The sequence below is a fragment of the Lygodium microphyllum genome, chromosome 16 (assembly GCF_053477565.2).
Source record: "Lygodium microphyllum isolate KBCC chromosome 16, Lygodium_microphyllum_v1.1.10, whole genome shotgun sequence".
NCBI lineage: Eukaryota > Viridiplantae > Streptophyta > Polypodiopsida > Schizaeales > Lygodiaceae > Lygodium > Lygodium microphyllum.
In genome coordinates this window covers 83,604,095-83,747,427 of record NC_141150.1, presented here as the reverse complement: position 1 = coordinate 83,747,427, position 143,333 = coordinate 83,604,095, and the positions used below count along the sequence as shown (strand labels likewise).

Genomic DNA, 143,333 nt, shown 5'->3' with positions numbered 1-143,333 from the left:
TCTCCAACCATCGATCTACACTTCATAATACTTCAACATCGTCCCACGTTCAAAATCTTTCATCTCAGCCCACCCCTCTCTCACCACATAGAATTAGTCATGGAAACAAACACTAAGAGGAGAGAGAAATACTAAAATCAGAGGTTTTGATTCAGTGCACCATTTTCACGTGGTTTGTGGCAAAATAGGGCAAATAAATTCTTTGTCTCAGTCCCCATACCATTCCTCTTATCTCCAACAGTTGCAAAATTAGAAAATTGATGGATTTGAGGGGGTGCAAAAAAAAAAAAAAGCCCCCCTCCTCTTCTTCATGTGAGAAAAAACGTTTTTTCTTAAGCCCCTAGCTTATTAAAAGTGAATCGATTCAATTTTTTCATGTTCACATTGCTCGAAAGTGGTTCCGCCCTAGAAGAAGGGCCAAACGAGTTCGGAATCATGAATGGACTAGATGCTTGGCTTTATAGTATCGAAATCTATCAACCTGGCCTTGATCACACACTTTTTGGCTCCCGGAGATCTAGTGGCGGGTTTATAGCTCGAAACCTTTGCGTAGATTGAATTGGGCGGGGGAGGGTCAAATGGACTCCGATCGATGAACAAAGACTTGCACTGGGTTCCTAGCATTGAAATCTATCTAGAAAAACTCTAGCTCATCGATTAGTGCTGGTCTCATTTTCCATGAAAAAATGCTATTTTATGCCTCCCAACCACTTTTGCGCTGAAAAAATGGGCCTCAAAATCCAACTCTCATTGGTGACCACGAGACAGGGTGACTTAGCTCATTGAATCCACGAATTGATCTACACATCAACAACCATAAAGCCATCAAGCTGTTTCAAAGAAGATTACACAATAAAACACAAGAAGAGCTCTCAGCCTATCCCCTGACAAAATCAAGGCATGAAACCCACAAGGGATAGGCTCACATGCTCTAATAGAAATCTAGAGCTAGCTACTAACCAACTACTCCAACACAGACATGCTAAAAAGAACTGTAAAAGGAGTCATCCTAAGTGGTGTTTTGCCCTTGCCTACTAGATCTAGGACAACTGGACCAGGAACTCCTCCTAGGCGAGGACTCCTATAGCCCGATCTTGCATTTTTAGATATTTTTGAGTTATCATTTTTTTGTACTTTAGGACTTGATACTTAGGCATGTAAAAAGGAGGGAGCTAAGTGTAGTGACCTAAGGAGAATAGGGCATCGGCCTTAGGTCCTATCTTGGTACCCAAGAACCTACCAAGCCCTCACAAGGCGACACTAAATTCCTTTTTCTTCTGCTCACTTTTATTTTCGCTCTAACCTTATCTATTTTTTTGGCTTGATGTCACGCCTAGGAAAACAAGGCACTAACTTGTCCCTAGGAACCTATCAGGCCTTCGCAAGGTGATGATTATTTGCTCTTTGATTTTTTTTCTTCTTTTTTTTCCTTTTCCTTTTGTTTAGGGGTTAGAACCTCTTTTTGTACACCTCGATATTTTATATTTTTAAATATATCAATTATTTCTTCTTTTTCTTTTATTCGGTAGGCTTCTCTATTTGCCTCACAAATAATAGAAATTCCTAGAAACAACTACCTAGCAGCTAGTAGAACATGGCCACTAGGACTACCTTCTAAAACAACTCTTATAGTGCTTGACAATGTCTTCACAGAAGGTAGAAAACTGCTTGGACCTTCCCAAACACACCCAACCTAACCCTGGGATTTCATGCCTTGAATGCCAGTCACCAACAAAATTAAAATCCCCACATGCACATAACCATTCAGCAGAAAGAAAAGCTCATAAAGGAAGGATATCGCCTCGACTTGGCCACATGAAGTGTCTGCATAGCAAGCGGCTCTCTCCAGGCTTCGTCGAACCTGTTTAGTGCAACACTAAAACAAAACCCATTAACTGCACCCGCACTAAACAACCAAATGGCCATCTTGGCCTAATGAGATAAAACACTTCTTTGCAAGAACAAAGGGCCCTTGGCCTATGAGAATCAAGCATTAAATTCAACAAAAATGGCCCTCTTGACCTAATGAGATAAAACCAAAAATTGCACCATTCAATAGCTTACTGTTGAAAAAAAAACCCTTGGGCTCCACATAACTCTACTAAAGCATAAAACTAGACCAAGAATACAGGCTACTCAGGTGCTACCCTAAGTGCATCAAATTATTGGCCAACCCCTTGTATAAATGGCAAGGATGGATCATCTCCAAGATCGCATCGCGGATTACCTTGAGAGGGCACTGATGGATTCACGGGCCGAAGGTATATACTCCTATAAGACAATTGGCCATTTTGCTAGACGGTGAGGCAGCTACAACTTATTCATCAATAGCCTCAACCCCTCCACCTTCATATAAAATACCATATTTTCATAAAGGATGTAATGCATGAATTTCTTTGTCGCAAATACCATTCCAAGGCATAGCTTCTCCATATAGGTATAATTAATCTTGGATATCCCCAATTTACGACTAGCAAATGCAATTGGATGATATTACCTTTTCTTCCAAATCTGGGCTGAACAACAACTAATGCTATGCATTGTGGCTGCTAAAAATATATAGAAGACTTCACCCCTTTTGGGTGCTTTCAGGACTGGTGCTTTCCCTAGTTCCTACTTATCCTCAAAGGATACTTAACATGGGTCACTCCAAATAAACAGACAGTCAAAGGACAATAGATTCGCCAATGGCAATATCCTCTCTACTAGTGCACTGATAAATCTTCGATAATATCCCATTGATAACAGAAAGTCATGCACTTCTTTAGGAGTACATGGCAGACTCATAGTGACAATAACCTTCATCTTTTCATGATCGGTTGCAATACTAGCTGAGCTAACCACATGGCCTAATAGCAATCCATAGGGCACTCCAAAGATGCACTTTCTTGGATTAAGAACAATGCAGAACTGCTTGTAACACTCAATATATTTTCTTAAAATAATTAGTTATCTCTCCCTTGTGGTGGTTGCCCCTAGATCATTAATAAATATTTTCAACTCCTCTAGGAAAATATCACCAAAAGTCTTATCGGCTGTATGTTGTCAAGAACCTGGTACATATTGCATAATCCAAATGTCATAACATGATACGCAAAGGTTCCAAATATAGTGGTAAATGTCATTTTCAACTTATCTTCCTCTGCAATAGCCATTTGGTTATATCCAACAAAGTAGTCCATAAATAAATAGATATCTCTATTTACTAAATGATCCAAAATTTGGTCAATAAATGGCAATGGATAGTAATCTTTGATCGTCTATTTATTGAGCTCCTTAAAATCTATGCAAAGCCGGATTTGATTATTCTTCTTTCTCCTCATAACTACTAGCAAACACCACTCTGTGTATTGTATAGAAAATATCAAGCCAGTCTTACATAATTTTTGCAGCCCCTCAAATAGTCCGTTCCTTAGCTCAAAAGGAATATGCCTCACTTTTTGTCGTACATGGCAACTATCTTCCTTCAAGGGAATGGTATGCACAATCAGATTGGGAGGAATACCCCTCAGGTCATCATAGTTCCAAGAAAAAATGACATGAAATTCTTGGATTAAGGACGCGTAATCCTTCCTTTCTTTTAGACTGAGCATAGATCCTAGTTTAATTGGTCGTGGATCATCCAACATACTGAGGTCCAACTAACTCACATCCATGTCTCTAATACTTTCTTGAGCTTCTATCGGCTCATTTAGAGTCATGTGGTAGACATCCTTTGTAGTGGACCCCTCTTTTGATTCATCACTTGATGAAGTCTCACTACTAAATAGATCCTCTAATGCATCTAATTCAAACGAAGATAAAGGTAGTCTCTCACTTTGAGGATTTAGGATATGCATCCATTATCACATATTGGGAAGGTCTACCAAAAATCAGACGACCAACAAGTATGTTAACTTGACAATTGGATTGCATGATCCTCCATAGCCTTCTTAAAACAATAGTTGATAGCTTGGCCACCTTGCAAATCTAATAATCCGAAAGTCCACAATGCATTCCCAATTAGCAATAGTCATGTGGACTTTGGTAATGCAACCCTTAGGTTGCCTTAAACTATCATTAGCCATTTGGAGAATTGTGGAGGCATCCTTTTGGATTTCCAACCCCAGTCTTTCCATCAATTCTAAACTCATAATGTTGACAGAGGATCCTGTGTCCATAGTGGGAGGTCACTATATGTGTCTATGCTCTTCATATAGGTCATGCTTCAAGTTTTCGATGTGATTTGCACCATCTACCCTTTCCCCATGTCTAATAGTATTGCATGGCATATATAATGTGTTTGACATGGACACATTTGCAACACTCCAAAGATGTGTTTGTCAAAGTAGAAACTTCATTTCTCTATTATCTCATCATTGGATCATGCAATGTATCAATTTTTCATGATTGAGAAAGAGGTGAAAATGATAGAAATACAAAAGTAGTTTTTAACAACATACTTGAGATTGTCTTACATTCTCTTGAAGCCTAAATATCATTACTTATTTGTAAGTATGTCTTGTAAAGGACTCATAACAATGGATATATCAGCCAATACTTGAAGAAAATAACTTGATCAACTGCAAGAGATTCACATTAGGCTTTGCCTTGCAAAGAGAAATCGCTAAATCAAATTCATGATAATTAGAAATGGTTCTCTTCTTCCGCCAGACCATTCTTTCTCTTGGTTGTCGCTGAATAGACTTTGGTGACTCTTTCTTAGCTTTTACCTTCTTCCTTGGTAGCACCTTATTGGGGTCAACTTTGCCATTGGTAGCTTTTAGAGGACTGGATTCCACATCAGGATTAAGGACTTGCGTCCCCTTATCATCCTATTTAGGGTTTATCTCAATAGGTTTTACATTATCCCTGCCATTCTTTAACCGTTTGTCCTCTTGTAATGGCTTGCAAATCGGAAGCCTCAGTGCTGTTAACATGCACAGCTTCGATAAGGTTGATATCACTACCATTGGGCAGTTCCTCTATAGTAGCTTTTCCTCTTTGCATTGTTTGTTTTGGTCTCTCATGTTGCCAGATCCTCCTAGTGTGACCATGTCTATGACTAGTCAAATGGCTCCACTGACAGTTGGAAGCCCAACGATAAATCCTCTTTGCATTATTTGTTTTGGTCTCTCATGTTGCCAGATCCTCCTAGTGTGACCATGCCTATGACTAGTCAAATGGCTCCACAGACAGTTGGAAGCCCAACGATAAATCCTACTGTTGTTCCAGGGAATCAACAACCAATCCCTAATCAAGTGGTTAGGCCAATGGAACGATAGGTAGACACTTGTGGCTATGAGTCAAGTGCCTCCTTGAATGTCCTTGGTGAAGTTAAGGATATGATGAAGCACTCCCATTCAAATTGATCGTGGGTGGCTCTTGACTTTCACTGGTCAATGCCAAATTATTTCCAAGCCCTAGAATCGAATTCAAGTTTTCCTAGATGCGTAGGCCACTTGTAACACGACTCTACCCTCTCTCCTTGTGTAATAGCAGTATCAATGTCAGCAAGAGCAACACTACTTAGCTACACTTGGATATTAAAGTTCAACAACCCATGTAAAAAGTACTGTAGTTGAGCAGCAACTGGAATGTGAATATAGGTTTGCAATTTGCGAAACACTTCTTTTAGTTTCTTGGCATATGCTCGAACATTCTCATGAGGTTCTTGACGTGTTACATTTAGAACACGTAACCAATACTGATTGCCTCTCTTAGGGGAAAAATTTCTTTGGAAGGCCACAAAAAATAGATCGATTGTAGTTATGGTTCCAGCTTCTAGGTTGTGATACCATATTGCAACTCTTCCTTTTAGAGTCATATTAAAGAACATCATCAGATGTCCCTCATCTTGAATTCGATATATAGTTGAAAATTAGCTTTTGGAAATCATTAATGTGAAGCTCCGCATCTTCCTCTGCTAACCCATTAAAAATGGGCAGAGGGAATTCTAAGACTGGAAAATTCGGTATCCCTGCAAGAATTACAATAGGTTGCACCATAACGACAACCGGATTTGCTAAGGAGATTTGAATTGGTGAAACTACTATCCCACTCAAAGTGGGCTGACCTACTGGAAGAAGGGAAGCATTGGAGCTTCCTCATCCTCCTAAAGAACTAATTGTAGCACTAGGGTCGCTAAGACCTCTCCCTCGTAGGGATTTCGGGCTACTCCATTGAGGGGGAATACCTCCTAAAGATTTCAGCCTGTCGTTTAATCTTTTCAGCTCTTTCTTGATTTTGGATCTCGAGGCTTGATGGTGTGTATAAAGAAATAATGGATCTATTTCAATGCCCTTTGGCATACATTAAACAACTGGCCACTATCAACCGAGATTTGAAAATCGCCAATGGCTCGGCAAACGCACCACCTGTTGGGACCAAAAAATGAGCCCGACACTAGCTTTAAGGCTCTAGTCGAGCCTCTATGCTCAACCAAAATACCCCACGGCCTCGTGCGTCTAGAGGCTACACACAATCATTTACCTTAGACACACGTTTGTATTGTTCATAGTCCAATGAATCCCTTCCCAACTCCAAGAAATTGGAGTTCCCAAACAGATCAGTGTCTAGCACCTTGTACCACATACATAGGGAGCATCCCCAGTAGATTGCTATGGCCCCACTACGGCTCTCCTACACCTCGGGGATTGGCCCCTAGATGCGCTGTCCAAACATGTAGCACATGCGAAACATAGTCCTCTCTTTATATTCGTTCTAGGAGATAATTCAATCCTTACCAAATCAAGCCCCAAAGGGAATGAACATACTATCCTATGGCATGGGACTCCTTACCCTCTCAACACGGGTCAATAATTGTAATAATCAAGCCAATGTATTTAGGATTCATTTTTCTAATACCATGTATATGTAATGCAATGCAAAGGTGAATGCCCTTAAGTGCACAAATATGTAAACTTATAGATCAAACATCGTGAATTGTGCACAAACATTTCTTTTCATGACTTCACTCTAACACAGTGCATCATTTTGCTAAGGCAGCACCGAAGTAATTCGTGCTATTGCCCCTATTTAAAACCTTAAAATGAACGAATCCTATATGTCAAGATATGCATAAAATTAGATTTCAATGGATTCTTAACTCCCCACAACACCCTTTCCCCCTACTGTTTATGGTTTTGCATTCAAGCTCAAAGGTAAAGTGTTTGGGAGTGTTTGAAAACTTGGAGATTAATATTGGAGGCCACAAGGCATGCTTGGACTTCTATATTATGCTTATAAAGTTAGGGGCATATCCTCTCATTTTGGAGTGAACATAGTTAATTGGTATGAGATCTAGACAAGATTGATATAGAGACCAATTGGAACTCTATTTGGACAAGCCCAACTATAAGAAGGTGATTTTTAAAATGAAAACGAGGTCTATCATTCAAGGTAGACATGAAAGTGATGTCAAAAGAGATGAGACTAGTGACTTGTAAAGTTCTAGTATTAATGAAAAAGATAAAGAATGGGAAGCATGTTTAATTTCTAGAGATGTTGACCCTTGTGGGCTGTCAATTTAAGGTCCATAAGAAGAGCAGAAAACAGTAAATCCTATGTAGAAAAGGCATAACTTGCAATAAGAAATGTTTAATCTGTAGACTTAGAAAATGCATAACCAATAACACGAAATGGATGTTTGGTTACCTATGCTAATGAACATGCTCGAAGATGACTTAACTAATGGTGAAAGAGCTAAATATTCAAGCATATTTCAAAAATAACCAAAACTATTTGCTGTTAAATATTATTAGCTCAAAGGTACTGATAGCGTTGTGCATTACATCAAATTGAAAGAAGAATATAAACTAGTACCTCAGAAGGAAAGAAGACTTGGTACAATTCACAAAAGTATACTCAGAGAGCTGAAGTTAAAAAACTATTGATGTATGGTTTATTTACCCCATTGATGATGCAAAATGGGTATCTGCTCTTGTACTGAGACCAAAGAAGAATGGAAAATGGAGATTATGCATTGATTTTAAGCTACTTAATACTACAACCAAAAGGGATTACTATCCTCTCCCACACAACCCTAACTAGAATTACGTGCTTTTACCAATATGTACACTTTATCATGTGGGATAATCTTGAGTATTTCTCAATTCTAGCTAGCATGTGGGTTGGATAATAAATGTAGACTCTTTAAGCCGTATGATGTTAGTCATTGGATTGTTACAACCATTCCATTTTATTTTCTAATATATTCTTAAGTATGAATTTAGTAGACCCTTTTGTTCTTTGTAATTCATTTTTTGATTTACGAGAGTAATAAATTATAATTTTTATGTGATTTCAAATAGGCAAGATTAGATTATCTATGTGAGATTTTAAAAACATCAGTAATTCATTATATGATTTAAAGAATTTAACTAATTATCTATGCATTATTTCTAATCCTTGACGTATACCTCATTCAACATTACTAACATCCTACACTTTTTCTCTTTTGTTCCTAAATTAGTGACTTGTATGTATGGGCAATTTAAATGATATTTTTCTTTCTTTAATTATAACAAAAATGCTATCAATGATACATTGTATTTATGGGTAATTCCTATTGTTCTTAATTAAGGTACTTCATCAACATGTTTATGAAACTCCATATAATATTTACTTCTTTAGTTAATGTTAGGTGGCTAACCGTATATTTATGAATATTTTAAGAACTAGAGTTTATCCACCAAAGGTGTGGCTAATATATTTTTTCCATAACTTTTCCTATGCAAGTATATTAAGGTTTATGTAAAAATTATAATTGCTACGTATTTTCTCAATTTCTTAATGAAATGGATCATACAAATATTAAGAGTGAAAATACCTAATTTTGTATGTTAGAAATAATTGCATTGTTGGTTGCATTGTCCCTTACATTGAGCGTTGTTGAAGATGAATCTTCCACCTTGGAAGGTGTTGCCTTAATAGACATTTTGACCCTTTTGTGAGGGGCCATGATGGAGAAAAAGAAAGTGCACAGGAAAAAGTGCTCTTAGAACTTTGTCTTTACTTTCACACACACACACACACACACACACACACACACACACACACACACACACACACACACACACACACACACACACACACACACACACACACACACACACACACACACACACACACACACACACACACACACACACACACACACACACACACACACACACACACACGTGTGTATGTGTGTGTGTGTGTAAAAGTAATCCTTTCTTATTGCTCCTCTCTTTTTGACATCATTCTGTCATTAGATGTCTCTCTTCCTTCTACTCTCAATTGGTCTTCCTTTAATAGCTAAAAGGGGGAGGAGGGGGAAGAGGGGGGAGGGGAATCCCACTTATGGGATCTTTTTACTTGCTTTTTAAGCAATTCAGTGAGAGATACTGCTATTAAGGAGTAATCCTTGATGAAAATCCTATACCACCTTGTGAGACCTAGAAATTTCTTTGGCATTCTAGGGTGGTGGCCAATCCTCAACATCCTTAACCTTAGCAAGGTCCTTGATATGCCTTCCTTTGAGATGATGAATCCTAGGTATTCAATTGTCTTCTTGAAAAATGCACACTTTTTTCTTGGAAAAAATCTTATTCTCAAAGAATTTCCAAGATAATCTATAGATGGCCATGATCTTCCTCATTCTTGGAATGGGTGAGAATGTCACTAAAAATGTGAGGAAAAAATCATCTCGGTATGGTTGGAAAATATCTTAGACTAGCTTGTTAAAAGCAACAGAAGTGTTGATCATCCCAAAAGACATTATGGTGAATTCATAATGGCCATACCTTTGGTATTGAAAGCCATATTTGGTATGTCTTCATCCTTTATCTAGATTTGATAATATCGAGACCTTAGACCAATCTTAGAAAAGATCACTACTCCTTGCAATTGATCCAACAACTCATCGATCTAGGGAATAGGGTACTTATTCTTAACGATGGTTTCATTTAATCCCTTGCAATTGATACACAGTTTGAGGATCCCATCCTTCTCCTTTTAGAATAACATAGGAGCACCACAAGGAGAGTTGTCAGGATGAATAAATCCTTGATCAAGAAGTTGTTTTAATTGCTTCTTCAATTCGATTGCCTCAAGAATGGACATTTCGTAGAGCCTTGTTGCTCTACTATTTTGGCTCCAGGACTCACTTAACCATGAAAGCTTGTCCTTACCCTTGGCATCCTCAATCTTATTGAGTTTGACTAGATAGATAGGAAGTCATTTCCTTAATCCCTTCAAGATTCAACTAGCTTTAGCTAATTGAATCTTATATTTTTCTACTTTTCCTTGTGATTGGACAAATTTTCCAAATAGATTTTTAAATGTGACCGATCCTTCCCCACAAGGTATGTTTGCTTGATTGGGTGCAGACCATTCCTAATAGGAAATCATAAATTCCTAAAGATGTGACTCAAAAATTTGCTATTATAGTCTCTTCCCCTAATGGGAACTTGACATTGCTAATGGATTAAGTTGACATTGTTTCCCTCCCGTTTGCTAGCTCTATAATTAGTTTCCTAGAGGGTGTAGGATCTAAATTTAGCCTTTTTGCACACTTAGCAAATATGAATGAATGAGTAACTCCATAATTGATATATTTTGGAAAGAAATACCTTGATGTTCAATTGGAATTTGGATGATAGAAAACTGCTACCCAACACCCTAGTTGTTGATTGAATCATGAATAGATCCTCTTTTGACTTCTTCATCAAGAGACGAATCCAATTCATTGCTTGTTGTGATAGCACAAACATGGGCTCCAACTCCATGCCTTACTCCTTGCCCTACTCCCTGTCTAGCTAGCTCCACACCTTGCCCCATGTCTGCATCCTTGATTATTACAGTTTCCTTCCCGAGGAGGATTACAAGGAGCATTAGCATAAGTATTCATTCTCTTCTTGTGGCATTGAGCGTGGAAGTAGCCAGATTGGTTGTATTTAAAACAACACAATGCATTATTCCAATTCATGTTGTTGTTGTTGTTGTTGTTGTTTAAAGCAAAACGGTGTATTATTCCAATTTGTGTTGTTTTTGTTGCTGCGATTCTAGGGAGGAGTACTAGCAAGATTTACATGGCCCTGATTAAAGTTTCCTTGGTGATAGTTCACTCTAGCTCTTTTGACATAAGAAGGCTTGTTGAACATGTTGTATTGCCTTGGAAGATTAGTTGCCAATGGTTGTGTCCTCATCAAAGCATCTTCTACGTCAATGGACCTCATGGCTTCCAATTGTCCATTGGGAGGTGGGTTCAAACCTTGACAAAAATGCACCACCTACAGACTCATAAACATGTGAGACACATCCTTCTATAGAGTAACAAAGTGAGAATAATATCCTTCAAAAGTTAGCCCTTGCTACTTGAGGCTAAAGAAATTGTTCATTTTGAGAGTCTAATAGAGGTAGGAGATATATATCAAATTTGGAATGCCGCCTTGATTGAGCTCCATGTTACAACAGACTTAGAGATAGACTTATCACAGCACCATTTTCCACCAAAGCCATGCTTCTCTTATAAGCCTCAATCGTGCAATCATTGCTTGATTTTTTGGACTAGTTCCAACAACATAAAAATAATCCATAATCTACTCAATCCAGGTTTCGGTGCTTATCTCTACCTTCATTCCTTCACAACCATTAAACTTAGGCAACTTGACCTATTTGAGTAGAAATTTCCTCTCTCTCCCATCTTAGAGGTCAATAGAACTAGAACAATTGATGAGAATGAATTGATCGAAGGAACCTGAAAGATTATCAATACATTTTACCTTAGTACATTTTTTATTTTATCCATCATTAGTAATACATTGAAATAACTTGATTATTTGCAAGATAACATAAAAAATCACTTCATAAGATCTTTATTATACATATCAAGTATTTTATTTATTTCAACATAACACCGTACCATAATCATGGTAGAAGTTGTTTAAAAAAAGAGAGTTGTATATTCACATAATCTTGCACCATTGGTTGTAAAGGAGTAACTAATATTTGCATCAAAAGGGGGTTTATATATCCTTTAAGAAGTGGTGATATATAGAATAGATATATATTACTAAACCATGAAATTCTTGTATGGAGATTATAAAATAAGTAGGGTGTTCACTCAAGGTGTTGAGCTTGAAATATACACTAGGTAAGTTGGTGACCTTGGAGTTGTTGGCTCGAGATCTAGGAGTTATGACAACTCGACTTGGTTAGAAATTTCAATGACGTTATGATAGACCCATTGATTAAGGGTCATTATCTCACTGTTTCCGTACACCATGGAATTTTTCTATCTCCGGGGGCATCCTGTGTAGACCCACCTCGTCTATATCAATCTCCTTAAACATGACATCATCATGTATATAAAAGTCACTTTGTCTATCCCAGTTCACGCATTGAAGTCCCCTACTAATAACAGATCTCCCAAGCTGGCATATTTCATGATATCTTCATACAATACATCAATTGGTGATCTATCTTATGGATCATATTTTGAATTCGTAGGGGGAAAATGACATATAGCAATGAAAATATCATGTGGTCTTTCTGTGTGTATCTTGACCCACATGTATCCTGCATCTTTATCTTTTTGTGTCACTTGCACTACATCTTTGAGGTCTTCATGAAAGAGTATGGCCATGCCTCCATAACCTCTAGTGCTACTAGGTTTTCTAGCATGTGAGTGGAATGCACTCTCCCATTTGTACCCATGGACATCCAGCAATTGACCCCCTTTACATTGACGTGTTTCTATATACATGGCTATATCCGTTTCAAAAACTATCCTCAAAATATCCAACATTCAGTTTCATACTGACATCTTGAGTATCTCATAGGCCACACATCGTCATTGTGGTCAGCATTCTGTAATAATCACTGTGTCATCCCTATACACTGCATATTTCCCTTCCTTTCGTGTCTTCAAAATCCTAGGCATGCTTGCCCTTCTATGTTCCAGTTGGACAGGTGTCAAATCCTCATTGAGGTATATCTTTTCCCCTTTTAGAGCTCCACGTTTTGTGGAAAGCTCTCTTCTTATCCAAACTCTCAAATTTCAGCATGAGGATACTCTCTCTCTTGTCTGTTGTGTCTCCCACATGCCATGCATCTAAGATGGGTGTTTCCTTTACTCCCATTTTGTCACCTAGAGTAGTTGCATCTTCTTGTGGGGGTCCTTTCTTAGCCCATCCTACCACATGGATTTGGAGTGCCTGAGTCTTTCGTCTTGCTTCTTCTTCTATGGTTGCGTTCATCAATTCTATTTTGTTTACATGTCCCCCTTTGTTCTTTTTTGCTAACTCAATCCATTCACCATTTTCCCTAATGACATTTTCCACTGTTTCCATTTTCTTCCTTGCTCCTTCAACTACATCAACCCATGTGTGCATGTCTTTCTTTAGACATTCCATCTCTTTTTCTAGTTTTGGTACATCTTGTGATGGCCTTTGGACATCAAGTTTCTCTTTATATGCTGCTAGGTCTTTCATATATGCATCTAACTTTGATTTAAGTTGAGTGATTTCTTCATCTTTGATGATTATGTGAGCATTAGTATATTTCTTCCATCTTTCCATTTTCGCTCTTCAAGTTGTATCCATTTTTATAAGGTTGTCAGTCATTTTAGCCTATAATTTTGCCTTTATTTCATTGTATTTACCATGTTCCCACTCACTAATGCATGTTTGCATATGTGTTTTCATTTCTTCTTGTATTTTTTCATACATTGATGCATACATCTCTTTAATTTCAGCCCATATGAAGGATTTAATGTCTTCCATGCTTCCCATGCCTATTGTTTTCAATAATTTTGCAACCTTTGAGCATCTTTTAATGCTTCTTGGTGTGGGTACTTCGCGAATGCGTCTTGGGTAAAGTTTTGGGGGGAGGGGGGGGAGTTTGGAAGGGTTGTTCTTCATTCAGGGTAACACCCTATTCTCTTAGGGATATTGGTTCACCCATGTTTGGTATAGCAAATTTGGTCTCAATGTGTGTACTTTTGCATTCACTACACCATTATATTTTACTCTATGAATGTCTTGTCAAATGCAAGTTATCATTGCAAACGCTACAAGCATTTGGTCACTTAAGGAGAGCATTTCATCACTATCTCTGCATTTGTCTCACTGTATCAAGCAATCAATGTTGTTTTAAAGCATTTTGTCACTATCTCAGAGCATTTCATAAAATAACAATTGCTCGAGAAGTGAATATATAGGGGGGGTTAGATCCAAGTAGCTTCTGTGTGTAGACATGGTGAAAACTTTTTATTCTGTATGTATATAGGGGGGTTACGCAGGAAGGAAAATGACTATTTATAAAATGGAGACTTTAGATCCAAGTAGCTTGAAACCTTTTTTCTTCTGTATGTAGACATGGTCAAACAAAGGGGTTCCTCAAGCTCAACTCAGTGAAGGAAAAGAAAGAACCTTGTCGAGAGGTGTGGAGTAAGACGGCAAGACTAATGTGGCACCAATTGAGACATGTGAAGCTACTCCCAATCTAGAAGAAAGTGAGATGGTCAATGGTCATGGTGCTAGCACTTCCAATGTTGCAAGGAATAAAGAGCAAGAGGACTTATATATTGAGTGCTTGCAGCTTAAAATTGTACTAATTACCAGCGCCGCCTTTGACGAAGTCTATTTTTCCCTTGATATTCGTAATTTTTGGCTATTTTTAAGCACTTCTCGGCATAAAAAATCATATGTCATTACCAGATGAGATACAACAAGTGGTGGATGACATCATTATTTCATGTTTTTGTTTTTCTCTACTTCATTATGAATGATATTTTATTCTACTTTGATCAGATTTATGTTTCTCATCGGACTTAGTATATGTACTTGCAAATTCGTAGGTTGAACAAAGATACAATTGTTGTTACAAACCTAGAGAACTACTTGTACCATATAAGTACCTTGTGTTTATGTGACGAACAAGAATTCATCGATAGATTCACAGAAGAAGATAAAATTTCTATATGAAAAGCTCAAACTTTGGAGGCAAGTATGGGTAGAAGAGCGGTATCCTCTTACCCAATCCATCCTAGGGCACATGCTTTATGTGGTGAGTTATTGAATTTTGTTTTATCATTTATGTCTTTTATAAACTTTACTTTAGCACAATTCTTCCTTCTTCTCTATAAAAAGCTTCAACTAATGCTTCTCTCTTGGCTCTCCCCCTTGGTTAGCTTTAGTAGATTTAGATGCAAGCCCCCCAACAAGCCTATGTAGAGGATAAATGACACGTACATCCCGTCCACCCCCACCCCAAGGTAAGACATGCTTTGATTCATTGCAATTCTAAAAGAACTATGTCATGGTTGAATTTTCTTAGTTTGTATGCATATCCCTACAATGGTTCCCTTGATAGTTGAGATTCTAGCTATTGAGAAAGATTTAGATTGAGATTCATATACTATCGATTGATTTTCTTGACCATGTTCATTAAGAGCTCTAAAATTTGGGCTAAGAGAAGCAAGCTAATTGAGCATTAGATTGGGACTAGCCTAGCATCAATATAACTTTTTTCTTTAGCTCCAATGTAACAATCATTTGAAATCATACCAGTCCCAATATGAGCTAGTTAATAACCCCTTCTAAAGTAATGCAAAAGGGGAGACTAGTTAGGTGGATCTGGATTGGTAGCCAATGGTCTTGATTAATGGTGATTTACTTGATAGTTGGCTTGGCTCTCTAGACTTTGTAATTGCTTATATAAGAGGCTTCAACTGATGAATAAAGGAGCATTCTAGTTCTTTTGATTTTTCTCTCACTCTTTCTTCATTCTACTTGCACATGTGTCCATTTTGGCACATATATTTAAATCCATGTAATTTTCAACATGATATCAAAACTAGGGGGACCATTTTTGACAAGCTTAGTCTTCATTAGGATTATAGGAATCTCTTTTTCAAATTTGCACTCCTTAATATCTCTCACCTAACCAGTCCAACTACCTAGCTAACCTAGCTATAATAGAAGATTGATGTCATCATTTGGGCTTCCCCATCTTGAAAATCATTTTGCAACCCTCTTCCTCAACTTTCTATGCTCAGTCCTATAGCCTTGAAACTTGGCATTGCTATTTTAAAGCTCCAACATTGTGTCCCTTTTAAAATTGGTGTAACTTTATACCTGGTGCACAAATCGGATGCTGGATATGTATGTACCGAGTGCCGGAAGGTCCCCAAAAACAAAAGAACTCTACTAAAGCTCATAAAACAAGAAGGAAGATTTGCATGACATAAAGAAAAGAGACAAATTGGGTAAAATCTCCCCCATGCCTTGTATGAGCATGCCACAGGGTATGTATTTATAAATTTATTCATCTGAAAGCTAAAAAATAGCCCAATTTACAATTAGCATGCTTTTAGCTTTTGTATTTGCTTTTGTCCAAATAAAGAATAAGGCGGTTGCGCCCAAAAGTCGTCAGATTGTGCCCAAATACAATGTCCAATAATAAAATATTTAAATCAAGTGCCCATGCGCATACAAAATAATAAATATTTGTCAAGTGCTTCAATAAATAAGCATGCCTAAATAAATATTAACGCTACGCTTTTAATGATAAGGCACACACCCATCAAAAATAATAATTTCTATTAGGAAATATGAATACACGCTATCGCCCAGTGCTTCCCAATGCCATCGCTGCCTACTCTACACATCAACTGAAGCATTCACATTTGTTAGAAAATAATAAAATTAAACCAAAAAAAGTGAATACCTGGCAGTCTTCAGTTATAAAATAAATAAATAAGTTGAAACTCTGTCCTAATATTAATTTAATGCGAGTGCACTCAAAACTCATAAATGTCCATTAATGTAAATATGTATTTTACAAAATTACTCACGTGCACATTAAATTAACATGATGCCCGAAAAGGGCAAGTGTCCCCGTCAACTTCTCGCACAAGGAATCCACCTTGTGTACGAGCCCCGACAAATAAATATAGTTTTACAAAATCCATCGCAAAACCTCATGAAATCCATCGTAGAATTAAAAAAAACTCACGGAATCCACTGTGGAATATGCCTCCTGGCATCATACCCCCGAGGTGGGATATCAATTGTCCTCAATTGCTATTAGCTCAATGTGGAGCGAGTAGTGAGGGGAAAGCACTTAGGTCGCAGGTATACATCCATTGGGTCTCTTCAACAGGATGATTTTTAAATTTAACCAAATATCTAGAGTATCTATGGCCAGTTCAGGTGGCCATAAAGTCTGCATTTAGAATAGTTTCAGGTTCAAGTATTTCAGTTTCTTCTTCTAACAAAGGAGGGTTTTCATAAATAGGGTAGACAGGTAGTTGGCCTCTTAAATGTCGTAACAAACTGATATGAAAAGTATTATGAATTTTCCAATGTTGGGGTAGTTCTAATTTAAATGCATTGTCATTGATTTTGTGAATGATTTTGAAAGGTCCATAAAATCTAGGTGCTAATTTAACAACATGTGTTTCTCAACACTTTGCAATCTTCTCTTTTCAATGCGTAACCAAACATAATCATCAACTTTGGAACTCATAGCTTTTCTTTTCTTGTTAGCTTGTTTCATGTATGATTATTGGGCTTTCGTAATCATATCTTTAACTTCAACAAAAATAGTAGCATGCATGTTAGTAATACCATTAGCATCTTTAACTTTGATTGACAATGATGTAACATGTGTAGACAATCTATGTCCATAAATGGTTTCAAAAGGTGCTTTTTGTGCAGCTATGTGTGGTATATTATTGTATGCAAATTGAAGTAAACGTAGGTGTGTATCCCATGTTTGTGGTTTTGAAATTGTGTATGCACGCAAAAGATCTAATATTGTACTATTAGTAGCTTCTATTTGCCCATTTATTTCAAGATAAAATGCAGATAAGAAATCAATCTTAGTATCTAAATTAGCAAACAAAGTAGTCCAAAAGTTGTTACAGAATCTAGAATCACGATCAGAAATAATAACTTTTGGCAAACCATGGTTAGTGAAAACAATCTTCAAAAACAATTGTGCAGCTTGAGATCCAGTTAATGTTTTCTTACATGGAAGGAAATATGCTTGTTTGCTAAATCGATCTACGATAGTCCAAATCATATCATGATTAGCTTGTGTGTTAGACAAACCAGTCATAAAATCCATTGAAATATGTTCCCATGGTCGTTCAAAAATTGGTAAAGGCATTAACAAACAATATTGCTTACCATAGTGTCGATTGACTCGTTGACAAATTAAACATTCAGAAACAAAGTTAGAAACATTAGATTTCATTTCTGGCCAATAAAAATCTTCAACTAATGTACGTAAAGTAGAAATAATACCTGTATGGTGTTGATATGGGAGACAATGAATTTCGTGCAATGCAAATGATCTAAATGGAACAGCTACACGCAAACTTTTCTCATAAAACATAAATCCATCAGAATAAGACAATGAATCACTTGGAATCCAGTTATTAACAACTAATTTATTGCAGTCAGCTTAAAAATTGAAGTCTTGGTCATATGTATTTTTCATAGGGATAAGAGAATCAAAAGATATAACGAAAATATTATGAATACTTGGTCTTCTTCTACTCAATGCATCGGCAACAGTATTCTCTCTTCCGAGTTGATATTGGATAAGTGAATGGAAACTTTGAATGAAAGCAACCCATTTAATATGACAGTCAGAGATTTGTGGCGGCTGACTAAGGAGATGTTTGATACTTTGTTGGCCAGTTTTGATCATGAATTCAAATACCATTACATAGTGTTTCCATTGACGTAAGGCTTGTACTACGGTAGATCCCATTAGATAGTGTTTCCATTGACGTAAGGCTTGTACTATAGCTAACAATTCCTTATCATAGGTAAAATACTTCAATTTAGAGGGTTTAAGTTTGTAGCTAGAATAGGCTATGGGATGTGAATCTTGCATAAGGACAGCTCCTATTCCAGATCTGCTAGCATCAATGACTACTAGAAAGAATGATCGATTAAAATCATATAATTGCAAAACAAGTGCATGTGTTAAAGCATGTTTCAATAAATAAAAAAACTTTTGCTGATTATCAAACCAATGATATACAATACATTTCTTCAATAATTTTGTTAAAGGTAATGCAAGCAATGAAAAATTTCTCACAAATTTTTTGTAAAAGCTAGCAAGATCTAAGAAAGAACGTAACTCATGCACAGTTTTAGGGATTGACCAATTCAAAATTACTTCTATCTTTTTAGGATCAACTTGAATACCATCAGAAGAAACAATATGCCCTAAGTGTTAGCATATAATTGATTCTCTTTTAACAATTTGAAAACTAAAGATAAATGTTCATAATGCTCATTCTCATTCTTACTGAAAACCAATATGTCATCAAAGAAAACAATTACACAATACTGATATTTCAAAAATATTCGATTCATCATACGACTGAATGTGGTTGGTGCATTAGTCAAACCAAAAGGCATAATAATGAATTCATAATGACCAAATTGAGTTACAAATACAGTTTTGAAAATGTCAAGTGTATCCAAGCATACTTGATGATATCCATATTTGAGATCTATTTTGCTAAAAATAGTGGCCCCTTGTAGTTTATCCATGAGGTCGTCTACCCTAGGGATCAGATATCTATTCTTGACAGTGATTTTGTTTAGGGCACAATAATCAATGCACATTCTATAGGTATTATTTTTCTTCTTAACTAATAGGATAGGTGCACCAAAAGGAGAACTAGTGGGCCTAATGAGTCATCGAGTTAACAATTCTTTAACTTATGCTTGGATTTCTTTTTGTTCAATCTGATTGTGTTTATAAGGTGCTTTACATGGTGGTTGAGAACGTGGGATTAAATCTATTTTACGATCTTCAGGACATGTAGGTAGTAAACCAGGTGATAAATCATCAGCAAAACAATCTTGAAATTGTGAAAGAAATTGTGCATGTCTAGGATGCATCTGATTTTCCTTAGCTTCAATTTCATCACCCGTACTAAATATGATTTGCTACCTTTTCTCAAAGCATGTTTAGCATGTGTGTGACTAAGCAATGGAAAACTATCTAAGGTATGTATCATGTAATGTAATTTGTTTTTCGTTAGAATGAATTTTCATTGAATGTATGGAATAATCTGTATCGAGATTATATTTGTGACACCAAGGCATTCCTAAAACAATATCACTAACTTGCAAAGGCACGACCAAGAAAATTCTACGCTCAACATAATTATCAATTTTAATTTCTAAATCATGAACTTCTTGTGTACCATTGTATCTAGTGCCTAAGAATGCAGCTTTTATGCGATAATGAGTTGGAATAGTATGTAATATTAATTCTTTTACCAATTTTGCAGAAATAAAATCATATGTGCTCCCATCATCATGTAAAACAATCTTTTTGTGACCATGCGTAAGACATTTCATAGTTAATAATGAATGAGGATTTGGCATACCTGGTAAAATATCTGAAGTAGTATTGATATCATCATCATCTTCCATGAAATTTGACATATCTTAGTGGTCTTCGTCTTCAATTGCTTCCAAGTAGTTGATGTGAATAGTTGCCTTTTTGGATTGATACTTTACCGCTAGGTGTCCAGGTTAGTGGCACTTGTAGCAAACTATAGACTTGGCTTTGGAAACATTATTGGTAATGATTGGAGGTTAAGGCTTGTTTTTTTAATACAAAATATAACTTTTTGCGATTTTTCTTCTTTGTGGTTACGGTAATTGATGAAGGTTTTCTTCCAAGTGGGAAATAGACTGCGCGTGTCGGTTTGCTTGCTAGAAACTGTCTCTCTCAAGGTGCAAGTACAAAGAGGGGTTTGTAGGAATTGCAAAACCGGTTCGAGATTGATATGGAAAAGAGCTGTGTGAACGCCCGCTAAGGAGGAAATTTCAAGATTGAATTTTGAAGCTTTAGAAAGCTTAGTAATCTTAAGCTTCAAAGAAAAAGCTTTGAACCATCCCAATTATCCGTGACAAGACGGCGGTGGCTTTTCAATGGCGACAAATACAGCGAGAACATGCTGCGTTACCAGATCGAGGAATTTTAAAGCTTAAGCTTCTCTGTTTAAAGCTTATTAAGCTTTATAATATGTAATTGACCAATCTTTCTTCTTTGCTAACTCTGAGAAAAAAAACGTCTTTCAAAGGAGCTTCCCGACTGGTCCTTCGTTGCCAAAGAGTGGTCCTTCGCAATCCAACAACATAGCAAGGGGTTCTTCATTGCCATACCAGGAACACGCTGGTATTGACGGTTCGTCGCGAGACTGCATGTACAACTTGTTCATTCCAGGAGCTTTGCCTTTGCGCGAGATGGTAAGTGATTGGAAGCCCTTGATCTCAGCTTGACTCTGATACCACTGGTGCGCAAATCGAATGTTGGATATGTACGTAATGAGTGCCGGAAGGTCTCCAAGAATAAAAGAACTTTACTAAAGCTCATAAAATAAGAAGGAAGATTTGCACAACATAAATAAAAGAGACAAATTAGGTACAATCTCTCCCCATGCCTTGTATGAGCGCTCCACAAGGCATGGATTTATAAATTTATTCATCTCAAAGCTAAAAAATAGCCCAATTTACAATTAGCATGCTTTTAGCTTTTGTGTTTGCTTTTGTCCAAATAAAGAATAAAGCGGCTGCGCCCAAAAGTCGTCTGACTGTATCCAAATACAATGTCCAATAATAAAATATTTAAATCAAGCGTCCATGAGCATACAAAATAATAAATATTTGTCAAGTGCTTCAATAAATAAGCGCGCCTAAATAAATATTAGCGCCACGCCTTTAATGATAAGGCACACACCCATCAAAAATGATAATTTCTTCTAGAAAATATGAATACACACTATCGCCCAGTGCTTCCCAACGCCACCGCTGCCTACTCTACACATCAACTGAAGCATTCACAATTGTTAGAAAATAATAAAATTAAACTAACAAAAGTGAATACGTAGCAATCTTCAACAATAAAATAAATAAATAGGTTGGAACTCTGTCCTAATCTTAATTTAATAGGAGTGCACTCAAAACTCATAAACGTCCATTAATGTAAATATGTATTTTGCGGAATCACTTACGTGCACATTAAATTAACATGATGCCCGAGAAGGGGCTACAAGTAACTCTCGTAGAGCGTGTCTAGCAACCATATATAGAGTTTCACATAGTCTTGCATTTTGAGCTTTCACTTTCTATCTCTAGCTTAATCTTTTGCTCTAATTATCATTATGCCAACCACAAAGTTGGAGTCATCAAATCAAATCAAGCTCCGAAGAAGAAGTGAGTAAGGTCGACCAAGGCTTTCAACATCATGGGAAAGATGAGACTATCAAAGCTTTATGGATCCACAAGATTCACTCATGCTTCAAAATTGTAACAATGGAGCTAATTTTACATGTGCTTCAAGTTTCTTAACCATGACAATATCATTAATATCAATGGAACAATGGATCTATCTGCTGGTCATCACCATGGTGACTTATTTGAGCTTTGTAAGTATTCGGATTATTACAATCATTGCATATGTGCTTGCCATTATGAATAATCACCTATGCTTGGCCTCTCACTTGGACGATTAATCACTCTAAAGTTGAAGTTTGGAAGATCTACATAACTTTGGACTATTGCCATCACAACAGTCAACATGTTCCAAATGCTTTGTTGGAGTCTCACTATAGGAAGAAACAGTATAGAGTTCTTGCCATTGAGCATGGTCCTTTTTACTTAACCTCAACAAATGGTCACGAATAGTAAAGAAGACTAAATTGAAGATAGCAACAAATCTAAGGAGAAAACACTGCTATCGCTAATCTTTATATCTTAAGCATCCTCATAACAATGGCCAAGTTGTAATTCCAAATGAATCTAGGCTAATCTATAATAAGACATCCTTGGAGTAGTCATCTAGTGGCACATAGCCATTGATTGTTGATGACTTATAGACAAATGATTTCTAGTAGAGGAGTTGGACTTCTAGCATGAAATTTGAGATTTTGATATCATGACTTTCAATCTAAAGAATTGCACAAATAGTCAACTTTTTTCAAGCTCTACCATCTATTGGATAAACCAATTGTAGATGAGTCTGTTTGACCATCTCAAGCCAAAGCATCGATTTCATACAATCTTGCTAAGTCGAGTAGAAGCACAAAGCAACCAATAGATTGGAACCGTCCTTCAAACTTCTTGAAAGGCTCCTTTGAACCTTGCCACAGAGAATGCAAGAATGGTCACATGTCCTTTGCTCTCCATCTATCAAAACTTGGCAAGCAATAGCAAGCTCCTGATTGTAGCATCTAGCTCCGTGCACCAAGTAGCAAGTTTGTTGACAAGCACACACCCAAAAAGCCGAAGTCGCTTTACATAAAGAAAACCTTAGGTGATATGCTGAACTTGGAATGGTTTTGAAGGACTTTTCAACCTCATGGGCCTTGCCTGAATCTTGTCAAAGGACATCTTCATTCACTACATTTTAGGATCTTTAAAGGTCCAAGAAGCTAGTTTGTGTGCCTTCATGAAGGAGATACCAAATTCAGATGTCAACCCACTTGGAACTAGAATGTGGAGGGAAGAAGTCCATGCGCACTCTTTGGAATTACACACAATCTCCCATTCAGTAGCCTTTTTACCCAAGTAACATGCAAACCCAACAAGATTGTGTGTTAAGAGATTCTCAACTTCCACAACTAGGCGCCTCTCAAGGCTACGATCTATTTCCTTGACATTAGAATTATAACGGGTTGGCAAAACTCAGTAATTAAGTATAAGGTCGGTCTCGTAGAGCATGTTTCATAGCGCTTGTCCTCCATAAGCAAACAATTGTTACTCTCAGACGCACTGCTTTACAAATACACAATCACCATACCTGGGTTTGAAGATAGCCGACTTTCCTGACTATCAGACGATAAATTTGATGCTATACACTTGCCATTTACACGTGAAGCGCTTTGAAACCCCCTTAGATATTACAGTTGCCATTGTCTTTCTTACATTGGGTAGCAACAGAGGCTAAATTCACACACCGTAAGGCCTGAACACAACATGAATATTTGTTTACCAGCTTATTAGTCTGAAATCATAGCCAACTGCAGTGATTAGTTCCCTTGATCCCTATTGCTAGAAGAGTCACTTCCATGTATGCATGCACATCTCTGTGCATAAGTATCTCAGTTACCTAAAGCCCTGTATAACCTGATGTATGAATGGGGTGAACCAAAGCATCTCTGTTACAGCTACAGAATAAAGTTACCTCACCATACTATAGGTTGTAGCTCCTCAACCTGAAGGAGTTCCTTTGTTGCTTTCACATCTTTACCCAGAAAAACATTCATCAATCCATGGTCACGCCTCTGCTTTCAATAAAAGTTATTCAATAAAGCAACCTGAGGGTTTCACCACCTGACTTCAGGCCAGAAATGCCAAAAGAATTTTTGCATATAAAGCAATGTTCAGCCATTACAAAAATGCTGAGGAGCATTCTGTTACACTCATACCATGTTCTGTTAGACTATAATATACATTAGAAGAATACAACAGACGGGTGCTTTATAACTTCCCGAATTCTGTACTGTCATCATGTAGAAGAGAGATACTTGATTTCAAGTCTTGTGTGATCATTGAGATTCACCACAAATAGCAAATTTTTCAAGGTTTCTTGCCAGTGTGTCGTTTGCTTGAGGTAGTGTAGTAGTATAGATTTACTCATTGAATGAATGTCACAGCACGTACAATCTGGAAATTTGAGAAACTTACAAATCCAGCTTTTCATGCCTCCCCTGATAACAAGTTGCCAGGATTGTCTACTTGCTCGTGGGGCAAAAGCCACCTGCAACATGTGCACCAGGAATTGGATTCACAGGATTACCCTCTGCCAGATATGTGCGCTAATCTTTCTCCAAAATGTATAATCATATGTACAAGTGCCACTAACTCATTCTCGACCAGCACGACATGCTCAGAGCCTGTCACTACATTTTGAATGTTTGTATACAAGGAGACTTCTCCATCTCCTACAGTATCAAGCAAAGGATATTCTATACACCCTGCTTTGGTGTACTGCTGCTAATCCAGTCCTCTAGATTCTTTCAGGCCACTAGGAGGAAAAATGCAGAAACAGGGTAATCCAAGCTCTGCACCCTCGTAGGGGTGATTCCAAGAAAGCATGAGCTCTACAATTTTGCTTCAGTCATCCAGAACTACCACTGCAGGAGACCATCGTGGAGTAGTATTACTACCTTGAGAATTAGACATAGTAGATGCCCCAGCCACAACTTTACTTCCTATTGGTGACATAGAAATACCAGATGCCCCAGGCACATCTTTACTTCCTATCACTGAAGTAGAAATGGCAGTTCTTCCAGATGCATCCTTAGTTCCTGTGACTGAAGTGACCTGGCTATTTTTCCAACCTGTGTTGTTAGAGTGCATTGGACTAACTTTATCAGGTGGCCGCTCTTGATGATTGACAGCCTCAAATCTATGGGAGCCTCCAGCTGCATTTCGTGCTTCGCAATCTGAATCCATCTCCACATCCAATTCTTCATCATTCTCATCAGACAGAACGTCTGCATCTTCTCCCAAGAAAGAAACCCCAAAACCTCTCTCTCCTGGTACTGTTCCTGGTGGTTGCAAGACCATAAATGCTTTTCTCATGTCTATACAGAGTCCATCAATCTGCCTTGTGGTCTTTCTCAATCGAATACCTGCAGACTTATTCCCTGCATAGGCCTCTGAAGCATCCACCTCACTTGCATTCACCAGTTTACAGATCTGCAAGAAAGTTAAAATTAGCTCTCCAAAGATACCACAAAACCACCAAAGAAGAAAGTGGTTTAGGAAATACAATAACCTCATTGTAAATGCGTGCAACCTCCAAACGTCTTGGATCCATATCATAAGCATGAGCAGCGATCTCTTCTGGAGCTGTATTGAACATGAAGACACATTTCACTATCAAATCTGCAATTTAGATTTAACTGACATGCTCTTTAGATGATAGCAGTTTTTTAAACTTGAACATTTGACAATTTTAAAATTGTTGAGAGGAAAACTAACAACCAAACACTACAGACATGCACAGGAACAAAAACTACACTGCACATGTGCAGAAGACACAGAGAGCAGGACAGGTACATTAAACACATTACCCATCATCACAGACAAATGAACAGAACCACAGATGGACTACCATCATGAACCAACCTAGGGAGCCACTTTTAGTGTGTGGCTACCTTAGGCACAGATAAAACATGTGCAAAAAGACAGCCCTATATGAAAGCCAGCTCTAAGCCGTAAAGCGTCCTAGGTCTTTGTACAACCACTGCAGGTGTGCCCAGATGGATATAAAATGGGTATGCACATGCAGATGTGCAGGAGCCCATTGTAATGTCTAACTCTGTTGACAAAGGAAAACTTTTCTCATTGTGTTTCATAGTGGAAATAAGAGTAAATCTTCATCTGGCAAGATAAAGCTTCAACCACCGCTTTCTTATTTCCCTAGTGAAAAGTCAATGTGAAAACAAACATTGACAAACAAACAAAAAAAAAAACCCGAAAACCCAAAATCCAATGCCACCTGCAGTGCCAGCCTCCCCCACCATCCTCCAGCTCCCACCTGTAGCATCCAGTCCCCCATCTTTAGTCCACAGTTGCCGTCTCCCCAATCCCCAGCCACTCCTGCCATCCCGCAGCTCCCTAGCCCCGACAGCAAGTAGAGGAGGTCCTCCTGTCTACTGCAATCCAGTCCCCAATTAAAAGTAAACCTGTGATGGAAAGGGCTGTACACTGAAATGGTCGTCTGAATTGTGCTCTCCCTCAGGCCCAACACAGCCAGAAGTTCACCCAGAAAATGGAGAAGGTCTAGATAGAGCAGATGATTACCAATGCCATCAACAAAGTCAAGGTCTACGACAACAGACTGAGTATAGTGAATGGGAAGTTGAACGATAAGATCAAAAAGCTGGAATTGAAGATCAAAGCCCACGATGAGGAGATTCAATCGCTTGGACAAACTGACTGAATTTCAACTCAGCCCCAGCCTAGAAGAAGAAATTCAACCCAGCATGACTGAGGAGCTCACCCGCATCAAAGTGGAGGTACAACAGCTCCAAAAGAAGGAAGAGGAGACGACAAAGGAGGCCGTTTCTTGGGCAGAGATGCTCAAGAAAACCCAACAGCAAGTAGAGGAGGCAGAGCAATGGATTCAGATTGCAAAAAAGGGGAAACACCCAACACACATCTACGACAACCATAATCAACAACACATTGGAAACATTGGAGGAGGAACAAAAAAGGAAAATGAGAGCACCCCATGTTCAGATGACCGAGCTGAACATGCATTAAAATGTGAGAAGACACCTAGGAGCTGTGCACATTAATGAACATCAAGAAAGACACACAGGCCTCCACTTGGAGAGTGGGTAAGAAAAACACAAAGGGAGAGCTCAAAAGAGCATGCACTCATCCTCTGCTTCCCCACCATGGAGGTTAGGAGAGACTTTCTACTCAACGCTGTACATTGAAGGGACTGGTGTGTTCTTGGGTGATGACCTCACATCGACCCAACTAGCCCACATGAGGGGGGGTGCATGCTAAAAATAAAGGCAGCTAGGGAGGAGAGTAAACTTGCACTCTATAGAGGAGGGAGAGTGGTAATCATGGAGTGGCGCATCAATAATGGTATGAGACCTATGGGGCCAGCCTTACAATGACAATTTGGAACTGTAACGAAGCCCTCTAACTAGATGTGGGAGATTGTGAGGAGACATTTGGAGGGAAAGGTATAGTATTCAACTTAGAGACATATCAGGGACCACATACTACTCCCACAGGCGACAGGATATAGATGGGAGTCAGCTTGCAAGAAGGAGACACACATAAACCACAATAACCGAGGGTCACAAGAAGTAGCAATGTTATTCAGGGAGGAGCTACAGCAAATGTTCCACATAGTCTGCAGAGATGAGTAGGCCAGATACATGTGGGTAAGAGTGCGTGGTGAGGATCACAATTTGTATGTTGCCATATGCTATTTCGCCCCTATGACGTCCAAACACACCTTGCCCAAGGAGCAATTACCATATGTGGCTTTGGATGAGGATATTTGGGAATTCTCAAAGGAGGGAGATGTTATCTTACTAGGACAATTTAATGCCAAGACAGCCTCCCACCAAGTGTCTTTCTTCGATGCATCTAAGGAGACGCTACAAGAGCAAGATGTGTCAAAGCTACATCTGGAGAGGACATCTCAAGACATGGAGGAAGTCACAGAATATGGGAGATATCTTGTGGAGATGGGCACAATACATGGGTTGGCCATCCTTAATGGCTTGGCTAGATACCCCCAATCTGGTGCCTTCACGTGTTATCCTTGCCGACATGGTGCCAACACAATAGACTATGTACTCACTCCACCGATGTTGATATCTCACATCTAGGACCTCTTAGTATCACCACGCCTCCTCACATTGTAGTAGATCATGCCTACCTATCATTCACCATTGACGTCCAATTCACTAATATGCAAACCTATCATGCAACTCACCGACACCTGAGATACTTCTTTTCTAGAGAGACCGAGGATATCTATGAGACAGAGATCCTTAGAATGTTACACGATGCAAACCCGGATATTCCATTACAAGACTAACTCAGCAGGTTAGTGAAGCCCTACACATCAATATAGGTGTAGACTTCCCACAATCAAGACTCACACAAAGAGCCTCCATTGGGGTGACACGTAAGAGCAATTGGTATGATAATGAGTGCCGCAAGACTAGAGTACGGATACAGAGAGAGAGAGCACTAGAGACTACTACCCACAGGCAAGCACAAATACTCTTTGGACACCTCACACAGCAAAGAAAAGTCTTCTTGACCCAAGTGAAGCAAGACCTACATCAACTGTTCTTGAGCCAAGATTCTAGAGAGGCTTGGAGGCTTTTCAAAGAGCACTGCTCGGCCACACCTATTACATCCACCACTACATGGGAGAAGTATGCACCTAGCCTTTATACTATAGAGGGTCAGCCACCTCTTCCTCATCCACCTAAGCCTTGTCTAGAGACCACCACTTTCTTTGTAGAGAGTAGGGTCCAAGAGGCCATTAACAGACTCAACAAAGGGATAGGATTGTGATGGATTAGTAGCTGAGCACGATTTGGTGGCAAGATTCCTTGCTTACATGTTTAATAGAGCCATGTGTGAAGGCCTCCCAAAGAGCTAGACCACAAACACTATTGTGCCTATTCTCAAGTTAGGAGACCCTACTTTACCCAATAATTATTGGACTATCATGGTTGGCATACATTGACCAAGTCATATGCTTCCATCCTTGAGCATGAGTTGAGTACGTGGGCAAAGAGGTGGGTCTTAGAGCACAAGGACAGGCTGGCTTTAGGAGAGGATTTTCCACATTGGATTACATCCTCACACTCAAAGCGATCATTGAGAAGGTGAGGACCCATGACTGACGGACTTATACTAGTTTATGGATTTAGCCACTGACATTGTACTGAGAGATGGGTTGATATACTGGTTGTATGCCATGGGAGTATTGAAAGAGCTTAGTTGAGGTAATTTGGCGTTCTATGAGAGGTTTTTGTTGTCAAGTACATCTCTAATGAAGTGGTACTTCACCTGTATGTGCTTTGTCTTTGCATGAAAGACAGGATTATGTGCTAGCATGATAGCACTCTGACAATCACAATGGAAAACAGGTAACTCTATAATGCCAAGCTCTCCCACCAGACGTGAAAGCCATAAAGCCTCCTTGCATTTCTCAGTGGCAGCCACATACTCTGCCTTTGTAGTAGACAATGCAACACACTTTTGTAGCCTGGAGATCCAAGAGACTGCTTCTCCTGCGAAAGTAAACAGATATGCAGAAGTGGACTTCTTGCAGTCCGCATGACCAGTATAGTGTGCATCCGTAAAGCCAACAAGAGATGCCTTCTGCTTTCCAAAGCAGATGCACAACTCCTTTGTGCCTTTGAGGTATCTCATAATATCTTTCATTGCATCCCAATGCTTCTTGCTAGGGGTTGCCATATACCTGCTAACCACTCCCACTGCAAAGGCAATGTCAGCACGTGTAGCAACCATAACATACATCAAATTGCCAATAGCTGAAGCATATGGTATCTTGGCCATTTCAGCCTTCTCATCATCAAATGTAGGGCTGTCTTCTGCACTAAGTTTCACATATGGAGGCAATGGAACCCAAATTGTTTCCCCCCCCCTCCATATTGAAACGCTGCAAAACTTTGGAGATATACTCTTGCTGAGATAGATAGAGTAAGCCTTTCGATCTATCTTTGAGTATTCGCATGTCACGAATGTGATTTGCATCACCAAGATCCTTCATGTCAAAGCTGCCATGAAGACTTTGCTTCAATGAATCCAAGGCATGAGTATCCCTGCCAGCAATCAGCATGTCATCAACATACAAGACCAAGATAATCAGGCTACCATCTGCTGCCTTCTTGATGTACAAGCAATGATCCACTTGACTTCTATGAAAGCCTTGGGATTGCATGAATGTATCAAACTTATGATATCATTCTCTTGGTGCTTGTTTCAGCCCATACAAACTCCTTTTGAGTTTACATACTATTTTTTCTTTCCCTTGTTCAACAAACCCTTCAGGTTGCTACATATATATGTCTTCATGTAGATCACCACGTAAAAACACAATCTTTACATCCATCTGTATGAGCTCCGTATCCTCAACTGCAACCAAGCCCAAAATGGTTCTCAATGTAGTCATCTTGACTACAGGAGAGAAAATCTCATCAAAGTCAATTCCATGCTTCTGCTTGTATCCCTTTGCAACCAATCTTGCTTTGTACTGTGATGAGGAACCAAAAGTGACCTTCATCTTGTAAACCCATTTGCATGGAACGGTTTTTTGCCCTTTAGGCAACTGCACCAAGTCCCAAGTGCTATTTTTTTTAACAAATTCCATCTCTGACAGCATGGCTTTATACCATTTCTTGCTATCCTGTCAGTCCATTGCTTCCTTGAAGCAAGATGGTTCACCACAGTCTGTCAGCATGACATATTCAGCCACATTAATTGCACCAAGAACAAACCTGTCAGGTTATCTAGTAGCCCTAGACGATCTCCTAACCCAATGGTCATTGTTTGTCAGCTGTTCTTGCAAATTTCCATTTTCAGTATGCTGTCCTGGCATTTCAGCCTGCAAAATCTTGTATCCCTGTCATTAGTGCAGCAGAATATCTCCTGCATTGAGGGTCTCCATCATTGTCCATGCTTGAGGATTCTTTGTCTGAATGAGAACAACATACAAAGGTGAGTTTAAAGACCTTTTAAGATAAAACATGGGCATTGTTTCATATATACAAAAAGGTATGAGCTTAATGGAAATACATCATTAGTATACAAAGAAGTATGTTGGTCATGGAATAACATCATTAGTATTCTAAGTTTTGGATATAAAGGTCCTAACAATGAGTAAAGGTGTCTAGTCCAATTTGTTCCAATGGCTGCCTCTTTTGGCCATACAAAGATCCCAACTTAATCCAAGAGAACTTTGGGGGTAAAAAGCAACAACAAATAAGAAAATAAAAAAAACAAATGTAAAAAGTATCACCACCTGGTGACAAATATCCCATGAGTCCTAACCCTATCTTCCACCAATGCTAGGAATTCCATTCCTAAACTATACACCCTTGAGAGCTCACACACAAGAGTATTCATCCCCCATGTATCAAGTCCTAGGGCTGCCACTCAACCCTAATTATATGTTTTATAAAAGGAAGGAATATCCATTACCTACAGAGTTGCAAAAGCTTAGACTTTGAGTTCAACTTTCAAACTTCATCGTCCTTGCATGAGAGACGCTCTTGTAAAAGTGGCATATTTGTAATGCTTGGGACTTTAAACCCATAATGGTCGAGTATGTTTGCCATTTTTCATACAGGTATGAATTCACTGATTTTCCATGTGTGGTTCAATCAACCATATGAGTATGGTTCTAACTATGCATGCTGTCTCCCAGCAAATACCTCCAAATATGCCATACATATAGATGATGAAGCGAGGCCGAGGATAGGGATGAGGAGGAAGCGGACGAGGAGAATACACAAGAGGCTTCATAACCAAAGTAACTCAGACTAGGACATGTTTTGCAAGTGGGGGCTTCGAATCCTAAGAGACAACCCAACTCTTTAAACAACATTATTTCCTCCCAGAAAAGGGGCTGGTGATAAAATATGTAAGCACTCTTTCAGCTTTTCTATAGAACAACCCTCATAGTTATGTTATCAGCACATATTATCCAATAAGAGAACTTTGGAAGAAATAACCATTTTATGTGTTTTCACAAACAAAATTTCTGCAAAAGCACCTAAATATAAATGTTTCAAATATAATTGAGCTTGGCCTGTTAGGTTTGTTTCTTTAGTTGCTTTGCATGTAGGCATCCCTCCACTGTGCGTGCAACAATGCAGATATGAATTGCTTCCAATTGAAATGCGAGACACGATAACATCTGAATCTGATCTGGCTAAATATTGTTGCTAAGTATGCATGCCCATATTGTACTTTCTATTTGCCCTTTGCATGGAAACTCTTACAATGGATTCAATTTTTTATGCCCCACATTAGACTATTTAGATAGGAAAACCTAAGCCAAAATTTCTGAAAAACGCAGAGCTACTTTGCAAATCTCAATATCCTTCCTTTATGTGAAGATTAAAATATATCTATCTGTTTCAAATAAGAATGCTTGACACCTCCCTCCACCGTGTATGTAGTGATGTGCAGATAAAATGCTGGGAATTGCAATGCCAAAATAAATACCTAAGGGAATGAGAGTAGAAGGATCGGTCCGAGGGTGTTCTGGCTGAACACTGTCTGCTACCTCAGGTGTTACAACAACATTCCCAGCTATCTCATTGTCTTCTTCGACCTTTTGCTCTTCCTGATAGATAAGAAAATTCTAGTTAGATCCTTCTGCGATGTAGAAATGCGTATTAGCACATTGACTTGCCATTAACGGAATTATATGTTATTACCATTGACTCCTGATGGTATTCAGCGTTTAAAGCTTTCTCCAGCAAAGAAATTCGCTTTTTGAGGAATTCAACCATCCTTTTATGGACACGTTGTTCCTCTTGTTTATCAGCACTTAGTGTTCCAGTATCATCTTGCCCACCTCCTTGACTAGGATCCAAAGATGTAGCATTATCCTGATTTGATATAGCAGTATTCTCTTGGGGACTCTGCTTGTTTGGAGATTTCGCACCATCCAAAGCACTTACAGGAGGTACTGGCAATTGTAACTCTTTGCATGCAGGAACCTTTAGATCAAGTACACCATCATCAATTATTTCTTGCCACCTTCCATACCCATGCCTGAAAATATATTCCAATACAATAATCCATGCTCAGTTAATGGATAACGCAAACATATACAAAAATCCAAGAGCTCAGGACCAGAAACACAAACAAACAACTTCAGAAATTGTAGTAATTATTACTTGAGAATCCCTTGTAGAAGCTTCCAATCTTGAGCCTCTTTCCAGACTCGTACATTCATCAAGCCAGGAATTCTTTTATAAACATCATCTGAGAAAAGGCGTTTTGTGGACCCCTCAATAATATTCTTCACCTGTGGTCTAAGATTTGTCAGTTCACAAAGCAATACTTGTAGCACAAAAAACCAGACACAGTTAACCCATCTGCAGGATGATTCCTTGTAAAACAACAAAATCCAAGCGGAGAGACTATGTCATAGCCTGACCTTGTCCTGAATGAGATGCAAAATCGCCAGCCGTACTAGAACATCCTGTATACGAAGTCCCTCTTTTGGAACCCCATCTAAGACAGACAGTAAAGAAAATGAGATGCAGATAGGTTGGTTCCAAGTTCATTCCCTCACAAGAAGTCAAACTAGCCAATAAGTATAAAAACATGCCAATGACGGCTCCACAATATTTTCTTTGCACATATGCACCATGGCATATGCATGTAACATCCAGCACTCACATGGCATTATATTAAAAGCAAGAAGAATTAAACATTTGAAACCAACCTGAGAACGTTGGCAAGTCGGATATATCTTCAGCAATGTGTGTCAGAAAAAGAGTGCCATACCTGCAAGCTCCTAGAAAGGGTCAAAATCAACCAGCAAACCGAAATGGATATATGCAAGTAAAAATAGTCAATGACATTAACGTACTGTTTAATCTGTTCTGGTGATTTCGGTCTCATCCGCGGAATAAATTCACTCCAGCTGAAATCTCCAATCCCAAACCTAATTCAAAGACCCAGTTACAACAGGTATCAAAGGGCAGAAGCAATTTTACATCAAATCTGGTGCACAATGCCCACACCTCATGTGTCAGAACCATTATCCTGTCAAGTCAGCAGTTACGGAGACTCCAGAGTACGGTAGTGTGCACATCCTTAAAAGAACTCAAGCTCAAGGGAGTTCAACATCATTCATTATCCTTAATTCTGGTCACTTCCCACAAATGTATACTTGTCTAAACTGGAATGCTACACTCGAGGGTACAAGCTGTTTGAGACTCTACCCATGTACCCAATCTGCAAGCTTGCTTTTTACACACCTTTTTTTAAGTAGGGACAGTAATATATATTGGCTACATTCTCTCTGTGGCTATGGAGCAACCATAGAGAGAATAGCCCGACAAATGGAACTACCAGAGAACATACACAAACATAGAATGACAAATATTGAAAAATAGCCCAAGAACATTATGGAACTGCTAGAGAAACAAGTCCATATGCTAGAAACATAGACTAAGACGTTATTTATAATTTCATACATCCACAGCCACTCATGCCAGGTCTCATTGCATCAACTGCAGATAGAGTCAGGATGAGCCGACAGTCTGCTGCAAATTCTGAATCTTGCACTGAGTCACATGAATATCACACATGCAAATGCCCAGCCTATATGAGAGCCTGACTCTTTAGAGTTACACTAGGAACCTATTTTTTGAAGACCCACCTCTAAGGTATAATTATAAAAAATTAAACCTCAAAGAAAACATAACAAGCACACATTTTTTTTAAAAAGTTCACACTGGCAGGGGAATGCACTATCATGATGACTCCACAAGGATTGTATTTTGCCATGCTCCTAGACAGCTTTCTTATTTTATCAAATGTTTGGAATAGCCAACTCTTCAAGATGTCTTGTCACTGCTCACGAATGAGCAGAAATCTAGCATAAATGCCTTTGGTACTTTAGCTACTAGTAAGATGTCACATGATACACGTCATATCACATCCTCTTATCGCAATATCACAGGTTATAACATTCTGCTTCACACGAGATACATGAGAGTCATCATTATCAATCCCGCAGGAAAACCTCTTCATATAACACTTCATATGTCACATCTGTGAGAGTGCACAATGGGAAGAGGAAAGTGAACACAGAAAGGAGACAGACAACACGAGAGAGAAGGAACAATGTGGTTGCAATGACTGAAGGTACAAGGCTGCAACAGTTAGCCCCAACACGCAGCACTACGCACTAGTGTGGACACCAAACAGTAGCAGGGGGATGAGAGAATGAGGAGGGCTGGCTGATCACGAAGGATCATTGATGGACAATGGATAATGAAAGTGGGAGAGCAAGCTGCCTATATGTAGGTGACAAAGAGGCAAAACCCTAAATGTGGTCAAAACACTAAAAAATAACCAAAAGTGCACAAAAAGAAATGCACTAATGTGCTCTCCATCTAAAGTGTCTAAAATACACAAAATGATAGACAAAGAAAATGTCAAAGCCCCTAATGTCCTCGTCTGACTCAGATTGAAGCTCACTGGCAAGAGATGACCACACAAGACACACATGACTGCTAACACCCCCTCTCAGATCTTGGATGTGGAGGAAGGCCAAAGAATATGCAGATTAGAGGGTGGCAGAAAGAGTGCCAATGCCAATGTAGTCCATCGATGAAGAAAGTCAACCAAGGAGCAAGACTCCCTCTCCATAGAAAAATCTAATCAAACAGAAGGCCACCAAAGGGCAAAGAAAATGGAGAGACCTTAAATGGATCACTCTGAGAAACTCCAATCGGGGATGGGTGAGCCAACCTCTAACCCAACTATGAGACAATTAGACAATAAACTATCGAAGGCGCCATAAGCTACATAGAAACACTAGGAACCAAGGGCCAAGTGATAGGGAATGGTGTCTCCATGACGAAGAAAAGGGGTAGCTGCATAAAAGAAAGGCCCAAAGTACACTAGAAACCTTGAAAAAACTCCTCACAATCTTGGGAAGCCCCCTCTGAAACACAAGGGTCCAAGAAATCCATAGCCGCATCATCAATATTTCCCCTCTAAAAGGGATGGGAGGTACAAGGAAACCACCAAAGAAGATGGTAGGGGATGGAATGGAATCTATGGAATAGATGATGCACAATCAGGAACATGTATGGCTATAGAAAGAACCCTCAAAGTATTCCCCCTCTAAAAGGGATGGGAGGTATAAGAAAACCACCAAAGAAGATGGTAGGGGATGAAATGGAATCTATGGAATAGATGATGCACAATTGGGAATGCATATGGCTATAAAAAGAAACCCTTGAAGGGCCCTGCACTAAGGAAGAGGAATGGAGCATAGATAGTCCCCTCTCTTACCAACCTATCAAAAAAGTAGCTCCTATAGAAGAATCCCCAACAAAGACAACCGGGTTGGTGAATACAACACGGGTCCCAAGTCTAGCAAGGCCATAAACTGAGAGGAAACAGAAGCCCAAGTCATAATCATATAGGGCCTCAAAAATAGAGCTCGATGGACGGTCAGAAAATAGAGGCAAGGAGCCAACACCACTAATAGGCACTGAAGAAATGTCACCAGTAGTGACAATACCCTCTGACGAACAAAGATTTTGAAACAAATCATCTCGGAGAGTCATAGGACTTGATGCACCACTATCAAGGAGCCAAGGTTGCTCAAAAGACAAGATAATCAAAAAAGGCTCCACCTAATAAATGTGTAGAAACACAGACTTGGTGGTAATAGTGAGCTCAAAATTGGTAGACGACGGCTCCGATGTAGATCCACCCTTCGTGCCCAGACAAAGGTGAGGGTATATCCTCCCGCACTTCTCCTCAGGGTGCGAGGTCTTCCCACAATGAGAACACGTGGAATATTCTCTACACTTCCCCACAAAAGTTGTATAAGAGTCCAAAGAAGATAACTCCAACTTCTTCCTCTTTCCATTCTTCCACTTGACTTATCCTATACCTGTAGAGAAATTTGTATAAGTACCGCCATGTACATGGGCTACGCAAAAAACTAACTTACTGTCATGTGCATCCTGCTCAAGCACCAATGGAACTAGCTCCTCCCAAGTGAGAGTCTCCTGACTATGAGAAGTGAGAAGACTAGTGTAGAAGAAATCATATGTCGATGGCAGAAGATGTGGGACAAGCGTCACAACTAGGTCCTCCAAAGAAATGTTTGTACCAAGGAATGAAAGCTCATCCCCAATCTCTTCAATCTTATGGATGTGATCCCTCATCTGCGCGACAAAGAGTTGTCATAGCTTCAACTCAAGAGATAAGCAATGCCCAAATGTCTGGATCCGAAAGAGAGATGCCAATCTCGTCCAAATCTCTACCATGGTGCAAATACATCAAACATGCATGAGTACAGAATCTGTACAACTCAAAAAGAGAAAAGAGCTCTCGCATTCAACTGATCCCATAAAACTGTTGAATCCACGGTCACACCATCATGAGGATCCACAACAAGTCATGGCATAGGGAGTGTAACAAAATCCCTAAGGTCACAATCGTCAAGGAGACACTCCATGCGGCACAACCATAAAGGATAGTTTGTCCCATCCATCTTATTAGATGCAGAGAGAGAGGGTAGGACTAGCACTTGCTCAAGGGATGCCATCACGAATCGGGGACTAGAAGCCCTGAAAGAATATAACGAAAAAGAGTAATAAGATGGTGGTCGGTTTGAACGATCCCGAACCACACGGTCCCCCATAGCATACACATTGGCCATAGATGTCCTTCAATAAAGTACCTACAAGAAAACAAAAAAGATGTTGCCATTAGAATAAAGGTGACCAATAAGAGATGTCCTCATGATAATCAGGGTCCCTCGGGCCATAGTACAAAAGAAAACTGACTGAGGCAAGGTGGATAGGGAGTATCCAATGCCGAAGGGAACACAATACGGGGTAGCAAAAGGGAGTAGTAAATGCAAACTGGTAATGTACCAGTGTGCTCAAAAATGGTGTACCTGCAATAAACGCAAATCTGCCATGCTGCTGGCCTGAAAAAGAGGCCGCCCAGCATTGAAAAGAAGTTGCCCCGGTCAAAAAGGACCAGACAGTTTGAAATGCAAAGAGAAAGGATGCTGTCCACCTATAAATAGACTGCCCAGCAGAGAACAAGTGCTGCCCAACCTGCAAATATGCTGCCCAAGAGGACCGATGACTTGCCTACACAAAACGCAGAGATACATGGGATGCCTACACAAAAACGCAAGTAATGCAGGGCCTGGTTCTGCAACACGTGTATCAGGGGCTGCCTATAGAAAACACTAGTCCCTTTTGGTGTTCGCCAAGCCAATAGAATGGCCATCCAGCCTGTTTGACACTGCTTGGGTGCAGTAATGGTGCCACCCAGCCTGGTAGCGGCCACCCAGGAGCAAAACCAAATCTGCCCCAGTAAACGAAGCCTAAAAAAGGGGCTAGAAACAAGCCACCCTGCCCTATTTGACTCCAAGTGCAAGGTCTGCAGCACGTGGGGATGACGCCTAGCAAGTTTTGTCGCGGACAGCATGCTCCTCTTTGAGATCTCTAGCTCCCACAGGTGGCTCTAATATGATGTGAGAGTGTGCAACGGAAAGAGAAAAGTGAACACAAAGAGGAGACAAAGAGAATGTAGGAGAGAGAAGGAACAATGTGATTGCAATGACTAAAGGTACAAAGCTACAACAGCCGACGCCAACATGTAGCTCTATGCATCATTGTGGGCACAAAGTGTTGCAGGGGGAAGAGAGAATGAGGAGGGCTAGCTGATCATGAAGGATCAATGACGAATAATGGATAATGAAAGTGGAAAAGCAAGCTGCCTATATATAGGTGAAAAAGAGGCAAAATCCTAAATGCGGTCAAACCACTAAAAAATAGCCAAAAGTGCACAAAAGAAATGCACAAATGTGCCCTCCATCTAAAGTGTCTAAAATACATAAAATTACAGACAAAGACAATGTCAGAGCTCCTAACACCCTCATTTGACTCAGATCGAGGCTCACATGTAGGAGATGACCACACAAGACACACATGACTACTAACAACATCATCATCCATGATGCTTCACACATCATACGATATTCTGTGTACTAACCCACTAACATTTCATCATCATATCATGCTCTAGGTGACTATACAATTAGGGTCAGGGTTTCATGAACACTAACTTGCTAAAATAAATCCATACTCATAATGCTTTACGAATAAGCCAGGGTCCACCACTGCATTGTCTATCAAGATTCCATCAACATATGCCTGCACCCTAGGGCAATTTTTTACATGATCCCACCATTCACTACCCACTCGATGGACACCAAAAGGTTCTATGACATAACCCGTTTGTAGAATTTTCTAGAACTCCTTATGAACGTTTGGTGATAATTTGACTAATTATAGCATATTCATATCCACTTTAATACCTTTGAATTCCAAGTATTTGGTCAAGTGGACATCCTTGCTTACTCAGGTTCAAGTGGCCTTTGAATTTCTTTCAACATGGAGTTACAGAGCCAGTGGCTTCTCTCCCAAGGTGAATTTGGTTTCTCTAGCTCATCTTGTCTACTGTTCTTTACCACACGATATCTTTTAGGTGGAAATCTTGGATCTCATGGATCTTCTACTCTTCCTCCTTACCTCTCTTCACTCCTCTTTCTTTATCCCTTTCTGGGCCTGAGAGAGGATATTGAGAAACCACTTCTTCAATAGAGTCACTTCATTTAGGGTTTCACACTAACCACCTGTTTTGGGTTGGGCGCTCATATTACACGTCCTTTTTCAGTGAGGCACCCACATAGTAGGGAGCCACCCAAGACTAACTGAGGCCTATTTATAGGCCACCTCTCCACACATTCTCACACTTCTTCGGTCACTCTTTCCCATTCTTCTTCTGACACTCTATCCCTCTTCCATATTCTTCTCTCCTTTCTCCATCCTCTCCACTATTGTTCACACTCCATGGGGAGGACATTATGGTTCATGGCTTCTGTATCCATCACCACTTGGCGCTTTACTACAACATTCTCTTGCTGCATTCTATTGCAATGTTCTACTAATGTGTTCTATTGTAGCGTTTTACTGCAGCATTCTACTATTGCATTTGGCACAAGCTGGCACCTTTTCAACTTCGAATCAGCTCCATCTAGCACTCCTCAGCATACTTGAGGCTGCATTTTGCATCAGCGTGGTTTCCTCGAGCTGTTTTTCAACCTTCAACTAGCCACCCTCTTGCCAGGCACTTCACAAAGACTAATTGTTGTTGATGATGATCTTCTTCTTCTCCGACAACATCAAAGGAGTGTGTTCGGCTCCCTCGACAATTGTCCTTCACCTTCCAGTGATTACTTCAATACACCACTACCTAAAGGACTATGTTTCACTTCCTTCACTATACAAATTCCCTTGAAGTATTGCTGCTCAATTCAGGAAGGATAGTACAGTCTTCTTTTGAGCTTCAGCTCCACTGATCAACTTTGTTCGCTTAGTATGATTCAATGATTCATCTTCTTCTTCTTTCATGTTTGCTAAGTTTCTCTTCTCTCTCATTGTATGTTGTACACACACTATATTTCTCCCCGCAAACCCTACTGTCTCTCTAGTTCGTCACATATTTTGACATGATATTAGAGCATACATGTTATTTTGACATTATGTCCCTAGACATCCAAATGAGCGCTAGTAGCATTAGTCACAATGGTTGTGAAGTGGCTTAGTGTGAATGCACTAACAAAGGTACTTCAGGGTTAGAGCAATCGAGCCCTATTTATGGGACTCAAGGCCCTATTGTGCATATTCATTGTGTGATCAACACTCTTGGACTCATGGACCATTGGCTAACACATCTGTATACCAGGATGGCGTGGACTAGTGATACGAGACACCAACCCTTGGGATATAGTCGTGACTCCGAGTGCTTGTTGGGTTTCACTCACACCTACGCTCACAGAGGAGTGTCCATGATCCGCAGTAGGACACTGGAGCACCTTTTACTCTCCATACAAGAGGCTTTTTCCCCAAATCACATTATTCTCTATTTTGTGTGTTTACATAGTTTGGTCGCTTACCCTACTTTACACCTTTTGGGTGTAAACGCACCTTAAGGCACTTACTGAACCCTAAGGTCTAAGGGTTGTACTTTGTACTTACACACTTGGGAATTGCATCATGTGTCATGCTTGTGTCTTCACTCTCACTCTCTCTACTGTCTATTGTGTGCTTCTAGCTAAGAGCTACCATCTCCACTCTCACATTTTGGGAATTGCATCATGTGTCATGCTTGTGTCTTCACTCTCACTCTCTCTACTGTCTATTGTGTGCTTCTAGCTAAGAGCTACCATCTCCACTCTCACATTTGGTATTAGAGCAAAGGATAGTTGAGCTCTCAATCAGCCCCGAGCTCTAACCACTTAGCCTCTATAGGCTCGCCAACTCCTGCATCTCGTCCAATTGCAGCCCAGCTGCCCCTGACTGCAGTACCGACGTCCTAGTCTTGCCGCACTTGGCTAGCGCCACCAATGTATGTCCAACCCCACCGTCACCAACTCTAGTAGCATCGCCAGCTCCAACGACGTCCTGCTCCAACTTGCACCAGCTTTGCCAGTAAGCTTTGCCACCTGCAATGATGTTCCCTGATCTTGCAACTACCCTCTACTCCGCCTGCCCACTAGCCTCACCAGCGCTTCTTCCACCTCATGCCGCCTTGCTCGTCAGCTCCGCTTGTGCACCACCAACTCCCGCCACCTCCGCCGCCTCAAACATTAACGTGGCTCTCCTCTCAGATAATAGGTATACTTTATTACTTTTTTATTTGCCAAATCTAAACTACAGCAAGGGGCTTTTGCCAGAGTAGTACATTTCTACTCCAAGAAGTGCTTTTGGGCACACATTGCAGATATTTATTGGAATTCGGGTCAAAAAATTTGGGGATTTTGGATGTTTGGATGTTTGGCAGACATTGGCACAGATACTGAAGATTCAATCTGAAATTACTGATATTGTGCATTTTGGGCAGCTAAATTTTGGGGCTTTTGATTTTTAGTGCTGCTAAGCATTGTTTGTGCATTGAACAATGCTGAAATTTGTGAAAATTTCAGCACATTGGATAATTGTGATCAAGTGTGACACACTTTTGCTAATTATATCTTGGTGTAAGCTGTAATTTCTGAAAAATTGCAGATTTCCAAGTTGTTCCAGCTTTGGTTCTTGCTCTCATGTTTTCTTGAAACAGTGATATTTATCACGGCCAATCAAGGACAAAATTATGTATTCACTTATGTATCCAATGAAGAGGGATTGGATGACAATAACTATTCTCTATGGTCCTTTATGATAAAGAATGTGCTCATTGCTAAAAATCTTTGGTAGTATGTTAGTGGTGAAGAAGTCCGTCCTGGAGTTGTGGTTCCTACAACTCCTCCCCAAGGAGGACGTGGTCAAAGGCCAGCCACTTCCCCAAAGAACAGCTGTGCAAAAGGCTTGGGACACTCGAGATGCCGAAGCATTATTGCATGGGAAGTTCAGCGATCTATGATCCCACATATACAGTCTACTACTTCTTCACGAGTAGCATGGCTCACACTTGAGCAAATGTTTGCTGGAAAAAATGAGACATGCATTTCTTTCTTGAAAAAAGAGCTTGAGAATGTAAAGATGGATGAAGGTGATGCCATGCAGGATCATCTTAACAAAATTTAGGACGTGCATGAGCAATTCATGAATATAGATGAGTATTATTCTGATGCACAGATGATCTTCCTTGCCACCCTCTTAATTGGCCTTTTACACGGCCTTAAATCTCACCGTGAGAATTTATCCGCATCCACTTACATTTCTTCAATTGTTTGATTTGCTCCTAGAAGAAGAGCAAACAAGGAAGAACAATGGGGTGGATGTCATAGCCTCCTCTGAACAAGCTTTTATGGCAAGACAGAAGGGCAAGGACAATCGGTCAAAGAATGCTCAACAGAGTTCTAGAAGTTCAGGTACTTCACAAAGCAACAAGAAGCAAGGGAGCATGCAAGCCAAGAAGGACAAGTATCATTATTATAAAAAGTCAGGTCACTACATCACAGAATGTAAGAAACACATTGCCAAGGAGGAGGAGTCAAGGATGTTTGTTTCTAATGCACCTTTTACCACTACAGATTTTGCATCCTTTGTTGTTGACTGTGACTACTGTTTTTACACTTGCAGTTATGATTCTTCTTAGGCAGATAGAGCATTCATCTCTACAGAGGATGCTAGAACTTGGTTCTTTGACAGTGGTGCTTCTAGGCACATTACATCCCATAGGGATTTGTTTTTCTCTGTTATTGTAGCTCTTGTTGGCAAATTTGTGCAATGTGCCAACAATACATCTTACCCTCTTAGAGATGTTGGGGAGATTGTCTTGAAAGCCACTAATGGCTCTACTCTCCATTTGCAAGATGCATTACATGTGTCAGAGATAAAGAAGAATTTGTTGTCCATTTATTCTTTAGCAAAGTGTGGTATGCAGGTCACATTTGATGATGACAAATGCATGGTCAAGGATAAGGAATTCTTGACTTTGGTATTAACTGGCACATTATGTCCTAGACCCATATTCCCAAAGTATTGAGAAAGAAGTTGGACAACAAGGCTGTCAAGTGCATATTTGTCGAGTACAGCAGTGAGAGCAAAGGGTACAGACTGTATGATCCTGTCTCCAAGAAAGTCTTTGTCAGTAGGGATATGATTTTTTATGAAAAATCAGAATTTTCTCTTGCTGGTTTTGACACATATCAGGCTTTAAATGATGTGTTTGAAGGGCTGCTGCCTATTTCTTTGGTGATACAACTAGAGCTTCATTAAATGAACAAAATGTTCAGCCAGCTGCTCCATTAAGCAATGCAGAAATTCAGCCTATGGCTGATCTGAATGGTTAGCAAGATGCTCAATCAAGAAGCTAGGCAAATGCCTAGATGGTACTGGCAGAATTTAAAAGACAGTCATTTGGATGCTCCTCTTGCTAGTCATACTAGAAGACCAACACATCTGCATGATCATGCTAATACAATGGATTCGGTGATGGCAGCACACACACTTGATGATGAAGAGTCTGCTTGTTTTGAGAATGCACAACCAAGTGTGCATTGGATAGCACCAATGCAAGCTGAATTTGATTCTATTATGAAGAATCAAACATGGGATTTAGTGACATTGCCTGTTGGAAAGAAAGCCATTGATACTAAATGGGTCTGTAAGCTGAAAAGAAAAGCAGATGGATCCATTGATAAGTGACTACCATTAGGTATATGGTTGTTTTGGCTGCCCATTATGGTTGGATCGTGCACCAGCTTAATATTAAAACTGCATTTTTACATGGGGAACTTCAAGAAGAAGTGTATGTACAACAGCCCATTGGTTTTCTAATTGAAGGATCCGAGCACTTGATATGCAAGCTGAAAAAGGCTTTGTATGGTTTGAAGCAAGCTCCACGAGCTTGGTATGCAAAAATTGATGTCTTTTTACTCAACCAAGGGTTCATTAACAGCCCATCAGAGTCTACTCTTTACATATGCAAAGAGGGGGGATCATTGCTAGTCATTTGCCTTTATGTAGATGATCTTCTACTCACAAGGACACATGCTGATCAGATTTCAGCATTCAAGAAAATTTGCATATTCATGATGCTAGAGGCATTGGATTGTCATAGTCCAAATATATTGGTATAACTCCTTGAGAGATTTGGCTTTCAGGATTGCAAGCCAATTAGCACACCGATGGAGACGGGACTCAAGCTGTCTTTACATTATGACAATGATATGTTTGGCATTCATACATATGCTCCAATAGTTGGATGTCTCATTTATTTATGCAACACAAGGCCAGATATTCAGTTTGCAGTTTCAGCCCTGAGCAGATACATGCACAGCCCACACATGTCACATTGGCAAGTTGTGAAGCATGTTTTTCATTACTTACAGGGTACTAGGACTCTTGGATTGCTTTATGCCAAGGAGGGACCACTGCAATTACATGCATACTGATTCAAATTGGGCTCGTGATTTTGATTCACGTCACTCTACAAGCGGAAACTGATTCTTTCTTGGCTCATCTTGCATTTCTTGGCTTAGCAAGAAACAATCCATTGTTGCCACATCGTCTTGTGAAGCTGAATACAAGGCAGCTTTCACTACTACAATTAAATGTACATGGTTGAGACGTTTGTTGGCTGATCTTGATGTATCTGTCACGGAGCCTACTCCTTTGTTTACTGACAGTCAAAGTGTCATTGCACTCGCATGGAACCTAGTGTTTCATGCACGCATGAAACACATAGAGATCCACTATCACTTTGTTAGAGAGAGGCTACATATAGGAGATATCAACCTTGTCTATTGTCCTACCAATGTGACAGACATCTTCACTAAAGCTCTTCCTCACAACAAATTTGAAGCATTTCGAAATGCTTTAAATTTGATCTCCTTTGGTAGATGATCCTTGTATGTTAATCACTTTTCACTCCACGGGGGTTTGTTAGGTTTCACTCACGCCTATGCTCACAAAGGAGTGTCCGTGATCTATAGTAGGACACTAAGGCACTTTTTACTCTCCATACAAGAGGTTTTTTTCCCCAGTCACATTATTCACTATTTTGTGTATTTATGTTACACAGTTCGGTCACTTGCCGTACTTTACACCTTTTGGGTGTGAACGCACCTTAAGGCACTTACTCAACCCCAAGGTCTAAGGGTTGTACTTTGTACTTACACTTACACACTTGGGAATTGCATCATGTGTCATGTCTATGTCTTCACTCTCACTCTCTCTACTATCTACTGTGTGCTTCTAACTGAGAGTTACCATCTCTACTCTTACAGTGTTGCTAGCTACGAAGCTTAGGGGTGAGCCTATTTGACTCTATGGCTAGGAGGTGAGTTTGATGTCCAATCCCTTTTATGGTGATTTTAGCTTATATCGTGTCTCATGTGTAGGTTGAATCTTAGGGGAACATTTCATTGGTATCATAGCGCCAACCTGCAATTACACACAAGATCCAGTGTCATGCACAAAACCACTTTTGCTCACAGAACCGTGATGATTTATACTTGACAAATACGCCTTTATCTCGTTAAGGGTGGTATGGGACAATACTGGTAGGAGAGGCATGCATGGGGGCCATGTCTTGCAAAAGGTGGTGGGTACAAAAGCAAGATATGTTTTTTGTTTCGTACCTATGCTCATGTTTTGTGTTGGGGCAATGCTTGTGCACAAGAGTTTTCGGAAGTCTTGACAATTGGAATCCAAGGAGTTGCTACTCCAAGTCTTGGAAAACTATTGTCGGAGGCCGAAATCTTGTAGCCCGAATAAGAGTCAGAGTTTTGATTGGCAATAATTCATGTCCTTTAATATTTAATGTTAATGTTATTATTAATTTAAATATTAGTACAACATTAAATGTTCTCATTATTTTAACATCCGAACGGACGCAAATCAAACCATGGAGGATATGCTTCATGCATATATCTCTTGTAGACAATCTCACTGGGACCATTATCTTTCTCAAATTAAGTTTGCTTATAACAATGCTAACTATTCAACTACTAGTTATAGCTTGTTTATGCTCACGTACAGTTATGAATCAAAAGCACCGATCGCCACAAAGCTCAAGGGGGTGAAAATGCAATCCATAGCCGATTTTTGATGCGATATACAAAAGATGTTGACGATTGTGAGGAAAAGCATTAAAATGGCCTCAGATCGTGCCACATTTTATGCCCACCAATATCGTACTCCTAGGGAGCTCCAAGACGGCATATGAGTTTACCTTAAAGTCCCAAATGACTCCGATTCAATGACTACGGGCATGTGCTATAAGTTGTCTTCAAGGTATTGCAATCCTTTCCAAATTATCAAAAAGATAAGTAGCATATCCTATGAGTTGGACTTACCTTCGAAAATCTGAGTGTTCACCCTATGTTTCACGTGAGCCATTTGAAAGAGCGATTGAAACAAGGTGAGCAGATTGTTCTGATTGAGGAAGTTCCATGGCTTGAGAATAGTGCTCGTTCCGTTCCACTCAAACCCGAATTGGTTCTTGACCTTAGGACTAAACAATCCTGTCGAGATCATTTTGTTAAGAAACCCTTCACCTGCAGTTTGCATTTTTGTGTTTCTACGTTTTGCATTTAGAGTTTGCGTTTAGGGTATGCAGCCCCAAAAAAGGGTGCCACTCTAGACTGACTATGTCTATTTATAGGCCACTCTCTCATTCATTCCTCATGGTTGATTCATTCAATCCATCACCTCTTCTCTCCAGTCTCTCCACTACCCTCATACCCCTTTAGAGGGACATTGCGGTTCATGGTTCGTGGTTGTCTTCATCATCTTCCTTGTGCTACGGCACCCTTGCTCCCTTGTATCACATTCACTCCATGATTCAGAACTTCATTATTCCATTCATCAGAGTTTCTTCTCTCTTCTCTTCTCTTCTCCATGTTTGCCGAGTTCACTTAGTATTCCTCCTTGCAAACCCTATTGTCTCGTTGGTACTTCATCTTTTGACATGGTATCAGAGCTGGATCTGCTCAAACAACAACAAAGATCCTCCACTTCAATAAAGGCAAAGACCGGTGGCAGGTTTGGCATCCACTTCTCTTCTTCTTCCGCTGCATCAAAATCTCGTTTTTACAGGTTTCAAGTATTTTCAGCTTTCTTCCCACACCCCTTTCACAGAGGACATCACAGTCTCAGTTGTCCCTTGCTGTCATCTACAGTCTAGCACCTGTTTCCAGCCTTCCACCCGTAGTTTGCAGCTGTTTACAGCTGAGCAACTGCTGTTGATCACTCTCCATTCAGAAAACAATCTCGTTCTGCAGATTTCAGGTATTTCAGCTTGTTGCCCACACCCCGAACGCAGAGGGCATCACGGTCCAAGCTAGCCATTGCTGTCTACAACAGTCTAGCCTCTCTCCCCTGCAACCTACGTTTTTAGTCTTTCTCTCTCCTCACCTGCGTTTTTCTATTGGTTGCAACCTCTTACTACTGGTCGCATCCTCCTCCCACTGGCAACTCACTTCCAGCCCTTCCATTGCCTTCCCACCCCTTGAGGCGGACATTGCAGTTCGTGCTTCATATTGCCCTCACACCCCTTGAGACGAACATCGCGGTTCGTGGTTCATGGTGGCTGACCTCTTCCTTCTTCAGCAAGGTACACTGGTATCCATGGCTTCTTTACCAACTGATGACCAGACTATTGGGTGCTCCTACTGTGGCATCACCGGACACACCACCGATGCTTACCGACTTCGACCTTTGCTCCCCACCCCCCCGGAGTATATGCGTCTTCCACCAGGCATTCCTTGTGCCACCTCTCCTTTTAGAGCCACAAAGATCGTTCTGCATCGACTATTAGAGTACTATGCTCAAGGCAATAAGACGCATCCAATGTGCACTAAGTCCTTTTGAGCACATGGAGGATCGATTGGCTAACGACCTCCTGAAGATCGTCGCAATGCCACCAGCAGTCTTCTCCCACTTATTTTCAAGTATCATTGTCTGGTTCCACCGTTGGTAGCCATTGTGAGATATGCACTAATGCCTCTGACACCAACCAACCTTCGGCCATGCTACCTTCCTCTTCTTCGGCTACCCAATCTACTCCACTGAGAGACAACGATTGTTGCCTACCTCTTGCTCAATTTGAGCCCCACCCTTCCCCACCCTTGACTACTTACGTTCAAGAGGCTACCTCATGGAGCTCTTTGGCATCCCAGATACCTTCTTCGGCACGATCGGCGACACTTCCTTCGTCATCAGACATTTCGAAGTCCGTGATCCATGAGTTTTTGGATTCCCTATCTACTTCAAAGGTGGATTCAGAGAGGGATATTATTTCTTTGTCCTCAGAGGGGGCATCTACTTCTTCTTCGACTTTAGCGAGGGCCCCTCCACCTCCCACCTCAGAGGGGTAACCTACTCCACATGAAGTTCTTCACCCATCCTCTACTTTCTTGAGGTGGCTATCTTCGACCAGTCATCTCTTCTACTGATACCCAAGATCTTCAAGTGCCACCTTGATCCAGACATTGGAGGTTCAGCCGCGACTTCGTGACGAGGCCTTCGTATTCCTTCTAGCATGGATGCACGGAGCTAGTGGCTTCTCTCCCGAGGTTGAGTTTCGGGTTCTCCAATTCACTCTGTCTACTATTCTTTACTGCAGGTTCCCTTTCCAGTGGAAATCTTGGATCTTAGGAATCCTCTACATCTTCTTCCTCCTCTTCTCTTCTTGCCTTGGTCACTTGGTCAGCATGGAGCCACCTCCCAAGATCGACTACAGGCACATCCTTATGGTTCTTAGCACCACACAAAGTCAAGCATTCATTCTATGCATTGCATGTTTTCATCATCTTTGTACTAGGGCGCTTGGGCAGATTAACCATTTTACCCACGAGGAACAGTGTCCAAGTAGCACCTGCTGCCTGAGCATTCTTCAGCATGTAGCATTGCATCTCCACCTCACTCCTCTTGTTCCCCTTTTTGGGCCTGAGAGGGGGTGTTGAGAAACCCTTCACCCGTAGTTTTGCGTTTTTGTATTTCTGCATTTAGGGTTTGCAGCCCCAAAAAGGGGCACCACCCTAGACTGACTGTGTCTATTTATAGGCCGCTCTCTCATTCATTCCTCACGGTTGATTCATTTAGTCTGTCACCTTTTCTCTCCAACCTCTCCACTACCCTCACACCCCTTCAAGAGGACATTGCGGTTCGTGGTTCTGGCTGTCTTCATCATCTTAGTTGTGCTACAGCACCCTTATTCCCTTGTATCACAATCACTCCATGATTCAAAACTTCATTATTCCATTCATCAGAGTTTCTTCTCTCTTCTCTTCTCTTCTCCATGTTTGCCGAGTTCACTCCCTGTTCCTCCCCGCAAACCCTACTGTCTCACTAGTACGTCATCTTTTGCCACATTTATCTGGAGTATTTGGTCAAGTGAAAAAACTGTTTGGAGGTAGAGGCTACTTCGGAGTTGAAATGTTTATTAAAGAGTCATTTTTTCACTTCATCCCTAAGGATATTGGTGAGAACAATAATCATTCATGAGGCACGAAGTGTTATATCCCTAGACATCTGGATGGGCACCAGTACCATTGATCACGGTGGTCATGAAGTGACTTGGTGTGAATGCACTAAGGGCACTTCAAGGTTAGGGCAGCCGAGTCCTATTTATAGGACTCAAGGCCCTATCTTGCACATTCATTGTGTGATCACCACTCTTGGACTCATGGCCCATTGTCCGACACATCCATACACCAGGATGGTGTGAGCAAGTGGCATGGGGGTTACAAGACAAGTTCAAGACACTTGGAAGGTGGAAAAAGAGGATTTACAATAAAGAATTTGTTGAAAGGGTTTGCACCATATCTACCTCAAGAAGAGAATAAAAGGGCTCATGAATTAGTGGAGGCTGTTTTTCCAAAGCAGGTTAGAGTACTACATACTATGTGGCCAAATATGTTGCTAGAGAGAGCTTGGCAGAAGAAGAGCATGTCTTACAAATGTGTTTTGCTAGAAGGATCCCATGTAAGAGTGAAGATATGCAAAGTCAAGCAAGGTTATGAGATGTATGCTTACAAGAGAGGATCTTTGTTGGAGCTCAGCAAGAGGAGTGAGCAGCAGTTCAAGAAGTGAGAGTGACAAAGAGCGAGAGTGAAAGTACGATTTGATTTGGGTGTACCAACAATGTGTTGGTACACAAAGAATAAAATGTATTTATACTTAGGCCACGTAAGGGTGCATTCACATGTACAACTAAATAATGTATGTGTACTATACACAGAGGTGAAAAAGGGCCCTTGTCCCAACAACCTCCCACTTAAAGGTCCGAAGTGAACCTCTAACCAACTCCCACTAGTCGTATGCAATGCTCATGCTGAGCTTTGCTTAGACTTTTAGTGAGAACATCTGCAGAGTTGTCATGTGTTTTAATCTTGGTCAATGTGATTAGACCATCTTCCAGAATCTATCTGATAAAGCGATATCACACATCTATATGCTTTGTGTGTGAATGATACATGGCATTCTTAGCCAGACACACAACAATCTGGCTATCACATCCCAATACTGCAGTACCAATAGACGGACCGAGATCCTCTGCAAGTCTACTTAACCATATAGCTTCCTTAGAAGCTTCAATAGCTGATATGTATTCAGTGTCAGTAGTACTCAATGCTACGATGTTCTGCAACTAGGAGTACCAAGAAACAGCCCCACCAGCAACTGTAAAGACATACCCGCTAGTGGACCTACGAGTGTCCAAGTTACCTGCCATGTCTACATCACAATAACCCTCCAAACTAAGTGGACCCTGCCCATAGCAAATACACTTTCTTTGTGTACCCTTTAGGTATCGAAGAATACACTTGACAGCCTCCCAATGTGTTTTGCAAGGATTTGACATAAACCTGCTAACAACTCCCATTACATGAGCAATGTCTGGACGAGTAACAACCATAGCATACATAAGAGAGCCACAAGGTAATGCATAAGGGACTCCCTTCATAGCATTTGCTTCCATGTCATCTTTTGGGCTGTTTGCTTTACTAAGCTTAAGGTATGGAGGTAAGGGCACCCCAAAAGGCTTACCTTCAGCCATGTTAAATCTGTCCAATACCTTTTCAATGTACTTTTCTTGAGATAAAAACAACAATTTCTACATTCTATCCCTGAGAATTCTCATGCCCAATATATGCTCTACATTCCCCAAATCTTTCATGGAGAAAACTGATTTCAATTGATTTTTGAGAGCATCCAAGCTAGCCTTTCGCTTCCCAACTAGCAACATATCATTCACATACAAAACAAGTATGATGGGGCTGCCATCTGTATCCTTTTTCATGTACAAACGATGATATGCACGGCTACGTGTAAACCCATGAGAGAGCATAAAAGTGTCAAACTTTTTGTACCACTGTCGTGGTGCTTGCTTTAGCCCATACAAGCTGCATTTTAGTTTACACGACATCTGCTTTTTTCCAGAAACTACAAAGCCCCCAGGCTGTTTCATGTAGATTTTCTCATCAATGTCACCATGCAGAAAAGTTATTTTCACATCCATTTGGTACAGCTCTAAGTCCAATACAACAGTGAGAGCAAAAAACACACATAGAGTGGTCATCTTCACAGCAGGTGAAAAGACCTCTTGGAAGTCAATCCCTTTCTTCTGTGCATACCCTTTGGCAACCAATCTTGCCTTGTACTTGGGTTTCCCATCAACTGTCTTTACTTTGTAAAACCATTTGTTTGGAAGAGGCTTCTTTCCTTTGGGCAATGACACAAGATCCCAAGTATCATTAGAATATAGAGATTTGATCTCTTCCTGCATACCTAACTCCCACTTACTGTTGGATTTGCATAACTTGGCCTCTTTATATGTAAGAGGTTCACCCTCATCTATAAGCATCACATAATGCAAGGAGGGGTCGTACCTATGTGGTTGCCTTCTTACGTGTGTAGACCTGCATACCCAATGATCTACATTTACAGGGATTGGGTCTATATCTGGAGGTATGTCATTTTCAACATTTATTGGCTGCTGTAAGCCATTTTCAGCATGTTGTTCATGCTGTACAGCACCTTCATTTTCATTACCAGCACCTGCATTTTCATAATCAGCAAGTCTATCTTGTTGCCCATGACCTCCTTGTGCTCCTATTTGTTGTCCATCATCATCTGGTGGCTCAAAAATAACCGGCTGATCATCAGTTTTAGCCTATGGTACAGCACCATGAGGCTCTTCATCTGAAGTAATAGGTGGCTGCAAATTCTGAAATTTGACATTTTTCATGTCTTCATTGGAGGCTAAAGTACCTTTCAGTAATTTTGCCTCATTAAACACAACATTACAACTACGAATAATTTTCTTAGACTGAGGTAACCACACTCTGTAGCCAAATTCACCCTCATCACCATAGCCCATAAAAATGCCTTTGGTGGATTTCGGGTCAAGTTTATTCCTCAGCTCGTCTCTAACATGCACAAAAGCGTCACAACCAAATATGCGTAAATGGTCATATGAGACTGATTCACCAAACCAAACCTCCTCAAGGATGCCATTATTTAAGGACCTGTTGGGAGAGCGGTTGCAAATGTGAACCACGGTTTTAAGTGCCTCTCCCCAAAATTCATGAGGGAGATTAGTAGTGGACAGCATGCACCGCACCCTTTCACATAAAGTCCTATTATATCTTTTAGTCACCCCATTTGAAAAGGGCTGTAAGGAGCTGTAAGCTCCCTCTTAATTCCATGCAAGTCACAAGAAGAATTGAATTCAGTAGATGTGAACTCACCCCTATTATCAGTTCTCAAGCATTTCAGCTTTCTACCTGTCTTAGTGGTCACAAATGCATGAAAAGTTTTAAAACAGCAATACTTCACTTTTCTTTTACAACAGATAAACCCAAATCTTCCTGGAACAATCATCAATAAAAGAAACAAAATATGCAGCACCACCCAACGATTTCACGGGCATACTACATACATCAAAATGCACTAAGTCCAAGACATTTGACTTACAAGAGACACCAAAGTAAAAGGAATTTTTCATTTGCTTTTCAAACTAACACTCGTTATAAAAGTCAAGTCTAGAGCCCTTTCCATCAACCCTCTTCAAAGAGGTAAGGACATCAAGTCCTTTTTGGCTCATATGGCCTAATCTCTTATGCCACAACTCCAAATGACAACCAATTTCAGCAACTGCAAGAAACTTGCCATTCAAAGCTCTACAGTGCAAACAATTCAAGGTGCCTTTCTTGGTTCCTTTTGCAATCAGCATGGAACCCTTTTTCAATTTCCACAAAACACCACCAAATAGTGTAGTGCAACCATGCAAGTCAAGCTGACCAACACATAGTAAACTCTTCTTAATGCCAGGCACATATCGGACATCTTTCAACACAAGCTCTTGTCCATTATCTAAAGACAAGTGTACACTGCCAATCCCATCAATGTTGCAAGCATGGTTATTTCCAAGGTACACTTTCCATAATTGTTTGCATTGAACATAGCAAAACACTCCAAGTAAGGAGTTACATGGAAAGAGGCACCAGAGTCTACAATCCAAGTCTGAGTGACACCACCATCAACTAACAAAAGTGCATCAATCACATCAGCCTTGGTAATCTGCATATCCTACATGTGACATACAAGGGCATCAATAATCAACTGCACATAATACATCAGCCTCTGTATCCGAGAGCTCATCTATGACTACGCCGGAGGCCACATCGGCCTTTTCCTTGCCTTTGGCTGCCTCAAATGCATCTGTCTTATCCTCTTTCTTCTTTTTGTCTCCTGTATTCTTCTTTCTCTCTTGTTCCTTCCTGTAGTACCTGCAATCAAGCTTCTTGTGGCCCTTCCGACCACATTGATAGCAAGCAATGTCACTCTTTTCCTTTCCTTTGCTCTTGCTTCTGTTTCTCTGTCCTGCATTTGCATTTTTCTTTTCAACCCTGCCTCTTACATTATAAGCCGAATTGTTGCTTCCCACTAGACATATGTCTAATTTCTTCATTCAAGATTGAACCCCTCACACCATTATATGAGACATTGGGGTTATTGCTGAGAGAAACCACCAAGGTCTCCCAAGAATCAAGCAGTGTCATGATCAAAAAGATCGCCCTCAACTTATCATCAAAATCCAAATTTGCATCCTTGAGCTGATTTAAAATGCCAGTAAATGCACTCAAGTACTCAGCTGCAGGCTTTGACTCATCCAGTCGTATATTCACCAACTTACGCATTAAATGCACATGATTAACAGGTGTGGTAATCTCATAGGTAGTTTTCAACTTCTCCCATATTGTATAACCTGTATCTAAACCTTTAATGTATGTCAAAATGTCATCAGTGGCACCCATCTTTATGTGAGCTTGTTAACTCTGGCCCAATCTGCATCAGACATTTGTGCGGGTTTATCTTCCTGCAAAGCATCCTCACAATCCTTTAAGAACAATATGCCCTACATACGGTCTTTCCAAAGGTCAGATCCATGACCATCAAACCGTTTGATTTCCATCAAACTCTTGATGTCTGAACTGGAAGAAGTTGCAGCCATTTTATCACGAACACAAGAGTAAATGCACTGAACTACAGAGGCACAAGCTGAACCAACAAAATACACTGTTGTTCTTCCTCAAACAGTAATAAATCTCTGTTGTTTATACATAAACCAACCACCACATAGGACAATACTCCAGAAATTTACCCTGCCCTGACACGTCGTCGGGTCGCGGGTCGCGAGTCGTCGTCTGCCCCGTCACATCGGGTCACAACTGTTGGTCATCGCGAGTCCAGCAGCCATCGCCCTTTTGTGGCCTGTGCTGGTCGTGCTGGCACCTGCCACTGCTCCATCGCCTGCTGCCACACGCTTGCTGCTGTACACCTGCTGCCACACGTCGCTCAGTCACCTGCACTGGTCTTCTTCATGACCAGTTCATTTGCTGACTGTGTATCGCCTGTCAACTGCACCTATCGACTGTCAGTCTACATCCGTGTCACTAGCTGGTCTGATCTCGGGAAGCATGCACAAAATTGTGCTCTGATACCAGTTGTTAGAGCTCAGCTGGAGGAGCGAGCAACAGTTTGAGAAGTGAGAGTGACAAAGAGCAAGAGTGAAAGTACGATTTGATTTGGGTGTACCAACAATGTGTTGGTACACAAAGAATAAAATGTATTTATACTTAGGCCACATAAGGGTGTATTTACACGTACAACTAAATAATGTACGTGTACTATACACGGAGGTGAAAAAGGCCCTTTGTCCCAACAATCTCTTCAATAAGGGTTTTGATGGCAACTTGAGAAGAGTGGTTCATGAGGAAAAAGTGCAGGATTGTTTGAGAGCTTCTAATGGGGAAGCATGTGGAGCAAAGAAGACAAAAACGAAATTATGTAATGCAGGAATGTATTGGCCATCCATGAGTTGAGATGTATACCATTGACGCAAGTCTTGTGAGGATACCAAGGCATTTCAAATGAGAATGTCGGTTCCTCAATTGACAAGGCATATAGTGAGTTTCAAGATTTTTGAGAGATGGGGATTGGATGCCATTGGTCTTACACCCAGGACTAGTAATGGAGAAGTGTATATGAATAGTGCAGTGGAATATATAACCCTGACAGCCAGAAGCCAGAGCCACTAGAGTTGCACGAGAAAAGAGATTTGCAAATTCCTGTACAAGTCCATTTATAGTTAGTTTGGAGTGCCTTTGAGATTATTACTGATTTGGGAGGTGAGTTTAAAGGCAAGATTATACACAGGTTAGTATCCGTGCTGGAAATCAAACATTGGTATGCTGCTCCTTATCATCCTCAATGTAATGCACTGGTGGAATCCTTCAATGATCAGATCAATAAGAAACTTTTCAAGCTAGTTATTAAATCTTCTGAGCATTGGTATTTATATTTGGAAAGAGCACTTTGTGGACGCAGAGTGGCAGTAAAACCAGCCATTGGTTAAAGACCTTTCCAAATTGTCTATGAAGAACAGTGTGTTTCCATCAAGCTAAGCACAAAACGTTTCATCCCTGAGACATGGTGCTTCAACCTGAAACATTTCACCCTTGGGTAGGTCCTAAGTGAAACATCGTATGAAACAATAAAATAAAACATTTAGAATGCATATATTCAGTAGTTTTTTAGTAGAATTTTTTCCCTTGGAGTGAAACAAGGAAGTGAATTGCATACTGAAATGGCTCATTAGTGGAACATGTTTCATATTTCACTCCTAGTGAAAGGTGTTTCATGGTTACCATCTGTTCCATTGAGCATCATGAAGCCATCACTAGAGTTTATTTTAAAGCAAAAGCTTCCTTAGGATATGTAAGAAAGAGAAAGTGTACAGGCTAGATACCATAGTTCTAGATAGGGATCATAGAGTGGATCTCTACACTAGCATGCTTTGGACAAGAAAGACCAGATTGATCAACAGAGAAAGCCAAAAGACACTTCAAGAAAGTATGCTTGTGCCAGGAAGCAATTCATCCTTGGACCATACATTCCAAACCAAAGTTGTTGTCAAATTGAAGAGTCCCTTTATAGTACATCAGAAGTTTGTTAATGGCATATATCAGCTGAAAAATATAGATACGACTTTACATAAGAACAAGGCCAATGTAGAAAGACTAAAGCCTTATAAATCAGGATTGCTAGAAGGTGATCATGGACAAAAGATGAAACCCTTTCATCCACCTAGGGGGGCTAACTGTGTGGAAAAATAGTAGATCAACAATTGCCTAAGAAGCATACCTCTAAAAAGCGATCAATAAAATCCTATGAGATATTGGGAGCATGGTATAACATTTGGACTCTGGTGTCCAGGATGTTAGGAGATTTGACTGGTGTAGAGACCATGCATGGAGCAGCATCTGACTTTTAAGTGGATTGGAGGAAGGTGGACTAGTCATTTGGACAAACTACAGAAATTTAACAGCACACTCAGAGGTCTATTTGGACCATTTGCACTCAAGATTTTTCTCCAAGTTGGAGATTGGGTTATGGGCTACAATTTTACTTTTCACATCATCTCAATCCAAGACCTTGTTTGAAAGTTATGATCAGTTTTGTGCACAGCAGTCTTGTACCCCATTATCATCTTGATCCAAGATCTTATTTGAAAGTTATGAACTTGTTTGAAACTTTCTCACTTGTAGACAGTTTCTGGACATTACAGTTTTTCACTCATGACCCATTATCATATAGCCATGAAATGTCACCACCCTTGGCTTGGAAGGAACGTAAGGTCTTAATCTCTATCATTACGTATGGATAACTTTGGAGATGTGACTAATATTCGAAAGACTTTTTCATAAATAGGAAACAAGAGAGACTGACATCTGTGAGAGGGTGAAAGGATCGAAGCTCAGCTGAGAGTGCAATAGACAGTGTGGAGAGTGAAGCACGACACCCAATGCAATAGACTGAAAGAGAGTAAGCTGAAAGTACAAAGTACAACCCTTAAAACCTTAGGGTTGTAGCAGGTGTTCACACTCGAACACGATAAGTGCCTTAAGTGTGTGACATAAGCACATACGAAAGAAGACAGTAAGTCTGGGGGAAAAAACCTCATACCGAGAGTAAAAAGTGCCCCAATATCCTACTCATCACCGACACTCCTTTGTGAGCGTAGGCGTGAGTGAAACCCAACAAACCCCCCTAGAGTGAAGAGTGATCAAAAATACAAGGATCATCCGCCACCAAAGGAGATCAAATTTAAAGCATTGCAAAATGCTTCAAATTTGTCGCGAGGAAGAGCTTTGGTGAAGATGTATGCCACATTACTGGTGGTAGGACAATAGACAAGGCTGATATCACCTGTATGTAGCCTCTCTCTAACAAAGTGATAATGTATCTCAATGTGTTTCATGTATGCATGAAATACACGATATGCAAGATGAGCCAAGAAAGAAACAATTGCCACTAGTGGAGTGGCGTGAATCATTATCACCAGCCCAATCAGAATCATTGTAAGCATGTAATTGTAGTGGTCCCCTCTTGGCATAAGGCAATCCAAGAGATCTAGTACCCTACAAGCAAGGTTGTCTCCGTACGTAGTACGGACTGATTCATACAGTATGGTACGTATCCGTACGATTTAGTATGAAAAAATAGGTACTTTTGGCCACTCTCCTTCAAACCTACAACTTTCTTTTTTTCTTTCTCCTTTTTTTTTCTTCTTTCTTTCTTATTTCTCTCCCCCAACTCTCTCTCTCTCTCTCTCTCTCTCTCTCTCTCAACCATAGTTGCACTAGTACCACGTACAAAAGGTTTCATACTATACCATACTTTAGGTACCGTACCTTACGTATTAGTACCATGAGGAACCAATTTAATGGATACATCTTTCCCATTCAAACCGCACTTTGGGACTAGCTAAATGCTCCTTATATTAATATGGTTCTTTCATGAGATTAGGTTATTTGAGATTCAAACAATTTCTCTTAACCTTCTCTCTCTCAAGCCCACACTTCTCTTATTTGTATGATCATGCATGTATGATGTATCCACTCCCATCTATGTAGTTATAAGTTGTAGGTAGCAGTAGTGCATGATGTTGCCCATGCAGCATTAGGTTTTGGCATGTTATCCTCAAGTACTCATCTTATATACTCTAATAGCTATCTAGACTTGAAATATCTATTCTATTATCTTTAGTCCAAAATAATCAAGTTTTTTTTTTCATACTAATATCGTACCGTACCTTATAAAATCTTAAGGTACCATTTAGTACCGTATTTTATCGTATCATATTGTATTATACATTTCGTACCTGATAACTATGCCTGCAGGTAACAAAAGACACGCTTAACAGCTTGCCAATGTGACATGCGTGGCTAATGCATACATCTGCTCAGGGCTGAAACTGCAAATTGTATGTCCGGCCTAGTGTTGCATAGGTAAATAAGACATCCAACTGCTAGAGCATGTGTCTATATCAAACAAATCATTGTCATCATGTAATGACGCCTTTAGTCCAGGTTCCATTGGTGTACAAACTGGCTTGCAATCCTATAAGCCAAACTTCTCAAGAAGTTTACCAATGTATCTTGACTGTGACAAACCAATACCTCTAGCATCATGTATGAACTAAATGCCCAAGTAATAATGCAAAGACCCCAAGTTCTACATCTCAAAAGTTTGCTGTAAATTTTATTTAAATGTTGAAATCTGATCAGCATGTGTCCTTGTAAGCAAAAGATCATCAACATATAGACAAATGATCAACATGGATCCCCCCTCTTTACTTATGTAAAGGGTAGACTCAGATGGGCTGTTTATAAACCCTTGGCTGAGTAAAAAGGCATCAATCTTTGCATATCAAGCTCTAAGCGCTTGTTTCAAGCCATATAAAGCCTTTTTCAGCTTGCAAACCAAGTGTTCGGATCCCTCAACTGCAAAACCTATGGGCTGCTGTACATATACTTCCTCATGAAGTTCCCCATGTAAAAATGCAGTTTTAATATCTAACTTATGCACAGTCCATCCATAATGGGCAGCCAAAGCAACCATAGACCTGATGATAGTCATTCAGGAGGTAGGAGCAAATGTCTCCTCATAGTCAATGCCTTTCTTCTGTGCATAGCCTTTGGCTACAAGCCTTGCCTTATATTTGTCAATGGATCCATCTGCAATCCATTTCAGCTTGTAGACCCATTTTGTTCCAATGGCTTTCTTCCCAAAGGCCAAAGATACTAAATCCCATGTTTGATTCTTAATGATAAAATCAAATTTAGCTTGCATTGCTGCCATCCAATGCACACTTTGTTATGCATCCTCAAAACATTCAGGCTCCCCATCATCAACTTTACTTGCTGCCATAACAAACTCCACGGTATGTGTAGCATCATGCATATGAGCTTGCTTTCTAGTACAACCAGCCATGGGTGCATCCAAATGACTATCTTTCATAGTCTATAAATACCATCTCAGTATTTGTCTTGCCTCCTAATTGTGCGCAAGCTCTTGCTCAGTTTCAGCACTTTGCTGAATATTCAGATCAGCCAATGGCTGACTTTCTGCACTTTCCAATGGACCAGCTAGCTGAACATTAAATTCACTTGCTGAAACTCCAGCTGAATCACCAAATGAAATGGGCAGCAGCCCTTCAAATACATCACGGGCAACTTAATATATGTCAAAACCAGTAAGGGATAATTCTGATTTTTCATCAAATAGTACATCCCTACTGACAAACACCTTTTTAGAGATGGGATCATAAAGTCTGTAGCCTTTGCTCTCACTATTATATCCCACAAAAATGCATTGGACAGCCTTGTTATCCAACTTTTTTCCGAGTACCTAGGGAATGTGTGCATATGCAAGATACCCAAAGGTACGAAAGTGCCCAATAGAAGGAATCCGGTTGTTCCAAGCCTCAAAAGATGTAATTTTCTTTAATGCTTTGGTGGGGCATCTGTTCAAAACATCGCAAGCACACATAACAACCTCCATCCAAAAACTGTATGGCAAGCTCTTTGCTTTCAGCATACATCTGGCCATCTCCATGAGTGACCGATTCTTCCTCTCTACAACCCCATTCTGCTATGGAGTATAAGCAGTAGTGAACTGATGAGCAATGCCCTTCTACTTCAAAAAGGAATTCAGCATATAGGGCATATATTCCCCCTCTCGGTCCATAGCAACCAAAAACGTCTAAAACGTTTAGAAACGTGTTTCGTAAGTTTCTTTCGAGAAGGGGTAAAATAGAAAATGCAAGATTCTTTTATAAAGGGTTTTTAATAGTTTTAAACTAGGGAAAGATGTTTCAAACCTCCATGGAACTTTCTCTTAAACAAAAACAAGTGAATTGAGCAAAAGTGATAAAACATGAAACAATATAGTCAATTCAGAATAACAAGTTACACATTCATGATCCATAATCTATTGTTGACTATTGTCAAAGATTAATCTTTGAATAAGCTATACTATAATCAAACCTTAAACATCATGATCATTGATTTATGCATATCACATAAAGAAAATTGGAAGACATTTTACATAGCCCATGTGCAAATAGCAATGTAAAATGGGTGAAGCGGCAATATGATGATTCTCATTTCAAAACAAGTTACAAAATGACAAAATGTCAAAATCCAAAATGAATCATGATACATCATAGATAACTCATAAATGAAACTAGAGTCATATAATGAATTGCCCAAACAATAATGGTCCATGGACACTACACTGACTAAGTGAAAATCTCAAAGAAGGTAAGACTCTAGAATCTAATCCAAAATCATGAACCCTCATGAGTAACTCATGAGTCACTACTCAAACTCATCATCATCACCATCGCCACCATCATCTTCCCCATGCTCATCCTCCTCACTCACACTCCAATCATCCTTTGTGTCATTTATGACACTAGCTCGAGCACTAATTGCTACCATCCTACTGGAACCTTTTGTTGGAATTGATGCATCAGCACCCCTGACCCTAGATCTTGTTTGATGCCGAAGTTGTGCTCTCTCTACTGCAAGTAAGGCCCATACCTCATCATCCTCATGTGTAGGATGCACCAATTCTTCTAAGCAAATTTCCACCTTGAAGGAGTTGGGGTTGATCTCATTTGGTCCCCGCAAATCTGTCTTTTGCATAGGACTATTGATAGGGCAAAAGCAGGTAGGTGCAAAAGTGAACAAGCAAAGGAGCTAGCATGGGAGTTAAGACTGTCGATGGTTAGCAGGGCAAGAGCGGACAATCGACGTGGCGAACAGGCGCACAAGTGGACAAGCAGAGGAGGTAGTGTGGGACTGTCAACGGTCGGCAGGGTAGTATCAGGACAAACGAGCGAGATGGGAGGCGTAAGTCGTGATGACACATTGTGCACGCGACAAGTCACGAGTGACGAAAGGTATGTTTCTTTCGATTTTTTTTGCTTTTTTTTTCCATCGACCATAGACTAGCACTAACCTTTCTTTTTTTACAAACTAACTCACGTTTTTTTTTTTCAAGGTTCCCCTTCCCCACGTTTTCTATGCAAAGAAACGTTTCGTAAGTTTCGAAAGCAAAGAAACGCGTTTCTTTGCTGCTATGCCTCAGTAAGAATAGAGAGTCTTTATTTTACAATCAGATTGGTTCTCAACAAGTGCTACAAAAGCCAAGAATGCATCATACACTTCTGACTTTCTCACCAAAGAATAGACCCAGCAGAAGCGAGTAAAGTCATCAATAAAAGTCACAAAATAGTAACATCCTCCCAATGACTTTGTCTGCATAGGCCCACATACATCTGAATACACTAACAATAACCTGGCTGTGGCTCTAAAAGCAATATCACGGGGAAACGAAAACCGATGCATTTTTCCCAAAATACATCCTTCGCACAAGTGCTCAAGAGATCTCTCCAAAAGAGGTAATCCATCTAGCATTTGTGTACGTTGTAAGCACATCAAGCTACCATAGTTCACATGCCCCATCCTAACATGCCATAACTTTGTCTGTATCATAGCAGGAGTAAGAGTCGATGCCAAGTATACTGACTGATCAACTGAAAGAGCATCCAACTCATATAACCCATGACATAAAGTGCCAGTCAAGACCAAACTCATGTGTTCCTTGTCTCTCACCATGCATCTGTCATCATCAAAGGTGACCTGCAATTCACAACGTGCCAAAGAAGAAATAGAGAGAAGATTCTTCTTTATACCTGGCACAACCAAAGCATCTTGTAAGCAAAGAATAGAGCCATCAATGGCTGTGAGCACAATCTCCCCAATACCTCAAGCAGGGTATGATGCATTATTGGCACACTGTACAGACTTGCCAACTGGAGCTGTATCAAAAGAAGCAAATAAATCTCTGCAAGATGTGATGTGCCTAGAAGCACCACTGTCAAAAAACCAAGTGCTTGCATCCTCAGTAGAGCTAAATGCTCTATCAGCCCAAGAAGAGTCATAACTACCTGTGTAAAAGCAATAGTCCCTGTCTGCAACAAAGGATGCTGACTCAGTAGCAGTGGAAGGAGCATCAAAAACAAATATCCTTGACTCCTTTTTCTTCTCCCTGGCAATGCGCTTTCTAAGCTCAGTGATATAGTGGCCTGGCTTCTTACAATAATGGCATTTTCCCCTTTTGGCTTGCGTGTCCCCTTCTTTTTTATTACCTTGTGAACTGCCCGAAGTCCCAAAGCTCTGCGGAGCATTCTTTACTTGGCTGCCTTTGCCATTTTGTCTAGCCATAAAAGCCTACTCAAAGGCTATGACATCCACACCACTATTTCTTCTTGTTTGCTACTCCTCTAGAAGCAAACTGACTAACTGAAGAAAAGAAATAGGTTGTGGGGCAATCCTCATGGTGAGGTTTAGAGCCGTATGAAAAGCCAAGAATGAAAGAGGTAATGAGTTCAATGTAGTAGATATTAGATGTGCATCTGAATAGTACTCATAGACATTCATAAGTTGCTCACGCAAGTCCTGAATTTTATTCAAGTGATCCTACATGGAATCACCCTCATCAGTCTTCAATGTTTCAAGCTCTTTCTTTAAGAAAAAGATGCGAGTCTCATTCTTACCAGCAAACATCTGCTCCAAAGTTAGCCAAGCTTCTCGTAAAGAAGCTGCAGACTGAATGCTGATCTTTGGGGAAGTGGCTGAAGTGGAGCAGTTTGAACAGGCTGAGGCGCCCAATGTCCACATCCTCCTCCAGGTGCCCGTTGTCCATGTCCTCCCGGAGGAGGAGTACCAGGAGCCACAACTCCGGGCCTAACTTCTTCTCCACTGACATAGTCCCAAAGATTTTTCGCAACAAGCACGTTTTTTATCATGAAGGACCAAAGTGAGTAGTTGTTACCATACAATTTGTCCTCCTTGGATGCATAGGTAAATATATCTCCTCCCTGATTTGCCAAGATAATCAATATCAAGAGAAGGCAAAAAAGCAATGTCCAAGCTGGAATAACCTGGAAATCTCCAAAATTCCCAAAAATTACAACAAATAGCTTGTTGCAATTAGTACACTAAGGTACACTCTATCAAAACTGTCTGTAATACACGTAGTCTAAGGTGCATTCAATGTTCCGCAACACTGTATGAGCAAAAACCCCAAAATTTCTTGCTTCAAAATTGTCCAAAACAGTCTATCACTGACTAAGACTGCAGTACATGTGCCAATGTCTTCAAAAACCTTAAAAGCCCCAAAATTCTTGACTTATTTGCCAAGAAATTGAATCTGGAATAGAAAAAAAAAAATTTAATGTTGTACCTCTAGTTGTAAGGCGGGATGGCAGCACAAGTGGTGGACAAAGCAGCTGCTGGGCAAGCTAGGCCAGGCAGCTAGTGGACCAAGGCCAAAGTGCAGAAGAGAAGCTACAGGCGGGGCAGCAAGGGCACGTTGGTGGCTGGCAACTCTGGAGAAGGCGGGCGCTGGTACAAGCAAGTGTGCGACAGGTCATGGGCTGTGCAGACCAGGACTGGGCGGGTGGCGTGGTCATTGGCAGGCGGTGTCAGAGGCGGGGGCGTCGCAAGCAGGGGCGACGCTTACAAGGTAGGGGCATCACAGGCAGGCGGCGTCCCCAAACAAACTGGTGGATGCAAACAACGCAGGCGTTAGTGCAATCAGGCTGGCAAGCAACTTGGGTGATGACACAAGGCATGGGCATCAGGTCAAAGGACGCAAGTGACAGGTCAGCGGCGAGAGGTCGTTGCAGGTGGTGTCCCTTGTCAAAGGCAGCGGTGCTGCTCGCGGATCAGTTAGCACAGGTGGGGCTGGTGCTCGTGGACCTGGCGCAACTATGGCGGACCTGTTGGGCAGTGGTGGCTGCTTCCTAGCTGGCGGTTCGAGCAACTTCAAACTATAGCAAAGCTTGACTATGTGAGAACTCCCGAAGGTTGAGCAGAGCTAAGCCCAGCTCTAATACCAAATGTGAGAGGTTGAGAGGATTGAAGCTCAACTGAGAGTGCAATAGACAGTGTGGAGAGCGAAGCACGACACCCAATGCAATAGACTGAAAGAGTGTAAGCTGAAAGTACAAAGTACAACCCTTAAACCTTAGGGTTGTAGGGGGTGTTCACACCCGAACATGATAAGTGCCCGTAAGTGTGTGACATAAGCACATACGAAAGAAGACGATAAGTCTGGGGGAAAAAACCTCTCATACCAAGAGTAAGAAGTGCCCCAGTGTCCTACTCATCACTGACACTCCTCTGTAAGCGTAGGCGTGAGTGAAACCCAACAACATCGCCTGTATATAATGGGAAACAAGAGACTGTCATCGCATGTATCTAATAGGAAACAAGAGAGACTGTCATCGCCTGTATCTAATAGGAGGAATATCAAAAGACCAGTTTTTATGAGTGGGAACTAGGAGATCTTGTCATTCTCCAAATCTAACAAGGTGCGGAATATTGAAAGACCATGTTCCATCAATGGACAATGTGAGACCCTATCAATGTTAGTATTTGGCATTGGAGAACCATGTATGTGTTATGATTCATGAATGGTCCATATATCTACTTGTAGATAAGGATAAATTTTGAGAACAATCTAAGGGATTGACATATGATCCAGATCCATATCTTCTTTTGCTCTTCAGCTCTTGAAGAAAAGACGTAGCAAAGAACTCAAAAGAAGCCACGGTCAAGCTGTGTAGAAAGGTATTTCGATTTCCTCATTCTTTGCTTTGAATATTTGAAATTTTATTTTTGTTTATGTATTGATATTGTGTTACATTTTTGTTAACTCTTAGATTTAAAATTAACTACTGTTTGTACTCTGTGGAGAATATTCTGTATAGAGTGCTATTACAATTGACTACATTTAATATCACATGTAACTGTGTAGGTAAAATCCAGTGAACCGTGTATATAAATACGCAGATAAATGCACTTAGTACACTGTGCAGAGCTTTGTTTTCTGTGCACTGGAGAGAGATTTGTAATGCTATGTTCTCTATTCAGATCTCTACAATTATTTGAGCATGTACTTGGCTATTGTAAGTTTAAAAGGGGAAACAGGATGGGCTCCTTCCCTCCATCACCAAATGACCTCTTCTTTTGGTAAGAGGAGGAAAGACTGAGTTAATCAAAGGCTGCTGTAGTATTTTTAAAAGCTATTTTGGGCCAATTATTTGCAACAGATGTCTTCTATAAGGCTCTTCAAAGGTGATTCTGCTAGATTTATAGTGACTTTGGGCTGACTTCTTGCAAAAAATTTCCTCCATAGTTGGTTTACAGGATGAATTCTGCATTCTCAGCTCCTGTTTTTCTTTGTCTGTTACCGTTAAGAATCTTGGTAGGGATGGCTGCCTGTCATCATAATTGAGACCTAAAGAGGAGATAGTTATCCCTTGTAGATAAGGGGGATGGGCGTTTTCCATGTTACTGCTGGTTCTTGTGTCTCTACTGTTCAGATATTTTCCACTCAGTTTTGTGTGTTGTTGATTGAGTGTGATTAGAGGCATGAAATCAATCCAAAAGGAAAATGCATCTATCAAGTTTGGCTTAACCACTCTGAAGCTAAGAAGGGGCGCTAGAAATATTGGAGTTTACGTTTGTACTCGTGAGCCTCATTTGGAAAAATAGAGTTACCCATTTTGAACTTATTTTATTCTAGTGCCCCATTCATAGAGTATAGTTATGTGTACCACAAGTCACATCAATTGTCGTGTCTTGGCTCACGTGCCTCACTACTGTTAAGTGGTTCACACTTTGTGTTATAAAAGGACGCTGGGTATCCTCTTTGTGTGCACACTTCATAAAGTCATTTCCCTTTTGCTTATTACTCTTGCAAGTGAATGGTGTGTCTGCTTGCACATGTAAGGTCTGAGGTTACTCCCCCTCCCTTTTCCCAAATTGCAGCAGCTCTAATTTTATATTGAGCTTCTTACAAGACGTGCTGGTTACCATGCAAGATCTGCAACTAAATTGCATGCCCAAGTGGCTGCTTTTGTGTATTCTGTTTTTGAGTGAAACAGTTCATTTTTTATCGTTTGGATCCTTTCATCACACAATGCTGCACAAACTGACTATCCACAACAAATTGAAACATGAAAGGTACAAGAACACTCGGCATTTATTGACCTGTCAAGTTTACTGAATAGAAAACCAACTTAATGATATAATATGCTCCTACTTCCCTCCCCACTGTGGATCCTACAATAAGAGAAAAAGAATAACCTGCTAGGATACAATTCTATTTATATGAACTTACCTCATCAGAATTTGTACAAATGCAGCTCTGTGCTTCCGGCTGAAGCCTAAAATTTTAAGTGATTTACCATCGCCTTGCATTAAAGGGGGAGGGCCAGGTGGTTCAGAAGAATCCACTGTCACAAACAGGTACAATGTTAACCATGATGATTAAATGGCAAGTAAACTCCTCACTGTGCAATTCAAGCTACACTTGATGTTCGTTTTGCAGAATAGATATAGACATCTTACTGGAGAGCATTATTTTAGGCGACTAGTCAAGTTTGAAAGCACATTAAAAAGAGTAAATTCACCTTTGGGCTTCTTTTTTGAGAGAGGTGTCTTCTTTTCAGCACCATCAAGTGCCTCCTTTGATGCAGCATTTGCTTCTGTCCCTATCCCTTCTGCTAGGGCCTCATCATCCTCATCATCTGAGCTAACAGATGCCATACCTGCAAGATCATCCTCCGCCAGAAGAACCTGGCATAGAAAAAAATCAGCATTCTTATTCGTCTTGTGTTTTCCAATTCTGCATCAATGTGAATTTAGATCTTCTTAAAACCTTTACTAAAAGGTCATACTAGAATAAAACAATCTAGCAATGGGCTTGATCATAGCTGTCTTCCGCACATAAGACCTAGTTCTGTAATCAGGAAAATTACACATTCTAAACTATTTTCTAACTGGAATGCACTCATGATGTGCATACCGAGGGTAAAAAGCATGTCAGGAAACAATAGAAATGCAATCGGCTATCTTCTATCACCATCTTCTTGCATCTTTTACAAAGTTATGCATGAACCTCTCAGTACAGTTTTGGACTCCACTTAATTTCATGATATGCAATCAGCTATCTTCTACCACCATCTCCTTGCATCTTTTGCAAAGTTATGCATGAACCTCTCAGTATAGTTTTGGACTCGACTTGATTTCATCATATTTTCCTAATCGGAATTCACATTGGCCTATCAGAAGGGCATATATCATGCAAACTCAGGTTATTTCTTAGAAAGAAAATAGCTAAGAAAACCCACTTGGAGTAGTGAACATCACTGCACAATCTATACAATAAAATCCCAGTCTCACAGGCCTATTGGTCACAAGCAGAAACAGGTTAGGGCATAGAAGCATGACCACCTTAGTAACAAAGTTTCAATGGTATCATAATTGATGAGTTTCTAAAAGCTCAAAGCTAAAGAAAATGCAAGAAGGTCAATCATCACTACAGTTTCTTTACAGGCAAAACATGAAAGATCCAAAAGCCTAAATCCAGTTCTCTACCAACAAGTCCACCACCATACCTAGGACCATTCCCTTCCATATCTCTGCTGGCATTGCTAAACATGAAAAGGTAAGCTGAATTTGCATCAGCCTCTTATATATTAACAAAGCCAGGAAAAAAATATTGCATTGTGCACTGTGCTGTGTGTTCTGCATTGCAGTATCACAAAAATGACTAGAATGAATTCCCCATCCCCTGTCCAAACTGAAAGCCAACCTTCCATGTAAACTTAGACTTCTGTACAGCCAAACTTGAAGGTAAAGAAACCAGTATTGAAAGATAAACTACACCTGTTTCCGCGCTCGCTTTCCTTTGCCAAGCTCTGCAGCTGCATCACGTTGCTTTTGTTCTTCAAATCTTTGTTTCAAAAGATCATCCCAGTACTTTGCTTTGGCTTCAGAATCCAATCCATTGGCATCTTGATTTCCTTCTGCATCTTTAGCATCCTCTTCATCTACATACTCAAAATTTGCAACCTAGATGACAACCCCAAAGTTCTTGAGTAAAATTCTCAAAACATGTGTTTTAGATACAATCAAATTTCTTCTCTGAAATAAATATGATGTACTTTTTTAGCACAGAAGTTGCATGTTTTTGAAGTCAATGTTTTTGAGCATGTTGAAATGATATATTGAAATACCATTGGAAATGTTTCAAACTTATAGTCGGTGTCTATATATCTTGGAGTTTCTAGAAATACGAAAGAAAACAAAAGGATAGCTCTAGTATACACCATCCAAAAGACCCCTTTAAAAAAGTTCAAAATGCCCACTCAGATTGCGATCAGCTTCATGTGAATAAATTGCCTATAACTACAAATTTCTTTCTTTCTCACTGGGTCAGTGCCTAATGGCAACATAAGAGTTTTTTATGCCAATTTATTTATATATAGAAACTTCTATCATCTGTGTATAACTTTCCTTGACTGGCTTTGAATAAACACTGTTCTGCAGTGACAAATTGCAAGTTACACCAAACCCTTTGACTCTGCAATATATTTGGGCAAAGTGCAAACAATTCACATGTTTAAGAACTGGCCTTCTAAGATCCTACTTAACCAGTTTAAAGGACTCATAGCAACCTTGAAAGCCTTTAACAGATCATCATCTTCCTCATCAGAGGCCGCTTCTTCAGCCTTAACCTGTGATCTGTCAAGCAGCCTGACACATTGAAAAGATTAAACCAAGAAACACATGATTTCCATTTTTTAAATTCTTTGGCCAAAAAGTTTCAACCCTAGTATCAAAGCACCCAATATATATTGCAAGCCAGCTGGTAGCAATGTATTATACCTGTCTATGGCTGCATCATCATAGTGAATTTGCTGAGATTTCTTGGTCTCATCATTCTCGTCTGCAAAAAGCTCTTTTGCTCCATACCTTAGAATGTCATCCAGCTCTTCCTAAACCAAAATTCCCTTTTTATTAGAGAGCCCCAAGAACAAAGCAGATAATCAGCATATAGTAGTCTATTTTGCATTACATTACCTGATTCAAAACTTGCTGGTTTTTGAGACGTCCCACTACTAGATGCTCAAGCACCATTTTCTTCTTTGTCATCTGCATCATTCTTTCTTCAATGGTTCCTCTTGTGACTAGCCTATAAATCATAACCTGAGCAGAAAATTATGAAATAATGTCAAGCTTCTTCACATCTAAAGTAACATCTTAACCAATGTCCAGACAAGTGTAAACCTTCTTTGTCTGTCCAAGACGATGTGCACGGGCCATTGCTTGGAGATCGGCATGTGGATTCCAGTCACTGCACAACAGCTGCTTGTTAATCATAGCAAATCACACTAGGAGATGGGCTTCAGGTACAGTTTCGAAACAAAACTCAGAAACCTGTCATAGATGATAACTGTATCTGCAGTAGCTAAATTTATTCCCAACCCCCCAGCTCGTGTTGATAGTAAGAAGCAAAATCTTTTCGAGTTTGGAGCATTGAAACGATCTATTCGAATTTGCCTTTCAGCTCCACTAATATTGCCATCAATACGTTCATAGCTCCATTGCTGTTGAGAACGTACTAGATTAATGATTACACTCCAGAACAGGAGGCAGAAATCCTTCATATATACTAATATCCAGTGACTGGAAACTTAAAACAAGAAGAAAAAGAGAGAATGTTCAGGGGTCATATCATACTATGTTATACCTTGAAGCTCATCCAATCTTCTAAAATATCAAGCATCACTTTGAACTGAGAGTATATTAGGACTCTGTGCCCCTCAGCCTTTAGTTTAGCCATCATCTTATCCATAAGTAAAAGCTTTCCCGATGCTTCTATCAGCTGCCTGTATGCCCGAACGAGACAAAACACCATTCTCTAGTTCAGATTTCAAAACTTCAACATCTGATGTAGAGCAGTGCTTGAAACAAAGTCTCTACAGACCTGTTAGGATCTTGACCTGTCCTCAGCTCCTCCTCCACTCCTTCAAGTAAATAAGGATGTCCACAAAGTTTACGCAATTCCATTACCACATTGTTGAGAGAGATCTATAAATGGTAAAGGACAGTTGTCAAACACAGTCGCCTTGCTTATATAGACCTCATAGTTTCAACTCAATATGCTACCTGAGGACCTCCCTGTCGAGCCAAAATTTGATAATTCCTGGTAAGAATGGCCTTATAGTATTCTTTTTGCAAAGCACTTAATTCCACTCGCAATATAAGCTCTTTCTTTGGTGGCAAGTCTTTCATTACATCCTTCTTAACCCCTGCAAAGAACAAATATTCTTCCGTCTCTGATTAGCTGCAATACAGACTATCACCAAGTTTCATCCATCATGCAAACATGAGTGTTGTATGCTTACAAGTTTACACAATAGAAGCATGCTTCCCATAATGTACAGTCTGAAGAGACCATTCTGAAGTTAAAATGCACAAAGGAATAAAACTTTTCCCTGGATGGACAAAAGAAGGCATGAAAGACCTTGGTTTTCCCTAGTAAGCAGCTACTCATAGAAATTGTGGCCACTCTGTTTTAGCGGGTTGAGAAAGAACCCTGGGGAAAGTGGGGGTCAATGGCATAGTGAGGAGCAAGATCAGGGGTGGCTGCATTGCCTGGGGTGGTATAAACACACTAATATCATGTTATGCCAATGAAGCTTCCAAGGGCACTCATTCATCCTCTCTGCATCTCTATTTCTATTGCCCTTTGAACCATGAAAGGTCAACCTTATCCTTGGCTAATCCTTTACTGCAGATTACAACTTCTGGTGCTAGTTTCAGCTTTCTGAATTCGTTCAAAGATACTTCATTCTCTGGAAGTGGTTTATCTAACACTACCAATCTGTATCAATATAATGGCATCCTAGTAGGGATATGCAAGGATACGTATGTATCCAAGCATACAAGGTGATTGCTCCTGATATCTACACTGCAGATGAGGTATTATATGAATCCATCCAGTGTATCATCTTATCAGCCGAAACATCATCCTTGTTCAGACAATCTTGCAACCTTTGGAATGTGCCCGCACAACTTACCATATAGTGGGTTCTTGCACTAACCACTAGTTCACTAGGTGTGAACATGCTCTAAAGGTTAGAGTAATTAAGGAGTCATATAAAAGAAAAATACCTTATTTGTGTTAGTAAGCAAGGAAGAACACAAAGTGGTATAGCAAACACTGTGACAGGCAAACATTGTGACACAGAACTGAGAGACAAAGAAAAAGAATGGATAATGAATCATGTGCGGTGTTGACACAATGGGGGAATAAGCCTAAGGTTTTCACATCTCTATGACCAAAATTGAGGTAAATAGGTCGAGTTGATGACAGAAAAAGATGCATTACACATTAAATCTTCATAAGCTCATTATTACAACCCCAAAACTCAAAGATTACCAAAGTTTTTGTGCCCCATAAGCATGCACCCAAACTTTAGAAGGATCCACGTCTATAAATAGAGGTTACCCAAACCATTCAGTTCATCCCTTCTTTGCAGGTCATGACTCCTCTGCAAGTTCCATCCAAAAATTCACACCATCCAGTGGATGTCCACTTGCTGCTGCTGCCACTCTCCTTTTAGCCCCAAGCAATCTGTCTACAGCACTTGTCCTGCTGTCTAGAGGAGATTTACAGCTGCATTTTCAGCCAGCCTGCTGTCCACAGCTGCTGCCCCACATTCTGCACCTGATCACCCAGTGTTTCCTGTGTCAGTAGGCCACCCTACATCAGCACGCACTCCCTCTGTTGTCACCCAACTTCCTACAGCCTCCTGTGATCAGCTGCCTTCGCATCTAGGTGGTTACACTACTGTGTTTATCAGATTCAGCCCCCAGACTGCTGCATTTTGGTTTCCAGCCTACTGCCCTCCCACTTTCAGCCTCATCTCAGCTTCAACTGGTGGTTACATACCTTGGGATCCATCTCTGATGGATGTCACTCTCCAACTACTCCTATTGCTTTACCTTTGTTGTGCACTCTCTAACTCATTTACAACATTCATTCATTCTCTTCAAAGTTCTCTTTCTTCTTTGTTTGTGTTTGGTGTTTTTGCGTTTATTGTGTTCTTGTCTCTATTATTGTTTTTAATCTTCTTTGTAGATCTTGTGTTTTCTCAACACAAAACCTAGCATCACTTCACATGGTATAAAAACCGATGCTCTTCTAAAGAGTATCCTACAGTTATCGTGGAGGCTTGGTTTGTGCAAGATACACGGGTGACTCATAACTAATTCACGATGTTTGAGACTCCTTCCTCTTGGGATCTCACATTGTCTTTTTAGGCTTCTCCTTCATTGGAAGCCTTCAGGAGACATTATGGCCTCAACAAGAGAGACAATACTAATTAAGAAAGCTAGTTGTATATGTTCCAATAAATGTGCCGTAAGTAATTAAAAAACCAAAGATAATTTCGTCATCAAAAGAAAGCAGGTGGACATAACCCCCGTCGGGTCCATCCAACAATAGGGTGATCCCAATTAGCTGGGAGCTTTTCTAAATCGACGATAGAAATAGAAAGATGATAAATTTACTAACTAGTCTCGTTAGGTAGAACCGACTTGCATTGTTTTAGGGGGTCGGAATGGGATTTTGTCTTATGGGCAGGAGGGCCTTGTTGAAATAAGAAGCAGGAGGCCATCTTCAAGGATCTCTACATGGAGTTGGAGGAGATCCACTGTCGAGTCTTACACACACATAGGGGTGGTCCAGTTGTTGCTCGAGTTGCAAGCACTAGGACCGGCCCTACACCAGCCATCAAGACCTATGTGAGGCGAGGCTCTCGGAGTTCCTCTATTGCACGTGCAATTGTTGTAGAGGATGTTCCAATTAGGATGCCTGAGTATGATGATGATGGGGATGTTGTAAGTGATGGCGACCTTGGTGAGCTGTTTGAGGCCTCTTCTAGTGAGGGCTGCTCTTCACCTTCTTCCGATGTGTCTGAGCTTGATGATGAGTTGTCCTCATGAGTCTAGACATTTTGTACTTAGTCCATTTGTCATTATACATTTTGAGTCCTTTCATGGACATTTACAATTGATGTATCTTTTTGGAGCACTCAATATATGACTCTAGTAACAGTTTTGACTCTTTAGACCTATATGGAATTGCAATTGTTTCCTAAACTCTAGTCTCTAATTCATGAAACATTATGATGATTGATCTATCTTTAAGTAGCACATTTTGTATATATTATTACATATACATATATATAATCTTACATGTATTTTTTAATGAATGTACAAAACAATGTATTTTATTCTTCAAAGTTTTGTGTATGTTGTGTACCGCACTAGTTCACGTACTAAACGTACAAAGCCACCCTGCTAGAGAAAGTCTATGTCCCATAAGACAAATCCTAATTTGGGAGGACCCATCCATCTATAAATAGACAAGTTGCATACCACTCAATTCATCTCTAATCTCGTTTTTGCAGATTGTTGGTTCCTATACTTTGCTATCCACAACCCACATGAAGGATATCTCAATTTGAGTTGCTGTCTACTGTTGTTTGTTGTTGGTGCCTATTGTCCATGGTGAACTTGATTCAACCTGTGTTTACAGCCTGTTCATCATCTATTGTTGCTGTTCAGGACCTTTGAACTATTGTTTGCCTACCATGTGGACTGGTGATCTATGTTTTGTTATTCCAGCTGCCGTCCTGCCATGTGTCACATCAGCCTGCATTTTGCAGTTGGCCATTGCAAGGCTGCCACGTCATCAAAGTTTTTGCATTTTGCTATTATGGTCCAATCTACCCATCTATCACCTAATCCGCCCACACCTGAGCTACATTTGCTACTGCTAGACATTCATGGAGACTATTTGTTGCATACTAGGATCTGTCAGAGTATGACACACCACTCTCTCCAACTCATATTCTCTCCCCCGGTCCAAGACACCGAAATTCGGGGGTCAGTATTTAACTTTGCATAGTGCGTTTGCTGGATTGAGCATTGTATATAGAGCATTCATTCATTACCTTCTTCAGTGTCCATTGTCTTTGAGTTACCCTAAACCTAGCTATGTTCTTTATCAATCTATGCTTTGTTGTACAATTGTGTTTGTTATCTATAGACAAGTATTTCTTTATACCCCTTTGATCATTCATCGTCAAACTTTCATCTTAGATCCACCAACCATCTCCATCGCCACTCATATCCCATCAATATAGCTAGCGCCCACCCTACTTGATGACATAGCCATCAGCCAGAGATCTTCATTCAACTACCACCCAACCCATCGCTTGCACCAAGAAGCTGTGGTCTGCTGGTCACCATCAATATGACCTACTGTACCTATGTTTTCTAAAGATCACATTGTGTCTTGCATTGTCAACTAGTTGCATGCTAGCATCATCGATTGCCATCATTTAGCCACATGCACTACTGCCATTTTCAGGCCGACATCTGTGTTTTGCTACTTGAAGGCATCCGTGACATTAGGCTAACCCTCAAGACTGCATTTTGCTCCTTCAATTGCCGCCATGATATCATCATCAGCCTAATGGACCATTGTTGTTGCATTTCAGGATCCATGACGAGCACGACACACTCTTAGAGCTATTCTCAACATCTACAATACCACTCTCAACTCACCACTCTTAAAGCTATTCTCAGCCCTATTACAAAGTTTCATTCCTTCTTCATCTCTATAGTTGTGTTGCACTAATGTTGTACCATCTACATTTCTCTCTGTGTAACCTAGCATTCTATACACTCTAGTATGACGTGTCGATCATCTACCTCCTTTGAAGGAAAGGGAGCAATAAAGACCTATCTAAACAAAAACCTTTCTAGTATTACTCGCTTGAAAAGAATAGATATTATACAAAAGTTGTGATAAGTTGTGCCAATTGGGCTTTGAGAGTGAATTGGTATCAATTTTGACCCTAGGACAGTTATTTGGACAAGTGTCAGTGGTGACACTAGGGATTAGCATTAATTAATTAATTAATGCAACAAAGGTTAGGGACCACTCCAGGGCGCAAAGGGCCTAGCAAATTTAATTATGGATGGGCACATTTAACTTTGGGTAGGGTCAAAAGGACTGAAATTAATTTTCAGGATTATATAATTCTGAAAATTACTTAAATGGCTGGATAATGCTGAAAATGTGTTTAGAAGGCTGCATTTAGCAAAAATGCCCATGCAAACTGAGAAAACGTTTTTGGGGGCTAAGTCTCAACCATTCAATTAGTTTACAACCTCGAAGAGAGAGAGAGAGAGAGAGAGAGAGAGAGAGAGAGAGGAGTTGCTGGTCCATTTTCTGATCAGAGAACAGCAATTTGTTGTAGAAGGTATTAAGCTAAAACACGCTTTTTAGCTGATTAGCATTCTTAAACAGCCCCAAAACACACTTAATCAATGACAACCCTAAAACAGGGAGCAATCCGAGAGAGTTTCAGTGGTCCCCCAAAAACCCTAATTCTTTGGGGCACCCTTCAACATCTATAAATAGACAGGCTTCCCCCATTCAGTCTCATCCCTCTTGTGTAGGTTTCTCACCATTGTGTGCAGATCTCAGCCATCAGTCTCCAACCACGTGGTGGTCCAGCCTTCGCAACTGCTCCCATCACCTCATTCTACTGTTGCATTTTACTACAGCGTTCTACTACTTCGTTTTCCTGCGACGTTCTACTACGGCATTCTACTACTACGTTTTGCTGCTTCACCCACATCATCAAGCATCATCCTCTACAGTCACCTTAGTCCCCTCACACTCCAGTGATCAGCATTTGGTGTTTCTCGCACTTCGTTACTCCGACTGGTGGTCACAGCACTTGGGATCCGTTTCTGATGGACGTCACTCTCCGACACACTACTCTGCCCTTGAGTATCTGTACACTCTTACATTCATTTGTGGTATTCATTCACTTTAGAGTTGTATTCTTCGCTCCCTTCTTCTCTTTGTGTTTGAGTTTCTGTGTTTGAGTTTTGAGTTTTACGTTTAGGGTTTGAGTTTTGTTTTCTGTCTCTTTGTGTTTCTGTCGTGGTCGTACACTCTGTGTTTCCTCAGTGCAAACCCTAGCAGTTTTCTTTACATGGTATCAGAGCCAGTGCTCTTGTAAAGAGTATCTTGTGGATATTGTGGAGAGCTATTCTTTGTGCAAGGCACACAATATGACTCGTAATCGAATCACAATGTCTCAGGCACCTTATTCTCTAGTTCCTATGATATCCTATTAGGCTTCTCCATCACTGGAGGCCCTGAGATGGCATTATGGACTTGGTAAGAAGGACGACACTCCGCTTTCACCTTCATCTTCTTTTTCTACTCCTATTCCAAATTTCACTAACATGTCAGAGGAGGACTTTGAGGAGTACTATCACACCAAGTACGGTGATGTTTACACCCCTCCTACCAGTTTTGCTACCACATTCGGACTGGTTGGTGAGGTTGGCCACCTCTCCGATCATGAAGGGCATACAACATTTGGAGCGTCTGGAGATCCATCTTCATCATTCAACCAAGTCCAATGTCAAGTTTGTACAACCCTTTTGAGTTGAATGAATCAAAACGCTCGCATGTTTCTTCTTTTGAGGTGCAGGATCTGGATGGCTTTGTGTATGTGAACTTTAATAGAGGGGGCTCACGAAGCAGACAGAATTCAGATATATCTACAGCTTCTGTTTCATTTAAGGATGTAACACACACTTCTCACTTCCCTCCCATCCCACCCTCTTCTACCTCCACCCTTGATCATCTCTCTTCATCCTTTCAAAATCTCGGATTATACTCCACATCCGCTTCACATACACTAGGGGTTGGATCATCCATCTCCGCTCCTAACACCTCCTTCTCTACCCCATTCTCTACCTCTTTGCACCATGGTACTTCGTTAGGGGGAATGCCATCCTTTAACATAGTGCCTCTCACCTTTCTGCAAATGAGCACACCCATAGCACCTGGGATGACTGTGATGGGCATCCCCCTCACTATCCCCAGCCTCACATCTCACATGACCACTCAAATGCAGGGGTTTCCATCCTCCACTTATGGTGCGTCTTCCCACTTACCTTGGGCTACACCTATGCAAGGATTTCCATCTTCTGCTCCACGTGTTCCCATCCCACCTCCACCATGGGCTACTCATGTGGCTCCCATGCCCATGCCTAGTCAACCCATCCCTACCTATGGATCCACCTTGCACACTCACCGTATGCTTGGTGGGCACTCTGGGACCCATTCCCAAGTATACTCCACTCCCCTATCCTACCCACATTACACTTTTTCACACTACCCATCTCCAAGCACTACCACTCCTATTGCAACAGCCAAGAATGCCTTAACGGATAAGACTCGTTTTAATGGGTTGAATTTAACCACTTGGTCGAATTTCATGCAACAAGTGCTTGAGTCTCAGGGTCTTTCGGACCTCATCATTGGTCTAGATCCTATGCCGGACCCTCGACTAGTTCACCCTGACTACATCCGTCGATAGAGAGCCCACAATGCCATAGCCAATGTTGAGCTGATGCAAGGATTACTTCCTGAGTTTCACTCTCAATTACAGCACTTCCGCTATACGGCCCGAGATCGTACTCGACACATAAATCTCGACTTTGAGATTCAAGAGTTCTCTATTAAGGAAGGGGATAATCTGAAAGTCAAGCTAGTTGACTATAGGCGCCGAGTTCGCCACTACTAGCTTTCCAAAGTCAAACGACGATCAAGTTACATTCTTCTTGAATAAGTTGCCCGAAAAATACTTTGATTTCATTCAGCACATCATCTCACATCCTCAATCGTCAACCTTCTACGAGTTTGAGTGCCAATTCTTCATCACAGTCTTATTCAAAGCAGAGGGGGTTGGTTGCCTCTTCTTCTGAAGGGAAAACCAACAATGGCAAGAACTCGCAAGATGCGAAGGCAAGCCAATCAAAGGGTCACTCCTCTTCCTTAGATGGAACCAAAGAATCTAGACCTATTTGGCAACAACTCCCTAAGAAAAATTGGTTTTGCACACACTGCCAGAGAGCAGTCCATGTGGACGAGTGTGGCTCCAAGACCCAAGGTTTTCCACCTAAAAAGCCTCAGCAGACCGCTGCAACTGCACAGTCCAGTGGGGCAAAGCCTTCCGCTCCTACTACATCTACTCCTTCAACACCCGTTGCTGTTGGACATGTGGCCTGAGCATAGCCTCAGCAAACAGTCTCTTTCACTACCCTTGAGGGGCTGGCTGATAGGTCTGTAGATCCCGATCCCATTGCATTTCATGCATCCATCTCACCTTCTTCTCCACCTCATCATGCGTTCCCTTGGTAGATCCTTGCTATTGGACATACGCGATTGTAGACACCTTCTTAGACTAGCATGTCTCTAGGTCCTTTAGGATACCCTAGGTCAGTCTAGAATCCATTTTTCGCACTCTTAGATTTGGGCCCATAGGATTCATTGTCTTTAGCTTTTCCATTCTTAAATCTTCCACTACATTTACTCACACACGTACACATTCATTGCATTGTCTTTTCAATTAGATTTTCTCTCTATAATGTTTTGCTTTGGAGCATCTCATCACTGACCTCTATGTTTGCAGATTCTCATCTCTTTTGTAGGGTTTTGTCTTTCAGTATAGAGCTAACTTGCAGATTGCTTTGGTCCTACCTGGGCTAGAGATGTGGGGATGCGCACCATTCCTTTCATGGTTTCATCATCCTAGGAGTGCATTCTCTTCTTCCAGTATGGAGCTTTCCCCTACCGAGGCGGATCATGCAGCATCTCTCTCGATGCTATCATGGCAGTGACTTCTACCTTGCTCTTCCAACGAGGTGTTTCATCCACTTCATCTTCTTCCATTCCTTATGGTTCTCAGCACCACACGAAGACCACAATCAGGCTCCTCTTCCTTCTTCACCATCTACATCCAAGTTGAGAGGGGGTTCCTACCCTTCTTGGTATTCTACAGTCTTTAGCATTTTGTCTTCGACATCAGCTTCTCCCCCCTGTTGTATCATTTTCCTTTGCATTGCATGATTTCATCATCTTTGTACTAGGGCGCTTGGGCAAGTAAACAATTTCCCCACGAGAGACACTGTCCAAGTGACACCTGCTACATGAGCATTCTTCAGCATGTAACATACTTTGCATCTCATTGTGCAAAGCACCACTTCAGCGGATCCTAAGCTATTTCCACCGGCAACTGTTGTCACCACACCATCATACTCCATCACATAGATACCTCATCATTTTTTTCCCTCATCATCGACACCCTCGAGCGGATGGATAAGCTTGTATTGTTTTGTGATGTGTTGGGTGTACCCTCCCTACTCCCGTCTTTTGGGTCACTATTACTCAATCGGCCGCATCCCATAAAATTCAACTTTTTAAAGTTCAATGTGGTATCATCCGCCTTTGTAGAGCTTGGTAGGCCACTGAGCAGCCAACGTGCATCCTTTGTTCGATGCCCTATCCTCTCTCGGATGACTACCTGGACTCCCTTGGTAAGATAACCATCGCCTCTGTAGTCTGGGTAGGCCACTGGGCAACCAACGTGCACCCTTTGTCCGATGCCATGGCTACTTTGGGGTGGGACGCCTTGGGGTAAGTTAAAATCAAAGTGGTTAGCCTAACCTTTTGACTCGGTTTTGGGCTTGAGAGGGGATATTGAGCTAAAACACACTTTTTAGCTGATTAGAATTCTTAAACAGCCCCAAAACACACTTAATTAATGAAAACCCTAAAATGGAGAGCGGTCCGAGAGAGTTTCAATGGTCCCCCAAAAACCCTCATTCTTTGGGGCACCCTTCAACATCTATAAATAGACAGGCTACCTCCATTCAACCTCATCCCTCCCGTGTCAGTTTCTCACCATTGTGTGCAGATCTCAGCCATCAGTCTCCCACCACGTAGCAGTCCAGCCTTCGTGACTACAGCCATCACCTCGTTCTACTGTTGAGTTTTACTGCCACATTTTACTGCGGAGTTCTACTACGTTTTACTGCCGCGTTTTATTGTGACGTTCTACTGCGGCATTCTATTGCTATGTTTTGCTGCTTTGCCCACATCATCAAGCATCATCCTCTGCAGTCGCCTCAGTCTCTTCACACTCTGGTAATCAGCGTTTGGTGTTTCTCTCACTTCATTACTCTGACTGATGGTCATAGCACTTGGAATCTGTTTCCACTGGATGTCGCTCTCCGACACACTGCTCTGCCTTGAGTATCTGTACACTCTTACATTCATTTGCAGTATGCATTCACTTCAAAGTTGTGTTCTTCCCTCCCTACACTCTTACATTCATTTGCAGTATGCATTCACTTCAAAGTTGCGTTCTTCTCTCCCTTCTTCTGTTTGTGTTTGAGTTTCTGTGTTTGAGTTTTGAGTTTTGCATCTAGGGTTTGAGTTTTGCTTTCTATATCTGTGTCTGTCTCTTTGTGTTTCTGTCCTGGTTGTACACTCTGTGTTTCCTCAGTGCAAACCCTAGCAGTTTTCTTCACAGAAGGCAGCCATCTAGGGGCTGCAGCAAGCAGGGGATAGTAAGAAGACACCTTCTAAGGTCTCGCAACACCATTCTTGATCAAATGACAGCATTTTGGAAATGCTTGGCAATAGGTAACTGCATTAAATGCAAGCTAGAGTAGGTAGCAAGTAGATGTTAGGGTTTTCTCACAAAGAAAATCAGATTTCTCTTTCATCTTGCCTTCTTCTCACCTTCTCCAGTAATTTCTCCAAATAAATCTCAGCATTTCTCAACCATTTGGAGCATATCTCAACACATTTGGTGGATAGCAAGAGGATTTTTGCTGTAAATCCTAAATTTCTGCAAAATTAGGGTTTGACAGTCACCTCGAGACCCGTGCCAATAGGAGAAGGCATCATACATTGAATTCAGAACTTGATTGAGTAATTGTCAGGGAATTCATATGCCAACCCATTTATTGTTGTAAATTGGAGCATCATTTGGCTAGTTTATGACTCCAATTGTGCAAGTCCTAGTAAAAAAGTCAAGGGGCAAATGGCCCAAATTGCTTGTTGCTGATTGTTATCACAGCAAGAGGCTTTTGGAACAGCAAAGGAGATTGTGGAATCTCAGCTTGTACTCATTCCATTAGCAATCAAAGTTAAAGAAATACCGAAAGGGGCACCAATGTTGGGGCCAACAAGGTGTCCAATGTCTAAGATTATTAAGGTAAATTGTGCATTTTAATTCATGTGTATTTGCCGATTGTTGTAATAAAGTGCTTAATCAAGGAATTACCACCCTCTCCAAGAAGGCAGGCTGGTTAGAGGTGCACTTGGATCTCCCCCTTACTCAATGCATTATGACTTATCTAATTGCTCAGTCATTATCCATCATCATAGTAGATTCTTTGGATTCCTAGGTTACCCTTAGGGTCCTTAGGCTAGTCACGCTAAGATCCTCTAGGTTACATTAGGCTCATCTCTTTAGGACAATCTAGTTAGATCATTAGGCTGCATAGGCTACCTAGGCCTCTTTAGCCAACAACAAGCTAAGTCTCACTTTACCTTTTCCCTCTTTTTTATTCCATACTCACTCATGAATCATTTACCTCTACCCTAACACTTAGATCTATTTCTTTTTTAACCTTAGATCCATTTCTGTTTTAGCCTTAACCATTTCTATTAAAACGCTTCAAATGTAACACTTAGATCTATTTCTTTTTTATCCTTAGCCAAGTACCAAAAGCATCTCAATATGAAACAACTGGTGTGTAAGTTCTAGTTTCTCTTCTAGTACTTACACATCAGGTCTTGTATTTCAATTAAGCATAACAAAAATATACCGGTCCGACTATGTAATAGGAAGATACCAATCCCAACTTGGCGAGTATTGCCTCCACATTCTTCATCAGCATGAAAATGGAGATAGTGTTCTCTCTTTCAAGGTCAAGTCACATGCATCATTCCACTTATCATAGCTGCCATCTTTCTTCATTGCTCTTTTAGCTAAGGTGTGTTAATTATTTGACACCAATTATCGCTCCACTACTGTTTCCTTTATTAGGTGGACAGCCATCTTGGTGGTTGTCCCTTTAAATTCTTGACTATCACAAGAGCCATCTTCGAAGGTCAAGTTTGGGCATACCTATGACACTTCGTCAACATAGAAGCCATCTCGCAAGATCGAGTATGGGCACATCCCAGCTACCTAGGTAGATACTTCTCCGCCTAGCTCTACTAGTTGTGGAGTGCAAGGTCTTTCTTCTTCATCCACCAGATTCTACGATATTGGTGATGCTTGACTAGCATTAGAGTCATCTCCATAGGTCGAGTTTGAGGCATTCTTCATCCACTAGTTTCGACGATATTGGTGATCCTTGACTAGCATTAGAGTCATTTGTAGAGGTCAAATTTTGTGCTAACCTATAACACTTGGTTAGCACAAGATCCATCTCTCGAGATTGAGTACATGCCCATCTCAAGAGCCTAGAGAGTTGATTCTCCTTCCAACTCTGCCCTCTACATTTGGCTGCATCAAGCTTCAACATTTCATCAAGTTCTCAACCCCACAAGCCAATATCAGCTCATCCTCTACCTTTAAAATTGGCATCCATGGTTTGAGAGGGGTTTGCTTTTTTTAGAGTACGCAGCAAAAGAGGAAACACAAACACCAAGAGAGAAGCAAAGAAGAAACTACAATGAAAGAAGAGAATGGAAGGAGAAAATTTGCATTGAACTCCAAAAGCATGCTGAATACAAAGAGGATTGATCAGTCCATACATGCAGCCCAAGTTGTCAATAAGAGCAACGGATCAGGTTGACAACGGAAGGCAGCACCGGAAGACAAAGAAGAGTCCCTATACGTCGAAGTGTGCTGAAACCTGCAAAGATGAACCCGTGAATGATCACCTAACTGATTGGGCCTGCTATAAATAGCAGAAACTGCCCAAAACTGGCCAACCTAGTCAAGCAGGGGGCAAATTTACTGGCTGACCTGCATCTAGAGAATAAAATATTAAAATTACCACAAGAAATATTGAATGCAGCCTGCATGATCAAATCGCCACTTGCACAGTGTGAATAAGTCCTCCAACCACTGAAAAGGAAATGCAAGGGCTGGAAATTGTCCACTGACACTGAATATACCTGAAACTCACTAGAAAAGAAATGCAATGTAATGCATGCTCTAGAAAGAGCTGCCTCCTCTGTCAAAATACATGATAGACTGTGCCAAAGCTCCTAATGTCCCCATCTAGCTCAAACTAAGGCTCAGATGCAAGAGATGACTATGCATGACACACAACTACCAACAGCTTTCACCACATGATACACGCAGGTTTTGGCTTTGTCTTCTTCTCCTTAACATCAACACATTTCATTATTCATTATTATCATATATCATTGTAAAAAGACAATTGGGCAAGTGAACAAGTCCCCCATGAGGGCGCTGTCCAAGTGACACCTTGTTGCATGAGTATGCCCCTACTACATTACTCCTTTGCATTTGCAGTGTGGATATATGTTGGACCCTTGAACATGATGAAAACTTATGTGAGTAAACACCTCTCCAAGGTGAAAACCCATGCATTATGTAGCATGATTCCCTTTTACCTCATTGAGTGGAGCATACATGAGCACTCTATTGCTCACCCAAGATTGTGAGCAGTTAACATAGTACATCTACTTGTTCACCTGCCTAATTTAGGGTTGTCAATGTGTTATCTCCTGGTTGTGAGCATAGTTGATAACATATGTTTCATACTTCCATACATGTACAGGTATGAAAGTATGATTCAAACCCCTGGGCTGAATCATATGTTGCCCTAATTTTTTGCTTAAAACTTAGAATATGTAAGAATGATAAGTTGAACCTTGGTAGGAACTATAAACATTTCGACAAGCTTACACTCTAAAAAACAAGCATAAAAGACAATCAAATTTGACAAGGGAACTGTATGAATTTTGAGAGAGTCTAGGCTATAGAGCACTCAGAACTACAGGATGGGAGAGAGGGAGAGGATGGGGCTGAGCACTCAACAATGAGCACACTGCAATATGCATGGGTTGAGCACACGCTACCCTATTTTTGCACATGCTAAGCACACTGCCCTAAATCTGAATTTTTGCATATGCTGCCCTGGTTCTACACAGTGCACAGCCTGACAATGGATCTTGCAGTTGCACACGAACAGGCTGAGGCACGTAGGCTGCACATGCAGGTAATTTACAGGGGAAAATATTGAGACTGCAGCAAAAAATTTCAGTGAGAGAAAAGCAATAGTTTTGACAAGTTGGGAGCCATTTTTTTAAAAACCCTAAAAATGGACAGGCATGAAATGGCTTTTCATACGTCTGCATATCAAACGTTTACAAACATCTGGTATGCTGAATTATACGCATCCGAATCCAACAATGGTTGTGAGCTCTTGTCAAAGTCTAACTGATTCATGGGAGCTCTCATAGTTCAGTGTGCTTTTGTTGTGTGTTTTCCAGTTTTTTCTATCATTCTGCTGCCCTCAGTCACACTGTGACTACCACGTCATCATCCATACTGACATGTCAGCATCTGTCCTGCCACATCATCATTTTTGCAGTCAACCTATGCCATTGGACTGCATTTATTACAATCGGCAGTTTTCCAGCAGCAGGTCAGCCAGTTTTTGGGAACTTTGGCTACATATAGCTGTCCCCACACTTGGGGGATCACATTCTTCTACAGGTTGCTGATTCACACACTCTATCTCCGGCATACTACTCCATCTCCGATGTTGCTGCTACTATCATTATTCTCAGCTTGATCTAGGTGCCCTCACTGACCCCTCAGGCTGCCTACAGGGACTAATCCATCCACACTCTTGTATTCAGCATTCATCTTCAGTAAGTGTAGATTTCTTCCTTCTTCTTCTTGCTCTCTCTTCCTTTCTCTATATGTTAGTGTCCTTCTTCCGTTGCCCACTCTCACACTACTACCCATTATGTTTTCTATGCTCTACATCGACACCCTTGATTTTGGTTGTGTATAATTGAGCCTTACTTTTGAAAGAACTATGAAGCCATCTCAAATCCCAACAAACTCCCAAAAAAGGCCTTGTTCACTAGGGCATCGCATCTACAAGCCTAGTAGGTCCTCGGGCAGCAGTCCAAAGTGACACCCTTGGCCCAATGCCCTAGTCTCCTTAAGGTGGGATCTATTGAGTCAAGGTTGAGCCGTCTCTTCACTCCCTTTGATCTCCCTTTATGGGCCAAAGGGTTTCAGAGCTCCCAATTGTGCCTTGTGAATTATCATTTTTTTGGCCCATTAAACAGCCCCAAAAAAGGCATGTTTACCATTTTGCACGAGACAAAAGACTTCTTCTCACTCCAAGGTATTCTATAAAACCGGACTCAGTATGTACATCATTCATTATCCTTGAGCTCAGCCATTCCACCTTCATCATTTACCTCATCTGCCTTCATCAAAGGCTGCCACCCAGTCATCCCAGCTGCCACCTAGCCATTCCAGCTGCCATCCTGCCTCCTCATGCCACTCTACTCTCATTGGAGGTGTTGCCTTCTGTTGCCAGCTTCTTGCCATCTTCAGCAGTTGCCATCAGCTTACTTTGAGCATCCTCCAGCCATTGCCAACTTCCCACAACCATCTGACAACTGTGTTTTACCTGCCAGCTAGCATGCAACTGTCCCAGCTTGACACATGACCTTATACTGCTATGTTTTGATCAAGACCTGCCTTGGACTGCTGGTTTCTTCATCTCCAGATCTGTGTTTCGCTGCTACAGCTCCTCGCCAGCAGATTCTGCATCCTCAACATCATCCACAAATCACCAACTATTGCCAGGCTGTATGATGCTGTGTTTTGTCATTCCATCCCCAAAGATTGCTGCACTTTGACATACAGCATGCTGCCCTGCTTTCCTCAACTCTCTACATCAGATTTACTGTATCAACTTCCATAGTTGCCAAGGGTTTCTGAAACGGGAGGTATGAAACAGGTTTCATAGGTTCATACAAGTTTTCAAAAACATTAGAAACGACTTTCATTCAAGATGGAAGAAAACCACAGTGAGACTTTATGCATATAGAGTATGACTGACATGATGTAATTTATCATAATTCATATTCATAATTCTATACAATACAAATGAAGATTTAACATTGCATCAACATATACATGCATCATGTTTCATTGTCCATGACAATATTAGCTTTAATTATAGAAGCCATCAATATACACATGCATTATAGACAACAACTCATTCTAGCAAACAATGTCAATGTGTCAAATAACTCCACGACAAATGTCGATTACGAAAGTTCAAATACATTTTTTAGGGTAGGAACTTTTTTGAGTAAAATAGATGTTTCATAGGTTTCTAAAACGCCCAGGTATGAAACGAGTTTCCTAACCTTGTGAAACGAGTTTCTTGGCAATTATTGTATCAATTGGCCCTTGGCTACTGCATCAATCACCATCAGCTCTAGTCCAATGCATCGACGTCCTTCTTGGTGGTTTAACTGCACTCTAGTTCCATTCTTGGAGAACGACACTCTCCCTGCGTCCACTCCCATGAAAAAATGGTGACTATTGAACACACTCTACTCCTTAAGCTCCCTACACCTGTATCACATTCTCTCCATTCATTTGTTCATTTGGCACTCATTCGTCCATTGCTTTCTTGTTCTTTCTGATGCGTTCTTGTCTATGTCCATTGTGTTTTAGTCGTGTTCATACACTATTTTTTTTTTTTCCATGCATATATTCACACACTTCCCAAGAACCAATACAAATTCCTACAAGAAAGTGAAACCAAAAGTACACCCAAGAGGCGCCAATCACAAAGGACTCCTTAAGGTAAATGTCATATATTCCTAGGGAGGGAACCAGTTGGCCCATCTAGTACACCACTTCCCGTAACCGACCTTCCCCCCAAATTCCCCTACCCCAATCAACCAAGTGGAATTAAAAGTTACTGCCATGGGCTAGAAGAAGTCCATGTTCACCAAAAAACTAGAGAGTTGCTGCCATGGGCTAGGAGAAGTCTACATTGGCAAAAGAAACCCCAAGTGTCCCTCCACCGTAACTGAAGGAAGTGAGCCTTGAAGTGGAAGCACGAAGCCGAAGTAAGAGCTATGGTGAAAGGCGCAAGAGCAAGAGCGAGAGTGAGAGACACAAGATGTGGAAACTCCAATAGTCACAATGTGTGACCGGCCTTCCCTTTATTCAAATGTCATTGAAAAAATAAAGAATAAAGAATAAAGTGGCAGTGATGGGCGCTTGCCACCTACAATGTACAAGTATGCAGGTAACTAATACACAATGCGGGTACTGCTAGTGTACCTAATACATGGGGGGCTAGGCACAGGTGCCTTTACCCCCAACAACCTACCACTTAAAGGCGAATGTTCCCCTAGTGAGGAGAGAATAAGAAAGACGTGACAGAGTACAAATATCCACAAGTACAACAAGATGAGGAAAGATGTCATCTCATCCACCGCCAATCAACTTCATAAGGAAGGCAAAACACTCTGTTGAGGGTCTTTTAGTGAGTAGATCTGCGAGATTTTGGTCAGTTGAGATCTTGACAAGCTCAATGGACTTGTCCTCAACGAGTATTGGTGCCATCTAAGTGCTAGAATTCTACCCAAGTATTAGCATCTTAATGCCCCTTTCAAGTGTCAATCACACACACAAGTAGATGAATCCTTCAATGGCTACCATGAAGTTGCTCTATCATGAGAAACCCTCTCTAAAGGCATGCCAAAGATGGATCCCACTAAATCCTCACAGTGTAAACATATGCATTTTCACCACTTTTGCACACATAGCCTCCCACCTTGCACTTACAAATCCTCAACAAAAAAGAGGGCACCAACAAGAATGCCTTTGCTACTACATGACCCTCCACGAGAAGTGCACCAATAATGACCGATGGAATAAGATGAAGGAGACAGGGAAACTTTGAGAGAGGTGTCCAAATGCCTTACCCATCTATGAAATACTCCAAAACAACAAAGAGAATCTCATTAGAGAGACTCAAGGTCGATGTACCTAAAGTCTTGAGAGTAGTGCACACAACCTCCACCATGGCAAAAATCCTCCATACCTCAAACACCTCAAGTGGCATGCCTGAAATCACATGGAAGAGATCTTTGTGCACAAGCCAAGAAGTCAATGTAAAGTGCCAATGATGATTGCTTCCAAACACTAAATCAAGATGGCAATATATGTACAGTAGGTGCAGGCAAAAGCCAATCACTTTAATGAAAAAGGAAGAGTCGCTCAACCTCAAGCAAAGCCTAAAAATGTTTAAAGTGACCTTATTGAGTGGTGAGCTTTTCACACTAAGGTTTTAAGCCTTGGTACCTGCATTACAGGTTTTACCCTATGTTGCAATTGAAAGGTTTACCAGCCAGGAGCAAGCGAGCAAAACAGGGTTGCCTTTACATACGCTAGAAGTGGGCTGAGACTCGAGAGAATCACATGGATGAGAGCCGAGCAGGCTAACTTTTGAGCACCTCACAAGAGGAACCCCAATAGCACCTTATAGAGTATAACACATAGTTCTAGCACATGGAAATTGTAAGAGTCAAGGTACAAAAGGGTTTTGACACTTGACTAGCACATTCTGCAGTAAAGGTTTGCTTCAATACAAACATATGGGAATACACACACATCGAAAAATCACTACAGAAAATGAAAGGTGGTTAGGTTGATTTGAGGCAAACATGCCCCAATTGGGCACAGCAGGTAAACCCTTGCACATCAACACTGCAATTGATAGTCACTGCCTAGGCTCACTTCACACAATGAGTCTGCATACAATTTCGTTTCACAATTTACCATGCACAATAACTTGTCATGAAAGCATATCTCAATATTTTGCTATCCTGAAAAAGCCACATTTTAAATATGTGCATGTTTCAGGAGTACGTTTTTTCAAGGAAGTAAGTGAATCTGTCTTACAAATCAAAAAGAAGAGAACTACATGCAAAAGGTCTTCTGGAACAACCCCAACAGTAATTGGAACTATATAGCAGATACACATCACCATTGCTTGCAGACATGTTTGAGCACTCACTTCTAAGGAGATGAGGAGCCAGCATCTTGTGTAATCTTCCAACTTGCTCCTCTTGATTGAGATCTTTAAATTCTTGCTGGAACTCTTCTAAACTTGCAAACTGTGCATTGGGTTGTTACAAATCCTTTGAGTCGCACTGTAATAAGAAGTAAACAAACCACTGTTTTGCAACAACATTTAAAAGGACCAACCTTGCCAGCATCCAGAAAGTGCATCAACATAAAAAGCTCGTCTAAGTTGTTCTGCACACAATTCAGAAAAAATACAAAGTATCAGACATGAGAACCTGTGAATGAAACTAATTCATGTATCAACTTCCAGTCTACAGCCAAACTGATGATAGACTCTCTATTCTCCTTTCAAAGTGAAGGTTTGTGCACTCAATAGCTTTCTCTTTTTGAACACATTTTCCAGTACAGCTTACTAGCGTGACGCATCTACTTCAAACAATGATTGCATAAAGATCTTAACAAACCTGCAAGGGAGTACCAGTGAGGAGCACTCGATGTCGGGTTGTGTACTGCTGTAACGTCTGAAACAGTTTTGAATCCTTGTTTTTAAGTCGGTGACCTTCATCCACAATCTGCTCAAAACGCCACAAGCAGATAGAACTAATAATAAGAACTGAGAGCCAAAGGCACACGTCCATGCCAAATACAGTAGAAGAAAGCTTCTTAAATGATAGTTGTGTCATATAAGGCAGGCCTAACTGCTTTGCCAGATAAAACCCAACACGCCAACTAATCAAACAGTTAGGATGTACTTAAAAAAGAAAAGTTGGGCTTATGAACAGAATATCAGTTCAGCAGGTGTGGTTACCAAGCACTCCCATTTGATTGACTTGAGGACTGATGTGTCAAAATTGATCATCTCATAAGATGTCAAAAGAACATCAAACTTGATTCTGTCCTGTTTGCTTTGCTTCACAGGAACAGGCTTCTTTTTCTGCTTTTTCTTTTTTTGAGGAGGTTTCTCCTTTGGTAAATAAAACTCAAGCTCTCTGATAGTTGCACGTGCTTGAGCCGATCCCACATACATCACCTGAGACAGAGCTAATTAAGTCAGCATACCCAAAACGAAAGTCATGGGAAGAAATTAACCTAGAGCACATACAGTGTTCATCTGAGGAGCCCATGTTGAAAACTCGCGCTCCCAATTGCGTAAAGTGGACAGGGGTGCCACAACCAAATGAGGGGGAGGAAGACCTTCATCCATGAGTGAAGCCAAGAAGGAAATGCTCTGAATAGTCTTTCCTGTTTACCAGTGACTGTCAAATTCCAGATATTTTCAAAACGTGCCCTGTTGAACAGGGCTTAGTGCTAAAACACATTACAAATATACTAACATTTCCAGCTTTGGCTGAAACACAAGATTTTTCCGATGGGAAGAAAGATGCTCAGAGTTCAGAGACTCACAAAACCATACCATTCGCAATGTATTCAAAAACTTGACACAAAAACTATTGTTTGGAACACTATAATCTCAAAACAGCCGCATACCTAGCCCCATCTCATCGGCAAGGATCACATGCTTGCCTTGTTGCCAAGCAAACCGCAAAAAGTTAAGACCTTCTAGCTGGTAGGCATGTAGGACACCTGAAAAGATCTCTGGTATGAGTTTGGCAAAAAAAACTTTCATGCAATGCAAATGGTAATCATGCAATTTCTACGTAAGAATTCTCAGAGCCTTTTATTATGAATTATTTTTTACATGAATTATGTCAGTATCAGTAACAATGCTTATTTGTCAACCAGAGTAAACAGAAACTGCAAGGAGATCACCAAAGAAATTAGTATCTGTCACCTCCACTCAAAAATTTTGGTGTTGCTTCAAAGGCCTTGAATTCTTTGCGCTTTTTTTGAGCTTCGCGATTATCATTTAGAGAACCTTTTCTCTTTTTGGGAGTAATTGCACGCCTGGTTCTCGTTTTGTTGAAACGATCAATGTGAGCTTGAAATGTTGCAATATCTTCTTCCACTTCCCAAGATATATCCTCATAACCAAGCTCTTTCCACTTGACAAGATATTCCTTCACATTAACAGTTTGCCTGCATTAAGACCAGCAAATAGCTATTTAGAACAAAAGAAGAAAGCATGTTCAAATAGTTATTGGGTACACAAGTAAAGAAAGTTGAGACAAGTCTGAACAACTCACTAGAGCATGGGGTTCGCCAATGCTCTCTTTTAACTCCACTAGATCTTGACTAAAATAGATAGGTACCTGAAATCAAGCACTTTCTCTACCGTTGTCCACTCAGATCTGATGGGGACCCATTCATCCTCCATTGCCTTAGCACCCTTCACGGAATCTATTTGGCGCCGAAAATTGTTGTACTTCATTTTCAGGCCAGAATATGCTTTTATAGCTCTCTCAAGGTCAGCTTCAGGAATCCTGAAAAAGAAGGAAAAAAAAGAAAGTAAGCCTACCAATTCAATAAAGGCATTAAAATTCATGGAATATCAAGAACCAGAACTTAAATTTATACTTGCTCGTACAAATAATAAAATGTGGCACTTCAAGCCATGTTAATTTGATAGCAAATGAAACAGCAACATGCAACCCTATATCGAAAAGGCAAAAATATGAATATAAATTTGTGGCCTTCCACATGGGCACTTGATCAGATTAAAAATTACAAAAGCTGACACTTTTATTTGAGAGGTACAAGTATGTTGGAAGAGAGATACATTCAAAGGGAAGTTTTTACCATGAACAGTGCAAATATGATCTCGACTTCCACTTCACTAGATAATGTTTTGTTTGCTCTGATGATGAACCTGCCTCCACTTCCACTCCTGAGTATAGTCCAGAGCTGGTTTTGGCACGCACTTCACAATCCAAAAACTTCTCAATCTCTGCTAGTGGATCGACCTGCAAGTACACCACAAGCAAACAGTTTTGTGTTGATTACCAAGACCCAAACCAAGTTTAGACAATCAATCCTTCGAGAGCAAAGATAGCCTTACACATTGGGGGCAGCTCCAACGTCCTCTTGGAGCAACTTTGAGGGGTGGATTTAGACATGCAAGATGGTATGCTGCTGAGCACGTACTGCAATAAATCAGCTTGTCACCTTCACCACATTCAGAGCATGACTCTGCCCTCTGGTAGCAAGTGCAGTAATTAGTATAGTTTAACTACAATGTATTGTTACCAAATAAAAGTGCCTTGTTCATAAAAGCAAGAAAATAAGTAAAATGTTCAAATAGAGAATCGCGCAAGGAAAAGTTTATTACATACAGAGATCACATGCACATATATACCCAATTGTCCTACATGCAGTTACCATCACATGCTAAGTTGGCCGGCGACAGACAGCAATTTACATGCATAAATTATTTTTTTATAAAAGCCTTGCCAGACCATTATGTGTGTGCAGATTGTTAGATATAGAGGTCACATCCAAATATCCAATTGTGCTATGTACAGTTACCATCACATGCTAGGTATCCAATTTGTGCCAGTAATGGTCAAATATATAAATGGAAAACAAAAACTTAATCCTCAGTTTGACTTTGTAATTAGAGCATTGCACGTATATACCCAATTGTTGTGCGTGCAGTTACCATCACATGCTAAGTTAGCCAGCACCAGACAGCAATTTACATGCATAAATTAATTTTTTATAAAAGCCTTGCCAGAGCATTATGTGTGTGCAGATTGTTAGATATAGAAGTCACATCCAAGTAAGTATCCAGTTGTGCTATGTACAGTTACCATCACATGCTAAGTATCCAATTTGTGCCAGTAATGGTCAAAATATATAAATGGAAAACAAAAACTTAATCTTCAGTTTGACTTTGTAATTAGAGGATAGAGGAGAGTTCTAGTGGACAAAGTCAGGATCCATTTTATGAATGAATACAGAAGCACAAAGTATGAAAAAGCTGGAGGGACCTGCAAAGAGTGCCTGTATGAATGTTACATATGTATGCAGCAAAAGGGAAAGAGCAAACAAAATGATAATTACCTGTTTCTTCTTTTTCTTAGTAGACAGCTGTTGCTCAGCATCATCCTTTGCCTCATCAGATTCCCAGTCCATGTAATCATCTAGGTCTTCAGCATAAGAAGGCTTTTTTCCTTTTCGTTGCCTAAGCCTTTCAGGTATACTTCCACCTTCGTGTGTGCTAGGCATCTGCAAACAAATATGGAAAGGCTGTGAGACATTCCAGAGCTTCTGGTCCTGTTCGAAGTTAGATATGTTGCACATGACAACTCATATACATGCAACTGATGAAAGAAGTATCCCCCCAAACTAGGATTTTCTTTGTGTGTGACATTGTGTTTTTGGAGCTCGAATTTCAAAGAATAGACAGTTACTCTATAACAGCTTCTTTGTCATATTGAATCAAACGAGGAGAGAGGTGGGCTGGGTAGGAGCAAAAGAAGGCCATATACAGACCAGCAAAGGGCCAAAGGGGTTTTTTCTTCTAACTTAAACGATATGTATATAGTAGCTCTGTCTAAACCCAATGTGAGTGGTAAAATAATTAGCCTAAATCCTTTATGGACAATAAGAAAGTGACTAAACCAGAACATAGGAGGTGTTCTAAGGGACAAAAGACATCTGAAAATGGCACCAAGACAAGATTTAAACAGTACATAGAACAGGCAAATCTTATCTTAGACAAGTATTGAATTCGATTGTTGCTTTGGAGGCGCTTTAGCATTTTAAGCACTCTTATAAAGCATTTTATGTTGTTTGCATACCTACCAACTCTTATGATGCAACCGGTAAGAATATGATTTTCAAAACTTTTAGCTAAGCTGCAGCTTTAGTTTAAGTATGAGTTGAGGCAATTTGCTACCTGTATTGAAGAAACATTTTGTGCACTTGAGATCAAGAAGCTGCGTGCCACATGGCACACCACATAAGCATGTACACATCACTATGTCAAATGGCTTGGTTATACTAGTATCCTATAGAATTTAATGTGGCATGAAAATCGTCCCAAAGGTGATGACCTACCAGTTTGCATTGGGCTCACAATCATAAGTTAGGTTGCATTCCGTGCACATACGGAATGTTCCGTATGGTACCATTCCATACGATCGTACTGTATGGTTCCATACAGAATCCGTGCGTTTGAACTGTTCCGAAAAGGAGACCATTGCCTGCATGCAGAATCTGACCATTGGTGCTGCTTTTAGTCCATTTTTTGGGACTGTTTGGAGTTTGAAGTTTGAACTTCACTTTTTCTTTCACACTCCTCCCTCCATGAATCATACTTCCTCTCCTCTTCTCCCTCACTTCAAGGCTCATCCCTTTTTAAAGAGCAGCCCCGTCCCCCCTATCTCACCACATAAATTAGTTTGCAGCTTGCTCATCTTCTTCGATCTTCTTCAAGCCTCCATCTTCTTCAAGCACCCTACTCTCTCTCTCCCTCTTCCTCTCCCTTTCCCTCACCTCTTCCAAGTTTCCCCTATCCCTATCTTCACGGATCTCTACATGGAGCTCGGAGAGATTGATCATCAAGTCTCACACACCCAACAGGGGGCATCGAGTTGTTGCTCAAGTTGCAAGCACCATGACCACCATTACACCACCCAATAGGACTTTGGTGAGGTGTCTAAGGCCTCTTCTAGTGAGGGCAACTCTCCACCTGATGATGTATCTAGGCTTGATGATGATGGGAATGTTGTAAGTGATGCAACTTTGTGATAATTGATCTACCTTTAAGTTGCACATTTTATATGTATTTTTACATATACATATATATAATTTTACATGTATTTTTTAATAAACGTACGAAACAATGTATCTTATTTTTGAAGTTTTTGTGTATGTTTTGTACCGCACTAGTTCACGTATGAATTGTATCGTACTAAATGTACGAAACCACCCTAATCATAAGGTTGTCGATTCAAGTCTCACTAGCTAGATCACTTTGTTGGACATTTATGTTCACAAGGTATGTTTGTGTAAGTTCGAGCTCTTACCCACTCGTACACTCGGTTGTCCTCCTTAGAAGGGTCACCAAGGAGGAGGGTCCCAATGTAATCAAGCTTCGTTGTTCATTCACTAGCAAGCTATGCTATTTGCGCGTCGGAAAAATGCCAGTGCAGTTCTTGCCCACTCTCTTGGCTAATAGTTGAGGGGAGGTGCCCCCCCCTTATAGACGTTCAAGTATGTGTCTCTTATCTTAGGAAAAAGGTGAAACATGAAAATCTACTTCTATCTCAAGTTAACCAAGAAAACAAGCCTGATGTCCCAATTCAAGGATGCTATGTGCACAACATGACTTTAATGTAATAAATGGTCATGAAAATGTCAAAAAGGAAGGGTTACACTGTGTCAAAAGGCATGGTTACATAAGCATCCTATATACTTTGATGTGGCATGAAAATCGTCCTATTGAGCTAAAACATGCTTTACAGCTGATTAGAAACAACCCCAAAACACGCTTAATTAATGAAAAACGCAAAATTGGTGCACAGTTCGAGAGAGTTTCAGTGGTATCCCAAAACCCTAATTTCTAGGCACCCTTCAATATCTATAAATAGACAAGCTGCCCACCATTCAGCCTCATCCTTTTGTACAGGTTTCTCACAGATTTTGACCGTCAACCGCCTACCATTTGCTGTTTCAACCATCAACCACCTACTGTGCAGATTTCAACCATCAACCACCTACCATGTACTGTCCAGCCATCACTCATTGCAACCCATCACCATCCAGCCCTAGGCGGCTTGTTTCCAGCCATCGCCTTGCTAATTGGAGGTCTCCATCTGCTACATCATCATAGCACCTGATTAGCCTACGTTTTCAACATCTAGTGCTAGGTAACACGCTGCTACCATCTCTGCCACCAAGCAACTACTAAAGTATCTGTGTTTTTGCTATCCAACAGGCCGACTATATCAACAAACACCTCTCCTATTGTCACCTTACAATTCTCTACCTTGGGTGATCTATTTTCAACCTTTTGTGGTGGCACACTGCTACGTTTACAATTGCTGTGTTTTGGTGACCAACCTACTACCCTTCATTATTCGGAGTTTTTCGTTTTGCATTTAGGGTTTGAGTTTTGCTTTGTCTCTGTTTGAGTTTTTGTGTTTCAATCTTGGTCGTACATGCTCTGTTTCCTCAAAGCAAACCATAGCATATCTTCACATGGGTGTCAAAGCTGGTGCTCTTCTGAAGAGTATCCTGCAGTGATTGTGGAGGCTAGTCTTTATGCAAGCCACACACGCAACTAGATTCTGACTGAAGAATGTTTTAGACACCTTCTACGGATCCTATGATGCCCTATCAAGGTTCTCCATCATTGGAAACTCTTAGAAGGCATTATGGTCTCCAAGAGAAGGTAGACACACCTTCACCTTTACCATCTTCCTCTTCATGTTTTGGTCACCTTACACATGTAGAGTTTGAGGAGTACTTGCGCATCAAGTATAGTTCAATTTACGCCCCTTCAACAAGTGCTACTGCTCCATCTCGACCGATTGGTAAGATTGGCCATCTCTTTGATCTTGAAGGGACTACGACATTCAGTGCATCAAGCGATCCATCTTCGTCATCTCGGCCAAGCCTTATGTCAAGTTTGTATAATCCTTTTCAGTCGTATGAGCCAAAACCCTCTCCTGTTTCTTCTTTTGTTGTACAAGATCTAGATGGTTTTCAACGTGTCAACTTTAATAGAGGAGACTCTCGAAGCAAATTCCCTTCATCAAGTATATAACTACCATCTGTTTCATTTGAGCAAGTAAACCACACTTCTCAACTCCCTCCCATCCCATCACTATCTTCTCTACATTCTGATCTATTCACATATTCATTTCAAAATCTTGGATTACACTCCACTTCCGCTCAAAGCACACTAGGAGTTGGATCTTCCATCTCCGCTCATAGCACTTTCTCATTCCCCATCCCACCATCTATCTACTCTCCGTTCACTAAACCTCCCAATGCATCGTTAGGGGGAACGCTACCCTTTAACACTGTGCCTTCCACCTACCCCCACTTCACCACATCCTTACACTCTAGAACAGCTATGATGGGCATCCCCTTCACTACCCTCGGACACTCACAAACCCCCCACATGACCTCATCTCATTGACCGCTATGTAGCACGAGATTGCACTCGACCTATCAATCTCGATTTTGAGAGTTTGCAAACTTTGATCTCTTTTGCACAGTTTTGTATTTCAGTATTGGGCTAACATGTAGGTTTGCACCAAACCTTTGTGAGCTCGAGAAGACAGGAGATGCATACCGTTCCTTTCATGGTTCCATCTACTTGGAGTTTTGCTCTTCTACCAATATGGAGGCTTCCCCTCCCGCAGCAAATCGTGTAGCATCTCTCTTGATGCTATCATGGAAGTGTCTTCTATCCTTGCTCTTCCAGTAGGAGGCTTCATCGTATTCATCCACATGGTTCTTGGCACCACATGAAGACCAACATCGTCACACTTCTCTTTCTTTGGTATCAACATCGAAGTTGAGAGGGGGTTCCTACCCTTCTTGGTATTCTACAGGTTTCGTTGCTTGTCTTCGACATTAGCCTTCCCCCCCCCCCCCGTTGTGCCTTCCCCTATGCATTGCATGATTTCATCATCTTTATACCAGAGCACTTGGATAAGGAAACAATTTCCCCACAAGGGATACTGTCCAAGTGGCACCTGCTGCATTCTTCAGCATGTAGAATCCTATATATTCCATTGTGTAGAGCACCATTAGATGGTGGATCCTAAGATGTTTCCACCAACAGATTACATCACCATCCTTCTTCACGTGCTACTTCATCCCCTTTCCCTCGTCATCAACATCCGCAAGTGGATGGGTAAGCTTGTATTGTTTTGTGATGTGTTGGGTGTACCATCCATTTTCCCGTCTTCTAGGTCACTATTACTTAATTAGCCACCACCCATAAAATTAACTTTTCAAAAACAACAACAATCCACTAACCCAAAAAAAAAAAAAAAAAAAAGTTCAATGTGATTCCATCCACCTTTGTAGGGCTTGGTAGGCACTAGGGAGTTGACGAGCACCCGTTGTCTGATGCCCTATGCTTTCTAGGGTGACTACTTGGACTTCCTTAGTAAGATAGCCATCACCTCTGTAATCTTGGTAGGCCACTGGGCAACCGACGTGCACCCTTTGTTCGATCCCCTGCTACTAGCTGCTTTGAGGTGGAACGCCTTGGGGTAAACATTGTAGGCCTTTTCTTTCGACTCAATTTTGGGGCTAAGAAGGGGTGTTGAACCAAAACACGCTTTGCAACTGATTACAGCCCAAAATACACTCAATTAATGAAAAATGCAAAATTGGTGCATAGTTCGAGAGTTTCGATGCTCCCCCAAAACCCTAATTTTTGGAGCACCCTTCAACATCTACAAATAGACAAGCTGCCCACCATTCAGCCTCATACTTTTGTGCAGGTTTCTTACTCTACCTTGCAAATTTCAGCCATCAACCACCTACCATCTGCTATTCAACCATCACCAACTACAGCCCATTACCATCCAGCCTTAGGCAGCCCTATTTCCAGCCATCACCTTGCTGTTTGGAGATCTCCATCTATTACGTCATCATAGCACCTAATCAACCTGCATTTTCAGTATCTAGTGCCAAGCAACAAGCTACTGCTATCTCCCCCACCAAGCAACTACTGCATTTCCTGTGTTTTTGCTGTCCAGTAGGCTGCCTACATCAGCAAACACCTCTCTTGTTGTCACCTAACAATTCTCTGCCTCGGATAATCCGTTTTCGGTCTTTTGTGGTGGTAGTGACTTGACAACTGATTCTCATTAGTGGAATCTCTTTGCAGACTTCTTGGCTAATTATGACTTTATTGAAGATGTCTTTCTCAACTATGGTCCTAATAAGGGGCTTTTCCAATTGCCTCCTGATGTTGGCCTAGGGCTCCTATGGAGATTGCTTACTGACGTGCCCTGTTTTGGCCGTTAATGGCTAGTATGGGTTATGAGCCAGGTAGCAATTGACTATCTTTTTATTCTTTTATGGACGCATTGGATCATTCAATGGCATACTCATTAAACTTCCCTTGCCATCTAGGTAGGGAGCTTAGCTAATAATTTGATGCCGCTCCTAGAAGAAAAAGGGAAGATAAAAGTGGGCGTGGCCCCATTCCCTAGCCGATTGGAAAAGCTTGTGGATCCTATCAAAGAATATGATTTGGTCAAAGACCTAGATACTTTTAAACCAAACTTAACATTCCGACAATTATTAAAGTTGTCTCCTAGCTGTCGAAAGAAATTCAAAAACATATTGACAAGAAGAAGAGGCCTAAGAATTGTTCCCTCCGTGGCGACCAAGTCCAACCGAACCTCAAAACCTGTGAAGAAAGTAGATGTGGCTAACGAGCAATAATGAGATAGCCCCCCAGATAACACCACTCACACATCACCTATACTTGCAATAGTAGTAGCTAATGCGATAGCCAAGACAATGCATGCTCCCACATCTCCTACACTTTTTTTGAGTGATGTGCAAGCCCACCCTTAGTAACCCTATTGACATGCCAAACACCTTTATGTTATACATAGTAGTTGTATTTGATGTAAACGACACATATTTTTTGTCTCCTACCCCTACAAGCACCAATTAAACTTGCACTTGCTAATACTTCATCCATGACAATACCCAATATTATTTTACATTAAAATATTTAGCTCACAATCTTTAATCAATATTAAGCCACTTTAAATTACTCCTATTCACATGCATTGCCCTCATCAAGCACAAGTTTTAGGGATTTAACATCAAACCTCAAATTTTGCCCAATTTTTTCAAGAATTTTGGGTCTTTTGTCAAAAATTTCCAAATCTCATCAAAACTATTGCCCTTCATTATTCAACACTCTCTCATCTCCAATTGGTGGTTACGGCACTTGGGATCCATCTCCAATGGATGTCACTCTTAGACATTCCATTGCTTCGCCCTTGGGCATTCTGTACACTCTTAATTCATTTACAACATTCATTCACTCCAAAGTTTCTTTTCTCTATGTTTGAGTTTTGAGTTTTGCATTTTGCATTTAGGGTTTGAGTTTTGCTTGTCTGTGTCTGAGTTTTTGTGTTTCGGTCTTGGTCATACATACTATGTTTTCTCAATGCAAACCATAGCATATCTTTGCACCAAAGGTTATGGCCTAGCAGTTTGCATTGGGCTCACAATCATAAGGTTGTTGGTTCAAGTCTCACTAGATGCATCACTTTGTTGGATATTTATGTTCACATGGTATGTTTGTGTGAGTCCGGCTCATACCCACTCGTACACTCAATTGGTCATCCTCCTTGGTAGGGTCACCAAGGAGGAGGGTCCCAATGTAATCAAGCCTCCTTGTTTATCCGACTTGCAAGCTATACTATTTGCACATCGGGAACTCTCTTGACTAATAGTTGGAGGGGAAATCCCCCCCTTGTAGTCGTGAGGGTATGTATGTCTTATCTCAGGAAAAAGATGCAACATGAAAATCTACTTTATCTCAAGCTAATCAAGAAAACGAGGTGGATGTCCCAATTCAAGGATGCTATATGCCTGAGAAGACTATAATGTAATAAATGGTCATGAACTTGTCAAAAAGGGAGGGTTGGTTTTTGAGAGGTGTTTCACTTATAAAAGGGCCAATATTGCCCCATTTTGAAAATACAAGGTTGCAAATAAAGTTGTAGCAATTCAAAAAAACATATAAAACCTATATCAAACCTTTTGTTTCAAGGTCCCAAATAAAGTTATAATAGCTTAAAAAGCATCCAAATCTATTCTTAAATACCATCAAGCGTTTAGAGTTGTTTAGCAAGGTCTTTTAGTAGGAGATGTCTCATGTTGAGACATCTATAAATGATAGCCATTGCTAAAAGAAATAGTGATCTCAACAAAAATGTGTGTGTAACCTACTAAATATTTCTAAACATTTCTTACATACGATACGTGTTTCTTAGAAACTTGAAGTTTTTTCCGAAAGGGAAAAATGGTAGTACTTAAAAACAATGAAGTTGTTTTTCTTTTCTTTGTTTATACAATATGGGCTAGTTCCTAGTATGGAATATGGTTGAATTTCTTTAGGCTTTACTATACGTAAAATTCTATTGCTTTACCCTACATACCAAACTTGCTTCTTTTCATTTCTTAACTTCTATGAGACCATTTTTTACATATGAAACCTGTTATTTTCAGAACTCTTGCATACGCTTTTCCTTCCTTCGGACATGCATGTCTGTGTGTGTGTGTCTATGTGCGTTTATGTGTGTTGGTTATGATCAAACCTAGGAAAATTCCATCATATTATATGGATAAAAGAAAAGGTTAAGCATCCTCTTGATTTTTGAACATTTCAAAAGCTAAACCACCTCTTGATTTTTGAACAATTCACAAGCTCAACTCCTTTACCTTTGGAAAGTTTGAAATTTTGTTTAAAACGTGCTTCGTAAGTATGTAACAAAACATTTTGTATGTTTTAAGTTGCATGAAATGTGTTTCTATGCAACACCGTTTTCCCTTCCATACCTATTTGCTTTCTTAATTTGAAAAATATAGGTCTCTCAAACTCGCTTCTTTTTCATGCAATGCTTATTTTATTTAAAAGTCCCTACCACACACATGCATGTATTTATGCCTAGATATATGTACATATCACAGCAACCAAGAACATGAAATAGGAATGGCAACTCAAACAAGAATGGGCAAGTTTGAGAATGGTTGTTATTACATATACTTAGATGTAGCAACAATGAACGCAAGGAAATGAGAAGGAATTGGCATTCCCACCTTCCTAAGGCCAAAAGTAAAAGTCTCTTGCATATCATTCCCCCCGTTCCCGTTCCTTGACCTCACCATTCCCCCATTCCTAGGGGTCCTATTCCCCATTTCATTTAACTATGCTTTCACCCTTTTGGGGGGGTCCCACAATGTGATAAAGAGTATGTAAAAAAGTGCCTAAGTGAAAGCCTTAAATGCATGTGTACATTCATTCTCTATCACAAGAAACACATATATGCATGACACGTGAGAAGTCAAGAAAACATAAAATGTTCGGTAACCTTTTACCTTGCAAATCAGCCATAGACAAATATGCACAAAATCATGATTAAAGAGCACTGAATTTCGAAATTCAAACTTCATCTACCTCCTCATCATCTTCACTCGAGTTTTCTTTATTCAGCCCTCCACTTTTTGACTGCCTGGAGTTGTCCATGGAATTATCAGAATCACCTGAAGCCTCCATCTACAAAAGCAAATTATTGTTAATAGACTTTACACATGATTAAAAACATGAATCGAGATAGATGACAATTCATCAAGCTTATATGTCAATGGGCCCTGAGACTAAAGTCTTTTTGGTAGCTCATTTCTTTCCCTTTCCTTAACATTCACTTGAAAAAGCACAAGCCCTTTCTCACAGAAATGTCCTTTAACCATACAACCCTACTTCTTATGAAATCTGATTGTCATATGTGTAGTCTGTAGAAACCTCAGCTTAGATGAAAGGAATGCAATGTGGTTAAGTGAGATTTTGTCTAGAAAACTTTACACATAAAAATAAAGGCATTGTAGATAAATGAACAACTCTCAATGACCATCTCAAAGTGCCTTGACAATGAAGTACTTTAGGGCCAATTTCTTAATCTTGCTTGACATTCACTTGAGGAAGCACAAGGCCCTTATGATTAACACAGCAATATCCTCTGGGCATATACAAATAAGTCTGTACCATCACAAGGTCCTTGAAACATATGGCTCTGGTCAATTTGGAACTCAATTGCTATATTGAGACCTCAAAGCTGGAACTTCTTGTGTAGTTTGGAAATGGGAACATAAAAATTTGTTCAATACAGTCAACTCCTCTCGTTAAACCTGACCCTAAAATGTTTGAAGCCTTAATGCAAAGATAATTTAAGGAATTTGTTTCTGCAATTTTTTAAAAACCTGGCCCTGAAATGTTTGGACCCTTTATGCAAAGCCAATGCAAGGCATTTGTTTGAGGAATTTGTGTAGACGAACAAATGTAAGGTTTTCTCATGTAGCCTTTTGACTCTTAAATAATACAAACGTTCAGCTACCAATGTCCAAGGAGCTGCAGTCAGGTGGTTACTAGTATACTTGTATGAACTAAGTTTGAGTGTGACTGCTCTAGTAGCAAGGCCAGCAATAGATGGATGGTTGTGAAATTATCAAGTGCTCATGCAAGCTAGCCAAAGTCACATAGGACGCAAAATGGGATGGGGATGGGGAACGGGGAGGAATTGCCATCACTTGTGACTATATCATCACATGGAATGGGACGTGGACGATGGAAAGAAGCTACTGTCCCCAAGATCCTTGAGTCCAAAAATGACCATCACTTGGGACCATGCAGCTAGCGGCTAAGTACAGTGAACAAGTCGACAATGCTGCCATTGCTTACTGCGAATTGTTGTTCACAAGGCAATGTCAGGGAAATTAGATGTGAAACACAATGACATGCCAAATTCCAGTTACCTTGCGAGACCCAAAAACGGTTTTTAAAAAAAGAGAAACTGCAATTTTAGTTGACATGAGACAATTTGGGGATCCAACCACATTACCTCCATATCATCTACAGGCTCTTTGGCGTCTGACATGGTCACCAAAAGTCCGCGTCTTCCTCGTAAGTGTGCCAGTTAATTCTTCTGGCTGACTGTTCCTCTGGCTAATGGCGGGACCTTGGACAATGCAAATGTCAAAAAGCACAGAATTGAAGCCTGAAATTTTCAGGTAGGACTGAGTGTTCAGCTCCCGGCCTTCCACTGTCTACTTCCATTTTCGAACCTGCCCATCTCTCCTGCACTCCCCAGCTTGTCTGATCCAGCTTGCTGCTCTGTTTCAGCTCCTGTGATGGCAGGTGCCCACGAAGGAAAAGCAAAATTCGAACGACAGAGACAGTCCTTCCAGACAAAGAGAGGGTGGACTTCACTCTGGAAAACCGCCCAATTCGAGGTGATGTCAGCTGCCCGTGTGGGTCGATCGAGCAGACACAGAGAAGCAGGGAAGGAGACGAAGCAGGGAGCTCCTGTTTTTTTCCCTGTTTTTTTTTTTCTCAAAGAAGAAAAAAATTAACCAAATTGAGGGGAGAAAAAAAAAGGTACCCCTTTAACCACTTTGAATAACCTCCTCATATTATTTGATTAAAATAGTAGTATTAAAAAAAGGCCAAGATTACAATAATAGACCCACTAATTAGACCAATTAAAGCCTATAATGACTTTCTCTCTTTTCGAATTGGTATAATCAAGTGGTTAGTGGTATGCCAAGTTTAGATCCCCCACTTACTCCATCGGGAATGACAACACCAACTAAAGTCACATCCCTGTCAAGCAACCCCACTTTGTACAATGCACACCCCCTTAAGCAAGTACCCCTAGGGCCTAATCGTCTTTGCAATTTAACCCTCAATCCTTAGGTATGCTAAGCCACCACTAACCCTAGGGTTTGCTTCCTTTTTGGGACTCCTAACTATATTTTTTCTTTTGCATGTTTTTGACCTCCCAAAAAGTTATGTTCCTTTAGGGTTTCCTTTTTATATACTTTCCCATGTTTTAAGTCTTCCATTTTTCCATGAATGTAGCTACCAATTTATAGTCACTTTATCACACTTCCTTTTTTTACCACCCCCGTAAATGCACCCATTGGTAAATAAATGGTTGATGAACGACATATTTTCCACCAATTCTCTGCATCATCCTCCATTGTTGTCCTCTAGTGTTTGCCTATTGCTCCCTTCAAGTTTTTAGGCTACCAATAATCGGTGGGGAAAACACCAGAGTTTGGGCTAACTACTATCTTCAATTTTTCAATTATTACGCACAAATTACCACATTAAACTTCAACCACTAGGTTTTATAAGGTTTACCATGTAAGTTCTCAACATGTGATTCAACAACTTCATTGAAATCCTAGGTGAATAAATTGGCATCATGGTATTATCAAGACACACACTAAAGGGCAAGTTGAATTATCAACATGCATGGAAGCTTTATTTTGGCAATCTTAACTCTTTAATTTTTCCTTTATGGATTTAACTCTTGGTCACTTCTCAACTTGTGCACCAAAACTTCGCAAAACCCTTACTAGCTATTTTCAAGATCCAAAAGGACCTTTTAGAGTGTTAAACAATTAACTTCCCTTAAGCACTTTTTAAAGGCATTGTTAGTGGTGTAAAATCTAGGGCCTCCATGTACCCTTATACCTTGACCCACCAAACATTTTTTATGATCATTGCCCTCACAACAATCTAGACCATCCAAGCATCTTCAAACATATCTGTCAAATCCCATATGAGGGCTTGCTCGCATTTGATAACAAAGTGAAACCTCGCTTGGAACATGATCTTTTCAAACTTCCCTCCATACACTTCTAACTTATGGACAATCCCAGAACAAGTAGAGGACATCCTCCTCCTTCCACCCACAAAAGGAGCAATAAGGATTGCAATAGGAACTTAGTAATTTTGTTATTCTTTCTGGGGAGCTTTTGGTAGAGAACTCTCCACAAAAGCGTGTTGAGACAAGTGGAAGATGTGGCCTTCAAACTCTCCAATTGCAACATTCCCATGCCTGAGTCGTTTTAGGAAGGGCGTGTCCCATTGCTCTTTAACTCTAGCAACAAACTTTATGTTTGAAAAATGGAAGTACACTCTTTTCTTCATTACAAAGAGTTTGTATTTCTCTTGTACTTCAAAAGATATAGCACATTGTCTTAATTCATGACATTAGATACCGGTAGGTCAATCTTTTTCTTACCAAACTCTTCTTTCTTCCATTCAAGTTCCTTAGCAATGATGTGGAACTCCCTTTAGATGAATGCCCAAGGTTTTCATCCAATTTCTTCATATCCCACAAATCCATCAAATATCTAACCCCTTTAGTTACTAATTTGCCTATAGCCTTTCGCTTTATGTAGACTAGCACATACCCAGCTTAAGGTAGTGTATTGGACTTAGAATGATTAAACTATATATGCATCACTTTTGTTGTCACCATATCATTCTACTTTATCTAGAACTTCCCTCAACATGCAACTATGGTAAGAATAGAATCTGAATGTTGGATGGTGAGCCTGGCCCTGGTGCTAAAAAGTTTGTCAACCTAGCTCAATTCAATCCAAAGGTTAGCTCCCACTTATGCCCAAACTAGTTAAGTCTTTGATGATGTTGCACCTTGGTTATCTTAGATCAAACCTTTGTCGTAAGGAGAAGAGAGTCTCTTGGCTTTATTGTTACCATATTTTTGGCATCTATATTTGTAAACACAATTAGGACTATCAAGGCACTTTTTTCCCTTGGCATTGTATAAATGCCCATTCACTCTAGGGAAAACTCAGCCTTGTAAATCTTCTACATTGATACTACTCAATACAATTTGTATTGTAAGCTATCAAGCTTCTTTTTCTCTAAGCCATGTGTGTGCATCCCTAATATGACCTTAAATGTAACATCTAGTATTAGGGAAGGCTTTGGCTCCTCAAATAGAGTAGTAAATCTGCTTTGCTTCGTCTTCTCAATTTGGGACAAGTTTCAATAAGCAACTATACGTCAACTAATACCCAAGAGAGCCCATGGAGATTGGTTTCATTGGATTTTTAATTTACATTCATTTTGAGCTCCCATTGCACTACTACTAGTACAACATGGGCTATTATGTCCTTTTATGTAGAATTTGTGACACCATTCATTTTCATAGAGGTAAGGCCTTTTATAGTCTATTTTTATATTATGTTCATATAGGATGGAGCCGAGTATTCATTGTGGGCCTATATGGTGCATCATGGATTGGTTGCAAAAGGGTTGTGGAACTTTATACACAAATCTAATGTACATTAGATTGTGGCTATTAGATTGTAGGTTTTGGTCCCACTACAAATTGATGTACATCATATTGTGGCCATGGAAGCTACAAGTGCAACAAAAGCAAGCATTGTTGAGGATGTTGTGGGTTCTTATTCCACTACAATAATGCTAGAGTACCATTACATATAATTGAGTAAATTCACTAGGATGTTAAAGCTATAGAGGCTCATGCCTTGATTGTGTTCATTGTTAAAAGTACCATGATCTAAAAGTATGTTCATGTGGGACAGCTAAAGAGGCTTAGGATACAATTGCACATCTATATCAAGGAAGAAACAAGGTCCATGTTGCTTCCTCGTGTAAGTAAATAGAGAGTGAATACATGGATGAAGATGACTCCATGGATAAATTCTTTACAAAGATCAAATATATTAAGTACTTAATTGCTATAAAAGAGGTTTTGCCACACTTCGCTTGTGGAGATTGGCCTTAGTGGTCTTCCTAATCATGTGATGTGCCTATCTAACAAACCCTTGGCAACATGATTTTTGTAGTCCATTAAGAGATAGGCCTAGATGATGCCATCTAGAACTCCCTTGGAATATCTAGACTTTGTTGCCTAGAGTGACCATAGTTCCCCTTTATGGACATAGAAGTTTAACTTCATGAATTGTTAAGGCTGTGGAGATCCTCTTTACATAAGAATCTTGGAAGGGAATCCTTTAGGCATGTACGATTCCCTATATCTTTACCAAATTGATATACTTATCAATCCTTTATCTTGAGTTTCGTAGTAAGGGTTATACCTTAGATGTCCCTTCTATTAAAATGTACTTACTTTCCTCAACTAAATCTTCTATGATCAAACCTTAATGAAATGGATATATAAACAATGTTGAAGTTTCGTAGCTTAGTCAGAACTAGCTATTCTTCCTCTTTCACTTGGACAAAATTAGATAGTGCTTAACTTATTATTTTCATCTTCAAGAATAGCCCAATGTCCTTTCATAGGCAATGCAAATTAAGTTCAACCTAACATCCCATCGAAAGAAAGGCAAGAAAGGAATTGTAGAACTTTGGCTATAGTTTATTTCCTTATCCAATATTTATACTATCAACATAAGTATGAAAAGTATGTTGAACTATCATGCAACACATGGGTGTATCACATCACAGGAGGAGATATTCCTTTTAAAAAATCCCTCCTAGGGTGTTAACCTTAGAATTCACCTACTAAAGTTGCAAAACATCATAAGATGTTGGACCTTCAATAAGTTGAATTTACATTGATTATTTATTCATTCAAAAATAATAGTGATTATTATCTAATGTATCAAACAATACATCTTAGGCATAAAGGAGGGCACCTAAGCTTGACTTAATGCGATATGGACACCTCTTGCACATGCTACTTCTTGTCCCACTCTTACATTCCATTGTTTTGGGGGCATCGTAAGTGTACAAACTCTACAATTGTGTCACTCCTTCTACTTCTTTTGATTCTTTGTCAATCTTAATAAGTTGCATGTCCTTGTGCTCCAAATAGGGCAAGACAAGGGAGTGGTACTTGGATAGGAAATAGACTTATATACGATTTTGATATGACACGGGAGAATATAATTTGGCATAGGGAAGGAATAGCTCTTTGTATGCAGGTTTGGATGATGGATCAGGAGTGATAGGAAGTATATGTGTTTCGATAAACTTTAGAGAGTGGGACCAGAGATATTGGGCTACCATGGAGTCCAAAGACCTTACAAGATTAGTTAAGTTGAGTGTGACCTTATTTTGATGCATATAGCTTGGCAATAGATTAAAGGTAAGCCTAAGTTCTCCCCTTTAGATTCACTGTCCTTGTCTTCTAACTATGCAAGAAGGATGGAATCTCCACTGAGGACTAGCCATCCTCATGTGGAAAATGGTGTAGAGTACACACTTCTTCCTTCATATCCCTTCTCCACTCCTATGTTAGGTATGCCTACTACTTCTCAATCTATTGAGTTTGACTTCTCTTTTGAGTATGGTATGGGAGATACTCTTGAAGAAAGATATCTCCAAAGTAAATTTTGGTTTATGATTCTAAAAGAAGATAGGCACTTTTGCATGAACTCAAGAGTCAAGACAAGGTAAGCAAAAGATGAAAGAATCTTTTGTAAGTGTTTCTTCTCAATCTTTTCCTTCAAATTCATTTACTATCTCTCATGGTCTTTATGTCATTTTAATACATTTACTTCTCCTTCTTCCATACCTCAATTCTCATTTCCAATAATCCTACTCTATTCTCCTATTGCATCTCATGGTTAGGGTGAGGAAGGGTGAGGAAATGAGAGAGGGAGAGGAAGAGAGAAAAGGAAATGAGAGAGGGAGAGGAGAGAGAAAAAGAGAGAAAAAACATTAAACATAATAGGGAAAGAGAGAAAGAGAGGGAGAGGGTGAGGGAGGGAGAGGAAATGAGAGAGGGAGAGAAAGAGAGAAAAAAATGAGAGAAAGAGAAAAAAAAGAGAGAGGGAGAGGAGAGAGAAAAAGAGAGAAAAAACATTAAACCTAATAGGGAAAGAGAGAAAGAGAGGGAGAGTGTGAGGGAGGGAGTGTATATGAGAGAGGGAGAGAAAAAGAGAAAAGGAAATGAGAGAGGGAGAGGAGAGAGAAAAAGAGAGAAAAAACCCATATACCTAATAGGGAAAGAGAGAAAGAGAGGGAGAGGGTGAGGGAGGAAGAGGAAACGAGAGAGGGAGAGAAAGAGAGAAAAGGAAATGAGAGAGGGGGAGGAGAGAAAAAAATGAGAGAGGGAGAGGAGAGAGAAAAAGAGAGAAAAAACATTAAACCTAATATGAACAGAGAGAAAGAGAGGGAGAGAGTGAGGCAGGGAGAGGAAATGAGAGAGGGAGAAGAAGAGGGAAAAGGAAATGAGAGAGGGAGAGGAGAGAGAAAAAACACTAAACATAATACGGAAAGAGAGAGAGGGTGAGGGTGAGGGAGGGAGAGGAAATGAGAGAGGAAGAGAAAGAGAGAAAAGGAAATGAGAGAGGGAGAGGAGAGAGAAAGCGCTTCGTTGATTTCTTTTCGGCACTATCATTAAAAATATTTGTGCTTTTTCAAGGTGTTTTATGATTTTTTTCAGGTTATTGAAATATCATATATTACCACACCTACAAATACCATGCGTGAGTCTCATGATGATGCACGACATGTTTTACGAAAGTTTGGCATGGACTACAACAACATCCATGCATGTATCAACGATTGCATACTGTTTCAAGGAGAATACAAGACTATGGAGGCATGTCCAAAGTGTGGTGCTCACAGGTATCGACAGGACTTGCAAGGGCAAACCTGTTAAAGATGCGGGATCTAGAGCATGGCAGAGGCGGAAGCTATGGAGGATGGAAGATGAAGATACTACTCATGTTGACATTGACAAAGAAGACAACTGTTACACAAGTGAATTAGGTTTCAAGATTGAGACTTGAACTCATAAACACAATCTTGTGTAGGACTGACAATGACACAGACACTTGACAGAAAGAGACAAGTACTATTGCATTATCATCATATGAAAGTGATAGTCAAGTACATCATTATATAGGATTGCTTGGTAGCACACTACATCACTATGCCTATGGGATATGTCTCTCTTCCTAGAACGAACTGCATCTTCCTAGCCTAGTTGTTCCATACAAAGGGGCATACATAGGGTGTGATTGGCAGATTCTCAACACCCCTCCTCAATCACAACCTGAAAGTACAAAGTGTGTAGAGGCTTTAGTGAGAGCAGCACCTACAAAGTGTGGGCATACCACAAACATGGCAAAACACCAGAGGCTGTCACAGAAAAGGCTAAGTGTGGGTACCATAAACATGGTGGACATCCAGAGGCTATAACAGGGCCTCACAAAGTGTACAGAGGCCGTAGTACAAGGCTATATGAGGAGTTTTTACAAGCTTATGAAAGGAACATTAAGGCAGGTACAATGCTTTTAAAACAGAAAATGAGAGACAAGGACCGATAGGCCCTTGTGGTCTTTTTCAGCATATGCTATTTCTTTGTCAGCATCATGGAAAATCTTATTATCTTTCTTCTCTTCTTCATGATCTTCTTGGTCTGCTCCTTTATTGACTTTGCTTGCAGCATTTTTGAGTTTGCTCTTCCAGTTGTCCCCCTCAAGCAAAGTGGTAGACATGTCTTCAGAATCTTCAAATGGATTCATTGATTTCTCTTTGGTGTAGGTAGCTCCATTTCCTTCTGTAGGTAGAGTAAGAACATCTTCTATGTCATGTAAATAAGCAACACAAGTCATGTTACTCTTCATGAAGTGTATCCACATAGAAATCTTCCTGATTGTCATTGATATGACCAAGAATCAGCTTCAAATCTGAGATAAATCAGTAAGAGTGTTGTACTTAAGCGTATCAAAGGATACAAGAAGAATAGTGTCAAATAACACTTGATAAGTATCAATAGATACTGTTCTTGATGAGCCTGATGTTGATGTTGGATCTTCTTGAACCTTCTTCTTGTTGATTTTGATGTTTTGATTTCTTGCTGAAGACTGAGTTTTAGAGTAGATCAGAGTAGCAAAACCTTCAGTTGAGTGAGAAGAGTGAGAGGTATGAGTTGGAAGAGGAGCTTGATGTGGTTGTTGCTTGAGTTGCTTGATTTCTTCAACTCTTTCAAATCTTCCAAGCACAAATCTCCCCTCCTTGATGTGATTTGATGAGTAATCCTTGTTAGAATCTTCAGTATTTAGTCAAATCTGAGTGGCAAGAGCTTTGTTTGAGTCCTGAGGAGAGAGAAACTGATGAATTTTTGAGCTTGAAGCTCAAAGCTATGGCTGCCTGAGTTTAGGGTTCCTAGATCCGACTGTTCTTTTCACTGTAGCAGCACGTACGAGTAAAATTTTTAAGAGCCCTCTTAGCTGGAGTTGGCCCACTATATGGCCTACTAAAGCCCCATAAAAGACCCTTCAATGGCTGCCCCTATGCTGAGCTACAGCAGGTCGTTTAGGCAGCTACGAAAAACTACACCAGATTGGGGAGATCAGCAATGGCAAGCCATACGGCACACAATGTTGACGTTTTTCATGCTGGGAAGTTGCGCCTAGAAATGTAGAGGATATTCTCAGAAGAAAGCGTGAGGAGATAAGGTCTGTAGAGGAAGATATGGAGGCTCCAAGTACTGTAGGTCCAGATTGGCTATGGCAGACACATGGCAGAGATTGAGAAAATTGTCAATGCTGAAGCTATGCTTGCCCAAAGTCAGTGATTGATGTGTCAAAAAGAAGCTCTGGAAGTAGGGGAACACTTTCCCAGAAGGAAGCTCCAGGAGGTTTGACCTGTGGAGTGAGATATAAGGGCTTCAAGCTGACAGGGTGATGCTGGCTATGGTTGCCATGGAAGCTCAAGTGAAAGAGATGAAGTCATGGGCTAGAACTGTGGTGACCAGAGTTGAAGAGGAATTGAGAGAGAGCAGAGAAGAGCTAAGCCATGCTCAGCTGAGCTCTGATACCATGTTAAAGATGCAGGATCTAGAGCATGGCAGAGGCGGAAGCTATGGAGGATGGAAGATGAAGATACTACTCATGTTGACATTGATAAAGAAGACAACTGTTACACAAGTGAATTAGGTTTCAAGATTGAGACTTGAACTCATATGAAAGTGATAGTCAAGTACATCATTATATAGGATTGCTTGGTAGCACACTACATCACTATGCCTATGGGATCTGTCTCTCTTCCTAGAATGATCTGCATCTTCCTAGCCTAGTTGTTCCATACAAAGGGGCATACATAGGGTGTGATTGGCAGATTCTCAACAAAACCATCCCTCAAAAAGTTCTTAGACACTTTTTGCTTTTCCCCCGCATAAACCACATGTTTCATACGTTCGGCATGGCGAGCTTGACAACGTGGCATGCATAGAATAGGTCCACAGATGGAGTTCAATGAATATCAGTGGATTCACGCGCATGGAGCCACATTGACTCTACCTTCCCAAGTTTTGCCCAAGAGCCAAGGAATCTTCGGCTCGGTCTTGCAATGGATGGCGTGAACCCATTCGGTCTATGCTCAACTTCTTACAGTGTGTGGCCTATAGTCCTTGTCAACTACAATATCCCTCAATGGCTTTCTACGAAGAAAGGACATTTCATCCTTAGCTTAGTTATCTCCGGCCGTTACAAAGTAAAAAATATGGACGTGTATCTTCATCCATTAGTTGATGAGCTTAAGATTTTGTGGGAGGAGGGGATCGCCGTCGTACAAGATATGAGCAAGTGCGATGGTCAACAGTCTGCCAATATTTGAGCCATTCTCGTGTGGACGATGCACGACTTCCCGGGATTCGGAGAGTGCTCAGGTAAATAGGCTTTTGTTCTCATTGGTAATATCTATATTTTATCTCGTTCAAGTTTGTATTCACTGTATAGAGGTGTTGGAATAGGTCTGGTTACCTCAGGTTATCATGCATATCCATTGTGCGGGCCATAGTTAGACTCCCGAAGGTCACGAACCATGAAGAAGATGGTATATCAAGGACACGCCGCTTTCTTGCGAGAGGGTCATGAACTCAGGGAAGGTTTTCTTGGACAACCTTCAACACTTATGAATTCCACAAGATGGTACGAGCTGAAAATGGTCCACGCGGAGCTACATTCAAATGGAATGCGACGGTTCTCAGTTTTCTACGAGTTGCCATATTGGACCCACTTACAGATCAACCATTTGTTGGATCCCATGCATATTTTCAAGAATGTGGGCAGCTTGCTATGGGACCACATCACAGGAAAGAGAGACACTATAGGGGCACGAATGGATTTGAAGGAGGTAGGCAAGATGGAGACACTTTGGCCGCAGTCGAGTGCTGATGGTTGCGTGCAGCTATCTCGCACTCCTTAGGTTTTGTCCACTAAAGAAGAGCACATTGTGAAGCAAGTAGTCAAGTCTATCTGCACTCCTCGACGAGTATGATGCGTTCTCTCGGGTCTACATTCTCTAAAGACAACCAATTATCAAGGCTAAAATCCCATGACTGGCATAAGATATGTCACGTTTGTACTATGAATGGATTGTAATTAGCATGCGCATTTTGCTATTTGGAGTGTAGCCATTGTTCATAATGCTTTCTCATTTGTGGCACTTTGTACTATCGATCGCGATCGTAGGATGCCTTACTCTAGAAATACGCGGGGCCATTTACAAGTTGTTGACTTTGGTGCAATGGATCTCACAGAAGAAGATTAAGAAGTCCTCTATTGAATCCGGGAGGTGGGGAGCAGTGGAGACGGTCTGTCTCTTTGAGAAATACTTGCCTATCAGCATGCTCACAATACACATCCACCTTCTTGTGCATCTTATAGATGAAGTGGAGATTGCTGGACCTGTCCATACGCGATGGATGTTCTTCTTGGAGCACTTCATGAAAACCCTGAAAGGCTTTGTGTGACAACGAGCTCAGCCAGAAGGTAGCATGGCTGAAGGTTGGTTGGTGTCTGATATGCTAGTGCATATTTCACAATGGCTACCAACGGTGGATCCAGACAACAAAATGCTATGGTTGCTAAAGGACGATGATAGACTGATCGGAAATGTGGAGGTTGGAAATGGGGTAGAAAAAAGAATGGATGCTATAATGGAGGAGAAGGTGAATCGCTTTTGTATGTTGCACCATGCCTCTATGGAGACGTGGCTCGCTAGGTACCATATCACTAGGCAAGATCTAGAGGAAGCGCGATCTGAATTTCGATGTAGTATGCGCCATCGACCAATTCGATATCCCAAGGGCATGGAGGAGATATTGCGGTTCATGTCAACGTGATGGTAGCATGGAGCTTTGACTGCAGCGTCTTGCAAAGGGGCGGAGGTCTCAATTGAGGAGTGGAAATTCTCGAGGGTATGTAGTCAAAAGGTAATGACGTGTTTAGGATTTGTCATATCTATATTTTATATACGACAACTAATTTGAGTGTTTCAATGTACAATACAAAATATATAATGCAGCGTGGTCGCGCGGACGGCATTTTCGCGTGGAGTGTATTGACAAAATGCGCTCCACAATGGACTATGGTATCATGGCAAGGTTCGAGCAGGAGGGCCGACGACGAGCAATGGATCCAAACACGGTTATAGATGAGATGGAGTATTTTGGAAACTTGCAAAGTATTATTATGGTGGATTACCGTAGCTTCTCCATGATACTATTCGATGTGCAGTGGTTCAAAGTGGTACTTGAAGGAGCTAAAGCAATAGTTCGACGAGGTCCATTTGGATTTCTCGAAATAGATTCCGAAAAAAAATGGGCGTATTTGCACGACACCTTTGTGTTGCTGGCCCATTGTGAACAGGTGCATGAACTCATTTGTTTGTTAATTGTATTACGACATGGTACATGTCACAATAGTTTAATCTCTCTTGTACGTATTTGTAAACATATAATCTTCTATCCAAACCCTCGACAATCTCGATGGTGGTATGTTATACCTTCAGCTCTCCGAAGTGCAAGAGTATATGATCAAAGTGATGTTCCGAGCATAGATGAGGACAATATGCAAATAGAGGGGTCGATATTGCAAGGGGTGGAGGCCACTGAAAGCTCAGAGCATGTAGAGGAGCCAGCATCGGCTAACAATGATGGAAATACAGGAGTCCAAGAATTCTTTGAGAACGAGGTGGACTCATCCTTTTGTGGTGACATGTCTATCGACCTTTCAGTGTATGCGGAGTTGTGTCAGGAGATTGACATGGGACCATAGGATACTTCATACTTGGAGCATCCACTTACTCAATTTGTTGACTAATCACTTATAAGGATACATAAGATATGCATTTTAAGTGACATCACTTTTTAAGGATTTATATTACCGTGCTTTGTAAGATTTAAATTGATTATGCTAACATCATTTTTTACTTGTGCAGGTGACTTTTTTAGGATGAGTCGAGGGATGAGCGATGAAGAGTTGCAGGATATCTTCACGCGCATGTCTCCAAATTAGATGGTGAGATTCAGAGACATGGCGGACCAAGAGCTGCCTCGGACATCGTCAGGTCGCTCCATTAGATCTACTTCGGTGTGATCAAATGCTTTAGCTTGGAGTAGACAAGGTCGACACTCCAGACTTAGGCCAGAGAGAGGGAATGCTTCAGGGTCAGGGGGACGTTGTAGAGATACGGAGACAGTGAGCCCACGGTCGGCACGGGATACAAGTGTGACTCCTCGCTCTCATGGCGGTTCCAGGGAGCGTGGCTCAGGTGGTTGCTGTGGAGACACGAACGCGGTGTCTTCATCTCGTCGTTCTGCTGGAGTTGCGTCACCTCCAGGATTTGTCACACCTGTAGGGATGTCTACTCTAGTTACTCCGGCTTTTGCTCAGCCGTCTGCAGGTGGCACTCCTATGGGTGCTACCTTGATAGATACTATCTCCATCGGTACATCGGATGTAAAGGGGTCTCCTGGATATGCCCAGGAGAGTGAATGCATGTGGGAGAGGACCCATCTTAGGCATACCCCTGAGGGATATGCCTATCTTGTCGATGATAGGTCAGGAGCCATCATCATGAATGATGAGGGGAGGAGGGTGATGGCTCGCATGAGAGAGTTGTGCCAACAAGTTTTTCGGCACAACGTCTTAGATCATTGGAAAAACATGCCAAAGGGGAGCAAGGACTACATAGTAGCATCCTTGCATGAGGAGTTTCCGGTTCCAGCCACAGCAGATAGATTTTCTACAGGCTGGATGATGGACTGCATGCGTGCATATATGTCACAAAGATGATTGAACACACGCAAGGAACTCAAGAGTGGGGCTGCAAAGCCCAAGTGGCTAGACACGGACGACTGGCACAGATTGAGGGAGGAGGCTACACATTCTCCAGGACGTTGGAGTCAATAGCGCGAGGCGGCAAGGGCACGACTAGAGGCGGGAGTGGTCCATCATCTTAGGAGTAGTAGCCATAGGATATATCTGGAGGACTTTGTAAGTTTTTCTTTTGTTTTGCTTGCTTATTTTTTTGCAATATCCTTTGTACTGACAATCATGTTTCTAACAGTTAGTATTTTGTTTTCTTTGCAACACTCCATTATAAATCGCGATCTGACCGGCCTTGAGACTCGATATGCAGAGAGGCACGATCTCACTGCATTGATCGACCGATTGTATAGACGCGGCGGCCCTGTAAGTCACTTATATTTCTTGTCCGTAGTTACCATGTTTAATTAGAATGCATTATTGTATGGCGGACTAATGTGTAGTTGTTTCTTTTTTTGCAGAGTCCATTCGATGCTCCTTTGCGGAGGGACGAGCTTTCAGATGGCGAGGATATGTAGCTTGGCCTTGGATCCCTGGAGCTCACACACCCTTCTTTTTTGGTCGCCTGATATGTGTAGACATTTTCTATGTACTAGTGATATCTTGTCATGATTGTACCAATCGCTTTCATTATGCGATCACGTATTTATTTCATGTATCAGTGTTATGGTTTAAGTACACTTTGTTTTTGTTTACACGAGCATTGTATAGAGTGTAGAAACTATTTTGTATGGCCCAAATAAAGCACACAGTGCTATATGTGGCATGCCCTGCCACAAAATTTTTTTCCCTGTTACCATCTCTATTAGTGTCGCAAATTTACCCTACATGTGTTGTTATTAGTGTCGCAAAGCGTCGTTATCAGCGCCGTTATTTGCGTCGATATCAGATGCGACGCTGATATCGACGCAAATAGCGACGCTGATACCGATTGCCTATGGCGTCGCCAATAACGACGCTTTTTGCGATGACCTGGGTAAATTTTATTATTTACATTTTTGTCGCTTTTAACGTCGGTATAAGGCCTATATCTTGCAGTGTTCCATCATTTGCTTCTTCATTTTAGTCACCATGTGTCATTCCACACTACACCAAGGGGCTCACAAAACAGACACATCTTGTTTTCCACATCCAAGTGATGAAAATGCAAATTTGGGGGAGGCTAACTCCATTAGAAATACTTTTGGGATATCCGTTGGATGGGACACCCTCCCAAGCATTCTCAAGTATGGATCATTAAAGTACCATAGTTTGCTTCCATGACTTTACCTAGTGGACCTATTGGTAATTGAGATGTGCCCTAACAGGCTTTTGTGTTTGAGTGCCTTCACTTCTATTGGAACTTTATGGAAACATTCATGTTCTAATGCCTCCACTGTCAATACCTTATGGAAACATTTATGGTCCAGTCCCTCCACCATTGGTGCCATATGCACCTCCTACTACTCCTTCTTATCCCCCTTTGCCTCCTTCTCCTTCTTACTCTTCTTATCTGATACCTCATGGTTCATCTTCCTCAATGGCCAAGCATGATTTTTCTGATAAGACTCATTTCAATATGTCTAACTATTCAACTTGGTCAAATCTGATGAGGCATGTTCTTTACTCTCAAAACCTATAGGAGCTTGTTTAGCGGTTGGAATTCCAACCCAATCCCTCATTTTTTCTATATGAGGTCCTCCACTCTTGGAAGGCTAATAATGCATCTAGCATAGTCAAGTTGATGGAAGGTCTTCTCCTTGAGTTTCAGTCCTAGTTACAACACTTTGACCTAGCATTCGAGCGATGGGCACACTTTATGTATCACTATGCAGCTCAAGATAAGACTTGTCATATCGCACTTGACCATGAGCTTCAAAACTTCAAAATCTTTGAGCGTCACAATCTCAAGGTCAAGTTGGCTGAGTATCAATGACTTCTCATTGAATTCTCTACCATGGGGGCTTCTAAGTCCTCTAACAACCAGGTCACATTGTCTTTAAACAAGTTGTCAAAGAAATACCTCCATTTTGTGCCACATGTGATCTCATAGCCTACCATGCCTACTTTCTATGAGTGTTAGCTAGATGCCCTATGAGATCCTGCAAGTAGCTCAATATACATTAGATATAGTCTAGGCAACTAGCCTCTAACTCGACTCCTCTCTCGACATATCGCTCTCAGGAGATCACTGACTCTTTATGACTCATATACCTTAGCTCACAAAAAAATTTCATTGCAATAAATCCTGGTGTTTTCCATGCTTCCTTCTTATAAAACTCAAGGTTAATCTCAAGAACCTAATACACAATCACAAGATGGATGCACACTATCAACTATCCATTACTTTAAAGAGTCATAAGTTGCTAGCTTCATAAACAAACACATGGGGTACATTGCCTAAGCAGGTGGCGAATGTCAAAGTTTGAGGGAAGGAGATAGGTTTGCTGCCAACATAGCAACACTCGAAAGAAATCGCACCACCAAGTTGCCAAGAAAGAATTAGCATACAACTACATAAGGTGCTGATATCTTCATGGATATTTAGGGGGGGCGGGGGGGAAATAGTTCAGGATCCCCATGTTGCAAAAAATCAGACTTTGTCGGACTTTCATAACTGAAAGGTAGAATATGTAATAGTACATTGGTATTATATCACAGGTCAAGGAGTCTGTAATCACTGCCGACAGAATGGCATCCCTAAGAAGTACGTTTGATGTAACTTCCCGCTTCGCCGCTTCCACAGTCTGCAGGTCCGTCTGCTTTTCTTACTCCTTGGATAATGCTTGTTGCAAAGAATGTCCTGGACAGTAGCTGGTTGATCCACGCAGTCGAACACCTTGATAGCGTCGTCACAGTCTCCACAGTACTGGCAAGCTTTCGCAATTATCACTTCCTGGCTCGCCCCCATGATCTGCAGCAATATCAGCTTCGTCATGTCTACAACGGCCTTGGTGAGTCCGCTTCAGGCAGTCGCCATACCCTGTAGTAATTCGAACTGGCCCAGTACCGTGAACTTTACCTGCTGCGACAGCCCATGCAATATATCGTCTTCCGCGTTGTTGCTGCTATCTTCAGCAAAGTCGTTCTTCATCACTGCAGTCTTCTTCTCGCTACTCTCTAGCTTAGCTTGCTAATCCTTGAGGTTAGTCAGGACCCCCCCGCCGCCGGGTATCCTCCTTCGGCCTGATGAGCTGCTCGAAGCTGTTGCCAACCACTTGGGCAGTGAAGCCATGATGTATATGTAACTCGTTCCCCCTCAAATTTTGCCCATCGTCTCGTCTAAGTTTCTCCTCTTTTAGCCTCACAAGGATTCCGTCTGAGCCGGAGTCCCTCTCCCTCTTGATCTTATTCCTCCCCTGTCCGATGAAGGACGAGCCGGTTACATTCAGACCTGAAGTTGGAGCTTTCTTGTGTTCTCCTTCATACGGCATACACGTGATGATGATCTTGTCCAATTCTTTTTTGAACATACTTTTTTCCACCACCCTTTATGCACTAATCACCAGAAAATTCTCTGATCTTAAGGCTAATCATAGCCTCTCGATCCCCATGCCTCCATGCCTCTGCCATACAAAGGTCCTTCCTCTTTTCCACCTCACATACGACAACTCTTATGCTCCAAATCACATGCTTTTAAGACCTTCAAAGGGTAAATCCACATGAAGACCTCATCATTTGATTTAGCCTTCTAATGGCTAACAATAGCCTTAGTTCTCAAGTTCTTTTTGACACTATTTGCCTTGTAGACAAAACAAACAAACTCCCTATGCATTTCCGCATATGTGAGACAAACAACCACTCGAGAAGTCACCCTAGGGAATGATGCATGGATAGTTTTGTGCTAGTCGATGCTCATGTTAGTTTTGCTATTATTGACTAGGATTTAGATCTTGGCATGTTAGATGATGTTTACTATGGCCCCCTAGCTCATGGTGAACTTGTATCCATTCAATAGCTTTGCTAGTTGGAGTGAGCAGTCTTCTTTATTCAGACAATAATTGAGGTCCTTGACTCTAACTCTTTTAGTGATTACTCATGATGAATCACAATCTAGTGGCCTCTACATGATGGCCCATTTTCTTTTCGAGATAGTAGTTGAGGGCTTACAGCTCTACTACTTCTAGGCTTTAGCCACCACACAAGAGACTATGAACATTGAGCATCTTTGGCATTACCACTTTGGGCATCTTGGTTATGATCACTCCCTTTATAAGCTATCTCACTGACAAATGGTTGAGGGCCTTCCATGCCCAAAATTGTCTTGAGATATTTATAAAGCCTACTAGCTAGGAAAATAGCATCGCACTTCATTTCCTTAGTAGTCAACAGATAGAGTTGAGGCATCCTTAAGATTGATCCATATTAATCTTTGTGGGGCGACATCCATGGCACCTATACTTCTTTTTTTATCATGGAGGTTTGTCTAAATACATGTGGGTGTACTTCTTAAAGCATAGATCTGAGACATTTACCTATTTTTTTGCACATGATTGTTGTTGGTTTATAACCAAAATGGTCATCTTCTAGGTTATATGAGGAGTGACAATGGTGGTGATCAGTTTATCTCCCACAAATTCATCAAGTTTCTATAGGAGCATTGGATCTCTCACTAGATCACCTCTATCAACTCTCCTCCTTAGAATGGAGTTGTAGAGGATAAGAATCGGACAATTATGAAAGGCTATTAAAACTTTGATGTACATCCTCAACTAATGCCTCATCGCAGTGGTTTCTTAAATGACCCTATATCATGTTTTCTTTGGCTCTCAGCTTGTAGTTTCCCACTTTAGGGTCTTCAAGTGTCGTGCATACACAAACATTCCTAGTAATGATAAGATAGGAAAGCTCACTCCACGAGCAACTTGCCATATTTTTGTAGGATACTCCTCTAGGGCAAAAGCTTACCATTTGTTCGATCCTCTAATAAACAAGGTGATGATATAAAGAGATGCCAATTTTTATGAGAGGGACATTGCGTAGTCTTCTCTAACTAGACTTCAAGTTGGTTTCTCCACATACACCGTCTGAGATAGTGCCTTCTAAGCTAGGTCTACTCCCCACTCTTAACCTTCTTACTGAAAAGGAGTTAATGAATATTGACTAAAATGATACATGGACCTTGGTGGATTGTCTAGGTCACAAGAAAGTCATTAGGACAGAGTGGATTTTTAAGGAAAAGCTAGAGGCTAATGGGACTTTGGACAAGTACATGGCTTGCTTTTTCATTCACGGATTTCAACAGAAGAAGGGTATTGACTATGTAATGGCATCGTTTTATTTATTGGTCTCACTAGCTACTCACAAGACAATTGGTCAATCTACTAGAAGGATGTCAAAAGCGCCTTTTGAATGGTTATCTAAAGGAGGAAGTCCATGTGAAGCAACTACCCAGATTTCCTTTTGTTGTGACTAAAAAGACAAGCTCTCTTATTTACGAAAAGCCCTACATGGGCTGAAGCAAGCACCACGCTCTTGGTTCTCGAGGATGGATGAGTTCCTTAGGACTCATGGATACCATTCTACCCATTCCATATCAGTTTCGAGGGGGTCATTTACATCCTACTCTATGTATTGTCTTATTTTTTGGGGACAGAGGTACTTCAATCTAAGTGTAGTATTTTCGTATCATAGCAAAAGTAGGCTCTTTGTTTTTGTGAAACAATATTGCACAAATCAGACACAGCCTATGGCCATGCATCTTTATCCCACCGTCCACTTATCTAAGGATACTTTAGGTCAGCTCTTTGATTAGCACACCTATAGGTCTATTGTAAGAAAGCTTCTTTGGTCAATTCACACTAGGATAAATTTACAATTATACACTATTAGCTTGCTTAGTTAGTATTTCACTGCACCTAGGATGCCATAATTGGGACTACTTGTTTACATGTTTTGAGATATATTTAGTGTACCTATTGTTATGGTTTGACTTATGGTCATAGCTTATGCTTATAGGGTTACATTGATTCTAGTTGTGTAGGAGATCTCAACACCCATCATTCCCATGGCAGTTATCTCTTTTCATTGGGCACAGCTCCCATCTCTTGGTTAAGCCATAAGCAAGAGTGTGGCAACTTTTACGGTTGAGGTAGAGTATCAGGTTCATTACAATGGCACCTTTGAGGCCATCAATTGAGAAGCTTGCTGATGGTACTTAAGTTCCCTTGTGTTGCGTATATTGTCATCTACTATGACAACTAGAGTGTGATTGCACTAGCTAAAAGATAGAGCCTGAGTCGAAACACATAAGTAGAAGCAAGAGCTACGGTGGATGGCAAGAGAACAAGAGAGAGAGACATTGTATGTGGGAACTCCAACAATCACAATGTGTGACTAGCCTTCCCTTATTCAATAGTCATTGAAAGAATAAAGAATAAAGTGAGGATGATGGGCGTTCACTACCTGCAATGTATAGGTGTGCAACCGCGATGTGTATAGTAAATATAGGGCGGTGTAGGCATAAGTGTCTTTACCCCCAACCACCTCCCACTTAAAGGCAAATGTGCCTCGAGTGATGAGAGAATAAGAAAATTTACAAAGTACAAATATGCATAAAGTACAATATGATGAGGAATAGTTGCCATCTCATCCTACATCCATAATCTTCCTAAGGAAGGCAAAATGTTCCACTGAGAGACTTGAAGATCTAGAGGATTCTTATCAGTTGAGATCTTGATAATCTCAATAAACTTATCCTCTACCACCTTCACGATGAAGTGATAGGGCACCTCAATGTGTTTTGTCTTTGCATGAAAGACTGAACAATAGAATAACACTCATAGAATCCGAATGTAGTGTACGAGTAACAGTAATACCAAGGTCTTCCTCTAGATGACCTAACTATAGGGCCACCTTGTAAGCCTTAGTGATTGCAAAATACTTTGCCTCAATAGCAGACAAGGTCATACATTTCTTCACCCTAGATATTTAAGAAACAACACCTCTAGTAAAAGTGAGAACATACCCAGAGGTGGACTTTCTACTATATGCATGTCCTGCATAGTCGAAGTTACTGTAACCCATGACTCGTAGTATCCTAGCTACCATAGCAAATGCACATATTTATAGTGCCTTTAAGGTACCTCATGATACGTTTCATTGGGTGCCCTCTGGGTGCCCAAGGGATTTAGGGCATGTATAAAAGCCAAAAAGTGAAGAGAGAAGCTCATTCTTTGGTGTGTGGCAAAAGTGGACTCATATTCTTCTCTCTCTCTTCTCTTTGCTTGCTTGTGTGTACTTGAGAGAGGGAGTGTGAGGGAGTGAGGGTGAGGGATCTTGGAGGTGAAGCTCTCCATCTTCTCCTCTCTTCTTCTTCTCTTCTCTTCTCTTCTCTTCTCTTCTCTTCTCTTGCGCACAGCTATGGAGGATGGAGCTTGGAGGTGGAGACTTGAGGGTGCTTAAGTTTGCATCACAAATTGTGGAGCTGCCAGTGCGCTTGAGGGAGGAGGCAACTCATTCGGGCATCGAGATAAGCTCACTACTGGTAGGATCGAAGGTGCCTCGACTAGGTAAGAGATAGGTGTTTGCTTGAAATACTTGAAGGGATAAGAGGTCTGTGGGTCTTGGCGGTTGAGCAGCAAGCTCCCTCTATATTTTCGTTCTATTGCCGAGACCAACGGAGTCAAGCTTGAGCGCTTGCGCATCTCAACTCGAGCATCGAAGTAAGGGTTCATCCCTAAACTGGAGCTTGAGATAGATATGAGGCTTTGGGTTTTTAATCCTTGCAATAAGTAGGTATTTTTAGTTTTTGATGATTAGGCAAGTAGAAGAAATCATTTAAGTACTTTACTTTTGATTTTTATTGCATTTAGAGTAGGTAGGATCGAGAAATCAAAGAAGAAAGCTTTAGGGTTGTTGTTATAAAATAGGCCCAAACAGGGCACAAATCAAGAAAAACGAGAAAAAAAAGAGTTCTTGAATGGATTTATATCGCTGAGAGAGTGATTGGAGAGGTCAAGCCCGGGGAAGGGTTTATAACCTAAGAGGCCAAGGGAGAGCTCATTTGCAATTGTGGCATTGTGTGAGAGAGAGAGAGACCCATTGCCCATGTTGGATCGATTGCTTCACCTAGGAGTCTTTTGCACATTGTAGGTATATACAACTCTTCTCCTCTATCCATAGCTTTGATCTGGAGGTGTGTGCTATATATCATGACCTAAATCATAGGATTTGATCGATTCATCATCGTATTTGCCAAAACCGTGCTACATTCGCGCCCAAGTCATGGCGATTCTAACCCTAGAATCAACCCTCAATCCTCTTGTATTCAGTCATTTGGCCCACCACTATTCGAACACTTAGGACTCGCCCAACCGAATCAACCATTCGGATGACCCACTTTGCATTCAGTCCACCCAACTCAACCCTCGACCATTTGGTCTAAACCTGTTCAGATGAACCACTTGGTCCCCGGCCTAGTCAATTTAGCCCACTACCATTCGGCCATTCAGGCCTCGGACAACCACATTTGGACTGGCCAAATTTAACATTCTGACTAGTTGCATTCAGCCCTTTCTCATTCGGCCCTTGTAATTCAGACGTGTTGGGTTGAATTTGGATTTTTTCAAATTTTTAACCTATAGGCCATACAGATGCTTAAAACACCTTTCTAGTGCGAGAAACATGAAAATCAACGAAACAGGGACTTAGGAGTGACTCTAGCTAACTAGCTAGTAGTCCAAGCCACTAGTAGCACCAGATTGAGTCATAGACCTCCAAAACAGATCTCAATCAAGTTGAATGATGCAACATAGACCCTAGGTCTGGTGAGAGACCAGAAATCGAACTTATAGCCTATCAGGACAAATCCGAAGCGAGAGTGCAAGAGCCACATAGTCACTTTACCTTCGCACTCATACAATTTTCCAACACTTGAAGTACACCTAAGAAAAGCTAAAAACTAGATTGTGCACAATGCACAGAAGAGAGTACACACACACACACATACACACACATAGAGTGACTATAAATTGAGGATTGTTTGTTATTAACAAGGAATGCGCTCAGATGTAACCATAGAATGAACCCAATAGTAGGAGAATAGCCTTGAGACATAGTCAGGTGATCGAAACCCCAAGTGTAGAACTAAGCGGAAGACGCAATAGAGAAGCCCGATGCATCAAGGAAAAACACCATTGGAGGAGTGAATCTACCCGATCTAATTATTCTCATCGACAACCTGGTGGCCACTGACATGGAAGAGACACGTACTAACCACATACAAAACAAAGAACTTGACTTGGGAGTTTTCCCAGAGGTGATCCAAGAAATGGTGAATAAATACGACACTCAAACCCGACTAGACCAACATGGTAAGCCAGTCGAATATATTATGGCAGATCTCGAGGAGGAAAGAAAGCTAGCACTCAAAGCCTTGCAAGGCATAGTTGCATACAATTAAGAAAAACAAACTAGAAGCTTATGGAAGAACATAGAAATGCGAGAGATCCAGCAAGTGTTAGCTATGGCAGGCAGAAATTGGACAGGACCAGACGCTGAGAGAGAGAGAGAGATTGCTAGAAGAGAACCTCACACTTAGCGAGCTTCTGATGAAGTGATCCCTACAGCTTCGTAGAGAAGTTCGAGCAGGTTTGTGAAGCCAATAGCCTCACCGATCTCGCTCAGCAATCACAAGCTTTTGACCTATGATTAGGCAATAAGGGAAGGACTTGGTATGCCATCCTAGATGCCGCAGAGTGCACTAACTTCAATAACTTCAAGAATCTCTTCATTAAGAGATTCTCGAAGGCTGGATACTCAGACAACTTGATCGTATGACTCATGAATGTGAAACAGAGAGATAAGGAGGACATCAGGGATTATGTGATCCATGTGAAGAGTCTCTTTAAGAGAATCCCAATGAACGAACGACCCACGGAGAGAGCAGTGTCCATAGTCTTCATCAATGGGATATAAAGTAAAGAACTCTACAAGGCCTCGATAGGCAACTCAAGCTTGCAGCAAACGAACTCTGCAAAATGAACAACTACACATCAGTCCACCATACATAATGCATTAAAAAAAATAGTGACTGCAGACAAGAAAGATTATTGACTTACTAGGCCACCACGTGCATACATTCTATTGATGAGTGCAATGAGACCATGTCTCTTTGCATATCGAGTCTCCAAGCCAGCGGGATCGCGGTTTGTGATGGAGTGCTACAAAGAAAACATAATACAATTGTTAGAAACACGATTTTTAGTACAAGTGATATTGCAAATAAGAAAGCAAGAAAAACAAAAGAAAAACTTACAAAGTCCTCCATATAAGTCTTATGGCCACCACTCCCCAGATGATGCACAACCCCTACCTCCAATCGTTCTCTGCCTCTCACTACTGTCGCCAACATCCTGGAGAATCTATACCCTCCTTCCTAAGTCTGCGCCAATAATTTGTGTCTAGCCACTTGGGCTTTGAGGCATTACTCTTGAGTGCCTTACATGTGTTGGATCGTCTATGTGACATGTATGCACACATACACTCCATCATCCACCTAGTGGAAAACCTCTCTACCATGGTAGGTATCGTAAACTCCTTATGTAAGGATGCCACTATATAGTCCTTGCTCCAATATTCTTCCAATGGTCCAAGACATTGTGCCTAAAAACTTGCTGGCACAACTCCCTCGTGCAAGACATCACCCTCCTCCATTCATGTTCACAGCACCTATCCTATCATCTACAATGTATCCATACCCCTCTGGGGTATGTCTAAGGTGTGTCCTCTCCCACCTACAACCACACTCTTGGGCATAACCAAGAGACCCCTATATATTTGGTGTACCCACGGGGGTAGTATCTCTCGGAGTAGCACCAATAGGGGTGCCACTTGCGAATGGTTGCCGAAGTCATTGGACTAGATGTCCCCACAAGTGTGACAAATCTTGGAGGTGACAAGTATCCATCAAAACGATGAGACGAAGACATTGTATCGGTGCCTCCACAACACCCACATGAGAGACCCTCTCAAGAACGTGTATGCGAGCGAGGAGTAGCACCTCTATCTAGAACCACCATGGGCTCATAGCATCCATATCTCCGCGCAACACCCCCCAAAACCACTCTCTCCGACTTGGCCCAGTCTAGAGCGTTGACCTTGTCTACTAGAAACTGAAGCATCAGAGTGTGCCGAAGTAGATCTAACAGAATGGCTTGATGGTGTCCAAGACTGCTCTGCCATATCTCTAAATCGGGCCATCTAATCTGGAGATATACACATGAATATCTCCTACAAATCCTTGTCGCTCATCCCTTCTGACTCATCGTGCTCTCCAAGTATCATCAAAGGTAACTTACACAAATAGAAAATTATATTAGCATAATCAATATAAAGATTTAAGTAAAGCACAATAATATAACTCTTAAAAAAATAAAGCTAATTAAAATGCATATTCTAAAGTGCCCTTAAAAGCAATTCATCAATGAATTGAGTAGGCGAATGCAGCAAGTATGATCCAGCCTATGGTCCCATGTCAATCTCCTAGCACACTTTGCATACACTAGAAGGTGTATACATAGGTCACCATAGAAGGAGGAGTCCACTTCATTCTCAAAGAATTCTTGGCCTCCTGTCCAGAGATGTGGTGGTTGGAAATGGAGTAGAATCCACCGTTGGTAGCCACTGTGAAATATGCACTAACACTTCGACACCAGCTAACCTTCAACCATGCTACCTTCTAGCCAAGCTCATTGTTGCACAAAGACTTTCAGGGTTTCATGAAGTGCTCCAAGAAGAACATCCATCGTGTATGGATGAGTCCCACAATTTCCACTTCATCTACAAGATGCACTAGGAGGTGAGTTTGTATCGTGAGCATGTTGGTGGGCAGGTACTTCTCAAAGAGATAGACCGTCTCCACTGTTCCCTACCTTGTGGATTCAATAGAGGACATCTTGATCTCCTTTTGTGAGATCCATTGCACTAAATTCGATAACGTGTAAATCACCTCGCGTATTTTTGGAGTGAGGCATCCCATGATTACAATTGATAGTACAAAATGTCACAAATGAAGAAGCATTACAAACACCAACTAGACACTAAATAGCAAAATACACAAGCTACTTACAATCAAGGCAGTACAAACCTAACATATCTTATGCCAATCATAAGATTTTTAGCCCTGATAGTTGGTCCTCTTTAGAGAAAGAAGGGAATGCATCATACATGTCAGGGTGTACATAGACCTAATAATTTTCTTCACAATGAGATCTTCTTTAGTGGACATGACCCAAGGAGTGCGAGGTAGTTGCAAGCGACCATTTGTGCTCAACTATGGCCAACAAAGCACCTCTATCTTGCCTACCTCCTTCAAATCCATTCGTGCCCATGCAGTATCTCTCTTTCTTGGGATGTGGTCCCATAATAAGCTACCCACATTCTTGAAAATATGCATGGGATCCAACAAATGGTTGATCTATAAGTGGATCCAATATGGCAACTCGTAGAAAATTGAGAACCGTCGCATTTCGTTTGGATGTGACTCCATATGGACCATTTTCAACTTGTACAAGCTTTGGGCGTCCAAGAAAACCTTCCCTCAATTCATGACCTTCCAGCAAGAAAGCAACATGTCTTTGATATAGCATCTTCTTCATGGTTCGTGACCTTCATTGATATTGTCTTCGTACCTATGGTTAATTTATGTGAAGGAGCATATGTTAATGGATAATTAGGGAGGTGTTTGTAATTATACCAACTTAATATAGTAGGGTTTAATTCGAAAACTAAAGTATGTCTTGAATGGGCATATGTTGGGTGGTCTTGGGATTAGCCAAGAGGCTTCTCTAAAAGCATTAGAATAGAAGTTAGGAAAAATTGAATATTGAGTGTCATAGGGTTATACCTTAGAACCTTAACTTAGTGCCATTGAGGGATTTCTTTTGCTTGAATGAAATTGTCCCTTTGGTGGTGGTTTTTTTTCCTTGATGACCATTATGTAGGAGGTGAAAACCTAAGTTTAGACAGTAGTAGCTATGTTGTGTTTTCTTTGAGAGAGGAAAAGACGTGCCTTCACCTAGATGTTTTTTGAGCTAGCAATATGTAGGGGAGATAAAAAGAAGGACAAGTTAAGCCACAAATATTATAAGAGGTTTTATTTCCTATCCTTGAACTATGCGCCCATAAGGGATTGGTCACTAAGCACATCACTACACTTGTTTTGAGCACTACATTGGGGCTTTATATACCCCTTCTATTCGATTAAATCCATGCCATGGGTGAAAGATGCACTTGATTGCACCATTGTTATGCATTGCAAGGCATGAGCTCCACTAGAGCTATATCTAGTCAAATTAGAAGCATGAGCATACAAGAGCACACTTGAATTGTGCACACACTTTTTGGCATTGCTCATGGGGGATATTCATACACTCAATAGGAATCCTAGGGACATCAAGCATAGGTACTAAGACAATATTAACTAGTCTTTTAGGAACCAATTGTGAGTAATGTACTTATTTGTATCATCTTCAAGGTACAATGCCATTCCATCCCTTACATCCAAAATACCCAAATATCCATGTCTAATTCTTATGGATACAATCAATCCTTATCTAGAATAGGGTTTCCCAACTTCTATAAATGTCGAGCCACAGAGAAAATCTATCTCTCATCCTAGGCCCAACATGGGATGTCTAGAACTTCCTTGGTTTGCATGTTATTGTAGGAGCTAAGCTTGCCTTTCATGATGGACTTCTCACTACCGATCTTTAGTTGATGTATTGAGTAGTGCCATTGTGGGTCTCTTGCCTTTACTAGCATCTCCGTGTGGTGAGATAATGGAGATGATCCACCCTACATCAAACCCTTGTATGATAAGTCCTTGGAATGAATATATCTCTCCCCCTTAGGGACTTTTTAAGTTCAATCAAAAGCAAGGCAAGTAGTCTATCTTCATATATAAAATCATATAATGCTCCATAAAATATTTGAACAACAAAACAATTGCTTTGAGTAATGGTGGCCATCATAGTACATTTCTCTTGAAGAGTACTTAAAACAATACATAGCTTACTAAAGCATAAAGGTCATCCAACCATATTTTCATATCTGCCAAGTTACTTTAGCCAAATATGTATGTCCCCCCCTTCCATGACCTTCCAATATCACTGGGACTTCTAAACTTCTCTTTAGTAGTTTCAATAATTCAAATATCTTATTATGAGCTTTCAAAGCAAGCATAATGCATAAGCATAGTTTCTAGGAATTATATCCTTCAAACATTTCCATATATTTCAAGAATCTTTATAAGGTAATTAGTTAAATAAATTTGTGAGAATTTTTCATTTGGAGGCAACTTCACGTGTATATTCAAAACTCCCTTTCATTTACTTAATTTTCCACTCCCAAGCATCAATATATTCTCCAATTACAAACATTTAGATCCATATAATACTTTAAGATATAAGGTTCCAAGGCACTTGGAAAGCTTGTAGCAATTGGAATTGCCAATGTCATTTCACTTCATGTCTCAAACCTAAAATGTTCCTCTTAGATGCCATTTGTCACCTTGTTTTAAAGCTTCCATTCCTTTGCATGCTCCTTAAACTAGGTTCTAGACCATCTTGGTAGCTTCCACTATTCACAAGAGCGATAAGATATTGTACTTTCAATGCCAACTAATATAAATTAATATTAATTAACTAATTAATTAATTAATCAATTTGTACTATCTTATAAAGTAAGAAAAATTAATTTACAAATAAATTATGAATTACTAAACTAATTAATATTAACTAATTGATTGGAAGACTAATTAATAAACTAATTAATTGCAATAATGTAATTGACATCAATAAACCAATTAATATTGATTGATCATTTGATTAATAATTAAATAAAACTAATTATTTAATAAAATTAATTAATATTAAATAATTAATAAAGTAATTAACTATTATTTATAGATATTAATTAATAAAATAATTATTAATTTTTAAAAGATAATAAATAAATAAACTAGTCAATGAAAATAAAAGATTTGATTATTTAGTTAACCTCTAAGAAAGAAAAAAATGAGCAAACACTTTTTGGTATAAGTATTTAAATAGAGAGAGAGAGAGAGAGAGAGAGAGAGAGAGAGAGAGAGAGAGAGAGAGAGAGAGAGAGAGAGAGAGAGAGAGAGAGAGAGAGAGAGGCATCAGCACGTGCAACATGGCGGGCGGGCACCGATGATTGGGTAGTGGTTGTGAGCAGCGGGCGGGCGGATTAACGGAGCCAGGTGAGAGAGAGAGTGTGTGTGTGTGTGCATGCTTGCATGCACAAAGAGAGAGAGAGAGAGAGAGAGAGAGAGAGAGAGAGAGAGAGAGAGTGTGTGTGTGTGTGTGTGTGTGTGTGTGTGTGCGCGCGCGCTCCTTTGTTAGATGTATGTAAAGACCACTTTTTTGCATGGAAACTTACATGAGGATATCTATATGCATCACTGTAGAGGGAGCTCACCACTCAACCGCCAAGACCCACGCACCACTTATCCCTTCAAGCGTTTCAAACAACCACCTATGACTATCTCTCACCTAGCCGACGCGCCTTCAATCCTATTGGGGTGTAGTGAGCTTACATCTGTTGAGAAATCAAATGATGTATGCCTAGAAGAGGCTTTGTATAAGAGAGATGACAAAAGTTGTATGCTCCAGAAGAGATGTTCAAAATCCCATAAGCATAGAGAGGAAGAGTGGTACTATCCAAAAAGGCTATATAAGCATGTACTTGACACTCATTTCAATGAAATGGTACTTTCATTTTGTGTCACTCAAGATTGTGTTTATGAGTCCAAGCTAATCCATCTTGGAACCTAATTCACTTGAGTTACAATCTTTCACCTCTACCATGTTTCATATCTATAATCTGCGTCCTCCATAGCTAGCATAGCTCTAGATCCGTGTTTCTCAACATGGTATCAGAGCTGTGGTGAGCTATGTCTAGCCACACCCATTCTCCCTCTTCTACTTCTACTACCTCTTGTTCTAGCTCTTATGGTAATGATAGCAGTTTAGTTTAGGAGGAGTAAAATCAGTTTGATAGTGTAGGAGAGAGAGAGAGTTCTATTATTGCAAGTAGGCTCCTTAGTACCAAGTAGTTGCTGCCTACCATACAAATGATGTCTCCTTTTTTGCTGAGCACCTTAGTGATGAGTTAAGGAAGCAGTTTCTGGAGTGTAGAGCTCAAATCTGGCGGCATTCCCATAGGACAAGAAGGATCATCCATCATTGACAGAAGAAGAGGAAAGCAGGAGAACACAAAGACAAAGGAAGAAAAGGCACATCAGTTCTTCTCTATCGTCTGATCCATCTCTGCTACTACAGACACACGAAGCAGATTAATGAAGGCTCTGGACATCTTCACGATTGTCAGATCTATTGGAGGCTGTGGAGATCGAGTGCTGCTGATAAGGCAGCTGTACCTTAAGGAGATTACGCTGAGAGACCAGCATCTTTGTGGTTGAACAGTTGATTGAAAACGGGGGCGGAGCAATCAAAAGCGAGGCACAGGCACACGCAACCTTGTTCTCATTGGCGACTGGTCTTCGTGTTCTCGGACTACTCTCCGTTCGTTTCTAGAAGACGAAGGAAACGATGTAGTCAGATGGGTTTGGCAGCTACATGAGGCACTAGAGCTCTGAATTCCTTCTGAAGCCGTTGGACGCAAGCTCGATCCGCCATACGAGGGGCAGCGCCAAACCAGGAAGGACGGGGTAAAGTCACGGGATCAATCTTGGAGGATGAGACTGTGAGTTTGAGTCTCAATCACAAAAAAAAAGAGCGTGAGAAAAAAAAAAGGGTTTGGTCTATTCAGTTTAACCTAAACATTAAGGGTTAAATCAACCCTTCCTAAGTACCCCGTTCACACTATCTCTCTCTAACCAGCGTAGCACAAGCACAGTTCATATTCGTAAGCACTCAAATACTCATAAAAGTGCTGTTGTTACTAGGACACTTCTCCACATAAAAAATTATTTGCTTGCACAAAAGTCACAATTATCAAATCCCTTATAAATCTTAATCTTCTTGTAAAAGGATAGACACTGCCCGAGAATTCTCGTGGTAAGACCTTCTACTAAAGATGACTGAAGTGGAACATATAGCAAAATTTAATGGTGAAGGCTTCCATGCCTGGAAGGAGAAGACCATGTACCATCTTATGCGGAAAGACTTATGGGACTTATTTGAAGATGATGCAGACAACAAGAAGGAAGATGATGAAGACGGGTTTGTTGAAGAAGACCAGTTCAAATCCAAAGAATGGAAGAAGATGAATAATAAGGCACTAGGCATCATTGCCTGGGGACTAAGCGATGATGTGTTGCATCATATATCTGGCATTAGAAATGCTAGAACCGCCTGGGAGGAACTTGATAGAATGTTTGGTACTCAAGCAAAGAATTCAAAGGTAAAACTTCTCATGCAGTTTTATAAACTGGATATCAAAGACACCACTTCTATGACCATACACATTAATAAGTTTAAGAGTTTAAAAACTCAACTTGCATCTCTTAAAAAGAATATTGAAGAAGATGAAGCAATAGCTGTACTACTTGCAAGTGTAAACAAGGATCCATATGAGAACCTTGTATCCACTCTAAGTAATGTTCCGAGTCTCTCACTCAAAGATATTGAGCACTCACTGCTTGATGAAGAAAGCAAGTTTAAAAGCAAAGATGTAAAAGAAACTAGCCCAAGGGAAAACCTCTTATACACTAGAGGAGCTACTGGACCCAAAGGAAGAGGTCGAGGATTCAACACCGACAACAGGAATCGGATGACATGTCATTATTGTGGTAAAACTGGCCATATTGCCAGTGAATGCTTCCACAAGAAAAGAGCACAGCAGATGCAGAATAACTACTACCAAAATCAATTCATGAATGAAGAAGAAGAAAAAGATACTTCTGCTACCATCAACAACTATGACAAATTGTTTTAAGGAATTTGTTCCCATAGTGGATATTGTAAAAAACCCTACCAAGATGTAAAGTTTCAAGCCTTAACTTGACTAAGCTGCCAAAGAGCTAGTCTCCTGGTCCATGTTTACATGCAGGGGGGGCAAAAGCCAGCAAGGGTAGAGACTCATCATTTGAGGGGGGGTGTTGAGAAATCAAATGATGTATGCCTAGAAGAGGCTTTGTATAAGAGAGATGACAAAAGTTGTATGCTCCAGAAGAGATGTTCAAAATCCCATAAGCATAGAGAGGAAGAGTGGTACTATCCAAAAAGGCTATATAAGCATGTACTTGACACTCATTTCAATGAAATGGTACTTTCATTTTGTGTCACTCAAGATTGTGTTTATGAGTCCAAGCTAATCCATCTTGGAACCTAATTCACTTGAGTTACAATCTTTCACCTCTACCATGTTTCATATCTATAATCTGCGTCCTCCATAGCTAGCATAGCTCTAGATCCGTGTTTCTCAACAACATCGATGCCCGAATGAGTTGCCTCCTCCCTCAAGAACACTGATAGCTCCACAATTCATGATGCAAGCTCAAGCACTCTCAAGCCATAACCTCCAAGCTCCATCCTCCATAGCCGTGCGCGAGAGAAGAGAAGAAGAAGAGAGGAGAAGATGGAGAGATTCACCTCCAAGATCCTTCACCCTAACACACTCACTCCCTCACACTCCCTCTCTCAAGCACACACAAGCAAGCAAAGAGAAGAGAGGAAGAGAAAAAGATGAGTCCACTTTTGCCATACACCAAAGAATGAGCTTCTCTCCCCACTTTTTGGCATTTATACATGCCCTAAATCCCTTGGGCACCCATCCCTTTTTTACATGACCGGCCATTGTGGCAAGGTCCTCTTTTCCATTTCCTTCTATTTGCCGTATCTCTTTACATATGCCCACCTCCTTTTACAATTTGCACAGGAGGGAGCCTGGTACTCTTTTACAATAATTTTAGGGGCGCCTTGCATTTAAAAATGCATTTTTCCCTTTGACTTGATTTTTTAGGCCGCCCTTGTGCTTTTAGCTATTCTCCATCCTGCTTCTTCCATTGCATCTGCATCCTTGGCTTCTTTTTCTTCCGTCTCGAACTAGGGTTAACATTACCCCCCTCCTAGACGAGTGCTAGTCCCATGGCAGTTGTGGGGCTTTGCTGATGAGGGTTTAGTGAAGGGTGGTTGCCGAGGTGATAATGGGCCTTGTGTGGGTGGATATTGGGTGAGAAGCTTGGCAAATGGTTGTGTTGTTGGAGGCTGAGGATATGTTGCGTGGATGGCGGGGCCTTCGATGATGTTGGTGGTTTGCAGCATCCATCATTACTTGAAAGAGAAAAAGTGCACTACCTAGGGGGTGTGTCTACATACTGTGTGGTGCATTGTGCTCGTGCCAGTGGAACTAGGAGCTGGGTCTTACCACAAGCATGGGTGGTGGTGTCCCACACTTGAGAACCCATTTCGTGCATAAGGGAGGTGCAGTGGATGTGGCTTAGGGAGACATGTTTACGAGTGTGACCTCCCCAGGTATGTCCTAACCTTGATGTGCCCTAAGTATGTGTAGTGGGGAATCAAAAGGGCTAGGGGGTTAGGGATAGAGCCGGCCGATTGAAGCCACTAGAAGCACCTAACTTGAGAACCCCTAGATGTAATGCTTGTGGCCTATGTGAAGTGAGGTGATCAAACTACTTTGCTCATGAGGTGCTTCTCTTTCCTCTTTATTCTCCTTTTTTTTAAAATTACATAGTCATGACGAGAGCTAGTCTTCATCATCTAAGTGGGGTGGAGATGGGGGCCTAAGAGATTTATTCGAGAACTGCCAACTCTGCAAGTACCCTTTGAGATTCAGGCGGAGATTCGGGTGGACTTGCAAGGTGGTAGTAGAAAGAAATAGATAAATCCAACGTGTAAAGCGGTTATCATTCATATTTTCGAGAAGGAAAAAGCAAAATGAAGGGAGAAGAGTAGCTCGCATCATCAATTGAGTCATGGTGCAGCATTCTATGGCATTGGGATCAAAATAGAGGGTTGGAAGGCCGCGTTCTTGTGGAGTGGGATCTTGCCTAAGTAAAGTAGTCTAAAGTAATTACATGTAGTGATGAAAGCAGGGTCAGGGCAAGAGAAGAATTCATCTACAAAGCAGACTATAGAGTCATATGAATCTTCGGATGTGAAGACAAGGGCCTCTTCAGGTTTAGTACAATTCACATTGTAGATTATAGGGAATCATATCAGTTGTGGACACTAGGGTCAAAATCCACTCCTACTCTTTGAGGGTATGGCATGAACATTGGGTTGTTCTGCTCGAAGGGCAAGATGTTACAAAAAGCCATCCAAGTGTCCATATTCACATCACAGATGCACCTTCTCCATGCGGGTTGGATTCATAGCCAAGCACAGATCTAGGCACTTCAAAAACTTTATTATGCAAAACTCGACGTCTTTTGTGCCCCATAGGGTGGGGTTCTGCTCTCTTTTAGCCAGCCATTTCTCCCTGAGCCTGCTTTTGATATTAATCACTTCTTCCACCACCTTGATTGGCAGAACCCTGCGCAAGTTGGCGGGGAATTGGAAACTAAGATCGAAGGGGTTTCTAGCAGTTTCCTATTGTTCCCAAATTATCAGGTCAGCATGGAAGCTTGCTCGGAAGTCGTCCTGGCCTGTGGGATAGGTGCAGATGGCCCTACAATTGGTTTGGAATTAAATCTCCTCCGTACTTCCTCCACCATCTACTTTCTCTTTTCTCTAAGTGCAATCTTTCTTTCTATACAGGTGTCTGCTTATTGCTAGTCTTCTGGCCGTGGTGCGGAAGGAGGCTGTGGGACTAGTTCCTCTTCTTGAGGTCCCAACTCAAAGCTCGATCTAGCCCCTTCCCCTTGCTGGTCTACCTGTGCTGCTCCCTCTACGAACCCTAGTGCATCTATTTCATGTGGTGCCAAGCATGCTTGTAATAGGTATCTTCATTGCTCTTCAAGGGTTAAGCTGACTCCCACAGGTTGCGATGGCATCTACAGGCCTGCTCACAGGGCCATGTGTGCAATCCCTAGCTTTTTCTTTATGGTGTCAATGGCCTCCCCTTCCTCTGTTTGAGTGATGCCCAGCAAGGTATTGAGGAAGGCACATTGTTGGGTTTCCAAGCCCACCTGGGCAGCCTCTGCTTTGCTCTTAGCTAGCACTTTATCTCTTTCTACCTGAGCCACATGCGCACCAAGTTTTTGACTCTTCTCTTGTTGTGGTTTGCCCAACCTTCAACTCTCTTCTTCATTTCCTCAAGGCTTTCCCCTTGCCTCCAAGCCAGTACCATTAGCCTCTGCTCTTGATCTTCAATCTCTCTTTTCAGTCTCTATTGCTCCTCCTCCTCCTCCGAGGTTGCTTCTTGTTTCAAGTTTTCTATTTTTGTGTGTAATGTGGTCTTAAAGTCATTCTTCTGAGTTATTCGTGCTTCAGTTCACTTTGTGAGATAATCTGTGGCAACGATTATGTATTTGGCTTGTGAATACTGTACCGCAGGACTAATCGGTCCAATGAAGTCAATTCCCCACTTATCAAAATGCTGTCTTGCAATGATAGAGGTTAGCTCCATTTGATCCTTGCGAATTGGGACCTTGGTCCATTAACACTCGTCACAATGTTTTATGGATCGTGCTGCATCTCGAAAGAGAGTAGGGGCCACCACAGTTGAGACTGCAGCACCTTGTGGCCTGTCATATCTCCGTTGAAGTGTCCTCCTACAATCCCATCGTGTGTCTTTGCCAGTACATTATGCATTTCATGCTCACACACACATCTATGAAGCAACCCATCTTGCCCCAGTCTATAAAGTTGGCCTGCTATCAATTAATAGGGTTGGATTTTAAGGATGAGTCTCCTAAGTCATGCCTTCTCGATAGGTCATTTAGGGAATTCGTGCTCGAGCACTTGGACTATGTTGTCTACCCAATATGGTTTCGAATTAGCTGTAAATAAATCTCTCTTGCTAGACAGGTGAAACAGATGCACATCTGGCAATTCGTACGGGATGCCCTGTCCAACGGCTTCTCCTATGGGTCTGCAAGACATATGGCTAGCCATGTAATGTTGCTTCCCCTTGCACATCACCACGGAGAAGTCAAATTCTAAAAGCAAAAGTAACCATCGAGTAATGTGTCTCGTAGCGCAAGGTTTATATCAACAAGATAAAGCAATGCTTAATGGTCAACAAAGGATGTAAAAAACGTGGCCAAAAGATAATGCCAAAATTTCTTTACAACAAAAAGTATGGCTAAGCCCTCTCTCTCTATTGAGTAGTTCATTTTTGTATCAGTGGGTTGTCTACTAGCAAAGCTCACTAGATAGTCTAGGTCCCACAGCGAATTTTGAAGCGTCGATGTAAACATGGAAGGTGATTGTTAAGTCAGGGGCTTGTAGAATTGGTGCAATGGTTAGAGCCTTTTTCAATTCCTCATATGCGCATTGGCATGCCTCAGTCCACTCAAATATAATCAAAAACTTGTATAGAGGTCTAGCAATCAATGCATAGTTCAATACAAAGTGCCGATAGTATCCCATGTGGCCTAGGAAGCATTGAACTCCCTTGTAATCAGATGGTGGTGGAAAATCAACAATAACCCTGACTTTTAAGAAGTCCGTGGCAATGTCGTTTTTTGACACCACATGCCTTAAGATGCGTCCGTGCTTTACCCAGAACTAGCACATCAAGGGATTCAGCGAGAGACGATATAGCCGACATCATTCAAAGACCGCTCAAAGCTTATCTAAGTGTTCCTTCCATGTAGAGTGAACACACAAATCATCTACAAAAACCTCTAACTCCTTCCTAAGGATGTCTTTGAAGATGACACACATGAGCCTCTGGAAGGTAGCTCGTGCATTAGTCAACCCAAAGGGCATGACTATGACACCCCACTCAGTGGTGAATGCGGTCTTATGCTTACGTCAAGATGCACTTGCACCTAATTGTATCCCGAGAAGCCATCCAAGAATTTGTAGGCTTCTTTAGTATGGGCTCGACGTCTTTTAAGTTTTGTTGGACCTCTTTCACCCACTCTTTCACTTTTTCAATGGCTTCAAGTTGGCCCTTTGGGTTGGGGTACTCCCCGACCTTTGCACTTCCCTTCTTAGCCGTCTTTGGAGCCGACATTTCTACCTCTATGTATGCATCTTTTTTCCAGCAGGCATCATTGTGGCACTCTCCATTTTTAGCGTGACCTTTGTATCTGTTTTCTTTTTCCTTTGCCTATGACTCTTTTTTTCGATTGAGGCTGTGTCTAAGTTGCTAGGCCTTGGCAATGATATGTTGGCCTGCTTCGTCTGCGTGCGGGTCATGACATGCAATGGGATAGGCGTGGCCTCCCCATCGAGTGTCTCAATACCAAACAACCCCAATGGGACTGATGGAATGTTTACAGAACTAGAGGATAGTTTTTGTCTAGGGCAATCGGCAAAGAGATGAGTGATTCCACACTGCACATCTCAAATATGCCTTGTCACAGTTGGCCTGCTCCCTTTCGGGGTAGCACGAGGAGATATGTCCTAGGTGACCACAAGTCTCGGCTCTAGGGTCTGTCCTCCTAAGCCTCTATCTCTACCTCTACCTAACGCTATCACCAATATTGGTCTGTAATCCATAAGGATCAGATTACCCTTTTCATCATATGAAACATAAGGGTTCACATAAGGTTCTTCATCATTCGGTGCCTCCACATAGTGGACTAGAGTGTTGCTTGGTGGATGGGTTATGTAGAGTCCAAGTGGTCTGGGTATTCCTGTGGGATTTATCTCCATCCTAGGAATGGCTGATTTAGCATCGCTGGGTGCCGAGAGGAGAGCCAATGGGGCTCCCCTTTCCAAGAAGTTTGGTGGTCTATTTGCTAGGTAAGGCTGATTGTAAGGTTGCGAGTATGGAAGTCTCCTTGGCAGTCTCCAATGCATGCCATCATGGCCCAACCTACCACAATTTGCACAAGGTCGAGACCTAGGGTCCCGACACTCAGTTGGTAGATGGTTTCCCCTACAACACACACATTAAATTTGAGGGCGTGTTGGTCGTCTCATGATCTCTTGTAGTTTTGACTTGGGTCAGCGCCCTTTCCTTTGTCCTAAGTACTTGGCCTGATCTTTCACTTGACGTTGAAGCTCTCTCTGAGTTTCTAGGGTTAGTCTCTTCTTGGCTTGAGCTCATGGAGCTTCTCTTCTCGAGCCTGTCATCCACTCTAATGGCCTCTTCAAAGACCCCAATTAGCACTTGGATTCGTGGAGCACACACTCTTTTCTTTTTTGGTCTTGTGATCTGTGCAGGCATCTTTCATGTACTATTTCTTAGATGTACTTGTCATCCCTTGTATAAAATCGTATCTTGTGATAATTACTAATAGAACTTCATGTTTGTTATGGCTCTCCTCTCTCTCCATGGTTCTATGTAATGTCATGAGTTTTCATCAGCGATCTTATACTTATTCTATGAATTATCAGTCTTGTGGATTCAAGTAGATTTTGCGCTCGTCTTGACGACCATTGTGTATCCAATATGTAGTTTATTTGTAGAATATTATATAGCACATGGTGCTATATGTGCAAGCTGCCTTGTAACTATTTTTTTTCTCTATAACCGTTGCTATTGCTGTCGCTATCCATGTTGTAGAACGTCGCTATTTGTGTCGCAAATGCGACTCAAATAGCGATGCAAATAGCGGCAGTTTTTGTGATGATTTTGTAGAGACGTTTATATCACGCTTTTAGCGATGACGGGGGCAATTTTTTTTATGACCATTTGCATCACTTTGAGCATTGATATGAGGCATGTATCTTGTAGTAAATTTAAGCAAGGTTATTTTTGCAATTCAATGTCTTCCCTGAGCCTCTCCTCGTCTTTCTCCAACTTGTGTGACATCAACAGAATTGTGCTGAATGTTGAATAGTAAGGCTTGTAAGATAATTCATCGTTTGATTTTGTTTCCTTTTTCATGAGCTTCAGGTATGCTATGGATCATGAGGATTATGTTGTATTAATGATAGGAGGTACTTGCATACATTATCAAAAGAAGAGAGATATGAAATTAATATGGGCCAAGTGTTTAAGTTAAGGTATGGGACCCTATAGGGTGTACAAAATGGAGGGTGAAGAAGGTTAGGACTAAACTTATTGGGTTGCATTTAACTTAAAAAAGTTTCTCAGAGGAATGATTAAAAGATTAAAGTCACATGGGATGGATTAGGCTAAATATAAATAACCTAGTTACTTGACTTTGGAGTTACTGTGTGGTTT

The 143,333-nt window shown here is 40.9% G+C and overlaps 1 protein-coding gene across 1 annotated transcript; it reads right to left on the bottom strand.

The window, feature by feature from the left end:
* Nucleotides 1–23,922: 23,922 nt before the first annotated feature.
* On the bottom strand, nucleotides 23,923–105,645 carry PKL (chromatin remodeling factor CHD3 (PICKLE)). The gene is made up of 32 exons (XM_087696052.1): nucleotides 105,119–105,645; nucleotides 103,681–103,779; nucleotides 94,560–94,724; nucleotides 93,556–93,693; nucleotides 93,297–93,460; nucleotides 92,810–92,980; nucleotides 92,392–92,636; nucleotides 92,088–92,183; nucleotides 91,702–91,841; nucleotides 91,408–91,629; nucleotides 91,064–91,171; nucleotides 90,780–90,830; nucleotides 90,589–90,688; nucleotides 71,734–71,876; nucleotides 71,552–71,655; nucleotides 71,315–71,453; nucleotides 71,002–71,171; nucleotides 70,852–70,918; nucleotides 70,645–70,770; nucleotides 70,450–70,559; nucleotides 70,239–70,317; nucleotides 69,448–69,633; nucleotides 68,190–68,355; nucleotides 67,898–68,012; nucleotides 34,150–34,224; nucleotides 34,003–34,064; nucleotides 33,712–33,788; nucleotides 33,449–33,579; nucleotides 32,984–33,323; nucleotides 32,769–32,889; nucleotides 25,795–25,868; nucleotides 23,923–25,715 (listed from the first exon to the last, which is right to left on the bottom strand). The coding sequence occupies exons 1-32, from the start codon at nucleotides 105,152–105,154 to the stop codon at nucleotides 25,128–25,130; spliced, it is 4,608 nt and encodes a 1,535-aa protein (XP_087552178.1). The 5' UTR covers nucleotides 105,155–105,645; the 3' UTR covers nucleotides 23,923–25,127.
* Nucleotides 105,646–143,333: the final 37,688 nt, after the last annotated feature.

Bases quoted from the DNA above. Each gene is read 5' to 3' on its own strand.
- PKL (XM_087696052.1), bottom strand. From the start codon at position 105,154: ATGTCAGACGCCAAAGAGCCTGTAGATGATATGGAG. The intron at 71,877-90,588 runs GTGAGTGCTCAA...TGTTCTTTGCAG, and splicing joins GGCTCCTCATCTCCTTAGAA to GGGTTAAGAAGGATGTAATG. The intron at 71,454-71,551 runs GTCTGTAGAGAC...TCGGGCATACAG, and splicing joins ACAGGTCAAGATCCTAACAG to GCAGCTGATAGAAGCATCGG.